The following is a 141,078-nucleotide window of genomic DNA, read 5'->3' as shown; positions in this document are numbered from 1 at the left end:
TACACACATATATATATATATATATACACACACACATATATATATATATATATGTGTGTATATGTATATATACATATACACACATATATATATGTGTGTATATGTATATATGTATATATACATATACACACATATATATGTGTGTGTATATGTATATATGTATATACACACACACACACACACACATATATACATACACACACACACACACATACATATATATATATATATATATATATATATATATATATATATATATGTATATATGGTATTTGGGATTTTTCTCATAATTTATTCTTCATTTCATTTTAAAATCTCTGGTATTTTGGGGGATTTTTCTGATCTTTAATTGATTTATCTCATATATTTACTATTTCATTTCAAATTGTTATTTTTTCTTATTTTATTCTGATTTTTTCAGATATTCACATTTTTATTTACGATGTTTTATTCAAGGGTTTTTGTTTTTTATCATTTCTTTGTTTTTATCATTTGATTAATATTTTTAACATTTCATTGGTTCCAGATATTTTTCTTATAATTTGCTGGTATTTTATTCAGATCTTCAGCTAACTTTCTTACATTATGTTTCATCGTCATCTGCTGCTTGGAGATGGACTCCTGATCAGATCTGACAACCGATCAATACATTTACTGTCTGCCAGAAAGAGGCTTCAGGTTCCACTCTGAGGACCAGAACAGAACCAGAACAGTGATGAAGGAACCACCTCCAGACAGTGTTCAGTGTGTAAACAGACAGAGCAGGAGGCTCTGAGGCTTCAGAGGAAATGAAAGGAAGGATCCAGACGGGAGTTAATATCCGTTAGTGAGGCTCAGGTAAACTACGTCTGCTCTGCACTCTCATCATGTCTGCAGGAGAACACACTCAATGTCCAGAACCACAAACACTGAGTCTGACCCACAGAACCAGTTCATGGTCAGAATATCGTCCAGACTGCCTCACCTTTAACTAAACGTTCAGGGTTTTACTGGCTTCACTCTGAAAATGGAAAATCACTGCAGTTAAACTGGAGAATGAGTGGAGAAAGTACCTGATCCTATCCACAGTTAAAGGAACCAATCAGCAGCCAGGAAACACTCAGCCAATCATGTTGCTGCAGAACCAGGATCAGAAAAACGTTTTAAAATTATTGAAGAGTTTATTTCTCTTAAAGTAGAGGTCGACTTCTTCTTTAGCGTGTTGTCTCTATGAGATTTCATTATTTTACTCTGCGCACGCGCAGCTCGGTGCTCTTATCTGTCTCTGTCTATTTTCACAGATCTAGGAGCTGATCAGTCTAATCATCAGGCTGTAAATCATCTGTAAAGAACTTTAAATCCATTAAACCTCTACCAGAGCTGCTGCAGAACTAAAAGTGGAACTATTTTGTTTCTAGTTTATGAATAAAAACTGAACGTCTTTTCTTTCTCAGCCTTTACAGAACGTTTACACGGAGCCGTCTGAAGCTGCTGTCAACTGTAAGAGGAAATAAAAAGCAAGCTGCTGATAGAGGAACATGGTGAGGAGGACCAGGAGGATCCATCAGCGTGGAACAGCCAGGCGGGCATGCAGCCACCTGCAGCAGATATGCAGCCTCAGGATAAACACCACGCTGCATTCTTTAAACGCCTGGAGAACGTTGGAGAGTCTCTGAGGAGGTGAAGGGGAACAGAACCTGAAGCTGCCTTCAGTCTGCTCATCAACACAGCACAATCTCAAACAGACTCGTGTTTTTCAAGCTTCACCTCATTAGAACTAACATTTTTAGTTCAGTTACAGTTCAGACCTTTACAGAACCCAACATCAGAACCCCTAGAGCTGAAAAACTCCCTCTAACAGGAAGAACCCCTGAGCAGAACCCAGCTCATATGGGGAACCTATCCTCAGCTCATGACATCACAGGTTTAGGCTCCAGCCATTGGTCGGCTGCTTCAGGTTTAGGAAACACCTGCAGAGTCCGACTGTCGACCATCAGTGTCTGAAAACCAAAAACTTCTCAAATCTGCTCAGATGATCCCAGAAGAAAAAGGTTTGTACAAAACAGGAAACATGTTGCAGGAGAGACAGGAAGTGATGTCACTTCATCAGCAGGAAGACCATCTAACAACCATCAGGAAGCTCAAAATGCTCAAACATAGAACCAGAGGAAACCATCAGAACCACAGCTGGTCCAAACCAAAGATCATGTGATCACTGTGATGGTTTGATGATCAGAAGCTGCAGAGACGCTTCAAACATCCACATTCTGCTGATCAGAGACATGTTTGCTTCCACAGTTCTGGTCTGATGGACCATTTAGAACCTAAACACTCATAAAAACATTTAAACAAATGTTTGCACTAGGCTTGGGCAGTATCCAAATTTTGATACCGTCAAACTTCCTTCACATTTTACCGGGGTACACGGTATGACCGTGGCTATTACTGTTACTGGCTTGTGCCTTCACGTTCGGAGCACACGTACTTTCGGGCCAGTTGCGACATCTGGGGAAAACGACTGTCAGCATATTTCCACCAGAGAAGTGGGTCCTCGTCTCCCTGAATGACAGGTTCCAAACAGGCTGTTAATTCAGCGCCGGCTCGCTGGTCTGCAGTGCCGACTGGACCGGCCGCTGCAGGTCGTTTTTGTAGGAGGGTTCCCAGAGACGTCTTTTTCGTGGGGGTCCGGGTTGTGCCTCTTCCTCTTCCATTCTGATGGCCACTGCTGCTGGTGCTGCTTGCCCCTCTAAGCTCATGATCTCAGCCTGTAATTCAGCCTTGATTTCACTCAGTTATCATCAGTCTCATATCCTCCACGGTAACGAGGGTCGAGGAAAGTGCACTTTCACATTAATTTGCGCACTGAATCAGAGTCATACTTGGTCTCTAGCTTTTTAAGAATTGCAGTTTTTATTGACTTTGTTAGCTCGAGGTCGTTTTCTGATGTAGCCAACACATTGTCCCTGCAGAGCTGGAGTATGGGGATGATAGAGGAACTGGTCACATAATTTGCGTTGGTGTCAGTGGGAGGCTTTGAAACTGTTGCACTGAGTGAACTCAGAGCCAGATTCATCCTGGCAGCAGTGAGTGGGTGGTTGATTCAGAGATGTGTCCGTAGGTCAGAGGTGTTTCCGTCTCTCGCAAACACCTTTTGATTGAAGAATTTACAAATTGCTTCATCAGTATTTACCGGCTCTCCTTTATCGTTTGCCTGGAACCCGAAATACTCCCAAACTGCAGAAGTTGTTCTTTTTTGACACCAAGTCACTCTGTGCAGGATATGCCACCCCCCCCCTCTCCTCCGCGCTGTCACGTGACGACGTCACGTTCATAAACTTTATGGAAAGTCTCCAAACGTAGGCTAAAACATAACTGTTAAAGTAAAACTGAAAATTCAACCACACATAAGTGCTACTGGACAGAGAATCAATTTTAGGCATTAAATGACTTTTATTTAATATACAGGGTTCTCGCCAGGATTTTTTTTCAGCGTAACGGCAGGTCCTCCTGCATGCGCAATAGACGGGAACGGGTCAATCGACAGGAAAGTACGGCTGAGGTGGGGAGACATAAATTAAGTTAGATAGGCACCCAGTAGATGAAAACAAACGCACATGGCGTTATCTGTCAAAATAACAGCAGCAGCCCTAATCACAGTGTTAACCCTTCCTGTTCGGCCCCCGACCGTGGTCAGGAAGCCCGGGGTTAACCCCCTTCACTTCCTTCTCCTCCTCCGACTGCCCGTCTCTCACACTCGCTCTCCCCCTCCCTCCCCCTCCCTCCCACACACACACGCTGCTCTCTCTCCCTCTCTCATGACGGAGCCACACACTCTCATAACAGCGTAATCTTTGAAATGTGCTGGGGTAGCGGCCCTAATCACAGTGTAATCTTTTAAACTGAGTGTAACGGGCCGTTAGACAGCGTAACGGGCCGTTAGACAGCGTAACGGGCCGTTACGCTGAAATGCGCTGGCGTAGCGGCCCTAATCACAGTGTAATCTTTTAAACTGAGCGTAACGGGCCGTTAAGACTGCGTAACGGCCCGTTAGACAGTGTAACGGGCCGTTATGACAGCGTAAGGGGCCGTTACGCTGAAATGCGCTGGCGAGAACCCTGATATATGAAGCTATGGAAAGAGTAGTTGAAGCTAGACTAAGGGCAGAGGTGAACATCTGTGAGCAGCAGTATGGTTTCATGCCAAGAAAGAGTACAACAGATGCAATATTTGCTTTGAGGATGTTGATAGAGAAGTACAGAGAAGGTCAGAAGGAGCTGCATTGTGTCTTTGTAGATCTGGAGAAAGCTTCTGACAGGGTGCCCAGAGAGGAACTGTGGTTTTGTATGAGGAAGTCTGGAGTGGCAGAGAAGTATGTTAGAGTGGTGCAGGACATGTATGAGGACTGTAAGACAGTGGTGAGGTGTACTGTAGGAGTAACAGAGGAGTTCAAGGTGGAGGTGGGAGTACATCAGGGATCAGCTCTGAGCCCCTTCTTGTTTGCTATGGTGATGGACAGGATGACAGACGAGGTTAGACAGGAGTCTCCATGGACTATGATGTTTGCAGATGACATTGTGATCTGTAGTGAGAGCAGGGAACAGGTGGAGGAGAAGCTCGAGGCGTGGAGGTTTGCCCTGGAAAGGAGAGGAATGAAGGTTAGCCGCAGTAAGACGGAGTATCTGTGTGTGAATGAGAGGGACCCAAGTGGAAGAGTGAGGTTACAGGGAGAAGAGATCAAGAAGGTGGAGGATTTTAAGTACTTAGGGTCAACAGTCCAGAGCAATGGAGAGTGTGGAAAAGAGGTGAAGAAGGTGAAGAAAAGTGTCAGGTGTGATGTGTGATAGAAGAGTTTCAGCTAAAATGAAAGGAAAGGTTTACAAAACTGTGGTGAGACCAGCCATGTTGTTTGGTCTGGAGACAGTGTCCCTGAGGAAAAGACAGGAGGCAGAGCTGGAGGTAGCAGAACTGAAGATGCTGAGGTTCTCTTTGGGAGTGACCAGGATGGATAGGATCAGGAATGAGGACATCAGAGGGACAGCACATGTTAGAGGCTTTGGAGATAAAGTCAGAGAGGCCAGACTGAGATGGTTCAGACATGTCCAGAGGAGAGAGAGTGAATATATTGGTAGAAGGATGCTGAGTTTCCCACTGCCAGGCAGGAGGCCTAGAGGAAGACCAAAGAGGAGGTTTATGGATGTGGTTAAAGAGGACATGAAGGTAGTTGGTGTGAGAGAAGAGGATGCAGCAGACAGGGTTAGATGGAGGCAATTGATTCACTGTGGAGACCCCTGAAGGGAAAAGAAGAAGATTTAATCCTTATCTCCTGTAAAAGAGCATTGCATTTTTTTCATGACGGTATTGGAACTGATACCGCTGCTATTTTTAAACACTGGCAGTATACGGTATTACCGTAATACCACCCAAGCCTAGTTTGCACTGCAGGTTGTTAGAGCCCATAGTTCCTCTCCTGTAGATGTACAGCAGCAGGGCCGGACCCCAACATCTGAATATTCAGTCGTTATGGTGGATCCCAGGTCTGAATATTTGGATCCCCCCTCTGTTTGGTGAGGACAGGGACACAGGTGAGGATGAGGTGGAGCATCCTGCCTCCATTTTGGCTCCTGAAGCAGAGCCAGTTTCCCTGCAGGCCTCAGACCAGCTGTCTCTAGAACACATTCATGCTGCTGCAGACTGAACTAAGCTGCTCTCAGATCAGTGATCTCTGCTCCACAAAACCACCAGAAATCTGCTGCATTCCTGCTCCTGAAAGCTGCTCTCTGGCTGATGAACACTAACTACCACATTTACCTGTCTGGGAAACACCTCCACCACAATTCCCTGACATTCCAGGAATTCCAGGACCGCTCCACTGTGTTCAAAGGAACCTTCAGCTCCCAGAGAGGAGGAGGAACGGGTTTCCTTTATTCAGACTCAGACAGAGCGGCTGCTTCATGGAGGAAGAAAACACAGCCACAGAAAGAAGTGAATCCATCCCACTAAACCGGCCTGATGTCCTCTGGGTTTATTCTTTTTAACATTTATCATCATCAGACATCCTGAGAGAACACAAAGCTTCAGCTGTTACTGAGCACTGAAGCCACATGAACCCTCTGAACCACAAACCCCGGCAGGTTTGAAGACATGTCCTCTAGAAGAGAAGAATCACCACGATCAGCCAGAGACTAGTAGACACAGCACTATCTGGGTTAAAACTGAGATATTTCATCAGGAGCCAAAAATGAACCGTTTACAAAACAAATTCAACCAGAATCCAAACCTTCTGATCTCCTCGTTGGACCATGAAGTCCCTGAGCTGAGAACAACAGGCAGGAACAAGAAGATAAACCCCAGGAGGTTTCAGATGAACTGCAGGCAGTGTGTCCTCAGAGCAGAGAGGAAAGCTAAACTATAAACAGCTGTAAAGCATCTAAAGCCTCCACTTCCTCCAGGACTGCTACAACCTGCACACAGCTGCACACGTGATGGACATGACCGGGTTTATATTTTGGTCAAATTCATTGTTCTGAGTTCTCTCCTTCATGAGGTTCTGGTTCCACAGAGCTGCAGAACTAAAAAAATGAACCACAGAGAAGAAAACCACGACGGGAGCAAATAAAGAACACTCAGAAACTGCTCAGAGGTAAAGCAAAGTAAAAGTAGAAAACACCGTAAAAGAACATGGAAGTGAACCTGACAGCTTTATCAGGAGTTAAACAGGATTCACTGAACCAGATCAAGGTCAGCAGCAAACTAAACACGGGTCCAGCTGTTATTTAACAAAACAAAGCGGCAGATGAATCCACTCACCCTCAGACACGCTGCTTTGAATCCTGCTCTCCTCTCAGTAAATCCAACCTGAACCACCACCAGCCCAGACTGAGAGGAAGCAGCAGCATGTGTTCAGAGGACAGATGGCCCCGCCCACCACAACCTGAGGCTCCGCCCACCAGAACCCTGCAGCTGACACACTCTGGATCACAGACAGTCTGTCTCAGGCTGGAGGCTGGCAGCAGCTCAGACATTCTCTGGACAGTAAATCAGTCTTTAAATAGCAGCACAGCGATCCTGAACACCTCCAGGAGCTGCTCACACAATGGAAACAACAGGGTCACAAAAACACAACAAAATGAGACACAAAACAAGAAAAAAGACGACAAATAACAGAAAAGAGACAACAGAGTATCTAAAATGTGTCCATTATGATTTTAAAACTGGACAAAATTACCAAAAAACTTGTCAGAAAGGGCCCAAACTTTGTTCAAAATGATTTCATCTTCATCCAAAATGATAAAAACTTCACTAAAATAAACACAGCAGAAACAGAGAACAGAGGAGCAGGTTGGTGGAGATCCATCCAGCATGGAGGAACATCTACAGATGAGCAGAGTAGAGAGGAGACATGGAGATAGAGAACATCTACAGGAGGAGGAGAGAAGGATGACCAGAAGGACACAGGAAACAACAAAACATGACCAAAAATGTCAAAAACAAGACCTAAAACAACAAAAATGAGGCACAAAACGACAATAATGAGACACAAAACAACCAGAAAAATAAATAAAAGGACAAAACTGGACCTAAATGATTTCAGGAGCTTTGCATTGACAGATTATTGATTATTGATAGCTGGTCAAAGTGATCAGAGGAAACTTTAGTGATGAGCAGCTGCAGTGCTGATATCTGCCTTTAACCTCATTTATTTTCCTTTGTTGATGTAAAACGTAAATCTTCCATCATAGACCTACTTTACTGGTTAGTATTAATAATGATTATTGATAATAAGAAGGCCTGAATCCTGCCTACATGCTCAGAGGTGTTTCTACTGAATAAACGGACCTAAATGAGGTCTGACTGAACAAAAGCTGCAGGTACACATCTGAGGGACGTTCAGAACATAAACCCTGACACCTGCAGAAAAAGAGCTGAGCTAACGTTCTGTGGAACAAGCAGTGATTGTTTTCAGATCAGCTATTTCAGGACCTTCTCTGAGGTTTGAGGAGCTTTTAAAGGTCCAGAACAAAGACAAACACCTGAAGCTGTTTTCATTTCATCAGCAGCAGAATCCGGAACAAACCAACACGTCCAGCATTCCTCAGACGGATCAGAACCGTCCTCCTGTCCACCGGGTCAGCCCACACATTCATCTCACAGCCCTGCTCTAAATCTACACTTTACTGTGTTTTATTTGGTCCAGTTCCAGTCCACACAAACCTTTAACTTCTCCTGTAAAATGAGAAAACAGCACTACTTTTATTTCTACAGGTCTAGTTGAAGATCTTTAAAAACACAATCAGAACTACTGAGAGGAAACATGGTGGTGTTTTAAAACTGAACCACGTTCTCTTTATGTGGTCTGAATGATTAATATTGATAAAATGTGTGGAATCTGTTCTAAACTCAGGATAGAAAACAGCTACAGGGCGGGTTTTAACCTTTTTTACTAAACACAGGACTGACTCCAGTCATCTTTGTCTCCTTTAAAAAGCTCACACCCAACAAGACACACAACAACTAAAGGCACAGCAGAGGACTGTAAATGTGTGCAACCATAAAACATCCATCATCACCAACGCTGTCTGTAAACATCAACGTGATGCTTTTCTGTCACTTTGTTTCCTTCAACAGCTTGAGACTCAGAAGGTTGAGAAAAATAGAGACGAAGAAAAGAAACAGATCTGAAGACAACGTTAAAGAATGAACAAATAGAGCGCCTGCCCGCCTCCCTCTTATCCATCAGAGATGGAACAAGGAACAGCTGATTAAACTGTGGGGGTGTTTCCTTGTGTCTGTGGGTTCATCTGTATTAAATGGAACAATGATTTCTGATCATCAATAACTAATAATCTAATGCTGCATTTCTGCCATATGAGGGAATGGACAGCCTTGGAGGAGGACTGATCTCTGAGGACTTTCTGTTATAGAATATTGCTTTAGCTCCTCCTGCTGTATGGAGTCAGAGGACACGCTACACGTGTTCCTGTGGTGGAACATGAGACTCCAGAGGTCCATCTCCAGTGTGGAGCTGAACAAGAGATGTTCCTCTGAGAGAACAACCTGCAGCTGGACTAAAACAGAACCTGGAACAGAAGAGCAGGAGCTGCTGAGGAACTAAGTGGTCCAGAACCAGAGCTGACGGACCAAACAGACAGAGATGATGTCTCTGCTGATGCTGAGTGGCAGCTGGTCCTCCAGACATCCTGACCTCTGACCTCTTGGCTCTTTAAAGGTTCTCACTGTGGACTGGAGGTCTCCAGGGACCAGAAGAACCCAGAGAGACCGCATGAATAGTAAGCAGGAGCAGCTAATGAGCTGCTGGAGCAGAGGGCAGCAGCTGGTAAAAACACAACTTACACAATAACACACAACAACACAATAATACACAGCTACACAACAATACACGACAATACACAACTACACAACAAACACAGCCACACAATATGGTAAATGGTCTGTATTTTCATAGAGCTTTACTATAACCTGCAGGGTACCCCAAGCACTTTACATGATACGTCACATTCACACACTGATGGAGGAAGCTGCCATGCAAGGCGCTAACCACGACCCACCAGGAGCAGTTAGGGGTTAGGGTCTTACTCAGGGACACCTCCACATGAACACAACGGGCCGAGGATCGCAGACGGCCACTCTACCCACTGAGCCATGCCGCCCAATAACACACAGATACACAACAAAACATCAACACATGACAGCTTTCAGCCGAGTCCAGTGGATCTGTTGGACCAACATTGGCGCCTCAACGTCCTCTTTTATTTTGAAAACCGTGCAGTGAGAAGTTTGTGAGCACAGTGTAGCAGTCCAGCCTACAGCTCTGGGTAAACACAGCAGGAGATGGTCCGGTTACAGACACCAGATCACAAGCTCTGCTCATTCTGTGACTTCCAGACAACATGAGGAGTGTGTTTGGCTTCTGGTTCTCCACCGTTATCTGCAGCTGGTCCTCCAGGATGGAAGGTTTTATGGACTCTTCTGATTCAACTGGCAAAGAAAAGACCTGCAGACTACACAGAGGTTTGTTTAATTCTCTTATCTCCGATGTTCCTAATAAATATCTGACCAGTCAAAATACTTCATCACAGACAAAACACCTGTAAGAATCCTGTGTTTCCCACAAGACTTTGCAGAGAGCAGCAGAACTCAGCGGTAAACCCTGATGGATGTGGGGAGCATGTTTACTGATGGTGGGAAAGGAAAATCAAACATCTACACGACAAATATTACATTATTAATGAAGAACGGCTGACAGTTAGTGACCAAACATCACGTGAACGTGACATCACAACTCCATTCAAACTAATCACTGCTGCAGTAACTGATGGAGACTGGTGAGGCGTTTAGGGACCATCTGCAAACTGCAGCGTCTACTGACGACTGTGTGGTGTTCAGGGAACATCCAGCATGTGACCCGTGGGCCAAAAGTGGTCCTCCAGAGGGTCCAATCCGGCCCTCAAAGTGGAAAAATTACAGAGAAGACATTAACTGCAGATTGTAAATTAGTAAACTATAAATTTAAAATCATTTCTAGACCATGAAAAGTTGTTTGGATCAGAAAGTAAAATACTAGATTGTTCTTTTGTGGTTTTGTGTCTCACTTTTGTAACATTTAGTTTTGTTTTTGCTGTTTTTATCTGACTTTTGTCGCTTTGTTTCTGGTTTTCTCGATATGTTTTCTCTCTTGCTTGTGTTGTCCACTTTTTTGTTGTTTTGTTCCTCGCTTTTGTCATTTTTTGCCCTGTTTGTCACTTTTTGTCTCTTTTTTCTGGTTTGTCAATTTTTTTGTTTTGTCATTTTGTGTCTTGTTTCCTGTAGTATTTTGTGTTGTTTTTGGTGGTGGGTTTTTTGTCTGTCAGACTGTCGTTTTGACCATAAGGTAAAATACTATATTGTTGTGATTCTAATTAGGATTTGTGGTTATTTATAGGATATTATGCTGTGGTTTTACTGGAGATCAGACTGGACTGGATGTGGAACCTGGACTAAGATGAGCTGGACTCTCTGATCTAGATCTGTCATATCAGGCTACAAACTACACAGGGTTTTTTAATAAACATCTTTATTTTGTGCTGGATAAATTTGAGGTAAATCAGAGATGATCTGAGAAGGAGGAACTATAGGATGAGCTGACTCGTCTGAATATAAATTAGCTTTAATCAGCTCCTCTCTGAGGTCCTTCTACAGTTTCTCTGATTCTCTGTTAGAGGATTTATTTACTGCTGCTGTGGACCTGATGGGATTTAACAGAAGGAAACCTCCATCCTGATGCTGGAACACCAACAGCGGCTCTCAGCAGGAGGGAAACAGTAAACACTAATGACTGGTTTCCTCTGGGGCCTGTTTAAAGTCAGTATGAGTGTGAATGTTAAGGTCAGTGGTTATGGAGGAGGCTGACCTGATCACCTCCTGCCTCCTCCTCCCTCTATATTCAGCAGATCTTTGAAGGAGGCCGTTTGAGGCCATTGAAGCTGCCGTCAGGTCTGAAGCTGCCTCCAGGGAGGCTGGCCGACACATGAAAGCTCTGGATTGAAGTATGACTCCACAGAGGCCTCTTTAAGGTCACAGTTCAGACCTGGAGCTGCTTCTAAATCATCTGTTTCCACAACAGAACAGCAGGAGAAAATATGCAGTCAGAGCAGCAGGGAGAGATTCAACTGGATAGAATAGAATAGAATAGAATAGAATAGAATAGAATAGAATAGAATAGACTTCCAGGTCTTTGAAGTCCATAGAGAACGTCCCCTGTAGCAAATTCTAGAGCAGACCTCCTGACAACTGGACAGCTGTTGGTAGGTCTGCTCTAGAACTTTCTCCAGGTGTTGGTAGGTCTGCTCGAGAAATTTCTCCAGTTGTCAGTAGGTCTGCTCCAGAACTTTCTCCAGTTGTCAGTAGGTCTGCTCTAGAACTTTCTCCAGGTGTCGGTAGGTCTGCTCGAGAAATTTCTCCAGTCAGTAGGTCTGCTCCAGAACTTTCTCCAGTTGTCAGTAGGTCTACTCTAGAACTTTCTCCAGGTGTCAGTAGGTCTACTCTAGAAATTTCTCCAGTTGTCGGTAGTACTGCTCTAGAACTTTCTCCAGGTGTTGGTAGGTCTGCTCTAGAACTTTCTCCAGGTGTCTGTAGGTCTACTCTAGAACTTTCTCCAGTTGTCGGTAGGGTCTGCTCTAGAACTTTTTCCAGGTGTCGGTAGGTCTGCTCTAGAACTTTCTCCAGGTGTCGGTAGGTCTACTCTAGAACTTTCTCCAGGTGTCGGTAGGTCTGCTCGAGAAATTTCTCCAGTTGTCAGTAGGTCTGCTCCAGAACTTTCTCCAGTTGTCAGTAGGTCTGCTCTAGAACTTTCTCCAGGTGTCGGTAGGTCTACTCTAGAATGTCTCCAGTTGTCGGTAGGTCTAGTCTAGAACTTTCTCCAGTTGTCGGTAGGTCTGCTCTAGAACTTTCTCCAGGTGTCAGTAGGTCTACTCTAGAACTTTCTCCAGTTGTCAGTAGGTCTGCTCCAGAACTTTCTCCAGTTGTCAGTAGGTCTGCTCTAGAACTTTCTCCAGGTGTCGGTAGGTCTGCTCGAGAAATTTCTCCAGGGGACGTTCTCCTTTCCTCTTTCCAGTCTTTAAGTTTTCTCTCACTTAGAACATTCCAGGTTCTTTGTAGTCCATAGAGGTGGGTCCAGATTTATCACTTTTTAATGGACTTTTCAGAGCCTCATCAGTCCAGCAGATAGAACCATAACATGGAGGAGGAGAAACATCTGAGTTCTGGTAGAAACTGACACAGATCAGTTTAAATCCATCCTGGAGTCTCGGTCTGAACAGTGAATCTGGTTTCTGTCTGTTTTTTCTATAATGGTATCACTGGTGAGGGAGATAAAATGACTTGTACCTGAAACATGACTTCATTCATTAGATCATTGAACATGAACATGAATCAGGTTGTAGTTATTTAGCTGTTGCTGCCTCTCAGATGATCCCTGTGGATCATAAACGTTCTTGTTAAAAGAGAGCTGGTGTGTTTCCACAGTCATTAATCATGAGCTGCTGCTCTCTAAGCAGAGATCCACTCAGGAGTTAATGTTTATGAGCTCTTCATTCAGACTGCTGGCTGAATCCTCACTGACAGACCTCAGATCTGCTGCCAACATGGTGCTTTAGGTCCAGGCCTGTGAATGAATGTAACTTGCAGCCATTCATTCACGTGTTAACAGGATACTGTAGCTGGTAGTTAACAATCTAAAACTAATCAGAGCTGGAGTCTGTTCCACGCTGCAGGGCTGATGAGTAACTGTTCATTTAGATCCAGATTACAGTTTACTCTCAGATCCAACACATCAGTACCTTCTGACAACAAGATGTAAAAGACTGTAAGAGGAAAAGCTGCAGATAAAGTTTGGCTCTGGGACTTAAAGTCAGTAAATAAACCCATCCAGGTCCTGGTGATCGTAGGAGCTTCAGTAGAAACCACTCCGGCTGCTTTCTATTGAAGCTCCTACGATTAAAGGTGGAACATTTCAGGTCATGAACCTCCTCATTAGTCCTTGTCATGGTGCCCGTTGCTGCTAAACTCCCACAATGCTCTCTGCTTTAACTGTAGTCTGAGTGACGCCTCCTCTGGTCTCTACAGGATTAAACAGGAAGAGGGGAACCAGGTTAAACTCTAACCCTTGCCCAAAAAAATCTTCAAATTTCTCATGAAAGATTCAAAATTGGTCTAATCCTCAAAATGTTTTCATAATTTGTCTGACTTGTAAAAAATGGAGAAAGACTAAAACACTCATCCAAAATGACTCAAATAAATGTCGGCAAAAGTGACTCAAAACATGTCTAAAATGTCTTGAAATTTGTCCAAAATGACTCAAAATTTGTCCAGAACAACTCAAAACTTGTCTAGAACGACTCGGAACTTGTCCAAAATTACTCAAAACTTGTCCAAAATTACTTAAAACTTGTCCAAAATCAGTGTGGGACCTTCGCGCTTATCCGCTCGTCTGTAGCGACCTGAAACTCGGCCGGACGACTCGTCATTACGATATCTACATTCTTGCTCGTCCGCCCGGACGACCGCCGCTCAGAAAGACATTAAACTAGAAAAGCACTCGGAGAGTGCAGACCTCCGCCAGGCCATCGCTCAATTGTACAGATGACCAATCGGAGTTTGTTTGTCTGTCTGTTTGTCTGTTAACAGCATAACCCAAAACGTCATGGACGGATTTAATTTAGTTTTAACAGTTTGTGCACAAAGCATAACATGCATGTACAGTGTAACAGCACAGTGTTTTGACGCATGCACATAACGGTAGCGTTGCGCGCGCGTGTGACGGTACCGTACGCGTCTCCACCGCTTCGTTTCGTCGGTCCCGACTCGCTAGGGCAGCCCGAACCGGCCGCGTGGAATTCGGCCATCGCACGGGATCTTTGTGCACAAAGCATAACATTCATGTACAGTGTAACAGCACAGTGTTTTGACGGCGCCGCCGCCGCACGCACGTAACGGTAGCGTTGCGCACCACGTGACGGTACCGTACGCGTCGCCGCCGCTTCGTTCCGTCGGTCCCGACTCGCTCGGCAGGCCGAACCGGCCGCGCGGAATTCGGCCGTCGCCTGGGATCTTTGTGCACAAAGCATAATATTCATGTACAGTGTAACAGCACAGTGTTTTGACGGCGCTGCCGCCGCACGCACGTAACGGTAGCATTGCGCACCACGTGACGGTACCGTACGCGTCGCCGCCGCTTCGTTCCGTCGGTCCCGACTCGCTCGGGCAGGCCGAACCGGCCGCGCGGAATTCGGCCATCGCCTGGGATCGATCCGGCGACCTCTGTCTGTACAATTGAGAGATGGCCTGGCGGCCATCCCTCGCAATTGTCCTTCGACCTTCAAAAAAATCCTGGATCCACACGGTGATCCGGATCACCTCCAAAATCTAATCGATTGTACTTTTGCTCTTCCGGACATCCTGTAAAAATTTGGTGAAATCCGTCCATGACTTTTTGAGTTATGCTGTTCACAGGCAAACAGACACACACACACACACACACACACAAACACATACAGATGGACAGACAAACAAACTCCGGTGATTACATAACCTCCTGGTGGAGGTAATGATTTCTTACCAATTTAAAACAACGAATAACTTCTCGGTTCTCAACCTGCAGGAGGCCGCCATCTTGTGTCATTGCGCATCGCTTTCGCGCAGGTTTCAGTTTCCGGTTGGGGTTCGTGTGGATGTTGAGCGATGTCGATTCCGACTCTAACCATTTATTTATATTTATTGCTTCGGTTCCCAACTTTCCTTAGGGGTCTCGCTTCGATCATTGAATGACAGTACAGAGGGGGCTATAATGGATAATGAAGAGTTTCATTTCCGATTTCTCTTATTATTCGATGTTTGGAGGTTCGATTCCCACATCTCCACACAGGTCTCAGTTTGGATCACACAGGTTATTAGGGCAGACGCTTGGGTTTTGTTATCAAGGAATATTCTCAGGGATGATGTGGTCTTAGGACTTTTTGGTATGACATTTTTGTGATATTTTTGTGCTAACTAAGAGACTTTCTGCTAACTTGTCTAAGTCATATTTGTTCTGTTGGTCAAAGAGACTATTTAATGATAATATGAAGATATTAGTATTGGATATGAAGATATATAGACTTGGTATGATGATGATGATATTATAATATCTCATATTTGCTTATCAGAGATAAGTTTATTTCAGTGTTAGATAGATGATACTAGTAATAATGTACATAGTTATGTTAAAAATTATCTCAGGATGATGATCTCAGTGCTACTGGAGGACTTGATGCTACATTTAAATTTTCAATGTTATTTCTGGAGAGTTGCCATATTAAAAGTGATCATAATGATCTCAGGATGATGATCTAAGTCTTACTGGAGTGTAGTATTAAAGTTACACAAGATATAATTAAAGATAAAAAAAAGTGACTTTTTAATCAATTTTATTTTTGGCTTCAACTAAAAAAAACGCCGCGAATTACGGACGACCAGAAATTTGTACGGACTACCAAAATTTGGATTTGGCAGGAGTTGGTCGTCCGTAATTTGCTGTACGGTCGACCAAGGATTTTGACGAAGGTCCCACACTGCAAAATTACTCAAAATTTGTCCAGAATGAATTGAAACTTGTCCAAAATTACTTAAAACTTGTACGAAATGACTCGAAACTTGTCCAAAATTACTCAAAACTTGTCCAGAATGATTTGAAACTTGTCCAAAATGACTCAAAACTTGTCTAAAATGTGTCCCACGATGCTCTCTGCTTTAAAATGAACTGTAGTCTGATGAATTAAACAGGAAGAGGCTCCACCTGCTGGAACGACCAGGTACTACAGCTGGTTTACGTTTACTGACATCAGGACCTTTGTTTTTTGTCTTCCTGGTAAATACATTTTAAATCAGTTAAATAATTGAATAACTGATAATTACCACCATCTTATTCCATGTGAAAGCTCTTTGTGTCTTTAATCCTTTAATTTGAGCGCTCTGTGTGTGAATAATGAAGCGGCTGATGATCACTACCTGTCTGTTTCTTATGTAAGCGCCGTACTGCATACGTGTGAACCGGCAGCTTGTTAAATCTTTTGTATGTGGTGAGGACAGGACGTCCACATGCAGTCACATGCACTGATTATCCAGCTCAGCAGCCCTGGTGGGCCTGTTTGGGTCTGTTGGGTGTAATTAGTGCTGGATCTGAGGGACGGAGGCAGCAGGATGACAACATCTATAAAACACGTCTCTGATGGAAAATCACTGCTGCCCTGGGACCGTCAGGCAGCTCCGTCTAAATGACAGCACAGCTCATCGCTGAAGAATGTGAGCAGGTTTCCACCTCGCAGAACAATTTCCCAGCAGCCAATGAGGAGGCGGGCCGGGCCCCGAGCTAAGCCCCACAGAATAGCTTCATTCTTGGCCGGCTGGTCCGGGGCCACCGCTCCGATTCCAAAGAAACACCAGGACCTCCCAACCGGGCAGCGACATTCCCCCAGGGCTGCAGCACGGATTACCCAGAAATCATCTCTACTAACTGCCGCTTATGGAAAGAAAAGTCCTCACAGAGCAAATAACAGGGCGGGGATTAACCCTCTACACGGATCCTCATTCCCCTACAGTCCTGCAGAGACACAGCTACATGACGGAGACGGAAATGTCTTGTCAGGAGGACTCAGGACATGATAAACTTCGCTGAATATGAGTTAATATTCCAAGCAGTTTATCGTGTCACCAACACTGGCTCCACATCCTACAGAACTACACCGCCTGCAGTTCACCTGAAAACTCCATGTCAGTCAGAGCATCTTAGTTACAACCAGCAAAAGAGGATTTATCACAGAATCTGGACTCTGCCAAGAGTTTATTTTAAATGAGATGAAGAAAGTGACAGTTTATAAACAATAAAGAAATTCAAATTTGTTCAAATTTACTCAAAACTTGTTCAAACTGACTTTAAATTTAAACTTGTCAAAAATGACTCAAAATTTGTACAAAATGACTTGAAACTTGTAAATTGTAAATACATTGAAAACCTTCCTGTAATCCTACCGGGGGTGAATGTTGTTGACGCTGTTTGTCAAAATAAAAACAGTCTGGAGTGAATCCCATAGAAGTAGTGAATGCATTGATGAAAGCACTGCTCTGCAAGACTGTCTGTCTGTGTCCAGCTCCGTCTAATTTAAAATCAGGCTGTAAATCAGATGTTTATGGGTGGAGCAGCAGCAGTGAAGAGAAAAGCTCCAGTTAATCTGATAAAACAGAGCCTGGTATCAAACGTGTACATGACTGAAGAAATAAAGTCTGTGCTGTTTGTATTTTCTATCTTTGCTGCGTCACCAGTCTGCTGGACTTTAGAGGTGATTCTGGTTATTTTATGTTCCTGCAGCTGATCCAGGTTGGAACGTTATCAGTTTAACTTAGGTCAAACTGAGGCTTCAGCTGATGAAAGGATTCCTTTAAAACCTTCTGCTCTACGACAGACGCACTAAAGCAGATTTAGTGATTTTTATGGGAAACACCCTGAACTATGAAGCTCAGCATTTTTTGTGGATAACAATGAGACACAAAACCACAAATGAACAATCTAGTATTTTATGTAATGATTAAACAACTTGTCACGGTCTAGAAATGATTTTAAACTTATAGTTTTACTAATTTACAATCTAATGTCTTCTCTGGAATTTTTCCACTTTGAGGGCCGGATTGGACCCTCTGGAGGACCGCTTTTGGCCCACGGGCCTCATGTTGGACCCTCTGGAGGACCGCTTTTGGCCCACGGGCCTCATGTTGGACCCTCTGGAGGACCGCTTTTGGTCCACGGGCCTCATGTTGGACCCTCTGGAGGACCACTTTTGGTCCACGGGCCTCATGTTGGACCCTCTGGAGGACCACTTTTGGTCCACGGGCCTCATGTTGGACCCTCTGGAGGACCACTTTTGGACCACGGGCCTCATGTTGGACCCTCTGGAGGACCACTTTTGGTCCACGGGCCTCATGTTGGACCCTCTGGAGGACCGCTTTTGGCCCACGGGCCTCATGTTGGACCTTTTGGCCCACGGGCCTCATGTTGGACCTTTTGGTCCACGGGCCTCATGTTGGACCTTTTGGCCCACGGGCCTCATGTTGGACACCCTGGTCTACAGCAATCAAACTGCCCATCCTTGGATTTGGTATTTTCATGTGTGGTTTGTCCTCAGGGGCCACCGTAGCTGCTTGGTGCAGTAACCCAATCACAGCAGATAATACTTTACATTTTCTGTCTTTACTGCTTGGACTAACTTCTATTTATACTGTGCTGTCTGTGTTTATCTTTTGTTCTTAATCTGTCTCCAATTCTGCTCTGTTAGCAGTGAATCAGGTTATAAATCTACATTTAACATCTATGTTTGTCAGTTGCTTTGTTTTTGTTCTTTTCATTTGATTTGTTTGAAATGTCTGAGATGAATAAAGTTTGACTGGAGTTTCACTGATGACAGAACGTTTAGATCTTATGTGAGCAGATGTAATGCTCAGCTGATTTACATTATTAATGGACACATATCGGAAAATATCACATCTATATGACATTATTTTGCATTATACTACATTACATCATATATTATATTACATTATATTATGTTAAATTATATTATAGGACATTATATTATATCATATTATTATATTGTACTATATTGTATTATAATATACTATATTATTATATTATATTATAACTACTGTGTAGGGATTAAAAGGAGACGGAGCTTCTCCTCACCAGGAATCATTCCAGGTGTGGTTGATGAGTAAAAGCACAGAAACAGTCTAAACCCAGTGAGATGTAGAAGCAGTGACTAATAAATGATGAACAGGCTCCTGTCAGTGGAACCACAGCGTTCATGATGAAATACTCTCACATGATTAAACCACACTGCTTTTACTGAAGATCTAGTTTTAAGGTGGAATTAGCTGCAGAAAAACACTTTAATCTTTTAGGATAGTTCAGGTTCATTTATGCTGATTTCACCTCCAGCTGTTCTTGTTTGGATTCATTTGTTTTCAAAGCTTAAATGCAGTTATTATTGCTGCGTTTCATTATTTTATTCTATTATCCAGGTTACATCTTTTAACATCTGCTGCAGTAAACGAGGCTTTCATCCCTGAAGGGACTCCAAGTTTACAGAATCCAAACCAGCACCATCAACAGCCTCTGAGGTTCAGTCTGCTTCCAGTAACTAAAATGATGACCTTTCATCCTGAACTGCAATCTGTGTGATTTTCTAGCTGCACTGTTTGAATCTGGGGTTTCTATTTGGGACCATACTTCCTGCTGGACCCTTTGAAGGCTCTGAAAGGTAGAAGCAGCCGTCTGAGGGCGTATCCTGCTCATTACACGCCTGGTTCCAGTCTGCTGTTTACGGCTGGACGCTGCCTGACACAACCAACAATCAGTCTGATTTACACCCACAGGCCAGGTGAGGCCGTCGGCTACACAAACACTCCCATCCATCCAACCGAGCGCTGAGCACAAACACAGAGACGAGGTAAACATCCATCTTACCCTGCTGAGGACAGGCCGAGTTCCTCTGCTCGCTGCTTCAGGTCCAGACCTGCAGAACCAACAGGAGAATCATCTGGAGGTGAGAGAAGCACCGAGACTTCAGGCTGAGATAACGACAGCCTTTTAGCTTTTATTCATCTTTAAAGTGAGACTGAGATAACACTGATAGAAGACAGAAAACTAGAATTTACTGTTAAAAAACTAAAGTCAGATCATTATTTACAGCGTTCTGACCAGCGGCCCGTTACGCTGTCATAACGGGCCCGTTACGCTGTCATAACGGCCCGTTACGCTGTCATAACGGCCCGTTACGCTGTCATAACGGCCCGTTACGCTGTCATAACGGCCCGTTACGCTGTCATAACGGCCCGTTACGCTGTCATAACTAGGGCTGGGTATCAATCTAAAAGTTTCAATACCGGTACCGATACCTTCACTGCGATACCGGTTCCTAAACGATACTTTTTTCAATACCAGTTTTACAATATATACTCTAACAGAATGAAAATTGCATTACACATTACTTTTCACATCTTGAGTTTAATTTCCAGTGCAAAAGAACATTTGCAAGCAATGTCCAGTTCAGTACATGCTGAGGACTTTCTCACTTAACAGTTTTTCTTCAAAAAATCAACGTCTGCTTTTCCAATAATTCCTTAAAAGGTTTATTTTAAAAAATCCCCCAAATTTGGCAAGAAAATTTGTGTAAATATTTTTAAAAATGAGTAAAAATCTTCCAAAAAATCTTAAATATCTAAGTGATTGCATATACATATATATATATAATTTCTAATATTTTCTTTTAGAACATTCACATAAAAATCAACCAAAATCCAGTGAAATTCTCTGGATTTTGGTTGTTTTTTTGTGAATGTTCTTGAGAAACATTTTTAACATTTTTTCCACCAAAAAATGTTTAAAGATTTCTATTCCCAAAAAAGTTGAAAAAGTGGACATCAGAAGTTTCACTGTGAAAACAGATTTTTCTTTTCATATTTTCAGACTTTAAAACGGGTCAGTTTTGACTCGCAGGACGACACGAGGGTTAAAAGGAGATACTAACATGAATTCTTTTTGGTTTCATCTGATTCTAAACTACCTTTAGACAAAATATTATTTCATCTGAAAAGAGTTAAAATGGCCAAAAAATGACTAAAAATGTGCACAAAATTATTAGAAATGCATCCAAACTGACTTACATGAATCCAATCTGAATTAAATTTGTGGATATTTGTCAAAAATTACTTTAAATTGTCTAAACGTGAACTGGAATAAGTTAAAATAATGTGTAAAATGTCCAGAATCTTTTGAAATTTGCCCAAAAAGACAAAACATGTTCACAATTTTTCAAAATCTGTCCAAAGTGACTCCAGACTTGTTTGAAATGACCCAAAACTTGTGCAAAATGAAAAAAAATTCTCAAATGTTCAAATTTACTTAAAATTCACCCAAAAAAGTTAAAATGGTCAAAAATGACGACAAATCTGAATAAAATTACTTGTAATTGATCAAAAATGTCTCAAAATTTGCCCAAATGAGTCCAAACTGAGTTAAATTTGTCCATGTTTGTGGATATTTGTCAAAAATGAGTGTTCAGAGCCCTTGTGGGTTCTGAGGCAGCAGATAAAGCCCTGCAGACTGCTGAGGTGTCGCTATGTGCTTTCACTGATTCACTGGATAAACAGCTGAGAGCTTAGAGCAGATCTGAGAACAGCTGCTGAGGAACAGATGTGTCACGCTCCCAGACCCAGGACAGGTGGAGCTTCCATTCCACAGAGAGATGAACCATGACGGCTGCTGAGGTCTTCATCGTGGTCTGACAGAGCTGCAGGACTGTGATGCTGCATTTTACTGCTGCATTCCTGAACACAGACACAGGACAAACACCATCGCTGTCCAGCTGTGGGACACAGCACAAGGTTTCAGAGGAGACCATAAACCATCTGCTGTGTTTACAAGTCTCCTCCATGACACACTGAGAAGAAACAGGCTTCAGTGGTGAAGAGCCTGAATCTGGAATCACATCATCTACTACTGACAAAAATGACACACAAAAACGTAAAAGAGATGCAGAATGACAAAAACAGGACACAAAATCACAAAAAAGAGACACAAAGTGACAAAAACAGGACACAAACTGGACATAAAACATCAAAAGCAAGACCTCAAATGACCAAACTAAACCACAAATGACGCAAACGAGACAAAAAAACAAAAGCGAGACACAAAACATCTACAAGGTGAGGAGATGGGAGGAGAAACCAGCCGGACATTCCGGAGGACATTTCTAGAAACATCTTCTAGAACCTCCAGCAGAGAAGAATGAGGAGACAACATTAGTTCAGAGTTTAACATCTGAGGAGACGTGATGGTTCCTGGTTTTATATTTTATGACATAAATAACCAAAGAGATTCTACTCTGTTCTGGTTTCCATCATTCTAACTACCAGAAGACATCTCAGTTCTCTCTCCTCCTGCTTGATGTTCTGGTTCCTCAGAGGACTTCAGACGGTTGATTGAACTTTATAAATGTGTCTCTGACAGACGTGAACATCAGGACCTGTTCTCTGCTTACATTCTGCTCATCCTCGTGATAAACAGTTTGTTTGCAGACCGACTCTGAAATGGTTCCTAAAAACCTCCAACTCTGCAGGGAACCGGTCGGCCTGCTGAGTAATATTCATAGGGTGTAAATGTTCTCATTAGTCTGGGCTTCAGTGAGTCAGAAACATTCCCACAGCAGCGTCCATCCCACATTTAGCCGCTCTGACCCTCACTGTTGTCGACTAAATCCCACAGGACGACACAACCAGCAGGAGGCAGCTGGACTCTAAAAACATACGGCCTAAAACATCTCAGATGCTTCCTCTAGGGGGGTATTCCACGAAGCTGGCTAAAACAGGCTGGGCTTACGCCGGTAAGCGTGGCTTGAATAAGCGGCAACTTTAATCTCAGCTGCAAGTAGTTCCACAAACGAGGCTCAGCCAGGCTTAGACCTAAGCCAGCTTCGTGGAATACCCCCCTGGACTCCTACAGGCTCAACAACAACAACAACAACAACAAAAACAACAACAGCAGCAGCAGAAGCTACAACAACAACAGCAACAAAAACAGCAACAACAACAGCAACAACAACAAAAAACAACAGCAGCAGCAGAAGCAACAACAACAACAGCAGCAACAACAGCAACAACAACAACAGCAACAAAAACAGCAACAACAACAACAACAACAGCAACAACAACAAAAAACAACAGCAGCAGCAGAAGCTACAACAACAACAGCAACAAAAACAGCAACAACAGCAACAACAAAAAACAACAGCAGCAGCAGAAGCAACAACAACAACAGCAGCAACAACAGCAACAACAACAACAGCAACAACAACAACAACAGCAACAACAACAAAAAACAACAGCAGCAGCAGAAGCTACAACAACAACAGCAACAAAAACAGCAACAACAACAACAACAGCAACAACAACAAAAACAACAGCAGCAGCAGAAGCTACAACAACAACAGCAGCAACAACAGCAACAACAACAACAACAACAGCAACAACAACAAAAAACAACAGCAGCAGCAGAAGCAACAACAACAACAACAACAACAACAAAAAACAACAAACAGCAGCAGCAGAAGCTACAACAACAACAGCAACAAAAACAGCAACAACAAACAGCAACAACAACAAAAAACAACAGCAGCAGCAGAAGCAACAACAACAAAAAGTTGGTTCAAAAGGACATGGAATTTGTCTATTTTTATAGAAATTTGTCCAAAATTACTCAAAATCTGGCCAGTATTGTTCAAATTTGTCGCTAATGACTCAAAATTGTCCACAATTAAGATAAGATAATCAATTAAGTATTCTTTATTGATCCCCAGAGGGGAAATTCAGGAAAAAACGGAAAATATTTTTACTCCCCGTCGGGGAATCGAACCCCGGTCTTCCGCGTGACAGGCGGAGATACTGTCCACTATACTAACGAGGAACTGCTCAAAAATTGTACAAAATGACCTAAAACTTGTGCAAAATCCATGACAAAATGGTCAAAAATGACTCGAAACCATCTGAAATTACATGAAGTCACTTGAAATGACTCAAAAATAGCATCAACCAGTCCACAACTGTTTAAATAAATCTAAATGCTTCTAAATTACATACACTTATGCACAGGGAGCTTTGGGTTTCTGGTGAAGAAACTAAATAAAAGTGAACATGAACATGAAAGCGTCAGCAGTCAGGAGGCAGCATGAAGATAAAGTTCTCCTCATCCACCCAGTAAATGCTGGGATGTCCTCTATGGAGCTCTAAGGAGACAGACGTCCAGTACAGAGGACATTAGATCTGAGGAGGACATCCTGACAGTCACACTGCCCCTGCTGGACCTTTAGAAATCTGGTCTAGTTCTGGCTCTAGACTCCTACAGTTCAACGTCTCACGACTGCAGCCGTCTGTCTACTAATATATTATTAAGTTTATATAAACAATAATACCAGTTATTTGCTCCACATGTCTTCTATTGTCCAATCAACACAACAAAGAGTTTCACTTTACAGTCAAAGGAAAGCAGCAGATCCACCAGGACTCAAAACAGGTTTGGTTTTAGTTCAACACTGTTAAATGATTATTATTCATTTATTCATGTAATATAGTGTAGGCTGTAATATTATATTTATCAGATTATTCTCACTGTACAATAACACTGTAGCCTCAGTATGTAAAGTAGCATATTATAGGGTGTTAATCCCTAATATGCTAATTATTTAGTTAAAATCACACCTTAAATAACACCGTAGGGTCACAAATATTGACTTCATGTTCTCATAATGACAATCAAAATCTTTTACTAGAGGATATTCAGACACAACAGCTGGTGTTTAAATACAAATATATATTAAAATGTCTAAAGGTTTTTCTGGTTATATGGCATGGGATCTTATCTGTTTGCATTAGTTTTTATTATCCGTCTAATCTGACATCTGCTTCATCATAAAGCACTTTGTCCTGAAAAAGTTACTAAACAGCTGATGAACTAACTGATTAATCTCTGATCAGAGTATTTACATCCTGTAGGTTCTTTAAACCAGTGTCTGATCTTACAAAGTGAACTTTCAGCTGAATAGACCAGGCTGCTCCCAGTAATTCCAGTCTGTCCATCCCTTCCTATAGCTGCATACGATCCAGAACAAGCTGCTACAGAGCTCCGTTACACAACATGTAACCGCAGGCTAACTGTACGACAACACAAACACAACCACAGTTTACTGCAGCAGATTGAAGTACAGCTCCAGGACACAAACACTCACTGAGGACAGGTGAGGAGATAACAGGTAGGATGATTAGAACAGAATGATTCCTGAGGGGATCAGTGACTGCATGACGGAGGAATCCTCCTCCACTGACTCACTCTGACCGTAAATGGGAAATATTACGCCATTCTGTCTTTATTATCTTAACTTTAAGGTCACAAAGTGAAAGGAATGTTTCTACAACATAAAATCCTGTACAGAGACGCTTCTAAAAACATTCACTTTCACAACGAACACAGTCTGAACTTCCAGCTGTCTGTCCGGTCAGCAGGTCTGAGAAGAAAACACGTCTCTGGAGGCAGTAACTAATCATTTACTAATCAGTATGTTCACTGTTGATTATTTAACAGATTAATCCATCAGCTGTTTGGGCTGTAGAACATCAATGAAAGGTGAAAAATGTGGATCAGAGCTTCTAAGAGTTTAAAGATCTTCAGTTTACTGTCATAGAGGAAGAAAGAAACCAGAAAATATTCACACTGAAGAAGCTGCAGTCACAGAATTCAGACTGTTTTTCTTCGAATATAAGTGAAACTCATTAATCATTAATAATTAAAGATAACAAACACAAGATGGCGCCGAGGATGGCTGCTTTGTCTCGAGGTCCCACTAACTCTACTCTTTTTTCAATTTTTTAGCTGTCTTATTATTTATTTTCTGCACTATGCCCACCTGTTCAGCCCAAGCGTGCCCTATCATACAATATGATAGAGATCAACTTTTACGTATCAGGTCCTTGGCAGGAAACAACTTTTCACCGCCAGCGTACAACGGCGAACTCCCATGGCTGCACTTACCTGTTGCAGCTCCACCTGGGCGACAAGGGACACAAAGGAGATGAGGGTTGCGGGCCGGAGTCCTGTCCGGCTGAGGAAACGTGGTAACCGGCTTCCTCTACCGAGTATTCTTCTGGCAAACGGTCAGTCTCTGGACAATAAGCTGGATGAACTTCGGTGCAGGACAGCTTTTCAACGTGAAATTAAGAATTGTAATGTGATGGTTTTCACGGAGACTTGGCTTGTCCCCTCGATTGTGGACTCCGCCATTGTTCCCGAAGGACTCTCCATCTACCGCCAGGACCGGACAATAACATCGGGGAAAAGTAGGGGAGGAGGTGTCTGCTTCATGGTAAACAACCAGTGGTGCTCAGATGTGGATATTATTTCTATGGGCTGTTCTCCGGACCTGGAGCACCTCATGATCAGATGCCGGCCTTATTATCTACCCAGAGAGTTTACATCGGTCGTCATGACGGCGGCGTACGTCCCGCCACAGGCCGACACAAACCGGGCCATGGACGAGCTGTACGGAGTTATCGACAGGACAGAGACCTCACACCCTGAGGCTGCGTTCATCGTGGCCGGGGATTTTAACAACGCCAACCTGAGGAAAGTCCTGCCGAGATACTACCAGCACATCGGCTGTCCTAACCACAGAGCGAACACACTTGATCATGTTTACTCTCCTTTCCGGATGGTTACAAGGCCCTCCCCCGCCCTCCATTCGGCAAATCAGATCACGTCTCAGTCCTGCTGCTGCCTTCCTATAGGCAGAAACTGAAACGTGACCCACCGATAACGTGGACCATTCAGCAGTGGTCCGACCAATCAGACGCGGCTCTTCGCGACTGCTTCAGCACTACGGAGTGGTCTGTGTTTAAAGATGACAACATGGACACATACACAGACACAGTCATCAGCTACATAGAGAAATGTATTGATGATGTCGTACCGAGGATCACTGTATAGACATTCCTGAATCAGAAGCCGTGGGTTAACGGTGAAGTCCGTGCAAAACTTAAAGCACGGACCGACGCCTACAGTTCTGGTGATTTGGAGGAGTACAGGAAGTCCAGGTATGCACTCCGAAGGGCTATTAACAGTGCTAAGAGACAGTACAGGGACAAAGTGGAGTCTCACGTCAGAGGTTCCAACATTAGGAATATGTGGGCTGGTCTAAAAACACTGACAGATTACAAAAGAGGAGCAGCAGTAATACTGAGATGGTGTCTGCATCTCTCCCAGATGAACTGAACACCTCTTATGCCCGCTTTGAGAGCAACTCCCCGGCTGTGGAGGTGCAGAGGACCCAGGAGGACGGGTGCCCACTCGTGATATCCCAGGCAGACGAGTGTAAATCATTCAAAGGGATCAACATACGTAAGGCTCCCGGACCGGACGGCATCCCTGGCCGTGCCCTCAAGGTGTGTGCCGATCAGCTGGCAGATGTCTTTGTAGACATTTTCAACGTGTCACTGCTCCAGTCTGTCGTCCCACGTGTCAAGAAGACCATCATTGTCCCTGTACCAAAAAAATCCAAAACCTCTGCCTGAATGACTACTGCCCAGTAGCACTCACCTCCACCATCATGAAGTGTTTGAGCAGTTAGTCAAAACATTTATCACCTCCTCCCTCCCCGTCTCACTTGACCCGCTTCAGTTCGCCTACAGGCCAAACCGGTCGACTGAAGATGCCATCTCCCTCACCCTCCACACTGCCCTCTCCCACCTGAAGCAGAGGGACACATATGTGAGGATGCTGTTCATCGATTACAGTTCAGCATTCAACACCCATTGTTCCCTCGAAGCTGTCACCAAACTCAGTGATCTTGTCTCAAACAACAGCCTCTGTGGACTGGATCCGAAATTCCTGACGGGTAGGCCCCAGGTTGTGCGGATCGGCAGAACCACATCCTCCACCTGACTCTCAACACGGGCGCTCCCAGGGCTGTGTGCTCAGTCCTCTCCGGTACTTCCTGTTCACGCATGACTGCGTGGCCACCCACAGCTCCAACACCATCACTAAATTTGCTGATGATATACGGTCATCAGCCTGATCACAGCGGCATGAGACGGCATACAGAGAGGAGGTCAGAGCCCTGACATCTTGGTGTCAGGCAACAACCCCGTCTGAATGTCAGCAAAACTAAGGAGCTGATAGTGACTACAGGAGAAAGAGGGATGAACACGCCCCCCTCCCATCAACGGGACGACGGTGGAGAGAGTCAGTAGCTTCAGGTTCCTCAGGGTTCACATCAGTGAGGACCTGACCTGGTCACACCACACTGACTTCATCACGAAGTCAGCAAGACAGCGGCTCTTCTTCCTCCGCAGGCTGCGGAGGCTCAACATGGACTCCAGAATCCTCTGCAGCTTCTACAGGTGCACCATAGAAAGTATCCTGTCCAGCTGCATTATCTCCTGGTACGGCGGTTGCACCGCCCTCAACCGTAAGGCTCTACAGAGGGAGGTGAAGACTGCACAGCACCAGGACAATGCTGCCATCCATGGAGGAGCTCTACACCCAGCAGTGTAGGAAGAAGGCCAACAGGATCATTAGGGACTCTCACCACCCCAGCCACAAACTGTTCTGCCTGCTGCCTTCTGGCTGTCGGTACCGCAGCATCGGTGCCCACACCAGCAGGCTCAGAGACAGTTTCATCCCCCAGGCCATAAGACTTTTAAATTTCAAATAACCTGAACATTTTGCACAACCCGTCATTTTGCACATTTATACTATTCTGTCATCTTGATTGTTGTGTGTTCTTTTTGCACTGTTATTGGGAATGAGAGATGCAAGCAATTCACTGCCAGTAATTGTTTATGTATTTTTAGTATGTGACAATAAAAATCTTAACCTTGAATGTAATCAATCAAAACAGCTGGAGAGGACTTTAACTGTTGGTAACTAATCAGGTAATGCTGTAGCTCTACTGTACAAACACTTCCAGCTACTGAATCATGCAACAAACTGAATATCTGTTCAATCAGACGGTAAAAACAGTCTTTACTGTCCTGGAAAGCAGAAAAAAAGTGATGATTTCAAACCTCACATGATTCCTGGCTGATTAGTTCTTATGTTTATCTCTGTGGCTGGATGTAAGTCCAGCAAACTGAGATGACAAAACTGTTCTGATGAACTGATCTCAGGTTTAAATCTAAAAAAATCAGCCAAACTCTGTGTGAAGATGTTGCTCTGAGCACTAGCGGTGTTCTGCATGTATATGTTATGTACAGATACCGGATCATGTGACCTAAAATGTAGCAGGCGGCAGGAATAGTTGTGGCTCAGAAACATCCCCACAGTTTAATCAGTTGTTCCTTGGATCATTCTGATAGATAAGTCCTGATAAGTCCTCAGAGGTGATTTGTAGTAGGATCACAATCAGCTGATCGTGTTCACTGGTTGTCATGGTTACAGTGATGCCATGCTGCTATCTGGCAATGATACAGAAATCTTTAACAAATCCATGGATCCAGACTATAAGCTGCATCACTGATAAAATCTATCACTTGGTCCTTGTGTCATTTCTGACCTTCACTGGAAATTTATCCAAATCTGTTGTCTGTTTATGAGAATGTTGCTGACTGACAGACAAACAGGCAGACAGGCAGAGATCGTCACATAACTCCATACTTACCCCTGGCAGAGAAAATATAAATGTAGTGGACCAGCAGCAGACAGTCTGACCAACCTGAATCAAACTTCCTCCAACAGATTCAACTAAAGCTGTGATCAGAATTAGTCTTTCCAATGGTGTCTACATATAAAACCTGTCACCTGTCAGAAAACTGCTATTCAGACTAAAGTTTACATTCCTATCAGTAGTAGAGCACCCTTAATAATAAAATCTGTATGATTCCTCTGATAATCAGATCCTAAACTGAATAAAGATCCTCCATTCCTTTCAGGACAGAAGAAATAGAAACTACAAGTAGAAACCAGTCAGTTATCCAAAGTTAAACAGCTGCTGTACTCAGACTATCCCAGAGAAACATACAGTCTGTTAAAACAATATTTAAATTGTTAAAACCTTTTCCCTGTTTGAGAAAAAACAACATGGGGAAATATTTCAGATTTTTTTCCATCCAGAGCTCATTAGATCAGGTCTGGATAAAAACCCTTATGCACTCCAGTTAAAACCAGATTATTCCAGATTACCTACAGGGACCGCTGGAAAAACTGAATTTTAGATCCTGAAAGCTTTTTCTGTCAGAGACGACACACAGGGCACACCCAGACCACATCAGACCAGGGATTTCAAACCCACTGACTATGAACTAGGACTAACCCACAGAAGCTACTGATACTGAACTTCAACTGAATTTTATATTCATTTAGCCTTTTCTATTTCAGAAGACACAATAACGAGCAGCTCAGTATTTTTAGCCATCCAGGACCAGATCAGATCTGCCGCTCCCAGATAGACCTTTTCGCAGTGACGTCAGAGTCGGGGACACGTGATCTACCTTCCTTAGCAACGCACGCCGCCATTAAAAGAGGGGGCAACAAAGTCCTGCAACCGTGATTTGACCGCCGAAACCACGCGGTTTTGACCCGGAGAAAAACGTTGCTGATTATTTCGGAAATCTTGAGCCAAAAGCCAAGCACGGTATCAAGAAAAAATAGAACTGGTTGGTTTGCAGTCATGTCCGTACCAAATTCCTCTGGTTTCATGGGAAAAACGACCCTACTACGTGTCCAGATCTTCATTGCACGCCATTTACGAGTACCTTATCAACAGCCCAGCATCCACACAATGGAGAAGATGAAGACTTATAAAAGCCTGGACTCATACGTTTTCTTTGAGGTATGCTTATATTTATAGTTTTGTGGCATACAGGTCAATGTCAGAATGATAAATGCCTTGTAAATACGGCTACACCAGCTCCGCTATGCTAAGGCTAATGTTAAGCTAACGGGGTGAGCCATTACACCTTTTAATTCAAGTGGAAGTAGTGTATGTATATTAGTTAGATGTGCATTATCAAAACTAAGAGTCAGATACCTGTAAATGGAGCTCTACCACCCAGGCCAAGGTATGAGGTGCTAAACAATAATGAGGACAATGCTGCTGATTACAACATAGTAGTTAGCAGAACGAAAGGGAGGAGAGAAGGGAGACTTGTTTTCAGTATTGAAACGACCTATCGTGGATTTGTATACCGACTTCAGGACATGTTTTGGACAAAATAGTTTACTGGCTTGTTTCGTCTGGATGTCCAAGGTTGGATTATGGCCGTTTTTTGTGGAATATTTTCATCTGTGTGATACATAAACCCGGAAATGGAGTCGCGCTGTGTATGTTGAAGCCATGAATGGAGAACAGATGGATGAATATTCGTTGTTTGTCGGACAAATGTGTTTATATAACCCGCTGTGGTAATCACATCTGAAAGTGGTTTATATCGGCGGATTCATGAGAATCTAAGCTTTCCATTGGCGTATAGTGTTTGTATAATCGTGTTTACAGTTTCAGACATTTAGCAAATTGCTTATGCAGATCTCAAAGTGTACCGCGGGCGGGACACTGAAGCGCAACTGAAGCGCAACGGGTTAAGCTTATTAATTAATAATTTCAGAAAATCAGTTAAGGGGTAATAATTTCATGAAACACAACATACCATTGACCAAATGCTGACTGCAAACATAGGACCATTTTGACTGTGGGCTCCATGTGGTTCCATCATTGTTAATCCGCCTCAATGCTTTGAGCCATAAAGTCCTTTTCTGGCCCTTTAAAGTCGGAATCCTGTAAAAGGAAATGTTCTTGTTGCTCCATGACTGAGAACTACAGCCAAAAACAGAGCAGGTTTTGGGCATATCTGCTTTTGGTCGTTCAAATCGGGTGGGAAAGGTGGGAAAGTAATGGTCGTCAAGGCAAAGCATACCCCTCTTAAAATGGCGGTATCGCGTTGCGAGGGTGGTGACCGGCGGTGACGTTCGATGATGACGTTTCGGAAAAAGGTCTACTGATCTAATCTGAACCAGATTGTCTACAGTCTAAACAGTTTCAGGTTAAATCTTCATTTTATTTGTGGAAACAAAAAAAACACAGTTTTTATTAAAATAACTTCAGTTTTGACCCTGCTGGTTAAATCCTCAGCAAACTGTTAATCTGCTAACTACGGACTAACCAGGTTTAAAACTGAAAATAATGGCACGAACAAAAGCGCCATTCAACAAGCTTCCGTTAGCTAACAGGAGATGCTAGCAAGCGAATTAACTACAACCACCAGCACACAGGTTAACTAAGCAGTAAACTAGGAGGTTAGTAGTAGCTGAACTTTCAAACACAGCCATGAACTAACCGAAGTGTTCCCGCCATCAGCTCCTCCGTTTCTGCTGACTCACCGTGCTAACAGCTAAGCTAACTGCTAATGCCAGGCGGACGGTGACGGACTTCCAGCCGTGCAGAAGGAGCCGCAGCCGGGAGGAGTATGTCTGAACTCACCGCTGTCTGGAAAAATCCTTCACCGGCGGAATCCCGGTTATTCGGTTAGTTTCCCTCGAAGTTTGTGTCCCGGTGCTTATTGTTCACTGGTGAACCTGTTCACCTGTTGGCGTTTTTTACCCGAATAACGGTACAGCGACGAATCCGCACAGCAGCACTCCCTGCGGCCACACTGCGGTATTACACTAGCCTAGCTTAGCCAGACTGTATTCCCGATGTGTATTTGTAATACACAATATAAAGGCTGTCTGGTCCCCAGGCAAGTATTACACCACGGTGGACCAAAACCATTTAACTGAATGGCGTCATAAAATAAAAAAATAATAATACGACTCTGAATGATAATAAATTATTACTACGTCTACTAATACCAATAATAATGATATAATACCAATAATAATATTACCAAAATAATACCAATAATTCTTATTATTATTACAATATAACAACAATAATAGTAATAATAATAATATGTCGTTAAGTACAGTAGATTCAGTACCTCTTTGAGTTGATCAGTAAAGGAGCACTAAAGGCAGCGGTTCATTGAGAAAAACATGTCACATTTATTGACTCTTAAAAGCAAACAGACTTTTGGCACAGAGACAGAAAGGTTACATTCGATTTTCCACAGACGACCTGAATCACAGGTAGACAGACAGGAAGTGGACGCTATCCAGGTTGTTTTACAGACGATGAAACTTCAAGCTTCTCCACAGATGATCATTTCTACAAGCAGCAGCAGCAGTTTTCTGAGGACAGACAGCAGCAATAACGAACTTCTATACTGCAACGACTCACATGTTCTCCTGTTTAAGGGATTTACTGGCTGGTTTTAAACCAGAAACACATCCAGGGAACCAATGATGGTTTGTAGGACTCTAAGCTGTTCACACGAGGATACATCCCATAATACTGATGATCACAGCTGGTTATAGAGAAAGAAAAAGAAGCACATTCAGTGTTCAGACTGTGACACCTGGATGGATAAAACTGTGTTGTTTTACATTATTTTGTGGTCATTCTGAATCATTTTTGGTCATTTTGTGTAACATTTTGGTTGTTTGGCATCTTCATGAGTTGTTTTAAATCATTTTTGGTCATTTTGTATCAAATTTTGGTTGTTTTTTGTCACATTTTAGTTGATTTTTATTTTCGTTCATTTTGCATCATTTAACTGCTGTTCAAACTACGATACATCCCATAGTATTGATTCTCAAAGCTGGTTATAGGGAAAATGAGCAAAACATAGATTCAGTGTTCAGACTGAGACACCAGGATGGATTTAAACTGATATGGGGTCAGTTTTTACCAGAACTCAGATGTTTCTCCTCCTAAATGTCATGGTTCTATCTGCTGCACTGATGAGGTTCTGAAAAAGTCCATTAAAAAGTGATAAATCTGGACCCTCCTCTATGGACTTCAAGGACCTGGAATGTTCTGAGACTAAACTTAAAGACTGGAAGCAGGAAAGGAGAACGTCCCCTGGAGAAAGTTCTAGAGTAGACCTACCAACAGCTGGAGAAAGTTCTAGAGTAGACCTACCGACAACTGGAGAAAGTTCTAGAGTAGACCTACCGACAACTGGAGAAAGTTCTAGAGTAGACCTACCGACAACTGGAGAAAGTTCTAGAGTAGACCTACGACAACTGGAGAAAGTTCTAGAACTTTTTTTTTTGGAGAGAGTTCTTGAACTTTCTCCAGGTTCTAGAACTTTCTCCAGGGGACGTTCTCCTTTATGGACTTCAAGGATTTGGACCTCTGGAAATATTCCCAATATGAAGGTAAAACTCTGATCGTTGATAAAGTTACTGAAAATGAAGAATCAGATGTTCTGAGGAGCTTCTGGAGGAACTTTGATTTTATGTGAAATGATCGTGATCCAGTTGAACGTGAAGCTGAGTTTGGCTCCCACCAAGGTGAAGCTTCATGTCTAGGTGAACATGTGAAGAGCTGCAGCAGGAGCTCGGAGCAGCTTCTGTTTTCTGTTTTGTGTTTGGAGGCTGAAAGAATCCGACCAGCTGCAGGATGAAGCAACTGAAAACAGCAGAGACTTTAAGGCAAAAACATTCTTTGGCAAAACGACAGAAACCTAAAGACACACAAACATGTTGTTGTGCTGGTGGAATAAAGCTGCTGTCCAGCTACACACACACACACACACACACACACACACACACACACACACACACACACACACACACACACACACACACACACACACACACACACACACACACACACACACACACACACACACACACACACACAGCGACAGGAAGGCAGTTCGACGGTAGAAATGTTCTCAGGCTCGTTTTTACACTTTGGTCATTTAAAATAAACTACTCCGGAGATTTACACGCCTGCAGCTTTGCAAAACACACTGAGGATCGGACACAGAATAAATACTCAGAGAAGCTTCTACATCCTGGTATGATCAGTGCTGCAGCGCCACCTGCTGGCTCACATGTACTACAGTCTGCAGCTTCCAGGCTACACACAATCAGACGGATAGAAGCTGCTGTTGGCACAAATTAATCAGAATATCTTCGTAAGAGCATCATTAAAGGACATTTAAATGTTTTAAAACTAATGATTCAATAACATCATCTTTAAATTTAGAGGTTATTAAGTTTAAATACTGTGATTTAGAATGAGCTAAAATACATTTTCTTATAGTCTGGACTGACTCATGGTTCTATGGATCGCTGTGGTTTCTGCTGTTTGGAGAAGTTATAATAACTGATAAAATGAAGATAATCTTCCTCTCAGACCACCCATGAGCCTCCTGCAGCAGATTAACGCCATCCATTCTTAACTGATTACAGTATTGATTGTAGATTTGATCGATATAAGATGACAGCAGGAAATGATTCAGTTTATATTTTAGTTTAGCTCAGTATCCGCCCGCTCTGTAAATGCTGCTATCTATGGATATTTATTTATCATTTATGTTCTGTCCTCAACTTTACCCTCTCTGATTTTTTCTGATCAGCGATCAGACTCACTGGAGTCACTTCTCTGTTTGCACACAGACTGGCTGAATAAAGCTGATCTGATTAGTTTAGTTTCTAAACTCTTCCTACGAGGGTCAGGTGTGTTTTTAACGTCTCCAGTTCACCAAAGGGACAGGAGGGAACAGAAAACAGTGATTCAGATGAAATGTGACGACATTCAGACGTGGATGATCTTCCTGAAGTGACTCCATGTTTAGTTTGATTTTAAACTTCCTGGATGTTTTTAAAGCTGCTACAGGTTCTGGGTTCAGATTGTTCTAGAGGAACTCTGCTGTCTGGACCTGCAATCTGAACTGTGATTGGACGAAGGAGGTGACCCTTAGCAGTCATTTTTCAGAGAGGCGGGGCCATCGATCAGGTGATCACCTGTCATCATGTGGGCGGAGACACTCAGAAGGACAGATGCTGAGCTGGTTTCCTATTGGACGGCCTCAGGCAGCTGCTGATTGGTGGAGCTGCTGGACAAGAAGCTGCTTTACTAGACCCTTATTTCACAACAGCGCCCCCTACTGAGCTGGAACCATAGCTGCATACTGAATATGAATCCAGTTCAATGCATAAACATTAAAAACACTTGACTGCTGATATCAGAGCTAATGAATCTTTGTTCTTCTTGTTGTTTCTGCTCTCAGATGTTCGTCGTTTGGATCTCAGCATTAAACTGTAGAACTGATTTTATTTATCATTAACCTGCAGCTCTGAGCATTTAGTTAAACTGCAGCACAGGAAGTTGCGTTTTGGTGGAACTTTGTCAATCGTCCAGCTCATCAGGGGCTTTATTGTGAAAATCAGGGTACTGAAGCTGCAGCTTCCTGTTGTCAGACCTCTGATTGGCTGATGTTTACAGCTGTGGGGCCTCGGCTGTGCGGCTCGCTGCTGCCAGGTGGGGCGCCGTCACCAGCTTCTCAGGTACCAGGGATTCCTCCTTCTGGGCGAGGCAGGGTAGGGCCTGGTGGGCCGGCGGCAGCGACCCAGGGGGCCTCAGAGATGACATCAGAGGCTGTAGCTCTCGCCCCCATCCTCCTCCTCTCCTCTCTTCCTTCTTCCCGTCGGGGAAGCAGAAGAGCCCGAGACAGCTGACCCGATGGAAGCAGAGCTTGGTGCCACGCTGCCTGGCGGTGTAGGAGCGGGCCGGCGGACCCAGCCACGGGCGCTGACCCGGGTGGACGGGCTCAGCGGGGGGGGGGGAGAAATGCTCTCCAGGGAGGAGATCTCTGGTTCCAGGCCTGCTGGAGGTCCACTGGATGATCTTAGTGGCCTCCACAGACACACAGGGGCGGAGAACCACCCCCTTTCCACGAGTGAGTCTCTCCACCTGGGGGAGGGCCAGGGGGAGGGCTCTGGGTGCCGTCCAGAGCTGCAGGAACTGAAGGAGGAGACGAGTACTGAGCATGTGTTCAATAATCAATAATATCAATAATTAACAATATATGAACCAATAGGGCAGCAGATGGAGAACATTTATGCGTAGCTGCAGTACTGGTTGTTCCACCAGGAACTTTAAAGGTTTATGATACAAAACTCACAACTGTCTGTAACATTTTATTAATATGTTGTTACTGTTTGTTGTGTTACTGTTTTGTTTATTGTTTGTTATTGTTTGTTGTGTTACGTTGTATTGTGTGTTATTGTATTATCGTGTTGTTTATGTTGTACTGTTGTTGTTTTTTATTATTGTGTGTTCTTTCTTTCTTTCATTTATTTGATCCATGGACATGCACAAATAAACATTAACCCTGAAGGAGAGATGCATTATGCCAGGTTATAGCACAATGCTATTTCCACCTGCAGTCCCAGAGCAGGCAAGACATACATCAACATACATGAGTATACAAATAAACATTTCCAACATTAAACACACAGAAACTAAAATTAAAGTTCATAGTCTCTACAAAAGATACGACACCAAAGCACTTTCAAAATCATCATTAATGGGTACACGATTGACCCAAGACAACCATCGGTTCAGCAAGCGTGAAAACTCACTGAAATGTGTACATTCAAAGCTCCGTGGTAATTTGTTCCAGATCATTGCAAAATATGAAATGTTGATCTTCCAAAAGCGGAGTCGATTTCTTATAAATCACTCGCCCGAAGAGATGACCGAGTGTCTCGAGAAGAAACTTCAAACACAGAGGATGAAAGTCTTAGCGTGGCAACAGTGCCATGAATTATCCTAAACAATAGACATAAATTAGAAAATCTAATACAATTTTCAAAGCTTAAAAATACCATGTTTACTTAGAATTTTGCAGTGATGATATATTCGTGTTTTTTATCATGAATTTTAAAGAAGTTTTGTATACTGATTCAAGAAGCTTAATGTTTTGTGTTTTTATATTATCGTTTGTGTGTTACTGTGTGTCTTTGTTTTTTGTATTATTGTGTTATTGTGTTATTATTGTGTTGTGTTGTTGTGTTACTACACTGTCACCTGATTTTTGGTCGCTCTTTGGCGTCTCAGCTTTTTGAGCGATGAAGTGATCCGACGTCTCGTCCTTCTCTGGGTCTGAATTCGGCTCTGTCTGGATCCGACTCCACAGGAACCACCACGGATCTGAACAGAGGTGGAGGTTAACTAGCTGGTAGTGGAGGTTAACTACTGGTAGATGGAGGATAACTACTGGTAGATGGAGGATAACTAGCTGTAGATGGAGGTTAACTAGCTGGTAGATATAATACTAGCTGGTAGATGGAGGATAACTAGCTGGTAGATGGAAGTTAACTAGCTGGTAGATGGAGATAACTAGCTGGTAGATGGAGTTAACTAGCTGGTAGATGGAAGTTAACTAGCTGGTATGGAGGTTAACTAGCTGGTAGATGGAGGTTAACTAGCTGGTAGATGAGGTTAACTAGCTGGTAGGTGGAGGTTAACTAGCTGGTAGATGGAGGTTAACTAGCTGGTAGATGGAGGATAACTAGCTGGTAGATGGAGGATAACTAGCTGGTAGATGGAAGTTAACTAGCTGGTAGGTGGAGGTTAACTAGCTGGTAGATGGAAGTTAACTAGCTGGTAGGTGGAGGTTAACTAGCTGTAGATGGAAGTTAACTAGCTGGTAGATGGAGGATAACTAGCTGGTAGATAGAAGTTAACTAGCTAGTACATGGAGGTTAACTAGCTGGTAGATGGAGGTTAACTAGCTGGTAGATGGAGGATAACTAGCTGGTGGAGGATAACTAGCTGGTAGGTGGAGGATAACTAGCTGGTAGGTGGAGGTTAACTAGCTGGTAGATGGAGGTTAACTAGCTGGTAGGTGGAGGATAACTAGCTGGTAGGTGGAGGTTAACTAGCTGGTAGGTGGAGGTTAACTAGCTGGTAGATGGAGGATAACTAGCTGGTAGGTGGAGGATAACTAGCTGGTAGGTGGAGGTTAACTAGCTGGTAGGTGGAGGATAACTAGCTGGTAGTGGGAGGATAAACTAGCTGGTAGGTTGAGATGTTAACTAGCTGGTAGGTGGAGGTTAACTAGCTGGTAGATGGAGGAATAACTAGCTGGTAGATGGAGGATACTTGCTTGGTAGTGGAAGTTAACTAGCTAGTACATGGAGGTTAACTAGCTGGTAGATGGAGGATAACTAGCTAGTTGGTGGAGGTTAACAGGTTAGGCAAGAGGAGTCCAGAACCGAACATCTGGTGCCTGATGACTGATGATTGCTAAGCTAAGCTAACTGCTACCAGAGTGGGATCTAGCCTGTGCTCTCTGATCATTATTGATCAGTTGATCAGGTGATTGATCAGTTATTGACAGTAGCTCAGCTCCATTCTCTCCAGCAGATCCTCACCTTTGTCCTGCCAGCTGACGTTACGTCTCGGTTTGTCACCTCCGTCCTCTTTAGCATCGGATCCTCGACGCTGTGGAGAGAAAGATGGAAGAAAATCTTCAGTTCTAGCATGAAGTCATTCAGAGGTCCAACCATCAAACACTCAGAGCAGCTACTGCAGTAGAAGTACTACAGTACCATTTAGTAAATGTACATGAAGTACCATGATGTAACCAGAAACAACATGAAGGAGAGAGAAACTCAGAGATGTCTTCTGTCAGGAGGACGCCATTAGAATGATGGAAACCAGAACGAAGTAGAATCTCTATTTATTTTACTAAAATATAAACTAGGAACCACCACGTCTCCTCAGATGTTAAACTCTGAACTAATGTTGTCTCCTCGTTCTTCTGTGGAGGTTCTCAGTCATCCAGGTCCTGGTGATGGTAGGAGCTTCAGGAGGATGCTTTCTATCTCCATGTTCCTCTCCTCTGCTCATCATCTGTAGATGTTCCTCCATGCTGAATGGACCTCCAACAACCTGCTCCTCTGTGGTCTGTTTCTGCTGCATTTATTTTATTGATTTTCCTCTCATTCTCTAAGTTGAGCATTGTCATGTTTTCCAGATTCCTGTTGTGTTTCAGGATGAAGCAGCTTCAGATGTTGATGGAGAACAGTCACCACTCTGACTCACATTTTATTCTGACGTTTTACATTAGATAAGTTCATGAAATCAGCACAATTCAAATTAAATTTCTGAAGTTCAGAAGAAAGTTTTCTGCTGTTTGAGGAGGTTATGAGTTTCTGCAGCAAATAAAGAAGGATTCATCAGCTCAGTTCTCCATGATGTTGTCCTGTTGTTTCACTTTGTTCAGCTGTGAAGGTTTAAACGTGCTGCACAAATAAACTGGGTTTTTTCTGTCAGGATTCAACTTAATGTTGAGGTCAGATGTTTGCTTCAGTTTATAAAACATCTGTATTTGTGTTGGTCAGCTGTGGTTCAGTCGGAATCATTTTAGAATGACAGAGTTCAGTGTTTATGGAGTGTGTTTCTCTACTTCCTGTTTGTGCTGCATAAATAAAACCAAATGAATGACTGGGACTCAGCAGTAGAATCTGACTGCAGCTCCAGAACCTCAGACGTCCTGAACTCAGAGATGACTCCACCACAGAGAATAAATCCTCACGTTAAAGGTTGGATTTAAACAGGAAGTCTGATTCTAAACAGAGCAGCCTGTAGCTGGACAAACAGCTTCTGAAATAAACCACCAGGGCTCCTCCTCAGCCTCCTGTCTCTGGTGAATCCAGCTAATTATCCCAATAGGGCCGTTAACTTCCTGTCTTTCTCAGTGATTACTAGCCTGATGGGTCCCGAAGCAGCACATCATCTCCTGACCATGTTTTCTATCTTCACAACATTCATCAGCTAAACAGCTTCAATAAAATCTGATTAATTCTGTTTCTACGGCAACAAGCGTGTTCCTGGAGTTTCTCTTCAGCTTTAATTCGCTTTGATTCAGCCTGACTTTATACTCCATCAGCATCAGGAGGAAAAACATCCAGTCAGAGCTGGACCACAGTCTCCAAGGAGCTACAAAACCCACAAAAGCCAGCTTAGAACCAGTCTGATTTCAAGTCCAAAATTAAATCAGAACCATGAAGCCAGTGTAGAGAAGAAGAAGGAACATCCAACACTGAATCCTGCAACCACCTTCCTGCAGGTTCTTCTACAGACAAACTGATCTGCTGAACGTTTCTTCTGTCTGCTGCTGAATTCTTTCTGGAACATCTTCAGGTTACTGCCAGCAGCTGGAACATGTTCTCTGGGGGTAATGAGAACCTTCTTACCTTCTTCAGGCTCCGTTCCTTCTTGTGCCTCTTGTGTCGGGTGGATTTGAAGGTCTCCATGCGACTCTTCATGTTTCTCTGAACACCTCCCGGTCCTACGCTCATTCTCCCCCAGAGGAATGAAGTGTCGGCTGTAGTGGGACTGATACTGGACAGCAGAGAACATCATCAGAACCAACGCACAACAGAATATTTCATCAGGAACCACTCAGGTCCACCAAAAGCACCTGCTGGAACTTCTAAAATGACCTAACTTTCATTCAAGCATCTCAGGAATCTCTGAAAGGACTTTAGAACATCTTCAGGGGCAAATAAATGGCTATTAAGGACTCTAGAACATCTTGACGACCCTGAAACAGAAGGACCATTGAGCATCTTTCAGAACCTCAAAACAGTCCTGATGAACCCCGGAAGAAATTCAAGAACACATTAACCATCCTTTAAGGGTTCTAGAAGATCTTTGAGGACCCTTAAATAGCCTTTAAAGACTAGAGAACATTTTCAAGGACCCCTACACAGCCTTTAGGGAACCTTCAGAGTTCCCACAACATCTTCAAAGAACCCAACATGGCCTTTCAGGACCCTAAAGTATCTTTGACATCTAAACGTCCTTTAAGAACCCCAGAACATCTTTGCAGAACCCTACACATTTTAAGCAGAATGTGTTCAAGAACTGCTTACCATCCTTTAAGGACTCTAAAACATCTTCAGCTACCACCTTTAAGGTGGTTTGGGGGAACTTAGAACAAATAAGAACAACTTTTCAAAGATCCCTAAACAATTTTCCAGGACCATAGAATATCTTTGAAGACCTCGAAATGTCCCTTAAGAACCCTAAAATATCTTTGAAGACAGGTAACCATAGTCTAAGGACACGAGAAACTCTAAGGTGACCTTCTAGCTCCCCCTACAGAACCTCCAGAGAACACCTTGACGTGGTGGATGGAACATACCCGTCTCCTGGGCTTGTACAGGTTCCCGGCGAGGACGTGATGTGTCTCAGTGTCCTCCTCCACTTTACCTCCAGGAACATTATCGATGACTTGGAGGTCCAAACACACTCCGCTGCCGTTCTCACGCCTGAAACACACAGTTAGCATGATGCTAATAGCAGCATCTGTCTGTTTTACGGCAAACGGCGTGCTGCTAAATTAGCTATGGTTAGTTCCTCCCATGTTATCTAGAACACAATAAACCACAGATGTTGTTTAAAGTAATTCCAGGTGTGTGACTCACAGGTAGTTGGTGACGTTGGTCACTTCAGGAAACGAAGCTCTGCTGGCCATCGAAGGGAGAGAAAGTCTGGCTGAAGTCAGGACATTACCACCCTGAACACACAATCACAACACACACACACACACACACACACACACACACACACACACACACACACACACACACACACACACACTCTCTGTTTCTCTGCTTAGAGACCACATTTCCCACAATCCCAAGCGTCTCTCACTGTGAGGACCTGTCTCTAAATAAACATTTTCAATATTATTAACAGACTGAAGTTTAAAAACCTGCATGAATATTAATAAATGTCCAAATATATTATAATGCCAGAAAAATATTATTACAGCTTTTCAAAAATGAACATATTATGTTCATTTTATTATGTTTTATAAATATAAATAATACAGACACTAAAATAAACAAAATGAGCCTAATTCTTCATAGAATGCCTGAAAATATCAATAAAATATCCAAATAATATTTACGCATTCAAAAACCTTCTTAAATTGTTCAAAACTATTAAAATAAAAATGTTAAAAAAAATAATATAATGTCAAAAGATGTTATTGTTCAGAAACCATCATGTCAGTGATGCTCCTCAGACAGCTGGAGAAGTTCTCATCTGGAGCTGATCTACCAACTGACTGACTCCTCCACCTGCCTGTCTCACCTGGTGGACGTCTCACCTGGTCGATGACACTGATGGCGTCCCTGATGTTGATCTTCTGATAGGCCTCCCACAGTTCACTCTTCCTGTAGACAGACTTCCTGAGCAGCAGCTTACTCAGGTAGTTCTTATCAAACTGCTCCCACCTGGAACACACAGACAGGTCCTCAGGTACGGGAACGTTGCTGTAACGTTGGTGTAATGCTGCTGTAATGTTGCTGTAATGTTGCTGTAATGCTGCTGTAACGTTGCTGTAACGTTGCTGTAATGTTGTAACGTTGCTGCAACGCTGCTGTAACGTTGCTGTAATGTTGCTGTAATGTTGCTGTAATGCTGCTGTAACGTTGCTGTAACGTTGCTGTAATGTTGTAACGTTGCTGCAACGCTGCTGTAACGTTGCTGTAATGTTGCTGTAATGTTGTAACGTTGCTGCAACGTTGCTGTAATGTTGCTGTAATGTTGTAACGCTGCTGTAACGTTGCTGTAACGCTGTTGTAACGTTGCTGTAACGTTGCTGTAACGCTGTTGTAACGTTGCTGTAACGTTGCTGTAATGTTGCTGTAACGTTGCTGTAATGTTGTAACGCTGCTGTAACGTTGCTGTAATGTTGCTGTAACGTTGCTGTAATGTTGCAACGTTGCTGCAACGCTGCTGCAACGCTGCTGTAACGTTGCTGTAACGTTGCTGTAACGCTGTTGTAACACTGCTGTAACGCTGCTGTAATGTTGCTGTAACGCTGCTGTAATGTAACGTTGCTGCAACGCTGCTGTAATGTTGCTGTAACGCTGTTGTAACGTTGCTATAACGCTGCTGCAACGCTGCTGTAACGCTGCTGTAATGTTGCTGTAATGTTGCTGTAACGTTGCTGTAATGTTGTAACGTTGCTGCAACGCTGCTGCAACGCTGCTGTAACGTTGCTGCAATGTTGTAACATTGCTATAACGTTGCTGCAACGCTGCTGTAACGCTGCTGTAACGTTGCTGCAATGTTGTAACATTGCTATAACGTTGCTGCAATGTTGTAATGTTGCTGTGATGTTGTAATGTAGCTGTAATGCTGATGTAACGTTGCTGTAATGTTGCTGTAAAGTTGCTGCAATGTTGCTGTAATGTTGTGTTGCTGTCAGTGGACTCACTTGTCCCTCCAGTGGTGGTATCCCTGCAGTCCTGCGATGTCCTCCACAGCTGTCAGGATGTGGTCGAAGGCCTGAAAACACACAGACTCTGATCAGTATTTATATGTGTTCTAGTATTTATTCTACATATTATAGTGTGTTCTAGTATTTATTCTACATATTATAGTGTGTTCTAGTATTTATTCTACATATTATAGTGTGTTCTAGTATTTATACTACATATTACACAGTGTTCTAGTATTTATACTACATATTATACAGTCTGTCAGGTAAATAATAGTATTTTTTCTTCTACATTCAGTCAGAAAAACAAGGAGGAGCAGAATGAGACGATAGAGGAGAAGAAGAAAGAAAATGTAGAAGAAGGAAGTGAAGGCAGAGCAGCAGAAGAAGCAGTGTCACCCTCTCATGGATCTCCTCATTGATGGTGGGCTTCCTGCTGGTGGATCGAGGAACTTTGAGCCACTTCACCAGAGGTTTGATGGTCAAACCCTGAAGGAGGAGGAACAAGAGCATCACATCCTGATGCTTCTGACCACAGACACTTCCTCAAACAGTTTCATCTCAGTGAGACCTTCACCTGACGGGTTGAAGGATCAGAATGCTAACATCAGACCGTCCAGAGCTGCAGCTCAGAAAAAAAACCTTCATTTAACCTGACGGCAGCATTAACAGAATACTGAGCTGCTGCTGGATGGAAGATTCTGTTATTATGTTCTTTGTTCTGACTTCTGTCTCTAAAATTAACTTCACATCACTGACGAGTAGACGAAGAAGAAAAAGAAGAAGGAGAAGATGAGTATTATCAGCCTGAGGTATTTGTGTTTCCATGATGTTCTCAGTGAACCTCAGCAGAGGAACCTGCAGAAACTTTGATTGAAGCAGCAGAAAAGGACTCGGCTGTTCTTCAGGACGATAAATCAGACAGTTTGTGGGAATCATCTCCATCTGCTGAGATTCATGATGGGATAGGAGAAGATGAGAACCAATCAGAGGCTTCAGCCCCGACATGAACCCAGATCCAGACAGATTTAGAGTCTGTTTACAGATCTGGATGTAAATACTTTGATTCATGAGGAGTCTCAGGGAACACTGGTCTGTGGAGGTTCTAGATCATCTATTCTGTCTATAAACAGGCCCTAAAAGTTTTAGATATGAAACCTTTTTGGTATCATCATTGCAGCATTTTAGATAAATATAGTCTGCTGAATTGGGAAAATTTTGTTAAATTTCAAGATGCTCTTCTGGTTTTTAAAATCCTTCATGGTTTTGCCCCGACACCACTTAGCAATTTTTTAAACTTGAGTAGAGGACGAACCAGAGCTGCCGCATCTCATAAACTAATTGTTCCCTACAGAGGCAGTGCTTTTGGCAGGTCTGCCTTCTCAGTGAGAGTAGTCGGGTTTTGGAACTCCATGCTTTGCCATATCCGCAATGTCAATATACTGAAAATTTTTTAAAAATCGCTAAAATCATGGTTGCTTGAGAATCAAGTTTGTACTCATAGCTAGACATGATTTGTTTTAAATTGTCTTATTTTGTGCTGCCTGCCTGCTGCCAATGTTGCTATGTCTGCATCTATCAATGTTATTGTGATGTTTGTTGTATGATGCTGTGCTGTGTGGATGTTGTGACTGGTATTGGTGTTATCAGTGTATTTTAATGAATTATTTACTCTTTTTTTATGCTGTTGCTGGCATTTTTATCTGCCCAGGGACTACAGTTGGAAACTAGCTTTATAGCTAAAACTGGTACATTTACAGAAATGTTGATTAATGTGCATTGTCCCTGTTCAAATAAACTAATAAAATAAAATAAATAAAATTAATCACAGCAGCAGAGCAGCCAGCAGGGGGCGCCGCTCAGACTCAACCTGAACATACGACCAGACCACAGGAAACGTTCACACTTTAATTAGAGTTTCACTTTTGCTGCTTCCTGGTAACATTATCTGATTCTACCGGAGTTACAGCTGAGAACGTCCACCAGGTCTGTAGAGTCCACAAACATCTCCACATCTAAGGTCTAACAGACTCAGATCAGCTCCATCCTCCACCATCCAACTGTTCATTCTGCAGAAACCAGAACTGAAGTAGAAACCATCCAGATAGAGCAGCAGAATGTCTGATGATGTCACTTCCTGGATTATTTGTTTATTTAGTCTTTCAGTCAGTCCATCCATCCATCCATTCATCCATCCATCCATCCATCACCCATCCATCATCCATCATCCATCCATCATTCATCCATTCATCCATCCATCATCCAAACATGATCCATCCATTCATCCATCCATCATCCATCCATTCATCCATCCATCCATCATCCATCCATCCATCACCCATCCATCATCCATCCATCCATCCATCATCCATCCATCATCCAAACATGACCCATCCATCCATCCATCCATCCATCATCCATCCATCCATCACCCATCCATTCATCCATCCATCATCCATCATCCATCCATCAATCCATCATCCAAACATGATCCATCATTCATCCATCATTCATCCATCCATCCATCATCCATCCATCAATCCATCACCCATCCATCATCCATCCATCCATCCATCATCCATCCATCATCCAAACATGATCCATCCATTCATCCATCCATTCAACATCCATCCTTCAATCATCCATCCATTCATCTATCATTCATCCATTCGTCCATCCATCATCCAAACATGATCCATCCATTCATCCATCCATCATCCATCCATCCATCACCCATCCATCCTCCATCCATCCATCCATCATCCATCCATCATCCAAACATGATCCATCCATTCATCCATCCATCATCCATCCATTCATCCATCATCCATCCATCCATTCAACATCCATCCATCAATCATCCATCCATTCATCCATCCATCATCCAACCATCATCCATCCATCCATCCATTCATCCATCATCTATCCATCCATCATCATCATCCATCATCCATCCATTCATCCATCATCCATTCATTCATCCATCCATTCATCCATCATCCATTCATTCATCCATCCATCCATCATCTATCCATTCATCAATCATCATCCATCCATCCATCATCCATCAACCATCCATCATCCATCATCAAGTCCTGTTCCAACATGTTAATATTCTAAAAGTCTTTCGGTTTGAAGGAGAAACTCTGAACCTTAACATGAAACTGTTCCACTGTGATCTAAGAACTTATTCAAACTGCTTCCAGGTGTTGATGCTGAAACATCTACAGTACTTTATGCTCCTCTCACTACAGTACTTTAGGCTCCTCCCACTACAGTATTTCAGTGTTCAGGTGACTCCTTCCTACCTGGAACATGACGGTGAAGAACACGACCACGATCGTTGTGGCGACAAAGTAGTCTTTGGCTTTGACCTGTTCTCCGTCCAGCAGCACCACCAGAGCGAACGCCACCGCCCCCCGCAGGCCGCCATACGACATCACCACCTGGTCGATCTTATCCAATGGGACGAGACGGAAACGGTTGAGGACCCAGGTCTGACCAATCACACCTGGATGTCAGAGGATGAAGGGCAGGTTAAACAGAATGTCCTTCATAGAGCTGCTCACTGACAGGAGGATGGTTTCTGTTAACAATGAACTAATGGTTGGAAAAGTTCAGCAGATAAAGACCAGCTTTAGAACAGATTGAGTCCAGGTGAAGTTCCTCTGGTTGGTTTATCAGGTCATCTGAGGTGTTTGAGACCTTCAGGGTTGAGGTCTTCCTGGAGCTCTGGGCCAGCTCTGACTCTGATGGAGGTTAAAGTTAAACCAGGCAGATCTGGTTTAACCTGATGTGGTTTAATAAAGAGTTTTTCCAGCTAGAGGAGAAAACAGGCTGAAAGGTTGAAACGAGGTTTCCTTGTGTCTGATCTGACATTTAAATCTGTTCAGTAAAGATTAGCTCTCAGAATGAAAGAACAAAGCTGCTTTATTCACACTGATCATCACTCTGACGTGTTTAGTAGAGTCAGGAAGGAAGAAACAGATTCCACTGAAACTCCATCCTGATCCGAGAATCAGACAGTAGAGACGTTCACCAACAAGTCCATCGTCTTAACATCTCCAGAAGATCCAGCTCCCTTTAAAGATCCATGAATTCACCTCTATCAACAGCTTGAACCTCTGCTGATATCTGCTACCAGCTGTTGTAAGTTTGAATAATTCTATCAGTGACTACAGTATTGTCAATCAATGACAAACTAAACACATCCAACCTGACCAGGACTGACGATGTTAAATATGCAGCCTTCTACGAGTCACTGGGATTTAGAGACACTTTCAGAGTTTACCCCAGATTAATTTAACTCTTTAATGCTGGTTGGAGGTCATTAACCTCCTTGTTAATCTTTGTCATGGAGCCCCTTCACTAGCTAAACTCTTCCAGATGATCATAGGAGCTTCAGGAGAAACCAGCCAGACTCCTCTGGAACATTTCAGGTCATTAGTCTTTGTCATGGCGCCCGTTGCAGCTAAACTCCCACAATGCTCTCTGCTGTAACTGTAGTCTGAGTGACGCCTCCTCTGGTCTCAATGGGATTAATCAGGAAGAGGCTCCACCTGCTGGAACAACCAGGAACTACAGCTGGTCTACAGGAAAATGGCCCAAAACCAGCAGAGACCAAAGATTAAATGACTGGGATCAGACTGAGGTTAAATGAACATGTTCAGGACATCCCTCCCTGTTAAACAGTAGTCAGTAACCTATTCTAAGTATCACAGGATTAAAGTCATGCAGCTTGATTGCTTGATTCTTTTATTCCCTGAATAGCAGCTCTGGAGCGTTTTCTGTGGGGCAGAATTCCCACAAACCCACAAAAATGCACAGAAGCTGCTTATGGTTGAGAGTCAAAAATGTATTTTGAAACAGTAATCCTGCTAATAATCCCCGTTTGAAGTAAACATGTCAGTAAGAGGATTATATTTCTTTACCAATAATAATTCATTCACCTTGACTGTGTTCCAGTTTGCAGGAGTTCTGTTCCTGAAGGTCAGAATCGACCAGGAATTATTCAGAAACTGTTCTGGATTTTATTTATTTACTGGGACGATTTTCTGTAAAGTTATTATCATTATTATTATGACTATTATTGATGTTATTACTATTATTATTGTTGTTGTTGTTCAGTGTTTCCCCTCCCATATAACCGACTAGGCGGGCCGCCTCGCTGGTATAGACCAGCGCCTCATTAAAATTCTGCAGACATTGCCGCCTCACTGGTCCGTGGCAAAAAAAAAAAAAAAAAAAAAGTGCAGCGCAAAACCCAGCAGACCGACGAGACTGTCCGCCGGGGGGTGCGCTGCAGCGGAGACGGCCCGATAGTATGTATAATTCTCCTCCCCCCCGTCAACAACTTTGAGCTGAAAGTGACCCCACCACCTCACAGCCATTTCAACCCAGGGGAAACACTGGCTGTTGTTTTTATTATTATCCTTATTATTATTCTTGTTGTCAGTCATAAGAGCCCAGACTGAGTCCAGAAGCAGCGACTGACCGACGGCTCTGAAGACGAAGATGAAGACGAGGGTGCAGGACACCAGGCCGGTGTCCCAGGCCCACTTGGATTTGTCCACAGCTGAGATCCCCAGGAAGATGAAGATGATGGTCTCTGCGATGCTGGCCAGAGTCTTCATGGTGTACTTCACCGTGGTCCGAGACTTCTGGGAGATATTGGCCTCAACATACTTGTTGGCTCCGATTCCACAGAAGGTCATCCTGAGGAGGAAGAGGAGGAGGTGAAGGTAAAACTGATCAGAATGGAGGAGGTCAGTGTGGAGCAGCAGAACGTCAGGATTCATAAACCTGTTTGTTAGAATCAAAAAGTCTAAAACATACATGAGTACAGCAAAGCTACACACATGGACACAATTGTTGGTACCCCTCAGTTAAAGAAGGAAAAACCCACAATTCTCACTGAAATCACTTGAAACTCACAAAAGTAACAATAAATAAAAATTTATTGAAAATTAAATAATCAAAATCAGCCATCACTTTTGAATTGTTGATTAACATAATCATTTAAAAAAACAAACTAATGAAACAGGCCTGGACAAAAATGATGGTACCCATAACTTAATATTTTGTTGCACAACCTTTTGAGGCAATCACTGCAAATAAACGATTTCTGTATTTGTCAATGAGCGTTCTGCAGCTGTCAACAGGTATTTTGGCCCACTCCTCATGAGCAAACAGCTCCAGTTGTCTCAGGTTTGATGGGTGTCTTCTCCAAATGGCATGTTTCAGCTCCTTCCACATATGTTCAATGGGATTCAGATCTGGGCTCATAGAAGGCCACTTTAGAATAGTCCAAGGCTTTTCTCTCAGCCATTCTTGGGTGTTTTTGGCTGTGTGTTTTGGATCGTTGTCCTGTTGGAAGACCCATGACCTGCGACTGAGACCAAGCTTTCTGACACTAGGCAGCACATTTCTCTCCAGAATGCCTTGATAGTCTTCAGATTTCATCGTACCTTGCACACTTTCAAGACACCCTGTGCCAGATGCAGCAAAGCAGCCCCAAAACATTACTGAGCCTCCTCCATGTTTCACCGTAGGGACAGTGTTCTTTTCTTCGTATGCTTGCTTTTTGAGTCTATGAACATAGAGTTGATGTGCCTTACCAAAAAGCTCCAGTTTGGTCTCATCTGTCCAAAGGACATTCTCCCAGAAGCTTTGTGGCTTGTCAACATGCATTTTTGCAAATTCCAGTCTGGCTTTTTTATGAGTTTTTTTCAGCAGTGGTGTCCTCCTTGGTCGTCTCTCATGAAGTCCACTTTGGCTCAAACAACGACGAATGGTGCGATCTGACACTGATGTACCTTGGCCTTGGAGTTCACCTTTAATTTCTTTGGAGGTTGCTCTGGGCTCTTTGGATACAATTCCAACGATCCGTCTCTTCAATTTGTCATCAATTTTCCTCTTGCGGCCACGTCCAGGGAGGTTGGCTACTGTCCCGTGGGTCTTGAACTTCTGAATAATATGAGCCACTGTTGTCACAGGAACTTCAAGCTGTTTAGAGATGGTCTTATAGCCTTTACCTTTAAGATGTTTGTCTATCATTTTTTTTCGGATGTCCTGGGACAATTCTCTCCTTCGCTTTCTGTTGTCCATGTTCAGTGTGGTACACACCTTTTCACCAAACAGCAGGGTGACTACTTGTCTCCCTTTAAATAGGCAGACTGACTGATTATGAGTTTGGAAACACCTGTGATGTCAATTAAATGACACACCTGAGTTAATCATGTCACTCTGGTCAAATAGTTTTCAATCTTTTATAGAGGTACCATCATTTTTGTCCAGGCCTGTTTCATTAGTTTGTTTTTTTAAATAATTATGTTAATCAACAATTCAAAAGTAATGGCTGTTTTTGATTATTTAATTTTCAGTAAATTTTTATTTATTGTTACTTTTGTGAGTTTCAAGTGATTTCAGTGAGAATTGTGGGTTTTTCCTTCTTTAACTGAGGGGTACCAACAATTTTGTCCACGTGTGTATGTCCTCTCTTCTGTTTTCCATCTTTTCATCCATTGTCAGCCTTGATTGAATGTCTCTCTCTACCTCATATTATCAGGATCAGACTCATTCTTTGGACTGTTTTCCATCAGTGGTCAGCAGTAACAGCTAGCTAAATATCTAGCTTCTACTGCTGAGAAAAAGATCACATTAGCATGGAGTAGAGTGGGGTTAGGGAACAGGAGGAGGCAGACTCAGATGGTTTATGCTGAGGTTTACTGGTATCAGGAGAACAGATTCAACCAGCAGTGAAGTGAGCACCGTTAGCATCTACTCTGAGGATCTTCTCCTACCATTGGTATGTATGGAGTTGGAAGGAATGACAGATTACAACTCATTATGTAAACAATCTATCTGCTCAGGAACGTCAGCAAGACAATATCTACTCTCAACCCAGTCATATGTTTGTTCCAGCAGCTGCTTCTGTGGGATGTGTCTGCCTTCCTCTTGCTCATGAACATGTTTACAGCTTCAGTCTACAGGACTGAACAGAGTCTGGTCACAGGTGATACTCTGTAGGACCTACAGCTGGTTTAACACCCTGTAGGACCCACAGCTGGTTTAACACCCTGTAGGACCCACAGCTGGTTTAACACCCTGTAGGACCCACAGCTGGTTTAACACCCTGTAGGACCCACAGCTGGTTTAACACCCTGTAGGACCCACAGCTGGTTTAACACCCTGTAGGACCCACAGCTGGTTTAACACCCTGTAGAACCTACAGCTGGTTTAACACCCTGTAGGACCCACAGCTGGTTTAACACCCTGTAGGACCCACAGCTGGTTTAACACCCTGTAGGACCTACAGCTGGTTTATCAACCTGTAGAACCTACAGCTGGTTTAACACCCTGTAGGACCTACAGCTGGTTTAACAACCTGTAGAACCTACAGCTGGTTTAACACCCTGTAGGACCTACAGCTGGTTTAACACCCTGTAGAACCTACAGCTGGTTTAACAACCTGTAGAACCTACAGCTGGTTTAACACCCTGTAGGACCTACAGCTGGTTTAACAACCTGTAGGACCTACAGCTGGTTTAACACCCTGTAGGACCTACAGCTGGTTTAACACCCTGTAGGACCTACAGCTGGTTTAACACCCTGTAGGACCCACAGCTGGTTTAACACCCTGTAGGACCCACAGCTGGTTTAACACCCTGTAGGACCCACAGCTGGTTTAACACCCTGTAGAACCCACAGCTGGTTTAACACCCTGTAGAACCCACAGCTGGTTTAACACCCTGTAGAACCTACAGCTGGTTTAACACCCTGTAGGACCTACAGCTGGTTTAACACCCTGTAGGACCTACAGCTGGTTTATCAACCTGTAGAACCTACAGCTGGTTTAACACCCTGTAGGACCTACAGCTGGTTTAACAACCTGTAGAACCTACAGCTGGTTTAACAACCTGTAGAACCTACAGCTGGTTTAACACCCTGTAGGACCTACAGCTGGTTTAACACCCTGTAGAACCTACAGCTGGTTTAACACCCTGTAGAACCTACAGCTGGTTTAACACCCTGTAGGACCTACAGCTGGTTTAACACCCTGTAGAACCTACAGCTGGTTTAACACCCTGTAGAACCTACAGCTGGTTTAACACCCTGTAGAACCTACAGCTGGTTTAACACCCTGTAGAACCTACAGCTGGTTTAACACCCTGTAGAACCTACAGCTGGTTTAACACCCTGTAGGACCTACAGCTGGTTTAACAACCTGTAGGACCTACAGCTGGTTTAACACCCTGTAGGACCTACAGCTGGTTTAACACCCTGTAGAACCTACAGCTGGTTTAACACCCTGTAGAACCTACAGCTGGTTTAACACCCTATAGGACCTACAGCTGGTTTAACACCCTGTAGAACCTACAGCTGGTTTAACACCCTGTAGAACCTACAGCTGGTTTAACACCCTGTAGAACCTACAGCTGGTTTAACACCCTATAGGACCTACAGCTGGTTTAACACCCTGTAGAACCTACAGCTGGTTTAACACCCTGTAGAACCTACAGCTGGTTTAACACCCTATAGGACCTACAGTTGTACTACTGTTGTTTCTGAAATTTAAACAATTCTCAGGTCTGAAAACATGAAATTCTAAAACTTCAGCCAAAATATTTCATAGAACTGAGATGATGAGTGAAGAGAAACCGGGTCAGGATGGGGTTAAACTGGTTCTGGACTTACGACGGGATGGTGTTAAACTGATTGTGGTTGTGGTTGTGGACTTACGACAGGATGGCGGACAGTGAGAAGAGCTCAGCGGTCAGGTAGGCCAGGTAGACCAGCAGGAAGACGAAGAGCGGCTCGATGATCCGGACCTTCTTAGTGAAGCGTGTGATGAAGCCGAGGATGACAGCGAAGACCAGACCCACCAGAGTCCCTCCAACGCTGACGATGAGGAAGGAGGCTGAGGAGGAGGAAGAGAGATCCTTTCAGAACTTCTAACGGACCCAGAGAACAAGGAACCAATGAGGTTTAGACTCTGCAGAGGAGATTATGGTGGGAATGTTCCTGGGATCTGCTCATGGTGAAGATTAAAACCTACAAATGATACGAGTTAAAAAAGACTAAAACTTTATTATTAAACACCAGTTTACAGACTAATATATAATAAAGATTAAACCCTATAAAAGATATTAAATAGTTTACAGACTAACACATGATGACAGCAGACTGTTAATTCTACAGCTGTGACTTTATAAAACTATCCAACAGACTCCTTCATTCTGCTGAGTGTTATTTGCATTCTGTTTTATTTATGTGTTTGTTTGTTTACTGGAGGAGGAGTGACTCCCCAACGTCTCCTTACATCAGATTTAGTTTTTTCTCCCTGAAACTCACCGACTCCTTTGAAATAATCTGCCGTCTGCACGTTCTCAGCTCCGACCTCCACAAAGGAAATATAGACTTTATATAGAACCTGCAGGACAGAAAGGATCACAGTTCATCATAACGTTCGCTTCATTTATAGAGAAGATGAAACACTCAGCAGCTACAGGAAACGCCGTCCTGATCCTTTTCCAGAAGAATCACAGCAGAGTTTAATAAACCACAGCTGGGACTTTAAGGTGTTTATTTACAGTAATTAACTACAGTCTCCCACCGGTAACACTGATAAACACTTCAGCCCAGCAGGTGGTGCTAGTGAAGCTAAAGTCTGTTTTCCAGCAGTAGAAGATCCATGGGGTGACGTCAGGAAGTTTAAGGAAGACGAGACGCTTTGAGCTCGTTGGAGGAAAGTTTGATTGTTTTCAAAGCCTGGTTGTGCTGCTGTTAGCATCAGAGCTAACGTTAGCTCCCACAGTCCTGCTACCAGCTAACAGCTAACGGTGGAGCCATCCCATAATAGAACACTTTAGAAGACACTGAAAGTGCTTGAGTTTACAGAAAGTCTTCAAATGTTGAATCTAATCGCTATAATGTCACTTTTAGTTTGCAGTAATCAGATGAAAAATGTAGATAAATAGAAATGAAACAAACATTTTAGTCGTTATAGTTCATGTTTACGTCTGTTCATGAAGAGAGAGAGACGTCTGGAGGAACGACATCAAGAGCTGGGTGGAGGAGAAGGAGGAGGCATCAGAAGGTGGGTCGGTGTGAGGGACTGAAGGTTGTGGTGGAAGGAGACCATCGCAGCAGAACAGGAAAGTCTTCTGGTGAGGAGACTGAACAGAATAAAGGTCTGACAGATGAAGAGGAACGACTCTCAGGAGGAACTTCAGCAGAACATCAGCTCAGGTGTTTCCTGCTTTGTGTGAGGGAGGAGTGGAGACCTCCTGGAAGTCAAAGGATGCCATGAAGGACAGAAAGCCAGATCCCATGTCTCCCATGACAACCAGTGGTGTGTCGTAGTCCTGGATGTCTGAGAGGAGCATGTCCAGCTACAGAGTGTCCTGTTGACACCATGGAGGCCAACAGAGAGCTGAACCATGACACCAACCTCACGGTGTTCAGATGAGTCGTTGTCTGGCAGAGAGAGTTTAGTGAACTTGGATTACCTCCTCCTCATCCAGCAGCAGAGGGAGTAGAGGAGATGGAGTCAGCAGGTTCCAGTCAGGACTAGCACCTGGACATGTGGAGAATGAACCAGTGTTTGGATCCGACCTCCAAACGTTCATCATGTCTTCTGGTTAACCCTCATGTCGTCCTGCAGGTCAAACTGACCCGATTTAAAGTTTGAAAATGTGGAAAGAAATATACTTTAATGTCCACATTTTTGTGAATTTTTAAAATATTTTTGGTGGAAAAAAGAAACATAAAAAAAATGTTTCTTTAAGAACATTCACATAAAAATCAACCAAAATCCAGCAAAACTCGCTGGATTTTTGTTGATTTTTATGTGAATGTTCTTGAGAAAATATTAGAAGTTTTACTGATATATATGCAATCATTTTAGATATTTTTAGGATTCTTTTTGAAGATTTTTAATTATTTTTGAAAATATTTACACGAATTTTCTTTAAAAGTAAAACTTTTAAGGGAAACTTTTAAAGAATTATTGGAATTTCCTCCCTGAAGGTTTTGGAAATTTTCAGAAATTTGGGGAACATTTTGCTGAATTTTTGGATTTTTTTTCAAACAAGGAAACGATATTTTATTGGTGTCTGTAAATGAGGAGAACAGGAGGGTTAATGCTGTAATTTTGAGTTCTTATTTTTTAGACATAAGGTGCATAGATGTTTGAAAAAAAAGACTCAAAATGAGTGTTTGGATCAGTTCTGTTTGTCTACAGACGACTGGACATTCTGTAGGCCAAGGCTGAAGAGACACCAGCAGTGGAGGCTTCTGTGAGGGGGTGGAGGGTTGAAGGGTTTATTGTAGCAGACGTGTGTTTTTAAGAACTTTGGATAACAGGACCCAGTCCTGGTTCTGTAGACTCACACAGCTTCTAGCAGGTCTTTACCCAACGATGAGGCTGATGCTTCCACTGATGCTACAGCAGAACATGTGTTTAATACCAGGAAGTAAGATGTCTGACCCCGCCTCTTTCACATTTCCAGCCAGGTAACAGCAGAGGGAACCACCCACCTACAGATGCTCAGAGAGAAACAGGAAGTGCTCAGTCTGACTACCTGACAACATCCTGATCAGACCAGAAACACTGACCAGCTACCTCCTCTGTTCTGGACCTCAGCTCTCTCTTTCTGTCTGCAGAACTTCACTGTGATGATGGAACCTCGGTGGAACTCAGACTGTTTGTGTTTGTTCCAGTTGGAGCTGAGATTAGTTCATGTTCTGAGTTCTGCTGAGGATTAAACAGCTGCAGTTAATCTGATTAATCTCAGCTCTCTGGACTTCCACGTCTGCTGAGGAAATGAGAAGGTTCTGCTGCTGGCTGTCTCCATCAAACAGAACCTGGACAGGAACCGGACGAGGAACCTTCTAAAGGAGGTGTGTGTGTCTGTGTGTGTCTGTGTGTGTCTGTGTGTGTGTCTCACCACGGTGACGGCATCGTTCAGCAGTGACTCTCCGAACACGATGATGAACAGCATGTCGTTAACATGAACTTCCTCAAACACAGCGAGGACAGCGACTGGATCTACAGCTGATATCAGAGCTCCAAACAACAGGAAGTCCATGAGATCTGCCTGGACACGCTCATCTACACACACACACACACACACAGAGGAACATGTTAACACAAACAACACACTGTAAATCTACTATGACCTCTATCACTGACCTATGACCTCTATCACTGACCTATGACCTCTATCACTGACCTATGACCTCCATCACTGACCTATGACCTCTATCACTGACCTATGACCTCCATCACTGACCTATGACCTCTATCACTGACCTATGACCTCTATCACTGACCTATGACCTCTATCACTGACCTATGACCTCCATCACTGACCTATGACCTCTATCACTGACCTATGACCTCTATCACTGACCTATGACCTCCATCACTGACCTATGACCTCCATCACTGACCTGTGACCTCCATCACTGACCTGTGACCTCCATCACTGACCTATGACCTCCATCACTGACCTATGACCTCCATCACTGACCTGTGACCTCTATCACTGACCTATGACCTCCATCACTGACCTATGACCTCTATCACTGACCTATGACCTCCATCACTGACCTATGACCTCCATCACTGACCTGTGACCTCCATCACTGACCTATGACCTCCATCACTGACCTATGACCTCCATCACTGACCTATGACCTCCATCACTGACCTATGACCTCTATCACTGACCTGTGACCTTCATCACTGACCTATGACCTCTATCACTGACCTGTGACCTCCATCACTGACCTATGACCTCTATCACTGACCTATGACCTCTATCACTGACCTATGACCTTCATCACTGACCTATGACCTTCATCACTGACCTATGACCTCTATCACTGACCTATGACCTTCATCACTGACCTATGACCTTCATCACTGACCTATGACCTCTATCACTGACCTATGACCTCTATCACTGACCTATGACCTCTATCACTGACCTATGACCTTCATCACTGACCTATGACCTTCATCACTGACCTATGACCTCTATCACTGACCTATGACCTCTATCACTGACCTATGACCTTCATCACTGACCTATGACCTCTATCACTGACCTATGACCTTCATCACTGACCTATGACCTCTATCACTGACCTATGACCTCTATCACTGACCTATGACCTCTATCACTGACCTATGACCTTCATCACTGACCTATGACCTCTATCACTGACCTATGACCTCTATCACTGACCTATGACCTCCATCACTGACCTGTGACCTCCATCACTGACCTATGACCTCTATCACTGACCTATGACCTTCATCACTGACCTGTGACCTCCATCACTGACCTATGACCTCCATCACTGACCTATGACCTCTATCACTGACCTATGACCTTCATCACTGACCTATGACCTCCATCACTGGCCTATGACCTCCATCACTGACCTGTGACCTCCATCACTGACCTGTGACCTCCATCACTGACCTGTGACCTCCATCACTGGCCTATGACCTCCATCACTGACCTATGACCTTCATCACTGACCTATGACCTTCATCACTGACCTATGACCTCTATCACTGACCTATGACCTCCATCACTGACCTATGACCTCCATCACTGACCTATGACCTCTATCACTGACCTATGACCTCCATCACTGACCTATGACCTTCATCACTGACCTATGACCTTCATCACTGACCTATGACCTCCATCACTGACCTATGACCTCCATCACTGACCTATGACCTCCATCACTGACCTATGACCTTCATCACTGACCTATGACCTTCATCACTGACCTATGACCTCCATCACTGACCTATGACCTTCATCACTGACCTATGACCTCCATCACTGACCTATGACCCCCAGCAGCTTGGCGGCGTACAGGCAGAACCCAGTGCAGAAGGCGTTCCACAGCGTTCCCACCACAGCGTAGGTCAGGATGGCACCCAGGTTGTCGAAGAAGAGACGAGCTGGCATGAAGTATCCGGCGTCACCTACGATGGTGGGCAGCAGGAAGAGGAAGAAGAGGGCGGGCTCCAGCTGGTACAGCTGCTTCTTATTGGCTATGAGCACGACTCCGCCCAGAACCAGACCCAATAGGATCAGCATGCAGCTCTCTGGGACTACGGTGGTGAAACGCTGGGAGAAATGGAACACTGCAAGAGGACAAGGACACGTCAGAGAGGACAAGGACACGTCAGAGAGGACAAGGACACGTCAGAGAGGACAAGGACACATCAGAGAAGACAAGGACACGTCAGGTACTGGCCTTTTCTCCTTTCCTACCTCCTCCTGACTGCAACTTTCCTTTCCTACTTTCTCATTTCCTTTCCTACCTCCTCTTGTCCTTTCCTACCTCCTCCTGTATTTCCTACCTCCTCATTTCCTTTCCTACCTCCTCATATCCTTTCCTACCTCCTCCTTTCCTTTCCTACCTCCTCCTTTCCTTTTCTTTCCTTTCCTACCTCCTCCTGTCCTTTCCTATCTCCTCAGGGTCAGTAGTTTGAAGAGGTGATGAGTCATACTATCTTCTCTCTGATTGGTCAGAATGTTTTCGATGATGTCACATAAGGAACACAAAACCAGCTGTTTTATTGTTGTCATGACGAATGGAAGTCTGTAGCCTTGAACATAAATGTGAGGTCTGCACTGAGTCACCGCACACGCACACGCACACGTGCACGCGCACGTGTACGCGCACGCACACGCGCACGCACACGCACACACAAAGTAACACATCCACTCTCTGGTGAATTAAAGCATCAAAGGCTCGTCTCTGTTCAACATCACGATTCATCAAAACATCATAAGTTCAGCTGTTGAACATGAAACAGACACGAATACAAACACACAACAGTCACACGACAACAACAAACACACAACAACAACAAACACACAACAACAGACACACAACAACAACAAACACACAACAACAGACACAACGACACAAACACACAACAACAACAAACACACAACGACAACAGATTCACAACGACAACAGACAAACAACAACAGTCACACGACAACAACAGTCACACGACAACAGACACACAATGGCAGACACACGACAACAAACACACAACGACAACAGGCACACAACGACAACAAACACAACATCACACGGATGTTGTGTGATTTTCAGATGCCGTGCGGAAAAATAGGATGTAGTGGGCACGCACCTAAACACACAATGACAACAACAATAACAAAGATACACAATAACAACAATAACACACAGCAGCAACACAGAACAACAAACAACAAAGACACACAACCACGACAACAACACAAACGTAACGCTTATTTTCTCCTGCTGAAGAAACTTTTTGGAATAAAAACGACACACAGCTGAACCTCCTACACACCAGACGACACACACTGACAACATTCAGCTGCTCAGCATGAAGCTCAGACACACACACACACAGACACACACACACAAACACACACACAGAGGTAGATTCATCCCCAACAAAATTATTTCTGCTGAACGCTTCAGGAAACTGATGTGACTTTAAAAAATTAAACTAGACATTTCTGAGATGTTTTACAATATTGGAGCAGCACCCAACAACACAACAGACACACAACAACTAACAAGACACACAACAGACACACAGCAAACAACAAGACACACAACAGACACACAACAACTAACAAGACACACAACAGCCAATGAGAGTCTGATGAGTAAAAGTCTAATCTCCACTTTCAAAGCTTCCAGCAGCGTTTAGAGTTTACCTTAAATATGGAACAAATCAGTAAAACGTTGTTAAAACGTTGTTAAAACGTTGAGCTGCTGCTTCAGCTGAATCTTTATCTGGTGTTTCTACAGACGTTGCTTTTCCGTTTCATCCTGTTAGTTGACATCTTCCTGCTCTTCAATCAGTTTAAATGAATCAGTCAGACGGGGTTCAGCTGCTGGGGTTTATCTCTCACAATTCTTCTACCTGTAAATCTCACTGAATAAACTTTGTGTGACGCCAGAGAAATAAAAAGAACTGATTTCCTTTAAGACCTGAAGCTCTAAAAACACTGGAAGGTGTGTGTGTTATCTGGGCGTATCTTTGTGTGTCTAGCTGTGACTCACTACCAGAACCCAGAAACTCCGTCTATAAACTGGTCTCAGGTCTGATCTGGTCTATAAACTGGTCTCAGGTCTGATCTGGTCTATAAACTGGTCTCAGGTCTGATCTGGTCTATAAACTGGTCTCAGGTCTGATCTGGTCTATAAACTGGTCTCAGGTCTGATCTGGTCTCTGGAGGTTTTCAGGATAAAAACAGTGATTTTATTTTTTCTTCTTCACCAGCAGATGAAAGTTTCCCAGATGATGAAGCTGCTCAGGAACATCCTGGATCTGTACAGAACCAGCGTTCTGCTCTGTGGTTCTTTTGGACCGGTCCAACGCTGTGGAACACGGGGGTGTTCACAGGAAGTCTGTTAGTATAATGGATTCATCCTGGAGCTGCTGATGCAGAACTTTCCTCTTTAAAAGACACCTGGAGGATCCAAGCAGCAGAATCAGGACTTTCTGCTTCTTTTTAGGTTTTATAATGTAAATATTATTGTCATGTATCAGCAGCGCGTTCTCCCATTACAACTAAACATGATGTTTGGTCTCACTGAAGAACCTTAATGTTTAAACTCATTCGTCATTTGGAGACTTCAACAGTCAGACAGAAGAAAAAACACAGAGAATGATTCCAAACGACACAATCAGACGTTAAACCAGCAAACTAAAGTCCAACAGTTCCAGTAATTAGACCAGTAAAGCTCCAGTAATTAGACCAGTAAAGTTCCAATAATTAGACCGGTAAAGATCCAGTAATTAGACCAGTAAAGATCCAGTAATTAGACCAGTAAAAATCCAGTAATTAGACCAGTAAAGATCCAGTAATTAGACCAGTAAAGATCCAGTAATTAGACCAGTAATTAGACCAGTAAAGATCCAGTAATTAGACCAGTAAAGATCCAGTAATTAGACCAGTAAAGATCCAGTAAAGATCCAGTAATTAGACCAGTAATTAGACCAGTAAAGATCCAGTAATTAGACCAGTAAAGATCCAGTAAAGATCCAGTAATTAGACCAGTAATTAGACCAGTAAAGATCCAGTAATTAGACCAGTAAAGATCCAATAATTAGACCAGCAAAGATCCAGTAAAGATCCAGTAATTAGACCAGTAAAGATCCAGTAATTAGACCAGTAAAGATCCAGTAACTAGACCAGTAAAGATCCAGTAAAGATCCAGTAATTAGACCAGTAAAGATCCAGTAATTAGACCAGTAATTAGACCAGTAAAGATCCAGTAATTAGACCAGTAAAGAGCCAGTAATTAGACCAGTAAAGATCCAGTAAAGATCCAGTAATTAGACCAGTAATTAGACCAGTAAAGATCCAGTAATTAGACCAGCAAAGATCCAGTAAAGATCCAGTAATTAGACCAGTAAAGATCCAGTAATTAGACCAGTAAAGATCCAGTAACTAGACCAATAAATATCCAGTAATTAGACCAGTAAAGTTCCAGTAATTAGACCAGTAAAGATCCAGTAATTAGACCAGTAGAGTTCCAGTAATTAGACCAGTAAAGAGCCAGTAATTAGACCAGTAAAGTTCCAGTAATTAGACCAGTAAAGTTCCAGTAATTAGACCAGTAGAGTTCCAGTAATTAGACCATTAAAATTCCAGTAATAAGATAAGTAAAGTTCCAGTAATTAGACCAGTAAAGATCCAGTAATTAGACCAGTAAAGTTCCAGTAATTAGACCAGTAAAGATCCAGTAAAGATCCAGTAATTAGACCAGTAATTAGACCAGTAAAGATCCAGTAATTAGACCAGTAAAGATCCAGTAAAGATCCAGTAATTAGACCAGTAATTAGACCAGTAAAGATCCAGTAATTAGACCAGTAAAGATCCAATAATTAGACCAGCAAAGATCCAGTAAAGATCCAGTAATTAGACCAGTAAAGATCCAGTAATTAGACCAGTAAAGATCCAGTAACTAGACCAGTAAAGATCCAGTAAAGATCCAGTAATTAGACCAGTAAAGATCCAGTAATTAGACCAGTAATTAGACCAGTAAAGATCCAGTAATTAGACCAGTAAAGAGCCAGTAATTAGACCAGTAAAGATCCAGTAAAGATCCAGTAATTAGACCAGTAATTAGACCAGTAAAGATCCAGTAATTAGACCAGCAAAGATCCAGTAAAGATCCAGTAATTAGACCAGTAAAGATCCAGTAATTAGACCAGTAAAGATCCAGTAACTAGACCAATAAATATCCAGTAATTAGACCAGTAAAGTTCCAGTAATTAGACCAGTAAAGATCCAGTAATTAGACCAGTAGAGTTCCAGTAATTAGACCAGTAAAGAGCCAGTAATTAGACCAGTAAAGTTCCAGTAATTAGACCAGTAAAGTTCCAGTAATTAGACCAGTAGAGTTCCAGTAATTAGACCATTAAAATTCCAGTAATAAGATAAGTAAAGTTCCAGTAATTAGACCAGTCCAATCACAGTCTAGTTACTGACTCCGGTCCGGTTTCAGGTTCCGGTCTAAGTCCTGGTTCTACTCACGGATCTTGGCCACACTGGCCACCAGCAGCCAGATGGCGATGATAAACGGGGTCTGGACGTAGCTCCACTCCCACTGGACCACCCGGTACCCGCCGCCGTGCTCCCCGTGGTGCCCGCCGTCCTCCTCCTCCGCCGGGCCGGCCGGCTCCTCCGCCGCGGACCGGGCCAAGGCGACACCGGGCGCCCCGTATTCCGCCCCGGGCTGAGGGAGGAGGAGGAGCGGCGGGGCGGAGGGAGAGGCGGGAACCGGCGAGGAGAAGCGGAGCCCCGGCCCCCGGAGCGGCGGAGCCTCCGTCCCGGACCGGTCCGCGGCGGCGGCGGCCGTCAGCAGCAGCAGCAGCGGCGTCAGACCGAGCATCGTGTCCCGGAGCTCAGCGGGAAGACATCCCCGCTGTCATCCCCTTTATAGGCGCCGACACTCGGACAGACGCAGCGGAGGAGGCCGGTCAACCTCCGGTAACAGGAGGAGGGACACCGGAGACATGTGACCGCTCGGAGCCGTTAAAGAGACGGAAGCAGCGCAGGTGACCGATCACACCTGATCAGCTCTGACGTCACTCATCGATACGGGAGGACAGTAAACAAACGGAGTAATAGATTACTCTGATACTTTGCTGTCGTAAATAAACAACATAATGTTTACTGCTGTTTGCGTAGTTTCCTGTTAGTTTATTTACAGATAAATAAATAAAATAAATCACATGTTCACTCTAAAAGAAAACTAAACTGAAATAAAGTAAACAAAAAGACTAAAACTGTAAATAAAGTTCAAATAAAACTTTTGTCGATAATAGTTTTTCTTTTTCTTTTACATGTTTGACCATAAAATTACAGTTTAACTGAATTTAAATCAGAAAAAAAATATGATTTTACTTCATAATATTTGTTATTTGAAAGATCATCCATAATAAAGTCATTTTTAGCTTTAATTTTGCAGATTGTATTAAAATGTAGATAAATTCTTTTTGGAGTCAAAACAGAACATTTAAGGAACGTTTCTGTTAATTCTGTTTATCAGCTTCACAGTGATTTATTCTACAGGAACATTTCATTTAAACGTGTTTTAAAATATAAATCAGCTCAGTTTATTTAAATGTTTGATTGAATCTGTTTACATAAAGTTTTTGTTCAGCAGCTTCTTTCTGATTCACTGATTTAAAGTCTGTATGCTGCAAACATTTTGATGAGTATCACATTAAATATGATCAAAGTTTTCAGTTAAACTGACAAACATGAATATTATTGCTGGGAAACAGTAGCAGAAAAGAACATTCAATTTAAAATGAATCCGTTTTAAACAGAAAGGTTCTAATAATCATATTTAAATGATTTCAGCAGGTTCAGTTTGAAAGTTTCACTTCATAAAGATCAGAAATGAATTCTAGTTTCAGCGTCACATCATGAAACCAACAGGAACATTAATAACTGTTATTATTGAGCCTAATGAAAGCAGAAATAAACACCTAGATCAGCAGCTGATCAGTTGATTTATCTTCCTTCTGATAATTAAAATGTTTTCTGGTTTGTAGCTTCAAAATCTGCAAGAAAATTAATAAGTGAAACTGAAGATTTTTTACTTCCTGCAGAACTTTTAAGATGAATGTCAACAGACATCATAAAGAGAGAAAACTGGATGGAGTGCCGTTCTTTATTCACAATCTTTATTCATTTTACCAGAAACACAATCAGCCTGAAATATTTAATATTCCTATAAAATGTTTAAGTTAAACCAGAATCTGAAGTTTTTCACCTGAAGTCAGGAGAAGAAACACAACAGACACACATTAACACACAGTAACACACACACACACACACACAAACTTTTATGTCTGAACGTTTCCTGGGTTTAAAATGTGGATCAAATGTGCAGATTTCTGATTGATTCTCTTCTTAAAGTCTTTTAACATCAGAATTAAACACGTTTCATCCTGCTAATCCAGAAAAGTTCAGCTGGACGTTAAATATCTTCAGATCTCACTGATCAATAACCAATAAACCAAATCCTTTAATGCACTTGTTTCTAACTGATGAAAGTTTCTCCTCCATTTTAAAGCTGAAACAGTTTGGTGTTAGCCTAGCCTAGCCTAGCTTAGCATAAAGACTAGAAACAGGTGGAATCTGTTAGCATGGAACCAAAGTGCAGCTTCCAGCAGCTCTGAAGCTTCAGCATCAGTCCTCCTGTGTCTGCTGGCTTCATGTGGAACCGACTTTGTTCTCCAAAACCTGAAGCTTAAAAGAAACATTCTGTTTTTAGATGTTCTTCAGCACTCAAGAACTCAGACCGATGGAGGTAAACGGCTTTAGTCTGCAGCAGATGGATGGATCAGATGTGGTAGACGATCAGTGGGAGGTTCTGGTGGAAACGTGTGAATCTGCTTCAGCCTCTGATCAACAGTCCAGCGATCAATCGGTCTGATCAGACTTTGTCTCCGGTCTTGTTGAGTCCCAGAGCCTGAACCACGTCCACGCTGAGGCCACTTTTCAGAGTCCGTCGCACTGAAACAGCAGAAACACGTCAGGTTATCTTTAAAAAGCTGCAGAACAATAAAACCTGAAGTTTGTTCTTTAACAAGAATCAAAGTTCAGAAAAAAAAACATGAAAACCTTCAAATGACTCTGATCAACCTGCAGGAACACAAACAGTCACACGGTTCAGTCAGAAACAGGAAGTACAGCTGAACTTCAAACCAGGAGAGGAGAGAGGAAAAGTCTGGAGATAAAAATCATCTGCAGGATGAGGAGATGGTAGGAGTTTCTAGAAACATCTTCCAGAACCTCCAGCTGGTTTCTCCTGAAGCTCCTACCATCACCAGGACCTGGATGACTGAGAACCTCTACAAAAGTCTGAGGAGACAACATTAGTTCAGAGTTTAACATCTGAGGAGACATGGAGATAGAAAAACATCTACTGGATGTGGAGAGAAGACGACCGAAAAAGAGACATGAAACAACAGAAAGAGACAGAAAACAACAAAAACTAGAACTAAAATGACCAAAAAGAGGCAGAAAACAACAAACACTAGACCTAAAATGACCAAAAAGAGACAGAAAACAACAAACACTAGACCTAAAATGACCAAAAAGAGACAGAAAACAACAAACACTAGACCTAAAATGACCAAAAAGAGACAGAAAACAACAAACACTAGACCTAAAATGACCAAAAAGAGACAGAAAACAACAAACACTAGACCTAAAATGACCAAAAAGAGACAGAAAACAACAAACACTAGACCTAAAATGACCAAAAAGAGACAGAAAACAACAAACACTAGACCTAAAATGACCAAAAAGAGACAGAAAACAACAAACACTAGACCTAAAATGACCAAAAAGAGACAGAAACAACAAACACTAGACCTAAAATGACCAAAAAGAGACAGAAAACAACAAACACTAGACCTGAAATGACCAAAAAGAGACAGAAACAACAAACACTAGACCTAAAATGACCAAAAAGAGACAGAAAACAACAAACACTAGACCTAAAATGACCAAAAAGAGACAGAAAACAACAAAAACTAGAACTAAAATGACCAAAAAGAGACAGAAACAACAAACACTAGACCTAAAATGACCAAAAAGAGACAGAAAACAACAAACACTAGACCTAAAATGACCAAAAAGAGACAGAAAACAACAAACACTAGACCTAAAATGACCAAAAAGAGACAGAAAACAACAAAAACTAGACCTAAAATGACCAAAAAGAGACAGAAAACAACAAAAACTAGACCTAAAATGACCAAAAAGAGACAGAAACAACAAACACTAGACCTAAAATGACCAAAAAGAGACAGAAAACAACAAACACTAGACCTAAAATGACCAAAAAGAGACAGAAAACAACAAACACTAGACCTAAAATGACCAAAAAGAGACAGAAAACAACAAAAACTAGAACTAAAATGACCAAAAAGAGACAGAAACAACAAACACTAGACCTAAAATGACCAAAAAGAGACAGAAAACAACAAACACTAGACCTAAAATGACCAAAAAGAGACAGAAAACAACAAAAACTAGACCTAAAATGACCAAAAAGAGACAGAAACAACAAACACTAGACCTAAAATGACCAAAAAGAGACAGAAAACAACAAACACTAGACCTAAAATGACCAAAAAGAGACAGAAAACAACAAACACTAGACCTAAAATGACCAAAAAGAGACAGAAAACAACAAACACTAGACCTAAAATGACCAAAAAGAGACAGAAACAACAAACACTAGACCTAAAATGACCAAAAAGAGACAGAAAACAACAAAAACTAGACCTAAAATGACCAAAAAGAGACAGAAAACAACAAACACTAGACCTAAAATGACCAAAAAGAGACAGAAAACAACAAAAACTAGACCTAAAATGACCAAAAAGAGACAGAAAACAACAAACACTAGACCTAAAATGACCAAAAAGAGACAGAAACAACAAACACTAGACCTAAAATGACCAAAAAGAGACAGAAACAACAAACACTAGACCTAAAATGACCAAAAAGAGGCAGAAACAACAAACACTAGACCTAAAATGACCAAAAAGAGACAGAAAACAACAAACACTAGACCTAAAATGACCAAAAAGAGGCAGAAACAACAAAAACTAGACCTAAAATGACCAAAAAGAGACAGAAAACAACAAACACTAGACCTAAAATGACCAAAAAGAGGCAGAAACAACAAACACTAGACCTAAAATGACCAAAAAGAGACAGAAAACAACAAACACTAGACCTAAAATGACCAAAAAGAGACAGAAAACAACAAAAACTAGACCTAAAATGACCAAAAAGAGACAGAAACAACAAACACTAGACCTAAAATGACCAAAAAGAGACAGAAAACAACAAACACTAGACCTAAAATGACCAAAAAGAGACAGAAACAACAAACACTAGACCTAAAATGACCAAAAAGAGACAGAAACAACAAACACTAGACCTAAAATGACCAAAAAGAGGCAGAAACAACAAACACTAGACCTAAAATGACCAAAAAGAGACAGAAAACAACAAACACTAGACCTAAAATGACCAAAAAGAGGCAGAAACAACAAAAACTAGACCTAAAATGACCAAAAAGAGACAGAAAACAACAAACACTAGACCTAAAATGACCAAAAAGAGACAGAAAACAACAAAAACTAGACCTAAAATGACCAAAAAGAGACAGAAAACAACAAACACTAGACCTAAAATGACCAAAAAGAGGCAGAAAACAACAAAAACTAGAACTAAAATGACCAAAAAGAGACAGAAACAACAAACACTAGACCTGAAATGACCAAAAAGAGACAGAAAACAACAAAAACTAGAACTAAAATGACCAAAAAGAGGCAGAAAACAACAAACACTAGACCTAAAATGACCAAAAAGAGACAGAAAACAACAAACACTAGACCTGAAATGACCAAAAAGAGGCAGAAAACAACAAAAACTAGAACTAAAATGACCAAAAAGAGGCAGAAAACAACAAACACTAGACCTAAAATGACCAAAAAGAGGCAGAAACAACAAACACTAGACCTAAAATGACCAAAAAGAGACAGAAAACAACAAAAACTAGACCTGAAATGACCAAAAAGAGACAGAAAACAACAAAAACTAGACCTAAAATGACCAAAAAGAGGCAGAAACAACAAACACTAGACCTAAAATGACCAAAAAGAGACAGAAAACAACAAACACTAGACCTAAAATGACCAAAAAGAGACAGAAAACAACAAAAACTAGACCTAAAATGACCAAAAAGAGACAGAAAACAACAAACACTAGACCTAAAATGACCAAAAAGAGACAGAAAACAACAAAAACTAGACCTAAAATGACCAAAAAGAGACAGAAAACAACAAAAACTAGACCTAAAATGACCAAAAAGAGACAGAAAACAACAAACACTAGACCTAAAATGACCAAAAAGAGACAGAAAACAACAAAAACTAGACCTAAAATGACCAAAAAGAGACAGAAAACAACAAACACTAGACCTAAAATGACCAAAAAGAGACAGAAAACAACAAACACTAGACCTAAAATGACCAAAAAGAGACAGAAAACAACAAAAACTAGACCTAAAATGACCAAAAAGAGACAGAAAACAACAAAAACTAGACCTAAAATGACCAAAAAGAGACAGAAAACAACAAAAACTAGACCTAAAATGACCAAAAAGAGGCAGAAACAACAAACACTAGACCTAAAATGACCAAAAAGAGGCAGAAAACAACAAACACTAGACCTAAAATGACCAAAAAGAGACAGAAAACAACAAACACTAGACCTAAAATGACCAAAAAGAGACAGAAAACAACAAAAACTAGACCTAAAATGACCAAAAAGAGACAGAAAACAACAAACACTAGACCTAAAATGACCAAAAAGAGACAGAAAACAACAAACACTAGACCTAAAATGACCAAAAAGAGGCAGAAAACAACAAAAACTAGACCTAAAATGACCAAAAAGAGACAGAAAACAACAAAAACTAGACCTAAAATGACCAAAAAGAGACAGAAAACAACAAAAACTAGACCTAAAATGACCAAAAAGAGACAGAAAACAACAAACACTAGACCTAAAATGACCAAAAAGAGACAGAAAACAACAAACACTAGACCTAAAATGACCAAAAAGAGACAGAAAACAACAAAAACTAGACCTAAAATGACCAAAAAGAGACAGAAAACAACAAAAACTAGACCTAAAATGACCAAAAAGAGACAGAAAACAACAAACACTAGACCTAAAATGACCAAAAAGAGACAGAAAACAACAAAAACTAGACCTAAAATGACCAAAAAGAGACAGAAAACAACAAACACTAGACCTAAAATGACCAAAAAGAGACAGAAAACAACAAAAACTAGACCTAAAATGACCAAAAAGAGACAGAAAACAACAAACACTAGACCTAAAATGACCAAAAAGAGGCAGAAACAACAAACACTAGACCTAAAATGACCAAAAAGAGACAGAAAACAACAAACACTAGACCTAAAATGACCAAAAAGAGGCAGAAACAACAAACACTAGACCTAAAATGACCAAAAAGAGACAGAAAACAACAAACACTAGACCTAAAATGACCAAAAAGAGGCAGAAACAACAAACACTAGACCTAAAATGACCAAAAAGAGACAGAAAACAACAAACACTAGACCTAAAATGACCAAAAAGAGGCAGAAACAACAAACACTAGACCTAAAATGACCAAAAAGAGACAGAAAACAACAAACACTAGACCTAAAATGACCAAAAAGAGGCAGAAACAACAAACACTAGACCTAAAATGACCAAAAAGAGACAGAAAACAACAAACACTAGACCTAAAATGACCAAAAAGAGGCAGAAACAACAAACACGAGACCTAAAATGACCAAAAAGAGGCAGAAACAACAAACACTAGACCTAAAATGACCAAAAAGAGACAGAAAACAACAAACACTAGACCTAAAATGACCAAAAAGAGACAGAAAACAACAAAAACTAGACCTAAAATGACCAAAAAGAGGCAGAAACAACAAACACTAGACCTAAAATGACCAAAAAGAGGCAGAAACAACAAACACTAGACCTAAAATGACCAAAAAGAGACAGAAAACAACAAACACTAGACCTAAAATGACCAAAAAGAGGCAGAAAACAACAAAAACTAGACCTAAAATGACCAAAAAGAGACAGAAACAACAAACACTAGACCTAAAATGACCAAAAAGAGGCAGAAAACAACAAACACTAGACCTAAAATGACCAAAAAGAGGCAGAAACAACAAACACTAGACCTAAAATGACCAAAAAGAGACAGAAACAACAAACACTAGACCTAAAATGACCAAAAAGAGACAGAAACAACAAACACTAGACCTAAAATGACCAAAAAGAGACAGAAAACAACAAACACTAGACCTAAAATGACCAAAAAGAGGCAGAAAACAACAAAAACTAGACCTAAAATGACCAAAAAGAGGCAGAAAACAACAAAAACTAGACCTAAAATGACCAAAAAGAGGCAGAAACAACAAACACTAGACCTAAAATGACCAAAAAGAGACAGAAAACAACAAACACTAGACCTAAAATGACCAAAAAGAGACAGAAACAACAAACACTAGACCTAAAATGACCAAAAAGAGGCAGAAACAACAAACACTAGACCTAAAATGACCAAAAAGAGACAGAAAACAACAAACACTAGACCTAAAATGACCAAAAAGAGGCAGAAACAACAAACACTAGACCTAAAATGACCAAAAAGAGACAGAAAACAACAAACACTAGACCTAAAATGACCAAAAAGAGGCAGAAACAACAAACACTAGACCTAAAATGACCAAAAAGAGACAGAAAACAACAAACACTAGACCTAAAACGACCAAAAAGAGGCAGAAACAACAAACACTAGACCTAAAACGACCAAAAAGAGACAGAAAACAACAAACACTAGACCTAAAACGACCAAAAAGAGACAGAAAACAACAAACACTAGACCTAAAATGACCAAAAAGAGACAGAAAACAACAAAAACTAGACCTAAAATGACCAAAAAGAGACAGAAACAACAAACACTAGACCTAAAATGACCAAAAAGAGACAGAAAACAACAAAAACTAGACCTAAAACGACCAAAAAGAGACAGAAAACAACAAACACTAGACCTAAAATGACCAAAAAGAGGCAGAAAACAAGAAACAGGACAAAAAATAAGAGCAAAGAGGCGATAATGTTTGGAAAATTTGTCCATTATGATTTTAAAAATGTCCAAAATTACCAAAATAATTGATCGTAAAGGTTGATGCTCATTAATATTCATGTACGTCTCATTAATATTTATGATAAGGTAAAGTGCCGTATCCGTAGGCCACAGGCTACGGGTACGTATCTGTAGACACTACCGATCGTAAAGGGCTCAAACTTTGCTCAAAATGATAAAATTGTCAATAAAATGCAGCCAGCATGGCTCAGAAACAGTGAACAGAGGATCTAGTTGTTGGAGATCCATCCAGCATGGTGGAACATCTACAGATGATGGTACTGCAGCGAAAAACGAGGAAAAATGAGACAGAAGCAAAAAGAAGAAACTGCAGCTTGGAGTTCAGAGGATCAAACACAAAGTTCAGAATCAGAATCTAAAGTCTCAGCTGGAGAAATTCTCCTGAAGTCAAAGTTGAACTGTTTCCTGTCGGTTCTTTTCTGGTTCCTCTCCAGGAATCAGCAGGTTGATGAGAAGTAAAGAGCTGCTGGATCCAGGCTGAAGCTTCAGGTTCAACATTAAACTGATTCAGATCTAATCAGCTGCAGACTGGAAACAGATTAGCATGTTTAGGACACAGAGTGAGGACCTGCTGAAGACAAGATGACCTTCTGATCACCACGGCTTCAGATTACTGTTCCACTGAGAGATCACAGCACAGACAGGAAACAGGAAGTGGACAGACAAGCAGCTGGAGGTAATAAATACTAATAAAGTAAGAAAATCAGAAAAAAGGAGACAGAAAATGAACAAACAAAACACAGAAGAGGAAAAACAAAACACTAAACGACTGGACACACAGAGAGAAAACAACAGAGAAAAGAAACTGATTTACAGAAATCTAAGTCAAAGTTTTCTTTCTGGGTCTAAAACTACGACTCCCATGATGCTCTGCTGCTGTTGCCGTGGAGACAGAGTCAGCAGTGACCTCATCACTGAGCTGCTGGATTCAAACTGACTCCAGAGCTGTGTCTGAAATGGCATACTAACGTACTACATACTACATTCTCAATGAGTACATACTGTATACTACGTACTATAAGTATGATTAGAATGCCGACCGTTCACACTGTAGTATACTACTACGTTTCCCATAATGCATTTCAAACCTCCGACGACAAAAACCTGAAGTACGGCTATCAAATATCTCGGCTGAATGCCGGCTTCAGGTCGATTTTACGCTAACAAACAGTCGCATAATTAATGTGGTAATTTCAAGCCGGCACTCCTCATGCAGTTATTAGCCAGATTATGCGAATCGTTTCAATTGTAGCTGCAGGCTACTGGAGGTAGCTGCTACTTGTTCTGTATGCAAAGCGAGCTGCTGCAACTAGCTGCTAGCATTCAGTAGCACGTTGTGAGGCGTCTGACAAATTTAAAACGTTGGTCAGAAAACGCCTATTTCTCAAATCTGTGGGGTGATTAGGATGACTACTTAACCACATAAAATAAAAATCACCCCGGTCCGGACACATATCCCGCAGAGGCTTCCATTTCGGTGGGTAGCTCGCAAAGCATTGTGGGGCGGTTGAGTATGACTAGTGTGGTCATCTCGCATACTTAAAAAATTTCCGGAAATAGTATACATCCGGGTATTTCTCGCGTACTCAGTCTTTTCATACTATCTAATGTGAACGCACTACATACTTATTTTGACGTCACACTTAGTATGAGTAGTACGTTAGTATGCCATTTCAGACACAGCCCAGGTCTATTTGGAGCTCTGTGATTGGCTTCTTTGGCTGAAATGCATCCTGGGAGTCGTAGTTCACATCAAGCAGCTGTTCAGCTCCAGAGGACAGAACCAGAACCAGCCCGAGCCCAGCATCTGCACTCACATGACTTCCTGTTGAGTCGGGAGCGTTTGCGAGTCTTGGGGCTGGAGGTCCGGTCAGACGGGTTCTGGGTGACGGACTTCACCAGCTGGTCCATGATCTCATCGGTGGCGTCGTCCTGAGGACTCGACCCATCTTCTCTGGCTGCTGCCATCTGAGATGGACTGACCCGGCCCAGACCTGAGGACCAGAACCAGGACATTAACCAGGGCCAGGACTCTAATCAGAACCAGGACCAGAGGTTTAGATGAACCTGATGGTCAGCTTTAGTTGTGTTTCTATAAAATGATCAGACTGTCAGTGATTGGTTCCTCAGCAGTCACATGATCAGTGACAGCAGATCAGAGCCAATCAGAGGTGACCAGTTGAGGTTCTGGTTCTTACTGCGGATGGCTCTGGATCTCCTCAGGCCTCTCTGGTCCATGTTCTCGCTGATCAGCAGGTTCTTCATGTTCTCGTGTTCCTCCTGACCAGGCTCCGCTTCCGTCGCCATGGAGACCGGCGAGGGTTCATCCTGAAGAGGCACCGCCCCTGAGAACTTCTCTGTCTGAGGACACAACAATCAGTTGATTAAAACAGAGCGTGTGCTGCAGCGCCCCCCGCTGGCCGGAGGATTTCACTACTAAGATCAGAACAGTGGAGAACTGATCAATCAGCATCATCTGGTGTCTTTTTATCGATGTTTGCATCCCTTTATGGCTGCTATTGATTTATTTGGGTTGAGGTGGACTAAAGTATTGATTATCAGTAATTCAGCAGATCAGTAATTGATCTCTAAAACTGATGAACATTTGCAGCAACAATTAATATCTTGGTGTCAAAACTTAGAATAATAATGAAACTCCCACACTAAACTTTGCTGTAACATCCTGTTTTCTTCATGGTTTCTAAAAGTTTAAATGAACCCAAACACGTTCTCATGTTTCACTATGAAGTCCTGCAGCTCTGTGGAGGTCCAGGAACCACCAGATCAACCATGTTCCCTACAGATATTCAAACACTAGAGCAAACGTTGTCTCCATGTTCTCATGAAGCCTGTTGGTGCAGAGGACTTTAACATCTCCTCTTTGAACCATCCATTACCTCAGTGATCATCTTCCCTCTGGTCTTGGTTCTCTCTCTGTGAGCGGCTCGTTTCCGTTTCAGGGTCAGAACTCGTTCTCTGGTGGTTCGATACTCCAAAGAAAACTCACTGATGATCCGACAGAAACTGGTCACCTTGATGTCTCTGACAGAGGAGGACGGCTGGCCAAGAAACAGCAGGAACGAGTGGAACCTGCAGCAGAACGTCAGAGAACCACCAGGAGTTAGACCTTCATCCTGATCTACCAGAGTCTGACTGTGTCTGGGTGTGTTCAACGCCAGGAGAACCACCAGGAGAACCACCAGGAGAACCACCAGGAAATAGTTAGCTAGCAGAACCACCAGGAGATAGTTAGCAGGAGAACCACCAGGAGATAGTTAGCAGGAGAACCACCAGGAGATAGTTAGCAGGAGAACCACCAGGAGATAGTTAGCAGGAGAACCACCAGGAGATAGTTAGCTAGCAGGAGAACAAGAAGTACACAGTGTCTATCTGTGTCTGTTGTGCATCGTTCTGTATATTCTTTACTTTGTACTTTCCTCTCCATAGACTATATTATGAGGAAACGCTACATAAATGTCCGTCGTCATGCAGATGATACCCTGTTCTATTTATCTATGGAACCAGATGGAACCCATCAGTTGGTGGAACTCCAACATGTCTGAAGGACATAAAGACCTGAATGAACTGGAATCTTCTTCATTTAGATCCAGACTAACACCTCAGTGTGTCTGTGTGTACCTGTTGTGTTTGTTGTGTACCTGTTGTGTACATGTTGTGTCTGTGTGTACCTGTTGTGTTTGTTGTGTACCTGTTGTGTACATGTTGTGTCTGTGTGTACCTGTTGTGTACCTGTTGTGTACCTGTTGTGTGTTGTGTACCTGTTGAGTACCTGTTGTGTTGTGTGTTGTGTACCTGTTGTGTTGTGTTGTGTTGTGTGTGTGTTGTGTACCTGTTGAGTACCTGTTGTGTTGTGTTGTGTGTGTGTTGTGTACCTGTTGAGTACCTGTTGTGTTGTGTTGTGTGTTGTGTACCTGTTGATGACCCTGCGGTGCACCACCTTCAGGATGATGATCCTCTGGGTGCAGTCCTTCAGGAACTCGGTCATCTTGTTCTTCAGGACTGCTTTGGTCTCGTGCTTCGCCACCACCTTCAGGTTGTCCCATGATGCTTTGCAGCGGCGCTCCAGCTGGACCAGGTTCTCCGACAGCAGCTCAAAGTCCACCTAGAGGATGAAGAACAGAGCTCAGGTTCTGAGGAGGCCACAGAACCCAACAGAACTCACCAGAACCAAAGCGGTACCTTGGCAGATCGGGTGATGGCCGGGATCTCTGAGTAGATGTCCGAGGATTGTGGGTAATTTTCCACCACCAGGCTGCAGGTGTGATGCAGCAGAGACTGACGGTGGACCGTGTCCTTCACCTCCACCACCTTCTCCAGGTAGCCCAGCTCAAAGCCTTTAGCCTGGACACACACACACAGACACACACACACACAAAGTGAAGGTCAGGTGATGATAATGATCAGAGGAGTGTTTCTGGACACAGAGTTTATCTGAAACGGTTTCAGTGGATTAAGATCAGCTGGTTGTCCCAACAAACACTCCAACAGATAAAGACCCCCGTGTGTGTGTGTGTGTGTGTGTGTGTGTGTGTGTGTGTGTGTGTGTGTGTGTGTGTGTGTGTGTGTGTGTGTGTGTTCTTACATTGGAGCTGTTCAGGAAGTTCCCGATGGCGAGCAGCGTAGCGAGGATCCTCTTGAAGGTCTGATTGGACGCCAGCTGTTCCATCCCCAGCTTCAGGTCGAACAGCGGCTCAGCGATTTCCTAGAGGACGACAAACTCACAACGTCAACACAACATCAGCACAACAACGCAAACTGAAGTGGAGAACAGAGATTCTAGGGGAAAACCAACAGGTCTAGATGTTCTCTATGTTCCTGAGATAAATCAATCCTCCAATAAAAACCCTCAGAGCTCAGAAATAAACCTGGAAGCTCTGGAGTCTGGAGATCAGAGGAGGAACTGAGAGGGAAGGTCTAAAAACAGTAACTTGACCACAGAAAACACAAGAAAATATAGAAAATACCAGGAAAAAAAACTGTTTGAACCAGTTTTCAGGGTCTCTGCAGACATTAATCCTTGAGTATACATGTAGTCATATGTGAGGTTCTGCTCCAGGGTTCTGCAGCCTCTGAGGACCTCTGGACCAGCAGCTGGACTGTGTGGTTCTTTTTACCTTCTCCAGAACCTCGTAGTTCAGCTTGAAGGCCCAGAGCTGCAGTCGTGGGGTCAGGGCACTGATGGAGGCCAGGCTCAGCAGGAACTGCTCGGCGGTGCCCAGAGGAACATCTGGATTGGCCAGCTGGGCCTCCTGGATCTTCTGCTTCTCCTCCTCAGTGGGCGTCATGGTCAGGATCTTCTGCTCCGGACAGAGGAGATATCAGACGGTTCTACTGCAGTTTAATGACTTCTAATTACACACCAGACCAATAAATAAACACAGCAGAAACAGAAGAGAGGAGCAGGTTGTTGGAGATCCATCCAGCATGGAGGAACATCTATAGATGAGGAGCAGAGCAGAGAGGAAATGTCTGGAGACACGGAGACAGAAAAACATCTACAGGATGGTCAGATGGTAGGAGCATGGAGGTTCTGGAAGACGTTTCTAGAAACCATCATCAGGACCTGGATGACTGAGAACCTCCACAGTCGTGTGAAGACAAAACATTAGCTCAGACAACAAGTCTTTCAAATTGGCTGGTAGGTTTTATTTGTAAAAATTTTTCAAAATGACAAAAGTGTTTCCAAAATATCTCAGAATTTGTCTCAAAATGACAAAAACGTGGTAAAAAAATGACTTGAAAGTTTACCAGTAAAATGATTTATGTGCAAAACAGAGTAAAAGGTTTGTAGAGGCTGTAAAAACAAAAATGACTCAGACTTCATGAAACTGTCCAGAACGTTCCCAGAGCTGCAGAGAAAAAGAACCAGAACCTTGTTTTATCTTCTACATGGTGGTTTCTCCTTACTAGATCCTTGATGTGGTGGATCTACTCTCAGATGGACGTCTCTGATAGATGAACCTGTAGAACCTGCTGACATTTAGAAGGAAACAGCGACAGGAAGTGATCTTTACCTCGATTCCCTCCTTGGTGATGGCGAACTCATCAAAGTTGAGGATGGCGGTCTTGATGACGTGGACCGCTGGCAGGACGGTCATACCGATGTTGATGGCGTTGCTCCTCTTCGGGTCCAGAACCAGAATCTCAGACTTCTTGGTCTCAGGACCTTTCTGCTTAGAGACAGAAGATAAGACATCAGAGACAGAAGATAAAACATCAGAAAGAGAAGATAAAACATCAGAGACAGAAGATAAGACATCAGAGACAGAAGATAAGACATCAGAGACAGAAGATAAAACATCAGAAAGAGAAGATAAGACATCAGAGACACCAGGGAGAGGAAATAACTAGGATAGCTTCTTCTAAAACGTTCTAACAGCAGCTTGGACTGATTCATCTATCCTCTGATCAACCTATCAGCTCATTGGTCCATCTGCTGTTACCTTGGTGACAGGCAGCTCTTTGGCCTTGGACTCAAACAGGTGTTCTAGGCGGGCCGTATCCACGGTAACCTTGTCCAGTGACGCCCACACCGTTCCCCGACCGAAGCGACACTTGGTGGGTCCGTCTGCCTGCTTCAGCTCCTTCCAGAACAGCTTCACCGTCTTCTTCTTCTTCTGACCCCCCGCTGAGGGGGGAGGAGGGGGAGGAGCACCGGGAGGAGGGGGAGGAGGGGGCGGAGCGACACCACCTGGAGGAGGAGGGGGTGGAGCTACACCACCTGGAGGAGGAGGGGGAGGAGGGGGCGGAGCTATACCACCTGGAGGAGGGGGAGGTGGGGGAGGAGGAGCCATGCCTGGGGGAGCAGGTGGAGGCTGGGGGAGGCCGGTCAGGCAGGAAGCCGAGGAGTCGAAGGTGTCCATGTCCAGAACGTCGATGTCCTCCTCGTCCAGCAGGTCGGAGAAGTCCAGGTCTTTGATCCGCAGGGCGGCGGCGCTCGGCTGCAGCTGGTCCCAGGCGTCACTCGGACCTCCAGGACCCAACGGAACCATCTGGGTGGTCTCCAGACGCCGGGCGTGGGCCTCTGCATCGATGCTGCTCTGCTGCCGGAGGTTCCAGTTCTGATGGAGACCAGAGACAGATTCAGTTCAGGGTCAGAACTTCACACTGAGGGAGGAGATAAATGAACCTTCTGGATGTTCTGACCTGACGTTCTTCAGCTAGTCGGGCCAGCGCCGCCTGAGCAGAACCTTCTAGACCTTCCAGCTCTGCCTTGCGGGAGGCGGTGCTCTCACTGGGAACACTGGGTTCTACTGAGCGCGCTCTGAAGCTGGACAGACGCTCTGACACTCGACCGGTTGGATCTTCACCTGGGAGGACAGGAACACAGTGAAGGACTTTAACAGAACCAGCTTCAGAACATTTAGACCTGAAATCTGTTGGTCTGGATCCTGAAACACTGGAGGTTCTGCTGAGAACCTGGAGGAAGATCAGAGAGCAGAGAACATGGACGAAACCAGGAGAACACGAAGTTCATAAAGTGGAGAGTTCATATGATCACAGTCTGGAAAACTAAACTGTTTACAGAACCTCCAGCCTCCATCTACTGGCCACCAGGTGTTCCTGGTGCTGTGGTCTACATCAGGTCTCTGACAGCGTTTGGTTCTTCTCATTTTCTCTGCTGGTTTAAAGGAGAGGTCTCACTCTGCCTCCACTCCTCAGAACCAAACAGACCAGAAACGTTTTCTCCTTGAATCTCAGTCTTTCTAGTTAAACATCTTCAAGAGGAACTTTCTAGAAGTCAATCATCAGATTCAGCAGCTGGACTTTATCAACAGTTCAGAGTTTCTCCATAACACACTGCCTGCAGATCAACCCAGCAGCACGAATGGAACATCTTCCACCTGTAACTGGAGTATTAATACTCCATTACTTCCTGTCAGACTCCATCCGCCTCCTCTGTTGGAGGAATCTGGTTTCCTGAAATTATTTCCACTTTTAAAGAATTAAAATAACATTTTCCTTCAGTCTGAACTCAGAAACTCAGAACAGAGAAGTTAGAACCAGATTAAACCAGCAGTTCATCTTCCTACCAGGTAGGAAGCTTCCTCCTCCTCCTGCTTCTTCTTCGGTGGTGTCTGGGGTCGTGGGGCTCAGAGGAGCTGCAGGTGTTTTGGAGTAAAGCATGTCCAGCAGGAACTTCTTGTCGTTGGACAGCGTGCTGCACTGACGCTGCACCGGAAACACTGCAAACACGTTAATTATATGTTAACATGTTTACTACACGCTAACATGTTAATTGCATGTTACCATGTTTACTACATGCTAACATGTTAATTACACGTTAACATGTTTACTACACGCTAACATGTTAATTACACGTTAACATGTTTACTACACGCTAACATGTTAATTACATGTTACCATGTTTACTACACGCTAACATGTTAATTACACGTTAACATGTTTACTACACGCTAACATGTTAATTGCATGTTAACATGTTTACTACACGCTAACATGTTAATTACACGTTAACATGTTTACTACACGCTAACATGTTAATTACACGTTAACATGTTTACTACACGCTAACATGTTAATTACACGTTACCATGTTTACTACACGCTAACATGTTAACTACACGTTAACATGTTTACTACACGCTAACATGTTAATTACATGTTAACATGTTTACTACACGCTAACATGTTAACTACACGTTAACATGTTTACTACACGCTAACATGTTAATTGCATGTTACCATGTTTACTACATGCTAACATGTTAATTACACGTTAACATGTTTACTACACGCTAACATGTTAATTACACGTTAACATGTTTACTACACGCTAACATGTTAATTACATGTTACCATGTTTACTACACGCTAACATGTTAATTACATGTTAACATGTTTACTACACGCTAACATGTTAATTACACGTTAACATGTTTACTACACGCTAACATGTTAATTACACGTTAACATGTTTACTACACGCTAACAGTTCAGTCTACAGCTGTAAACCAGCATCTCAGACTCTGGTTCAGGTTAACAGTCAGGTGTGTTTCCTGTTTCTGCCTCCAGGGGGGCGTCAGACAGCTTCTTCTCCCTCATGTTGAATGAAGACGGTCCATGTGTGAAGATTAGAAGGATGAGAACTGGGATCAGTTCTGGTTCTTCACAGTAAAACTACAGCAGACAGAAGATCAGGAGATGCTCAACCCAAACCCTAAGATCACTGCTCAGTGCCTTCTCATCTGTTAGAATTAAACTCTGAAGCTCTAGAAACTCTAAAATATGATGTTTGGCTCAACAAAGAAATGAAGAGTTGGCATCAAACTTTCAGAGTTCTAAAAACTTAAATTGTGTCCAACCATTAAAGTGAAGGAACCAGATGTTTTTAGTTGAACCCAGTGTTCAGAGAGGAGACTGAAGGAGGAGGAGCATGAAGATCCACATCAAAGCTGCAGATGATTCTGGACCAGCTGGTTCCAGATCAGACTGTAGAACCATGATCATGATTATTTCTCCTGAAGCTGGATGTTCTCCTGGTGGATCTCAGGAATGTTCAGACAGAAAGTCTAAACTGACTTTAAAACTGGCAGAAAGAAGGATTTCTGATGCAGCTTCAGCTCCTCACTGGAGGAATGAAGACGTGAGGATGAAGGAAGACACCATGGTAACCATGGTAACATGATGGAAACCATAGCAACATGATTGTAACCATGGTACCATGATGGTATCATGATGGTAACCACGGTACCATGATGGTAACCATGGTTACCATGGTAACATGACGGAAACCCAGCACAGAGATTAGAGAGCAAACAGCAGGGCATTATGGGTAACTGAAGTCTCTGACCTGATTCATTCTGGGAGTCTGAGAGTCCGTTAGAATCTGAACTGCCGGATGTTGAACCTGAGGAGAAGAAGAAGAAGAAGAAGAAGAAGAACTGCAGTTTAACGTTCAGTCAGAAACATCTAGTGAATTTCTGTTGAAGATGAAAATTAAAAACATCTGAACTGTTCCTTTAAATCACAAATATGACCTCAGTGTTGTGTTCAAACCATGTGTGTTAATGTTGTTATTGTTGTAGTTGTAGTAGTTGTGTTATTGTTGTGCTATTGTTGTAGTAGTTGTAGTCTTGTTGTTGTTGTTGTTGTTGTGTTGTTGTGTTGTTGGAGATGTTACCATGACCCGCTGCTTCAGCCCCTCCTCCCTCCTCCTCTGTGGGCTGGGGGCTCGGGGATATGACATCATCAGCCGTGGACAGCTGTGATTGGCTCAAGTGTTTACTCTTCCTCTTCTTCTCCCACTGAGTGGCGGCCAGGCTGCGCAGGAAGGTGCCTCTGTAGGGGGCGGAGCCAAAGCAGATCAGGTGAGACGGACCTGAGGGGGTTCTGTCGCTCCATCGATCGATTATCAGAAAATTAATCAATAACTCGGAATTACATTTCAGATCCATCTTTCTCCTTATTCACTGCAAAACCAAACCAAGCACCTCAATTAGACTGCACCCAATGTTATAATACCAAAACCAAACGCCCTTTATTACAATACCCAAACACCAGCAATTTGCCTGCACCCTGCATCATAATGCATGAAACTGAACAGCAGGAATTAGACTGCACCCACCGATACAACACAAACCAAAGCAGCTGCAGGCCGATCAAACTCCAGCGATTAGACTCCACCCAGAGATCCAAACACAAACCAAGCTGTTGGTTCAGAACCTTCTGACACCACCAGCAAAACACACACACTTTAAAACAACACACACACACTTTAAAATAACACACACACACTTTAAAATAACACACACACAGAGCCTACTCCCTGCAGCTCCCATCATGCTTTGCAGCTGATACTTACTGAAACTTCCTGAGGACGGGTTTGTCCAGATTCACACTGCAGTCCTCAGGGCTGCAGAGACACAACACACTCTGAACAGGAGCTACACACACACACACACACACCTACACACACACACACACACACACACACACACACACACACACACACACACACACACACACACACACACACACACACACACACACACACACACACACACACACACACACACACACACACACACACACACACACACTTTAAAGCTTTTATTCCTCTGCTTTGTTCTGAAACTTTAGGAGTTCTTTCTTTTCTCAAAGTTTCTGCATCAAATGCTTTAAAAACAGAACGAGGTCACTTCCTGCCTCAGATGATGTCACAGGAAACAGAAGATATTTTTCAGCCTTTCAATAAACTATTTTAATAAGAAAATGATGTAAATACTTCCATTTATATTACGTTCAAAACAGCTGATTTAATGTTTCCAGCTTATTTAACAGCTTCAGACACGTTGGACCTGCTGTATCACATCATAATAATAATAATAACAATAATAATGATAATGATAATATCAGGGCTGCACAGTGCCGTAGTGGTTAGCACTTTGGCCTTACAGCAAGAAGATCCCGGTTCAAATCCCGGCCTGGGATCTTTCTGCATGGAGTTTGCATGTTCTCCCTGTGCATGCGTGGGTTTTCTCCGGGTACTCCGGCTTCCTCCCACAGTCCAAAAACATGCTGAGGTTAATTGGTTACTCTAAATTGTCCGTAGGTGTGAATGTGAGTGTGATTGTGTGTCTGTATATGTAGCCCTGTGACAGACTGGTGACCTGTCCAGGGTGTCCCCTGCCTTCACCTGAGTCAGCTGGGATAGACTCCAGCACCCCCCATGACCCTAGTGAGGATAAAGTGGTGGATAGAGGATGGATGGATGGATGATAATATCTGCAGATTCTTATATTTTCTTCACATGAAGGAAAATTATTTTGCCTTATTTTTACATGAATCTCTGCTGGGAACAGATGTATTTTAATAACTGTTGAATCTGGAAATGTCAGAACTGAATAAATTATAAACTGGGAAAATAAATGGAAATAAAGTTTATTATTTTATAAACTGAAGAGATAAATGTCTGCTGTGTTCTGACATTAAATATGAAAACAGAAATAATGATGATGGACGTCTGAGAGTAAATCTGATGGAGGAGGAGGGATTTATTTGATTTAAAGTCAGAAACATCATTCAATGAGCAGCAGAACTACAGGAGGAGGAGGATTAGAGGAGGAGGTGTCGGTTACTCACCAGAACACCTGGTCTTCCTCCCCTGAGCTGAGGGAGGAACAAAGGAGGATGAATTTGGGAGGAAGAAAGAAAGAAAAAGATTAAAGCAGCAGCAGAAAAATATGAAGCCGTTCTCAGAGAGAATCTGAAAATCTAGAACACAACAGACAGAAATGATCCAGAGACGATCAAATGACGGAGAAAGATCCAAAAATACTGAAGAAACAGATTCAGAGGTGTTTAAAGATCACACAGAAACAAACAATCCAGAAATGATCCAGAACTGATAAAGAGACAATCAATCAGACAAAGGAGAAGACAGGAAAAAATGATCCAGAAGGAAAATAAAACAAAAAATAATAAAGATACGAACCAGAGACACGACTCTAGAATGATGAAGAGTTTAACAAGGAAAACACCTGGACACTACAACAAAAGGATCGAGGAAGAATCCAGAAAAACCATAGAAATAATCATGAGAAGATGCAGAAATAATAAAGAAATGAGCCTGAAATGATACACGAGAAATATGGAAATAATCCAAAACCACAAAGAAAAGATCCAGAAATAATAAAGATACAAACCAGAGACATGATTTTAGAATGACAGAGAATTTACCAAGAAAACCTCCAGACACTAAAACAAAACAATGGAGGAAGAACCCAGAAAAACCACAGAAATAATCTGGAGAAGATATACGAACAAGAAAGAAATGAGCCTGAAATGACACACAATCAACACAGAAATAATCCAAAACCTCAAAGAAAAGATCCAGAAAAAATAAAGAAACGAAAAACATTTAACAAAGGAAGGATTTCTAAAAAATAATATCCAGAAATAATCAAGACGTCATCCAGAAAGATCTGAGCATTCAGAACCATCATGAAAGAACGAAGACGGAAATAAAGAAGAAGAAAAGTTCAAATGAAATGATGATTTACTGACAAGAAGATCCAGAACTGACGGAGAAATAATCTAGAAATAAGCCAGAGATCTAAAAATAATCTAAAAATGAAGCAGAAGTCTAAAATTAATCTAGAAATAACCCAGATAACAGATATTACATTCAAATATTAAAAGATCGAGAAATTTTAAAAGAAAAGTATTTACAAAAGTCTGAACACCATAAATACATGACTCAAAAATTAACTGCAGCAGATCCAGAAAATATTACCAAGACATGACTGAAAAAGAATAAATGATCCAGAAATGGTTAAAATGTGATCAAAGAGGATCCAGAGATGATCCAGAGATGATCTAAAGAGGATCCAGAGATGATCCAGAGATGATCTAAAGAAGATCCAGAGATGATCCAGAGATGATCTAAAGAAGATCCAGAGATGATCCAGAGATGATCTAAAGAAGATCCAGAGATGATCTAAAGAAGATCCAGAGATGATCCAGAGATGATCTAAAGAAGATCCAGAGATGATCTAAAGAAGATCTAAAGAGGATCCAGAGATGATCTAAAGAGGATCCAGAGATGATCCAGAGATGATCTAAAGAGGATCCAGAGATGATCTAAAGAAGATCTAAAGAGGATCCAGAGATGATCTAAAGAAGATCCAGAGATGATCCAGAGATGATCTAAAGAAGATCCAGAGATGATCCAGAGATGATCTAAAGAGGATCCAGAGATGATCTAAAGAAGATCTAAAGAGGATCCAGAGATGATCTAAAGAGGATCCAGAGATGATCCAGAGATGATCTAAAGAAGATCCAGAGATGATGCAGAGATGATCTAAAGAAGATCCAGAGATGATGCAGAGATGATCTAAAGAGGATCCAGAGATGATGCAGAGATGATCTAAAGAAGATCCAGAGATGATGCAGAGATGATCTAAAGAGGATCCAGAGATGATCCAGAGATGATCTAGACAAGAGTGAGGAATAATTCTGAAATCATAAGAAAGTAGTCCAGAAACAACAGAAAAATCCAGAAAAGATCCAGAAACAATCTGATAAAGACCCCAACCTGACATCATATAACTACTAGTGAGAAAACGTGAATATTATCCAGAAAAGAAGCAGAAATAATCTGAACAATTATTAGGACAGATCCAGAACCCATCCAAACAGAACCTGAACTCGGTGATAAACCTGCTACACAACATCCTCGTTACCATGGCAACCAGACATCCCAGTACTACAGTCACTTACTTGAAGCTGGTTTTAGGTTCTTTAGTTTCCGTCTTGTTGCTGAGATGATCCGAGTTCATCTGAGACGAATCAGAGGAGGAACTGCTGCAAGAAACACACACACACACACGCACACGCACGCACGCACGCACGCACGCACACGCACCAGATTAAACACTGACCCAGCAGAACAGATGCTACAGCTGATCTCAGGTCAGATTATTGGTTCCACAGCTGATCTCAGGTCAGTGTTCCTACAGACCTGCTGGCTGCTTGAGGCTCCTCATGGATGGAGCTGGTTTTAGAGAACAGTCTGGACTTCCTGCTGAGACCCAAAGCTGACATGTGGTGACTGAGGAAAGAGCGACCCCTGGTGGCCAAGAGTCAGCACAGCACACAGACAGACAGACAGACAGAGGGAAACACCAGTGGTTAAACCGTGACAGTCACCCAGCACCAGGAGAACCAGAACCAGAAACATTGAATGTGGTGAACCCAGCATTAGGAGACACGTTACAGCAGATGTTTGTTCAGAGTTCTGACCACAACTGTCTAGAAACGTTCACATAAAAGGTGTCAATAAGAAGAAACAGGAAATGATAAAAGGTGAAGCTGAAGAAACGTCACAGCTGGAACACATATAACTGAACCCTAACCTTATAACTCTGATTCATCTACATGGGAAACACTCAGAATCTCTGCAGGTCTGGTTTCTGAGGACCACGTGATGAACATGCCAATAACAGCATGTGCTGGCTGTATGAGGCGTGTTGTGTGAGGCATGTTGTATTAAGCGTGTTCTGCCAGCCTCATCCTGAACATTGAGCAGAGACCAAACATTCCTGCAGGTTGAACTCAGAGAAAATCAAGTCTCCAAATAAAACACTGAATCGGACTAAACTTGGTAAAGTTAGAGAGACGCTGAGATCTGCCTGGTCCGGTTCCACAGGGTTCCACAGGGTCCTGCAGGGGTCTACAGGGGTCTACAGGGTCCTACAGGGTCCTACAGGGGTCTACAGGGTCCTACAGGGGTCTACAGGGTCCTACAGGGTCCTACAGGGTCCTACAGGGTCCTACAGGGGTCTACAGGGTCCTACAGGGTCCTACAGGGTCCTACAGGGGCCTACAGGGGCCTACAGGGGTCTACAGGGTCCTACAGGGGTCTACAGGGTCCTACAGGGTCCTACAGGGTCCTACAGGGGTCTACAGGGGTCTACAGGGTCCTACAGGGTCCTACAGGGGTCTACAGGGGCCTACAGGGGCCTACAGGGGCCTACAGGGTCCTACAGGGTCCTACAGGGTCCTACAGGGGTCTACAGGGTCCTACAGGGTCCTACAGGGGTCTACAGGGTCCTACAGGGTCCTACAGGGGTCTACAGGGGTCTACAGGGTCCTACAGGGGTCTACAGGGTCCTACAGGGTCCTACAGGGTCTACAGGGTCCTACAGGGTCCTACAGGGGTCTACAGGGGTCTACAGGGGTCTACAGGGTCCTACAGGGTCCTACAGGGTCCTACAGGGGTCTACAGGGGTCTACAGGGTCCTACAGGGTCCTAAAGGGTCCTACAGGGGTCTACAGGGGTCTACAGGGGTCTACAGGGTCCTACAGGGTCCTACAGGGTCCTACAGGGGTCTACAGGGGTCTACAGGGTCCTACAGGGTCCTACAGGGTCCTACAGGGGTCTACAGGGGTCTACAGGGTTCTACAGGGTCCTACAGGGGTCTACAGGGTCCTACAGGGTCCTACAAGGTTCTACAGTGGTCTACAGGGTCCTACAAGGTTCTACAGTGGTCTACAGGGTCCTACAGGGTTCTGTAGCAACCCATAACCAAAGGTCCAGATGATCTGGACAGAGTGAAAAGTACACTTACATGTTGAACAGTGTTTCTGTAAAATGTTTATTCATTCATTTTATTTTTTGTGCTGAGCTGTATGACAGCAGCAGAGTTCTGCTGTTACTGTGTTCAGATCAATAACCAATATTGATCATTGATGAAGGGATCGACCTCGGATCAGTTATGAGATAAGACAGTAGAATATCTGTGTTGGGTTTGTGTCTCCTGGTGGTTGTTTAACATTTCTTTTAGTCATGTTTATACATCTGTGTCTGTTGTGTGCATGTTGTGTGTTTGTTGTGAGTCTGTTGTGCGGCTGTTGTGAGTCTTACTGGCTCTGTGAGATCACTTCCTGCTGCTCTGAGCTCATGCTGCCATTGGCTGTTGGGGGCAGCGGGGATCCTCTCCTGGAGCCAGAGGGGCTGGAGGCGGAGCTATCGGAGGTCAGTGGAGATGACGCCCTGCTGCCGGGGGTGGTGGTGGGGGAGGACAGGGACGGGGAGACGGGGGAGAGGACAGGGGAGGACAGGGAGGAGGAGGGGGACAGGACGTCCGGCAGGCTCTGATTGGACGATCGGCGGCTCTTCCGTCCATCTTGCTCACCGGCGGCCATCTTTCTTCTTTCCTTACGGAGGTGAGGGGCGGAGTCATCGATGTCACCGTCCTCATTCCTGAGAGCTGTCTGCACACACACACTGCTGTCACCAGATGTTGTTGCTGATGATGTTGTTGGTGTTGTTGGTGTTGCCATGGTTACCTCATAGATGGTGAACTGTGCCTTCAGGTCAGGCTCCGCCCCCTTGTTGTTCAGGTGTTTGCTGATGACAGCCTCCATCCCCAGCTGCTCCAGGCTGTCCGTCACGTCGTAGAAGGAGTCCTGGTCCGGCAGCACCGCCAGAGTCTGACACAAACAAACAAACAAAGTGACTGTAGCTTCAGCATGACAACAGACTATTTACCTTTTCTGATTTTTGTTTACCTTTTGTTGTCTAACTTTACCTCATTCAGCTTGTTGATGTCACTATTTACCTTGTTTACCTTGCTGACTGGTTGTTTACCTCACCGACTGGTTGTTTACCTCACAGACTGGTTGTTTACCTCACAGACTGGTTGTTTATTAACTGGTTGCTTACCTCTCCGACTGGTTGTTTACTGAATGGTTGTTTACTTAACTGACTGGTTGTTTACCTTGTTGATCAGCGTCATGGCAAACATCAGCAGCTCGGTGTCAGCTCCATTTTTCTCCTCCAGAACCTCCATGATGGAAGTCCACGGCTTCACACCTACAACACACACACATCAGTGTGTATCAGTGTGTAGTTGTGCATTCAGTGTGTAGTTGTGCATTCAGTGTGTAGTTGTGCATTCAGTGTGTAGTTGTGCATTCAGTGTGTAGTTGTGCATTCAGTGTGTAGTTGTGCATTCAGTGTGTAGTTGTGCATTCAGTGTGTGTCTGTGATTGTGTACCTCTGTTCGTGTCCACTGTGTTGACGGCGTTGATCAACAGAGGACTGTTGGACTCTGCATACTCCACGAACACGATGAGAAGCTTCAGAGACGTTTTCACCACCAGACGGGACTAAAGACGAGCAGAGCGTCAGTTAGACCAGCAGGGGGCGCTACAGGACAAACTGTCTCAGAGGAACCTTCAGCTTCAAACTGCTGAGTTTATAAAGTTGGAGCTTTAATTCACTGAATGTTTTTATATTATAAATCTATTAATTGATATTTCTGAGGTTCTTCAACAGCACAGAGGAGTTTAAATAAATCACACGTTAACTGAACATTATTAACTTATTATTAATTACTAATGAACAGTTTATTAACTGATTAATTAATTAATAATTTGCAGATTAGTAACTACTAATTAACTGATTATTAACTAATACTTAACTGATTGTTAACTGATTATTAAGTGAGTAAACTGCTGAGCTGCATTCATTCATCCTTTCTAAATAAAAGCACTTTTACTTTGAAGGTTTAAGATGAGACTCTGCAGAAAAAACAGTTTTTAAATTTTTATTTTACTCTTAAATTTGTCCACTCTAGCTCCAGTCTAACCAGTTGAGACTCACCAGACTTCCTGTCAGGGTGTAGAGCCACTGGACCGTCTCACTGTGGTTGATCACTCCGTTCATTCCATCAACAAACAGCATGATCTGACTGAGAGCTGGAACACACACAGTAACACACAAAAATACATGAAGATACACACACAGTAACACACAATAATACATGAAGATACACACACAGTAACACACAATAATACATGAAGATACACACACAGTAACACACAATAATACATGAAGATACACACACAGTAACACACAATAATACATGAAGATACACACACAGTAACACACAATAATACATGAAGATACACACACAGTAACACACAATAATACATGAAGATACACACACACAGTAACACACAATAATACATGAAGATACACACACAGTAACACACAATAATACATGAAGATACACACACAGTAACACACAATAATACATGAAGATACACACACAGTAACACACAATAATACATGAAGATACACACACAGTAACACACAATAATACATGAAGATACACACACAGTAACACACAATAATACATGAAGATACACACACAGTAACACACAATAATACATGAAGATACACACACAGTAACACACAATAATACATGAAGATACACACACAGTAACACACAAAAATACATGAAGATACACACACAGTAACACACAATAATACATGAAGATACACACACAGTAACACACAAAAATACATGAAGATACACACACAGTAACACACAAAAATACATGAAGATACACACACAGTAACACACAATAATACATGAAGATACACACACAGTAACACACAATAATACATGAAGATACACACACAGTAACACACAATAATACATGAAGATACACACACACAGTAACACACAATAATACATGAAGATACACACACACAGTAATATACAATAACACACACACACACACACTAACACGTCCACAGTGTTTCCACAGACTCTTCCAGCCTCCATCCCATAATAACAGGGATCTCGAGCTGACTCAGCTCTGTGGTTGAAGAACTGCAGTCATGGTTCTGACCTGGTGTAGATCCAGTCTGTTAACCCTCAGTGATCCAATGAACTGATCCTTTAGATGTGATCTGGATCCACCAGAACCTCCACAGAACATCTGGTTCTTCATCTCCAGTAACTTTACCAATGATCAGAGTTCTACCTTCAGACTAGGAATATTTCCAGAGTTCCAGGCCCTTGAAGTCCATGGAGACGACTGTCCCCTGGAGAAAGTTCTAGAGTAGACCTACCGACACCTGGACAGCTGCCCTTAGTTCTACTCTAGAACTTTCTCCAGCTGTCAGTAGGTCTACTCTAGAACTTTCTCCAGCTGTCGGTAGGTCTACTCTAGAACTTTCTCCAGGCGTTGGTAGGTCTACTCTAGAACTTTCTCCAGGCGTTGGTAGGTCTACTCTAGAACTTTCTCCAGCTGTCAGTACGTCTACTCTAGAACTTTCTCCAGGCGTTGGTAGGTCTACTCTAGAACTTTCTCCAGCTGTCAGTACGTCTACTCTAGAACTTTCTCCAGGCGTTGGTAGGTCTACTCTAGAACTTTCTCCAGGCGTTGGTAGGTCTACTCTAGAACTTTCTCCAGCTGTCAGTACGTCTACTCTAGAACTTTCTCCAGCTGTCAGTACGTCTACTCTAGAACTTTCTCCAGCTGTCAGTACGTCTACTCTAGAACTTTCTCCAGCTGTCAGTACGTCTACTCTAGAACTTTCTCCAGGGGACGTTCTCCTTTCCTGCTTCCAGTCTTTAAGTTTAGTCTCACTTAAAACATTCCAGGTCCTTGAAGTCCACAGAGGTGGGTCCACATTCTTCAATAAATTCTCCAAGAGGAGTCCAGATATGTGTCAGATCTTTGGGTCAGAAACAGGAAACAGGAAGTGTCTGAGGAGCGTCTCACCTCTGAGGATGTAGTTCTGGTAGTTGTGATCGGCTTCTGCTCCAACTTTAATGAAACACGTCAAACCTTCAGACGCCACGAACTCAGGAACCAGATCTTTATCGTCCTGCAGAGAAGAAACTAAACGGTCAGGTCATGTCTGGAGGCGGAAAGCTGCAGTTTGTATTTTAAAGAGAATTTAAACAGTTTGTACCTGAAACAGCTGCTTGAGGGAGAACAGAGAGCGACGGAGCTCTGGACCATGAGAGTTATAGAGCTTCTCTGAAACACAACAGACACACAACCTGCAGCTTCAATAAAACAACAACAGACACACAACCTGTAGCTTCAATAAAACAACAACAGACACACAACCTGTAGCTTCAATAAAACAACAACAGACACACAACCTGTAGCTTCAATAAAACAACAACAGACACACAGATCCTGTTGTTGTGAACATTTAGAACACTCTGAACGTTAAATTGAACAAGGTAAACCGTTTCCTCCCTGAAGATGTGACAGAAACGAGTTTATTTTTACATGAAAACATTCACCAAGTCCACATTTTCCTTCATGGAATTAAAGAAGTTTCCACCATAAAAACAGAGTTTTATTCTGAAAAGGAACAAACACAGTAACCCTGGGTAGAAGTACTGCCTTCCTGTAGTACCACAGTAGAAATACTGCCTTCCTGTAGTACCACAGTAGAAATACTGCCTTCCTGTAGTACCACAGTAGAAATACTGCCTTCCTGCAGTACCACAGTAGAAATACTGCCTTCCTGTAGTACCACAGTAGAAATACTGCCTTCCTGCAGTACCACAGTAGAAATACTGCCTTCCTGTAGTACCACAGTAGAAGTACTGCCTTCCTGCAGTACCACAGTAGAAATACTGCCTTCCTGTAGTATCACAGTAGAAGTACTGCCTTCCTGCAGTACCACAGTAGAAATACTGCCTTCCTGTAGTATCACAGTAGAAATACTGCCTTCCTGTAGTACCACAGTAGAAATACTGCCTTCCTGCAGTACCACAGTAGAAATACTGCCTTCCTGTAGTATCACAGTAGAAATACTGCCTTCCTGTAGTACCACAGTAGAAATACTGCCTTCCTGCAGTACCACAGTAGAAATACTGCCTTCCTGTAGTATCACAGTAGAAATACTGCCTTCCTGCAGTACCACAGTAGAAATACTGCCTTCCTGCAGTACCACAGTAGAAATACTGCCTTCCTGTAGTATCACAGTAGAAATACTGCCTTCCTGTAGTACCACAGTAGAAATACTGCCTTCCTGCAGTACCACAGTAGAAATACTGCCTTCCTGCAGTACCACAGTAGAAATACTGCCTTCCTGCAGTACCACAGTAGAAATACTGCCTTCCTGCAGTACCACAGTAGAAATACTGCCTTCCTGTAGTACCACAGTAGAAATACTGCCTTCCTGCAGTACCACAGTAGAAATACTGCCTTCCTGCAGTACCACAGTAGAAATACTGCCTTCCTGCAGTACCACAGTAGAAATACTGCCTTCCTGCAGTACCACAGTAGAAATACTGCCTTCCTGTAGTACCACAGTAGAAATACTGCCTTCCTGCAGTACCACAGTAGAAATACTGCCTTCCTGTAGTACCACAGTAGAAATACTGCCTTCCTGCAGTACCACAGTAGAAATACTGCCTTCCTGTAGTACCACAGTAGAAGTACTGCCTTCCTGCAGTACCACAGTAGAAGTACTGCCTTCCTGCAGTACCACAGTAGAAATACTGCCTTCCTGTAGTACCACAGTAGAAATACTGCCTTCCTGTAGTACCACAGTAGAAATACTGCCTTCCTGTAGTACCACAGTAGAAGTACTGCCTTCCTGTAGTACCACAGTAGAAATACTGCCTTCCTGTAGTACCACAGTAGAAGTACTGCCTTCCTGTAGTACCACAGTAGAAATACTGCCTTCCTGCAGTACCACAGTAGAAATACTGCCTTCCTGCAGTACCACAGTAGAAATACTGCCTTCCTGTAGTACCACAGTAGAAGTACTGCCTTCCTGTAGTACCACAGTAGAAGTACTGCCTTCCTGCAGTACCACAGTAGAAATACTGCCTTCCTGCAGTTCTAGAATCATTAAAGCTTGTGTTGATGCTGGAACATGAAACTATTTCCTGTTTATATGATCAGAGGTCAGAACTTCTGAGTCATCATGTTTGAAACTTCACAAAGAAGACGATCTGGAGGTTCTTCAGCTACAGACTCCAGACCATCTGATCAGTGAAACCATGAGGACCAGAACCAGCCAGAGACCTGGTCTATCATCTCCACCCTGCATCAAGTTCAGCATCAACGTTAATGTTCTTTGTCTGTCTGATCAGATTAAACCTGATGGATCCAAACCAGACATTCAGAGACCTGAGAGTTTAACAGCAGCTGCTGATAGGCAGCGCTGACAACTAATAGAAGATCTACACTGGTCCATTCTGGTCTACACTGGTCCATTCTGGTCCATTCTGGTCCATACTGGTCCATGATCTCTGTCTCCTCGGATGGGAACCTCCTGGTCTCCATAAATAAACGGAGCTGTCTGATTGGATCAGCTCCAGTTAAACTGAACATAGACAGAGTTACATGGTGACCGGTCGCCACGGCAACAGGAGTCAGGTTCACTGTGACTTTATAGGAGGCAGAAAGTTTTACTGACATCCCATAATCCCCCGGGATATTCCCGCCAGTTTATACAGGGAGTCATACTGGAGTCATACTGGAGTTTATACTGGGAGGACTGCAGCTGCTCACACTCATCATCCTCATCTTCAGCTGCAGGTTATTTTATTATTTTACTATTTTATTATTTCACTATCTTTATTATTTAATCAATTATTATTCTATTATCTTATTATGTGATGATGTAATTAGTTAATTATCTTATTTTATTATTATCTTATTATGTGATGATGTAATTAGTTAATTATCTTATTTTATTATTATCTTATTATGTGATGATGTAATTGGTTAATTATCTTATTTTATTATTATCTTATTATTTGATGATGTAATTAGTTAATTATCTTATTTTATTATTATCTTATTATGTGATGATGTAATTAGTTAATTATCTTATTTTATTATTATCTTATTATTTAATGATGTAATTAGTTAATTATCTTATTTTATTATTATCTTATTATGTGATGATGTAATTAGTTAATTATCTTATTTTATTATTATCTTATTATTTGATGATGTAATTAGTTAATTATCTTATTTTATTATTATCTTATTATGTGATGATGTAATTAGTTAATTATCTTATTTTATTATTATCTTATTATTTGATGATGTAATTAGTTAATTATCTTATTTTATTATTATCTTATTATGTGATGATGTAATTAGTTAATTATCTTATTTTATTATTATCTTATTATTTGATGATGTAATTAGTTAATTATCTTATTTTATTATTATCTTATTATGTGATGATGTAATTAGTTAATTATCTTATTTTTTGGCCACTAAGGTTCTTTAAGCTCCAGTTCTTCTTTAACCTCTCAGATGGCTGCTAGATGACTGAATATTTCACAGGAAGACGTCAGATTCTCTCGGAAACAAACGATCTGCTCGTCAGCACAGTGAACCCAGCATGAGGGTGGAGGCCTCCAAAGGGTCTCCTGGTGACCCTGAAGGGTCAGAGAGGTTTAAAGACTCAGTAGTTTTACAGCTCCTAAAATAAGTCCAGCTGAGCAGGAACAGATGAGAAACAAAAAGCTTCTCTGCTGTATGAAGCAACAGTTATTATGGTCTGTTTTGGCAGTGAACTATTTCTATGAGGGACCTGTCCTTCTGTATTCTGTGGCTGCTGCACCACTTAGAAAAATGAGAATAAAAACACAGAAACGACCCACAGGTTGGAAATACGGCACAGCAGCGAATCAAAAACTGTCTAAAATGACTCAAACAGGCATAAAATGACAAAAAAGTTGGTTCAACATGAGCAAAAATAATCTAAAATGATATAAAACTGTCCAAAATCTTCTCTAATATACTCTAATCCGTCCAGAAATAACATTAACGTGTATAAAATGTCTGTGAAATGTGTCTAAAATACCAAAGAAAAGCCAAGAAGGATGTAAAAGTCCAAAACAACACAGATTGGTCTAAAATGAATCAAAAATGGTGAAAAAAAAAAAAAATCAGCTGGAAATCATCTAAATGTGACTCAAACTCTCCAGTTTGTCCAGTGTTACTGTAGGAAGTCTAAGGAGGTCAGTGCTGCAGTCTGATCCTCACTTCTTACATCTTTAATATTCACGCTGTGTTCTAAAGCTGCAGGGAGCTTTAAACATTAAACTGGTCTGTTCAAAGAGACAAACAGAAAGAAGCTGAAACAGAAGAAGGATTTAAAGAGTCTCTGGAGCTTCAACTCCTCCTTCCAGACTAAATTACAGACGACTGATGAGCAGTTAGAGAAGATCCAGACCCACAGCTGGACCAGGAGATAAACACCAACACGCTGTTCACCTCAGAGACTGCAGACATCCAGCAGCAGCTCTACTACATACGTTTAGATTGATTTACTATATACACACGTATGCAGCTCTGTGGTAAAAGTCTGAACTCTGATCAGTAGAACCAGAGGGTTTGTTCCTGTGGTCAGATAACAATAATAATGATTATTTTTATTAATAATAACAACGGTGGACTCTGGATGTCCGTCAGCTGATCCACAGTCAGTTCATCTAAAGATCAGGAATGTTCTAGCTCCTCTTTTCTGATTGGTTGTTTTATTCTGACTTCATGTTTTATTATCATCTTCTGTGTTTTAATGTGTATTATTAGCTTGTATAGTACTTCATAACTCATATTTTAGTGCTTTAACTTCTGATTAAATAATCATTTATTTATTTATTCACCATTACTGTACTCATTATTGTAACTCTGTTGTCTTTAATTCCACTTCTTCCTTTTCATTAATTCAATGTGGCATTTTTGGTTAGCACACATTAGCACAAGTTAGCATGGGTTAGCAAAGGCTAGCATAGGACGGCATGGGCTAGCACAAGTCAGCAATGATGAGCACAGGGTAGCACAGGCTAGCATGGCTTAGCATTAGTAAGCGCAGGTTAGCATGAGTTAGCATTAGTGAGCACAGTGTAGCAGTAGTGTGCACAATGTAGCATAGGTTAGCATTAGTGAGCACAGGTTGGCATGGGTTAGAACAGGTTAGCATGGGTTGGTACAAGTTAGCACCAGTTACCACAGGTCACAAAGAATAGCATGGGTTACAACAAGTTAGCACCAGTTAACATGGGTCAGAAGAAGTTAGCACTAGTTAGCAGCAGTTAGCATGGGTTAGCAGCAGTCAGCATAGGTTAGCAGCAGTTAGCATGGGTTAGCCTGACGCTACTGCAGACTGTTCCTAGAGTATAACTGATTTCTCCGCCAACAGAAGGAACTCCAACTGGACGGTGAGTCAGCGTCGTCCAAAACAGCTGATCAGATCATGGAGCTAAAAGCGTCCAGTGATGCAGAAACAAACAACAGCTGAGATTCTTCTGTTCTGACTGCAGCTCTGATCTTAGATGTAAAGTGGCTCCAGCAGGTTTAATTCTCCGTTACACTGCCGACAGTTAACCAGAAGCATCAGATATCAGCTAGCTGCGGCTACACTGCAGGAAACAGATCAGTCGATGAACCTCAGAGCTGAACAGAGATGTTTAGCAGCTTCATGGTGGATCATCAGAGTAAAGAGGACAACGATTGTCCCGCAGACCCGATGTGCTCCAGATAAACTTGCTGTGGAACATCCTGGTAGCGCTTCTATCTGTTAGCGCTGCTAACTGGGGCTGCAGGAAGTTTAAAACTTTAGAGGAAAAAGTTGCTGATCAGCAGTGAAGCTGAGCTGATGTTCAGGGACTCCATGATTGTAGTTTTTTTTAGAGTTACATGTAAAATGATTGAACCCCTCTGGTATTTTTGACATTCTCTCTAAATGAGCAACATTCGAACTGCAGGCGACTAAATCATATCAGAGGTGAACAGTTAAATGAAATGGGTCCACTTTATTCTCCCCATACGCCTCTAGCAGCACCATGGTTCAGACCAAAGAGATGTCCTGAAGTGGAGAGAGGATAGTTGCTTTGCAGCAGAAAGGAGGTTCAAATCCACCGGTACTGTGGCTACACTACATGGTCGTGGTGGAAAAAAGAAGCTGTTGGAGACATCAAGATTCATGGAGACAGACGGACCAGAACCCTCGGCTTACTGCCAAAGACTTGCAGGAAGATCTGGCTGGAAGAGGAACTGATGTTTCTGTGGACACACTCCATGCTGAAGGACTTAATGCCAGATCTCCTAGATGGACACTGCTTCTGAAGACACACCACAAGAACAATGGTCTCCAGTCTGCTAGAATCAACCTATCAAAGCCACAGAAGTTCTGGGAGATGGTTCTATGGAAGATGAGACCAAACTAGAGCTCTTTGATCCCATGGATCAGAGGAATGTGTGGGAGGAAGAATGATGCCCACGATGAGAAGAACACCCTGCCTACTGTGAAGCATGGTGGTGGATCTGGATGCTGTGGGGGTGTTCTGCTTCTAATGGAACCAGGAATCTCCAACATGTTAAGGCACCATGGATTCAGGAAGTACCATGTTTCAACAACCACAGGACAGAAACTGTTTATGTTGGTGTTGTCGTCGTCGTCAGTGAGCAGCCCAACCAGTCTATAAAACATGAGGATCAGTGTCTCCTGAGGAAACATCACCAGCTGTTGTTGTGTTTGATGCTAACTGTAGGGTTATATTTTGAGTCTCATCCTGTTGAACCTCTCTAACCTCCAACTTCCTGTTTCAGCTCCTTCAATGTGGAACTTTCTGTCTTTCCTGGAGTTTTAACTTCCACCAGCTGTGACTGTTGGAGCTGTACTTGGTCACGTCCGATGATAAAATCTCTGCAGGTTTGACATTTAGACACTCAGTTCTCGCAGTCTTTCCAGCAGGACGCTAGTTTGTGGGAAGTGAACGCATCATTAGCATCACATGTTGTTGCACATTCCACTGACAGGAAACCGCTTCCTGAGCCGAAGTTTAAACGTTTTCTGAGGAGAAGCGGCTGAAAAACAGATTCAGAAGCTGATCAGACATTAATCCAGATAACGCTGAGGAACTGAAACTGCAGAGATCAGAATATTCTAAATACATCTAATGCTAACCTGCTGTACTGCACATCCTTTCCATCGCTGAGCTGATTTACTGTTTAAACTGAACAACAGAAACCATCCTAACAGTTTCACCTGCATTAGACCCCTAAGTATAGAAACATGACTTATCTATTCACATGAAAACAAAGAGCATTAACTAGACTATTTATTGGTCAGAACTAAACTAAACATTTTATTATTTAATCTGCAATAATAATGTCATATGTTCAGAGTGAAAACTGATGTCAGTGTTTTTCTGCTCTCAGCTGATTATTAGCTGCTGTCTTTTATCCACGACTGGACTTAAACAAGACGTGGATTCATCCGGTGGGACTCATTGGATCAAAACAACAACAACAATAATAATAACAAAAACAATAATAATAGGATGCTAGTTTATCAGCAGCTGAGAGTCTGTGGTCACACGATCCAGAGACATGAAGACAATTCAACTGTTCTCCAGAACCTTAATTTAATCAGATTTTAACTTTCAAACGGTTGGACTGGATCAACAGACCAGCAAGAGACGACAACAACAACACCAAAAGCAACAAAAACACCAACAACAAAAATGACAACTACAAAAGCCCTCAGAGATCAGTCCTCCTCCAAGGCTGCTCATCCCCTCATATGTCAGAAATGCAGCATTAGATTATTAGTTACTGATGACTAGAAACCACTGCAGCAGAGAATGTGTCCATTTAATACAGACAGACAGGCAATCTTGGCACAGTAATGACAACAAAAACAACGTCAATCAGCATCAAAGCCACAAAACTGGGAAGGAAGCTCAGTCACTGGATATTAATGATGTCATCACCAGTCAACAGGAAACACACACACACACACACACACACACTACTCTATTGTTGGACCACTTATATTTATAACACCATTCTGATCAGTCAGACCACAGTCAGCAGGACAATCACACATCACAACCCAGAGACACAAAATCAACACAAAGAGACACACAATGACAGAAAATCAACAGAAAATGACACAAAATGACCAGAAAGAGACACAAAATCAATGCAGAGAAACAAAGAATGAACACAAAGAGACTCAAAATCCCTCCATGCCGAGTCTTGTCAGGATGTGATGAGTTCAGGTTTGGACACAGATCAGTTTCTTTGTTAAACACACTGCTGGGAACTGACACACACTCAGGTCTGTACCTGTTTACAGGTAAAAGTTGCTTCACTCTGATCTCAGGTGAGTTCAGGTTTTTTTTTTTTAATAAAAAAAATCTCAGGTGAGTTCAGGTGAGACTTTCACCTCCTCCAGGTACGTCTCAGTGGTTTCCATGGTAACTGATGCTGAAGGCTGTTGTGTTTCTGAAGATAACCTGGAGCTCCTCACAGAGATAAAACTGATCTGAGACCAGAATAAGTGATCAGATTAAACAGCGTCCCAGAATCAGCTGATCCGATTGGTCGTCTGATCCGATTGGTCGTCTGATCCGATTGGTCGGCTGATCCGATTGGTCGGCTGATCCGATTGGTCGGCTTCATGCAGTGACTCGTTGATCTCACTAGAGAGGAAGGTTCATCCCGACTCAGAAACACGAGGAGTTCAACTCACAGAGAATAACTGGAAATGTGCAGCTCTAGTTCACATCCTGCTGCAGTTTGAGTTTACGGAGGAAGTAGGAGCTCCTGAACGCACCACGGACTGAGACTGACCACGAGTTTAATAAAAAACAGAATAAATATTAACTAAAAGATGGAAATATAGACGTGTCACATCTTATTTTAATGATCCGTGGCTGTTTGTTGTCTCTGCTGTATTTATTTACCTTTAGATGTTTATTTCTGTATTTATTTATTCATATTCAGCTCATTTTCGTCGTCTGGTTCTGAACGCTTCCTGTTCTGACCTTAAACTGCGTCTGTCAGTTTAAATTTAATAAAAGCTGTTCTTCTTTCTGTTCCTGACGTGAACCTCAGCTCTCCTCAGCCTGACGTCGTTTCCTCCACAGAAGAAGAAGAAAAGCGCTGAGTCATGGAGCAGGAAGCATTCTGGGAAATCCCCTCGCAGCAGGAAGGGCGGGGCCGTGCCAGGAGGAACTCTGGAACGTTTCCACGGAGACCAGCTGAGTCTGAGCAGCTCCAGACTGATCTGAGAGCAGCTCCTCAGAGGATCTACCAACACTGTATGAAGGGCTCTGTAGCGCCACCAGCAGGACAACATCTGATCCACAACTTTTAACGCCTTCCTCACACTCTCTCCTGACTAAAGGTGATTTATAAGCCATGAAAACACCCGACGGAGACACAAAATCACCACAAAGACACATAAAACAACAGAAACAGATAGAAAATCACCACAAAAAATGCTAAATGACTGCAAAATTACACCAAAATAATGCAAAACAACTATTAAGACACACAAAAATAACACAGAGACCTAAAGCAACCTTAAAGTAACACAATTTAGACAAAATAATTAAAAACCGAAGCAAAACAAGCACAGAAAGACACAAAACGACTGAAAGAGATGGAAAATCATCACAAAAAATGGTAAATGAATTGAAAAAGACCCAAAACAACCTCAAAGTGACGCAAAATAACTAAAAACAGACGCAAGACAAACACAAAGAGATGCAAAACAACTAAAGGTGATGAAAATCTGTCATAAAAATAAGCAAAATCCAACAAATGGCATGGAAATGACAGCAAAGAAACACAAATCCATCACACAGACACACAAAATGACTAAAAAAAGATAGAAAACAAACACAAAAAGACACAAAACAAATAAAAGAGAAGAAAAATAAACATAAAAACATTCAAAATACCACAAAGTGACACAAAACAACAATAAATACATTAAATGGCTTCAAAGAGATGTAAAACAAACACAAAAACATGCAAAATGAGAAAAAAAGACACACAAAATGACCACACATTGATGCAAAATTACCACAAAGAGACACAAAGCAACCAAAAGAGATGAAAACGAAGACAAAAAAAGCTGAAAATTGATCAAGAATTCAAAAAAAGAGATGCAAAAAGACGCAAAACCACCAGAGATACACAGAGTGACACATAAACACACAAAACGTTTGACACAGACACAAACAGCTGCAGAACCAAAACTAAGATAAAGAGACGGAAAACCTCAGAACAGCCTGAGAATAACCGGAGGTTTGGTAACCACGGTAACGGCAGACATCCCATAGCAGCAGCTCTGCAGGAAAAGTTGAACTAAAGGAGAACAGAGAGTCTGAATGCTGCTTTGTTTACGGCGAGAACCCTCAGAGATCTGCTCTGCTCTGTTTGAACCCAGAGAGGAAAGAAACGCTGAGAGACGAGCTGCTGCCCACAGGAACACGCCAAGAACACGGCGAGAACACGCCAAGAACACGGCGAGAACACGACGAGAACACGGCGAGAACACGCCAAGAACACGGCGAGAACACGGCGAGAACACGGCGAGAACGCGACAGGAACACGCCAAGAACACGGCGAGAACACGCCAAGAACACGGCGAGAACACGGCGAGAACACGGCGAGAACACGGCGAGAACACGGCGAGAACGCGACAGGAACGCGACAGGAACGCGACAGGAACACGGCGAGAACACGACGAGAACACGGTGCGAACATGCCAAGAACACGCCGGGAACACGGCGAGAACACGCCAGGAACACGGCGAGAACGTGACAGGAACACGCCAAGAACATGGTGCGAACATGGTGCGAACACGACAGGAACACGCCAAGAACACGGCGAGAACACGACGAACACGACAGGAACGCGACAGGAACATGACGAGAACACGACAGGAACACGACAGGAACACGCCAAGAACACGACGAGAACACGACGAGAACACGACGAGAACACGACAGGAACACGACAGGAACACGACAGGAACACGACGAGAACACGACGAGAACACGACGAGAACACGACGAGAACACGACGAGAACACGACGAGAACACGACAGGAACGCGACAGGAACATGACGAGAACACGACAGGAACACGACAGGAACACGCCAAGAACACGGCGAGAACACGACGAGAACACGACGAGAACACGACAGGAACGCGACAGGAACATGACGAGAACACGACAGGAACACGACAGGAACACGCCAAGAACACGACGAGAACACGACGAGAACACGACGAGAACACGACGAGAACGCGACGAGAACACGACGAGAACACGACGAGAACACGACGAGAACACGACAGGAACGCGACAGGAACATGACGAGAACACGACAGGAACACGACAGGAACACGCCAAGAACACGACGAGAACACGACGAGAACACGACAGGAACACGACAGGAACACGACAGGAACGCGACGAGAACGCGACGAGAACGCGACGAGAACGCGACGAGAACGCGACGAGAACACGACGAGAACACGACGAGAACACGACGAGAACACGACAGGAACGCGACAGGAACATGACGAGAACACGACAGGAACACGACAGGAACACGCCAAGAACACGACGAGAACACGACGAGAACACGACGAGAACACGACAGGAACACGACAGGAACACGACAGGAACACGACAGGAACACGACGAGAACGCGACGAGAACGCGACGAGAACGCGACGAGAACGCGACGAGAACACGACGAGAACACGACAGGAACACGACAGGAACACGACGAGAACGCGACGAGAACACGACGAGAACACGACGAGAACACGACGAGAACACGACAGGAACACGACAGGAACACGACAGGAACACGACAGGAACACGACGAGAACGCGACGAGAACACGACGAGAACACGACGAGAACACGACGGGAACTCGACGGGAACACGACGGGAACACGACAGGAACACGACAGGAACACGACAGGAACACGACGAGAACGCGACGAGAACGCGACGAGAACGCGACGAGAACGCGACGAGAACGCGACAGGAACACGACAGGAACACGGCGAGAACACGACAGGAACACGACAGGAACACGGCGAGAACATGACAGGAACACGACAGGAACACGACAGGAACACGGCGAGAACACGACGAGAACACGACGCGAACGCGACAGGAACGCAACAGGAACGCGACAGGAACACGGCGAGAACACGACGAGAACACGGCGACAGATCTGCTCTACTCTGTTTGAACCCAGAGAGGAAAGAAACGCTGAGAGACGAGCTGCTGCCCACAGGATCATGCCAAGAACACGGCGAGAACACGCCAAGAACACGGCGAGAACACGGCGAGAACACGGCGAGAGCACGGCGAGAACACGGCGAGAACACGGCGAGAACACGGTGAGAACGCGACAGGAACACGACAGGAACACGGCGAGAACACGACGAGAACACGGTGCGAACATGCCAAGAACACGCCGGGAACACGGCGAGAACACGCCAGGAACATGGCGAGAACGTGACAGGAACACGCCAAGAACATGGTGCGAACATGGTGCGAACATGGTGCGAACACGACTGGAACACGCCAAGAACACGGCGAGAACACGACGAACACGACAGGAACACGGCGAGAACACGACGAGAACACGACAGGAACATGACGAGAACACGACAGGAACACGACAGGAACACGCCGAGAACACGCCGAGAACACGACGAGAACACGACGAGAACACGACGAGAACACGACGAGAACACGACGAGAACACGACAGGAACACGACAGGAACACGGCGAGAATGCGACAGGAACACGACGAGAACACGACGAGAACACGACGAGAACACGACGAGAACACGACGAGAACACGACGAGAACGCGACAGGAACACGACAGGAACACGACAGGAACACGACGAGAACACGACAGGAACACGACAGGAACACGACAGGAACACGCCAAGAACACGGCGAGAACACGGCGAGAACACGACGAGAACACGACAGGAACACGACAGGAACACGACAGGAACACGGCGAGAACGCGACAGGAACACGACGAGAACACGACGAGAACACGGCGACAACACGACAGGAACACGACAGGAACACGACGGGAACACGGCGGGAACACGGCGGGAACACGGCGAGAACACGACGAGAACGCGACAGGAACGCGACAGGAACGCGACAGGAACACGGCGAGAACACGGCGAGAACGCGACAGGAACACGACAGGAACACGGCGAGAACACGGCGAGAACGCGACAGGAACACGACAGGAACACGGCGAGAACACGACGAGAACACGACGAGAACGCGACAGGAACACGGCGAGAACACGGCGAGAACACGGCGAGAACGCGACAGGAACACGACAGGAACACGACGAGAACACGACGAGAACGCGACAGGAACACGACAGGAACACGACAGGAACACGGCGAGAACACGACAGGAACACGACAGGAACACGGCGAGAACACGACGAGAACGCGACAGGAACACGACAGGAACACGGCGAGAACACGACAGGAACACGGCGAGAACACGACGAGAACACGACAGGAACACGACAGGAACACGGCGAGAACACGACGAGAACGCGACAGGAACACGACAGGAACACGGCGAGAACACGACAGGAACACGACAGGAACACGACAGGAACACGACAGGAACACGACAGGAACACGACGAGAACACGACGAGAACGCGACAGGAACACGACAGGAACACGACAGGAACACGGCGAGAACGCGACAGGAACACGACAGGAACACGGCGAGAACACGACAGGAACACGGCGAGAACACGACGAGAACACGACAGGAACACGACAGGAACACGGCGAGAACACGACGAGAACGCGACAGGAACACGACAGGAACACGGCGAGAACACGACAGGAACACGACAGGAACACGACAGGAACACGACAGGAACACGACAGGAACACGGCGAGAACACGGCGAGAACGCGACAGGAACACGACAGGAACACGGCGAGAACACGGCGAGAACACGACAGGAACACGACAGGAACACGACAGGAACACGACAGGAACACGGCGAGAACATGGTGTGAACATGCCAAGAACACGCCGGGAACACGGCGAGAACACGCCAGGAACATGGCGAGAACGCAACAGGAACACGGCAAGAACACGCCAAGAACATGACAGGAACACGCCGAGAACACGACAAGAACACGCCGAGAACACGGCGAGGACACGTCGAGAACATGCCAGGAACACGCCAGGAACACGCCGCGAAAACACGCCGAGAACATGACTAAAAATACTGACAGAGAACAGATCCACAAACACACACACTGAACACTAAACAGAGAGATCAATAACTCTGATCAGACAGAGAACAGTAAGCGCACTGATCAAAAAATGCTAAGATGGCGGCGCTCACAGCAGCTGCGGCTAACTGCTCTCCCAGCCAGTGCCTTGAAAACAGACTGATAGACAGCCTTAGAACCTGCGGATAGGACAGGAGTTTATACAGCGCGTTACTGCTGAGTTTATCGACTCACACAACATCCCGACGGGCATACCAAGAACTCCCAGGTCTTCGTGGATCACCATACCCGCGGAGAGGCGGCGTAGGCGGCGTCGAGAGAGAAGGCAGAAGCGGGGCTGCAGGGCCGGAGTGCTAACGCGGCTACGGAAACAACCACACAAACCACCACTTCCAAGCTTTTTTCTCTCGAATGCACGTTCCCTCGCCAACAAAATGAATGAACTGAGACTCCAGGTTGCAGTCAACAACATTGTTAAGGACAGCTGCATCATTTTGATTACGGAATCCTGGCTTAACGCATCCGTACCGGACTCGGCTATAGAGCTAGCCGGCTACATAGCCCATTGGCAGGACAGGACGGAGGAACCCGGTAAGAGCAGAAGAAGGGGAGTGTGCATGTACATTAACAACAGCTGGTGTACTGACACTGTGGACAGTCACTGCTCCACGGAGCTGGAATATGCGACTGCAGGCTCATGTACCTTCCCCGGGAGCTAACGGCAGTGTTCGTGTTGTTTACATCCCACCCGATGCTAATGCTAGCACGACTAACGGACTACTCCACAGCAGCATTAGCAAGCAGCAGAGCAGATACCCCGAAGCAGCACACATCATAGCAGGGGACTTCAATCGTGTGGATCTTAAAACAGTGCTCCCCAAGCTTCATCAGCACGTTAAGTGTGCCACCAGAGGAGCTAATACACTGGACAAGGTGTACTCCAACATCAAGCTGGGCTACAAGGCTAAACAGCTAGCACACCTGGGCCAGTCTGACCACATGTCCCTGCTTATGATCCCCGCATACACCCCCCTCCGGAAAACTGCCCGCAGCACCAGAAGGACAATCACAACTTGGCCTGATGGTGCCTCTGAGCAGCTGCAGGACTGCTTTGAAAGGACTAACTGGGACATTTTCGATCACCCTGACCTGGAGGTGTTCACAGACAGCGTTCTGTGCTACATCAAAAACTGCATAGACAATGTCATAGTGGACAAGACCATCCAGGTGTACCCCAACAGGAAGCCGTGGATGACCCAGAAGGTCCAGCAGCTGCTTAAAAACCGAAACACCGCCTTCAGGTCTGGTGACAGCACTCTGTACAGTGCAGCCAGAGCCAACCTGAAGAGAGGCATCAGAGAGGCCAAGAGGGACTATAGGAGGAGGATCGAGGACCACCTGGAGAGCAACAACAGCAGACAGGTGCGGTGAGGGGTCCAGCACCTCACGAACTACAGGGCCAACACCGGAGCTGCTGAGGGAGGAGCCTCACTGGCAGAGGAGCTGAACAGCTTCCTTGCCCGCTTTGAGACAGGATCACCGGAGGCAGCCACACCACACCCTGCGGTCCAGAGCAGCACCAGCCTCACACTGGAGGAGCACGACGTGAGGCGCACGCTGCGGGCGGTCGAACCATGGAAGGCGGCTGGACCCGATGGTGTCCCTGGATGGGTGCTGAAGGACTACGCTGACCAGCTGGCTGGACTGTTCACCAGAATCTTCAACCATTCCCTTTCCCAGTCTGTCATCCCACCCTGCCACAAGTCCTCCACCAACATCCCCCTGCCCAAGAAGCAACACATCTCCAGCCTCAATGACTACCGGCCAGAAGCTCTCACTCCAGTGGTGATGAAGTGCTTTCAGAAACTGGTACGGGGTCACATTACCTCACTCCTCCCCAGAAGTCTCGATCCCCACCAGTTTGCATACAGGGCCAATAGATCGACGGAGGATGCTGTAGCTACAGCGCTCCACGTGTCACTCTCTCACCTGGAGCAGCAGGAGACATACATGAGGATGCTCTTCGTGAGCTACAGCTCCGTGTTCAACACCATCCTTCCTCACAAACTGGTGGGTAAACTGGAAGACCTTGGACTTCAACATTCCATCTGCATGTGGATCTACAGCTTCCTGTCGGACCGCAGGCAGAGGGTGAGGGTGGGAGAACACACATCTGGGACCATCAGCCTCAGCATCGGCTCCCCCCAGGGCTGCCTGCTGAGCCCTCTGCTCTACACCCTCTACACATTGGACTGGACCTCTACACACCCCAGTAACACCATCATCAAGTTCGCCGACGACACCACAGTTGTGGGGCTCATCTCTGGGGGGGGGGGGGGTGAGTCCGCATACAGGGCTGAGGTGGAGCAGCTGACTGGGTGGTGCAGAGACAACAACCTGCTCCTCAACACAACCAAGACCAAGGAGCTGATCATCGACTTTTGGAGGACTAATACAGACATTCCACCTCTGATCATCAACAGGGACTGTGTGGAGAGGGTAGAGGACTTCCGCTTTCTGGGAGTCCACTTGGAGAAGGACCTGACCTGGACTGTGAACACCTCCGAGCTACTGAAGAAGGCCCAGCAGAGACTGCACTTCCTGAGGGTGCTCAGGAAGAACAACATCTCCCAGAGACTGCTGGTGTCTTTCTACAGGTGCACCATGGAGAGCATCCTGGTGTTCTGTCTGTGCGTGTGGTACACCAGCTGCACGGTGGATCAGAGGGCCTCACTGCACAGGATCATCCACACGGCCCAAAAAATCACAGACTGCCCTCTCCTCACACTTGAAGAGCTGCACCGCTCCCGTTGCCTCCGAAAGGCAGGAAAAATAACCCAGGACCCCTCTCACCCAGGACACCACATGTTTAGTCTGTTACCGTCAGGCAGGCGGTACAGGTCAGTCACTGCAAGGACAAACCGGTTCAGAGACAGTTTCTACCCAACAGCAGTAAGGGTCCTGAACAAAGGCTAGTTGCACTACCTCTTGCTATAACATAACTACCTCATGTCATTGCTGTATCATTCCACTCCATTCCCTCCTGCACCTTATTGTTATTACTTACTTAATTTGTTATTTTATTTTGCAACTTACCTTATTTTATTATATCTTTGTGTTTTTTATCGTATTTCTTCACGCTGTTTTGCACTGACTGAAGAGCTTTTGCAATTTCATTGTACTTGTTGCAATGACAAATTAAGTTCACTTCTATTCTATTCTAACTGTGATCATTAGCCTCTCTGATCAATAGCCTCACTGATCAATAACTGATCAATAGCCTCAGTGATCAATAGCCTCACCGATCATTAGCCTCTCTGATCAATAGCCTCATTTATCAATAACTGATCAATAGCCTCTCTGATCAATAGCCTCTCTGATCAATAAGTGATCAATAGCCTCAGTGATCAATAGCCTCAGTGATCAATAGCCTCACTGATCAATAAGTGATCGATAGCCTCGCTGATCGATAGCCTCGCTGATCAATAAGTGATCGATAGCCTCTCCGATCAATAGCCTCTCCGATCAATAAGTGATCAATAGCCTCTCTGATCAATAGCCTCTTTGATCAATAGCCTCAGTGATCAATAAGTGATCGATAGCCTCGCTGATCGATAGCCTCTCCGATCGATAGCCTCTCCGATCAATAAGTGATCAATAGCCTCTCTGATCAATAGCCTCAGTGATCAATAGCCTCAGTGATCAATAGCCTCTCTGATCAGACCACTAAAAGACGTAAACATCCAAAGACAGACACTAAACTGTTGGTTCTTGAAGACGTTCCACTTCCATCCAAGGTTCTTCTCCAGGTTCCACTGATCAAACAACTGGAACCCAGTGATCAGGTCTCTGCCCAGAAAGGTTGTCCATCATGAACATCTGGACTCTGCAGGTCCCCATCCTTTGTTGTGTCCACTAGAAGCTCCACCTCCATCACTGCTGTGGTTTCTGGTGGAGCTCCTGGATTCATTCACACCTGGAGACAGGTGAGCCCTGGAGGTTCATGGACCAAAAGACATGTGACCTGGAGGGACTGGATGTTCTGGAACCCCACATCAGTCAGAACCGAAGAAGAACCTTGGATGACGGTGGAATGTCTTCAAGAACCTACAAGAGAAGTCCATTTGGTTCCTCCTGAAGCTCCTACAAGAGCCTTTATGAAGACCATGAACTAGTGAATAAACTCCAGAATAACTCCACGATACTGAAGACTGGAGTCTGAGGACACGTCTGAGTAGATACAGCAGAAGGTAGAAGCAGAACCAAAGAGCAGAACTCTGGTCTGCTGCTCTGTATCAGACGGACAGGTAAACAGTAAACAGGTAAACAGGTGGACCTACCCAGGATGTGGTGGACTCTGACAGACAGCTGAGTTCTGAGGATCAGCAGAGGTTTCTTTCCTTTCCTGTGGAAACAACACAACCAGTTCAGACTCCAGTAAAACCAGTTCAGACTCCAGTAAAACCAGTTCAGACTCCAGTAAAACCAGTTCAGACATGTTAACTGGGCTGTCCAGCGTCTCCATGGAAACAGATCAGCTGAGACTCCTGGTGTCCCCATGTTTACAGCCTCATGTGTTGTTGGGTCTCCTTCTCATTCTTCTCTGGTTTTACATCATTTAGTGTCTGCTTTTGCTGTTTTGTGTCTTTTTGTGATGGTTGTGTTGTTTTGTTGTTGTTTGGAGTCTTGTTTTTGTTGTTTTGTTTCATTTTGTGCCTCATTTTTGTTGTTTTCTGTCATTTATTTCTTTTGTTCTCATTTCGTTCATTCTGTCTCTTTTTCTTCTTTTATGTCATCCGTTGTCATGTTTTTGTCATCTTTTTCATGTTTTTGATGTGTTTTGGTCGTTGTCTTGGTTGTTTCTGTTGTGTCTCTTTGGAACTCTTTTGTGTCGTCTCTGTCGTTTTGAGTTCAACCAAAAACCAGTAAAAACCAGCAGAACCAGTTTCTGTTAGCGGCTAGCTAACTGGTTTTCTGTCTATTGTGTTTGTTAGAGCTAACATCACCCACAGCGCCACCTACAGACCACTTTATTCACTGTAAAACACCACAACAGCAGCTCATTAAAGTCAGTACACCCCTCACGTTCCTGCAGGGGTGTACTGACTTCAGTGAGCTCCTGCATGGTCCTAAAGCTCCTGCATGGTCCTAAAGCTCCTGCATGGTCCTAAAGCTCCTGCATGGTCCTAAAGCTCCTGCATGGTCCTAAAGCTCCTGCATGGTCCTAAAGCTCCTGCATGGTCCTAAAGCTCCTCTCTTCAGGTTCTGCTGATGGTTTGATGGAAACTCTGATCCTGGATCAGTTCAGACGGAAACAATGACAGAAGCAGACTGAGACTAAAAAAGGTTCAGATTTTCTTACAGCAGCATCACACACACTTTCCACACATGACGTAAACACACACACACACAGCAGCTGGAAACACAAACACACACTGTAGCTAACACACACACACACACACACACACACACACACACACACTGCAGAATCAGTTTCAGAGCTTTAACCCTCCTGTTGTCCTCATTTACAGGCACCAAAAAATATTGTTTCCATGTTTGAAAAAATATTATTGTTTTGGTGTTATTTAATGGTCATTATTTTGCAGCAGCTGCAGGTCCAGTTCATAATAATAATAATAATAACAAAAACGACAATAATAATAATAATAATAATAATAATATTAATGTTCTTACGCCACGTCTTCGTAGAAACTTTCCAGCTCGTCTCGTTGCTCCAACAGAGAAGAATCCAGATCCAGATAGTTTCCACTGGGAGACACCTGGAGGGTACAGTCCTCCAGCTGATACAACACACAGAGAAGATGTGGGTTATAGTGGATCTCAGGCGTGTTTTCAGGTCAGTCCAGCTCTAAACCTGCAGCTCTAAACCCACTGAACCAGTTCTGCTGCTAACAGTGAATCCTCTGAGCTCTGACTGTTTCTTAGAGGATCTCTGCTTCATTTCTACCTGCTGGGTTTCCACTGCCGTCTCCAACCTCTGACTGTTCATTAAAGGATCTTTAGAGGTTTCTACTAACATCTCTGAGGCTCGGACTGATTTAAACACAGATTAACTATCAGGGACAAAAGTCTGAACTCCTGCAGCACAGAGACAACCAGAGCACAAAGATCCTCCAGCAGAGTGGAACAGATCTGGAGCTACCTCATGACAGGACCAGAGTTAGAGGTTAACAGCAGTAAGGTCAATAACAGTAAGGTAGTAACATAGTAACACCAGGTCAGTCTAACAGGGTAACATGTGACTTCATGAAACATTCTTTGATTGGTCCAAAAATACCAGTTTAAATCAATCTAATATAAAAACAGCAAAACTCCAAATCCATCCTCCAGTCCTGGACTCCAATCAGAAGATCTGAGATACAACCGAGCCAGTGGACTGCCCGGTAGGTCCTCTGGATTATCCGGTTGGTCCTCTGGACCGCCCAGTAGACCCTACCAGTAGCTGAGTGTCTCAGAGATGAACCTGCTGGTCAATCTACAGACGCTCAGTACAGTCAAACCAAGAACGGCTCATTAAATCAGTTATGGCTCAAAATTGGTTAAATATTTTACAATTATCAGAAATCATTCCAGAAATTAACCAAAATGACTTCAAAATGACTCAGAAATTGTCTAAACCCTCCAAATATTTCTGTAAAATGAGTCCAAACTTTCCAAAATGACTCAAAGTGGATGAAAGGAGACTGAAAAAGTCCATAAAGACTGAAAAATGGAAGAAAGTTCTCTTAAAAATCACCCACAACTGATTAAGGATCCTGTAGTTTAGAGGAAATCCTGATTATTCTCATGAAGCACTTTTAGTTTTAAAGCAGAACGGTGCAGCGACACGCAGCAACATGCAGCTAAATGCGGCAACACGCAGCTAAATGCGGCAACATGCAGCAACATGCAGCTAAATGCAGCAACACGCAGCTAAATGCAGCAACACGCAGCTAAATGCAGCAACATGCAGCTAAATGCAGCAACATGCAGCTAAATGCAGCAACACGCAGCTAAATGCAGCAACACGCAGCTAAATGCGGCAACACGCAGCTAAATGCGGCAACACGCAGCTAAATGCGGCAACACGCAGCTAAATGCGGCAACACGCAGCTAAATGCAGCAACACGCAGCTAAATGCGGCAACACGCAGCTAAATGCGGCAACATGCAGCAACACGCAGCTAAATGCAGCAACATGCAGCTAAATGCAGCAACATGCAGCTAAATGCAGCAACACGCAGCTAAATGCAGCAACATGCAGCTAAATGCAGCAACATGCAGCTAAATGCGGCAACACGCAGCTAAATGCAGCAACACGCAGCTAAATGCAGCAACACGCAGCTAAATGCAGCAACATGCAGCTAAATGCAGCAACACGCAGCTAAATGCGGCAACACGCAGCTAAATGCGGCAACATGCAGCAACACGCAGCTAAATGCAGCAATACGCAGCTAAATGCAGCAACAAGCTGAAAGATGCAGCTAAATGCAGCTGTAATTGAGTGGATCCTCTAGCAGGACGTCTTAAATGTCTTCTATCAGCGTTAATCTGATTTAAGGGTAATTAATGAGAACATTTATTCATCACGGTTCTGTTAACTTGTTTAAGCTGAAACAGGAGAACAAAGAGCAGCTGCTCTATCAGAGGATCTCTGAGGTATTCAGGTCAGTGGGCGTGGCTCTTATCAGGTGATGTCACTCAGGTAACACACCTGTACTATAACCTGGTTTCAGTCACAGACAGTTTAACTCAAAACTTATGACATCATTCTGTCTGTTCTACTGGAGCTTTGATCTAATCTGGAATCAGGAAACAGGATTCTGGATTTTTCCAGATGTTTTCTGCTTCATACGCTCATTCAGGAAACTCCTCAGAACCACAGACTGGAAGTTAAACAGCTGATTTACATGAGTTTTACATGAGAGCTGCAGCATGTAGGTCTGCTGCAGCTGATTAATGCGACGACACAGCTGCAGCTGATTAATGCGACGATACAGCTGCAGCTGATTAATGCGACGATACAGCTGCAGCTGATTAATGCGACGACACAGCTGCAGCTGATTAATGCGACGACACAGCTGCAGCTGATTAATGCGACGACACAGCTGCAGCTGATTAATGCGACGATACAGCTGCAGCTGATTAATGCCGCGATACAGCTGCAGCTGATTAATGCGACGATACAGCTGCAGCTGATTAATGCGACGATACAGCTGCAGCTGATTAATGCCGCGATACAGCTGCAGCTGATTAATGCCGCGACACAGCTGCAGCTGATTAATGCGACGATACAGCTGCAGCTGATTAATGCGACGATACAGCTGCAGCTGATTAATGCGACGATACAGCTGCAGCTGATTAATGCGACGATACAGCTGCAGCTGATTAATGCCGCGATACAGCTGCAGCTGATTAATGCCGCGACACAGCTGCAGCTGATTAATGCGACGACACAGCTGCAGCTGATTAATGCGACGACACAGCTGCAGCTGATTAATGCCACGATACAGCTGCAGCTGATTAATGCCACGATACAGCTGCAGCTGATTAATGCCACAATACAGCTGCAGCTGATTAATGCCACGATACAGCTGCAGCTGATTAATGCCACGATACAGCTGCAGCTGATTAATGCCACGACACAGCTGCAGCTGATTAATGCGGCGATACAGCTGCAGCTGATTAATGCCACAATACAGCTGCAGCTGATTAATGCCACAATACAGCTGCAGCTGATTAATGCCACGACACAGCTGCAGCTGATTAATGCCACGATACAGCTGCAGCTGATTAATGCCACGACACAGCTGCAGCTGATTAATGCCACGATACAGCTGCAGCTGATTAATGCCACGACACAGCTGCAGCTGATTAATGCCACGACACAGCTGCAGCTGATTAATGCCACGACACAGCTGCAGCTGATTAATGCAACGACACAGCTGCAGCTGATTAATGCCACGACACAGCTGCAGCTGATTAATGCCACGATACAGCTGCAGCTGATTAATGCCACGACACAGCTGCAGCTGATTAATGCAACGACACAGCTGCAGCTGATTAATGCAACGACACAGCTGCAGCTGATTAATGCAACGACACAGCTGCAGCTGATTAATGCCACGACACAGCTGCAGCTGATTAATGCCACGACACAGCTGCAGCTGATTAATGCCACGATACAGCTGCAGCTGATTAATGCCACGATACAGCTGCAGCTGATTAATGCGACGACACAGCTGCAGCTGATTAATGCCACGATACAGCTGCAGCTGATTAATGCAACGACACAGCTGCAGCTGATTAATGCGACGATACAGCTGCAGCTGATTAATGCAACGATACAGCTGCAGCTGATTAATGCCACGATACAGCTGCAGCTGATTAATGCGGCGTTATAGCTGCAGCTGATTAATGCGGCGTTACAGCTGCCAGTGCAGGAAGGTTGGGTCTATTTATAGTCATCAGAGCTGAGTCACTGCAGGAGTCAAATCCAGACCAACGGAACCACATTCTTCTGCTCCGTCTGTAAACCTGCAGCGGGTTCAGGTTCTCACTGTTCTTGCAGCTTCATCAGAACCTCATCAGAACCTGAAACCTCTGTTTACTGAAGCTGGATGAAGTTTCCAGTTGGACTTGAAGTTCTGAAGGATCTGCAGGAACCAGTCTGAGTGTCTAAGTTTAGAGTTCTAATGTTTTTGTTCTCCATCCTCCGTTCCTATTGGCTCGGTTCTGCCTGTGAAACTCTTTGGAACCTGGACTTGGAAATAAATAAAGATTATTAATATGAATTCTTCTGTCCAGCAGTTAAACTGTTCACTGATGAGTTGATGGAGTTAAGAGTCCCATTAATCTGATTTTCTGTTCTTTGAACAAAACAAGAAACGATCCTTCAGAACATGGAGAACTTCACTCTGTTCTGACATTTTACAGAAAATACTTCATCCACTGAATACATAAATAACTGATAGATTAATGACAAGAAAATCACTTCCAGCTGAAAACAGTCTTCAGAGACCAAAGTTCTGCAGTTAAACTATTCCTGCAGGTTAATGAGTAACGAGGATTCTGTAAGTTCATCAGATATTTTCAAAGTTTCTGAGGAACTTCAGAGTTCTAATAGATCAGATGTTTAACAGATGAAAGGCCAGAACTGAACATTTAAACTCTGCTTCATGTGGAGACGGTTTTAAAACTCTGGACTTAAACTTCCTGTCGTTTTCCTGCTTTAAGCTCCACCAGGAACGTTCTGCTGATCAGAGTTTCCACTGAGCTGCAGCTTCTCCTGCATCTACAGACATTTAGAAAGTTTAGAAACATCCAGAACCACAGATGATCAGAGCTGCAGCAGAACCTTTAGAACCAGAACCAGTCCCCTTCATCTACAGGTTCTGAACACGACACAAACAAAACTATGCAGACAACTGTTAGCCAACGCTGCTTTATAGGATCTGTTAACGCCAGGAACTTTATCTTCACCTCGCTCCTTCTCTACAGCTCAGGTTCTGTTCAGTTCTGTTTCTATGGCGACCCGTTTACCAAACTGACTGAACGATGAATCAAACTTCAGTTTTTCAAATGTGGAGATCAGCGACTGGAAGAAGCGACGGTTTCAGAGGGATTCACACGTAGCAGCTCATCTCCCCACTAATCTTCATGCAGCACTTTGTGGATATCTGCTGTATTTATGTATTTATATTTTAAACTGAAAACTAAATTCTCTGTTTGTTCACTGAACAGATCTTCTCAGACATTCTGAAGGTGGAGTTCTGCTGTTAACCCAGAGTCTGGATGAAGCTCCAGGAGACAGTCTGACCTCCAGATGGTTTCTCTGAAGGAGCAGTAGGATTCTGAGCTGCTCAATAAGCTGCATGTTTAAAGACATTTATCTGAACTTTAGAAATCCTGACAGACTGAAGAACCTGAGGCTGAGTTCTGCAGAGAAGATCCATCTTCTACTTCAGTCATCGGCTGTTTGCAGCGCAGCGTCTGGAACAGGAAGCAGTTTCTCTTTAATTCTGCAGAATTAATCTGAGGGAAACAGATGATTTATCAGAACGTGTTGAAGTCTCTCCAAATAAAATGGTTTTCATGCAGCTGCTGCTCCTCATGTGGAAGGAAAAGCCTGCTGAGATGTCCTAACCATGCTGCTGTTAGCGCTACATCCGTCCATCCGTCCAGCTTATCTCCTGTTTACAGTCCCACCCTCTTCCTCCTCAATCAGCCACAGAAAGCCGCTTCATGCAGCAGAATGGATGGAAAGTCTGAAGCTCCTATCATCTCAGAAGATCTGCAGGGAGCCATTAGAGGGTCAGAGGAGGAATGTGATCTCCAGGGAGCAGAGCTTTATCTGATGCAGCACTCACTCAGAGAGGTCTACCAACAGGAATAAATGACAAACTGGAGGAAATGTTGAAACAAGAACATGAAGCAGAACGTGTTCAAACTCAGGCTGCTGACGAATCATCTGATCATCCTTCAAGTATCCAGCAGCACAAAAACAAATTCTGAGGAACTCTGAGCAGTTTCTGGTTCATCTTTAATGTAAAGTCCTGCAGCTCTGAGGAACCAGAACATCATGAAGAAGGAGAGAGAACTCAGATGTTTTCTGTCAGAAGTCACAGTGATGAAAACCTGGAAAAAGCAGAAAAAAAATCTATAAAATCTAAACCTGCAGTCTGAAGCAGCTCGGAGATGCAGCTCTGATCTTCCCTCAGCTCTTTAGAGACCTAACGCACCAGGAGGATGATGGAGGTTCTTCTGCGTATGTCTCAGATGTATGAGATGATTCTCATAAGTATGCTACAAAAATGATAGCGAGAAGCTAACTACTCAGCTAAAGTTACAAAAGGAAGCTAACTACTCAGCTAAAGTCATACAAAGAGGCTACGCCAACACGTTGCCCAACATCCTGGACCTGAAAATGCAGTTCGTAAGGCATGGACTTCTTTTTGAGTGTTCAAGGAAATCACATGAAGACCTGAACATTCCTGGACAGGATCTTTCCAAGATGACAGCAATGGACAGCTGATCCCAGGTCTTTGCTTCTCAACTGTCCAAAGGAATTCCTGCTGAGAGATGATCTGTGGATAGAAAGGACAACAAGCTTCTGAAGACTGTTCCTTTCCTCGAGGAACTGAAGGAAGGTCTATGAAAGAACCACCATGTCCAACATTAGTTCCAGAGCTTTAACATCTGAGGAAATATGTCCAACATGTTTCCTGACGTTGTCTCCTCATCCTAGAGATGCTGATCTATCTCCATGTTTACAGACACCAACACAATTTTGTTTGTTTTGTCTCATTTTTCTCGTCTTTCAGCGGAAGTGGTTCTGATTCCAGTAAACGCTGCTGGAGCCTCGTTCAGGAAGTCCTCCATGTTTCTGAAGGACTTCCAGGAGAGCTTGTCAGACCTTCTGGAAACTTCTCTTGTCTAAAGCAGCTCAGAGGCTGAAGGCTCATCAGTCTGAACGTCTTCTGGACAGATTCCAACATTCAGATGCTCCTCTGGTTCTGCTGCAGGAATCTGAATCCAAACGAAGCTCCAAGAAGGACCTCAATGAAAGAAGGTTTGAGCTTCTTCTTCAGTTTGTAAAGAACAAAAGTGTTGGTGGAAAAGCAGCTTAATGACCAGAAACTAAATCCATCTTCATCTGCAGAGAACAGAACCCTCCAACATCAGAGAAGCTGCTGATCTGGACTGAAGCTGAAGAACAGATCAACTCCTGGATCAGTGAGTCTCAGTTTAAGGACTGGAACAGAGAAAACAGCCACCTGCTTCATTTCATCACTTTTCATCCATTTCATCCAAAGACCTGCTGGTTTCAACTTCTAGAGAGGTCTGAAAATGAACAATTAACTGGATATGAGCAAAGCTGATATTTTATTTACATTTCCACCACATTGGTTTCTGTAAACCACTAAAAACAAGCTTCTCTGTGGGAGTTTGAACTGGCCAAACTGGGAATTACAGCCCCTCCTCCTTCACACAGCTTTTTATAGGACACTGACTGTAGAGGAAAACATGATATTTTTATCATGTTTCCTCAAGAACACGTTAAAGAGCTTCACTCAGAACAATAAGAATCACTCAGACTGTTCTGTTCCCATCAGGAAACCGTTAGCATGCTAACGAGCTAATATAAGACGGTAAACATGGAGGAAGGAGCCCCAAACACCCAGATCTGCTACTTCAGATGGTCCTATGCGTAACCCTACAGAGAACAGCTACAACTGCATCTTCATGTCTGATTGGTGGTAGATGCCCCTTTTTAATTGCCCCTTGGGGACAAATAAAGTTTTTGAATTGAAGATGTGAAACAAGATCAGATCCATCCTTCTTTCTGCAGATAAGTGTGGAATACAGACTCATAATTCTTCATTCTCCAGGTCTCAGAACTTTCTGGTTGCAGTGACGGGTTTAAAATACTCAATAAAGACGCAGAACAGAACCCTTCGTAAACCAGACCACGGGATGTCGAACAGCTTTCTGAAATACACGTGAAAAAAGGAAAACTGTCTGAATTATTTTAGGTTTGTGGCACTTTTAAGCCTCGTGTCGTCCTGCAGGTCCATTTAAAGTTTGAAAATGTGGAAAAGATATATTTTCACAGTGAAACTTCTGATGTCCACATTTTCAACATTTTGGGGAAATTTTTGAACATTTTTGATGGAAAACAGAAATATTAAAAAATTTTCTTTAAGAACATTCAGGAAAAAAAAAATCAACCAAAATCCAGAGAAATTCTCTGGATTTTGATTGATTTTATGTGAATGTTCTTAAAGAAATGATCAGAAGTTCTACTGATAAATATGGAGTCACTTTAGATATTTTTAGGATTTTTTGAGGAGAGTTTAAATGATTTTTAAAAAAATATTTACAAGAATTTTAAATGAAACTTTTAAGGGAAACTTTAAGGAATTTTATTTTTTATTTTCAGAAATTTGAGGATTTTTTTGCTGAATTTTTTTTGATTTTTTTCAGACAAGGAATCAATATTTTTTGGTGCCGTACATGAAGACAACAGAAGGGTTAATCAGTTTATGGTAGTAGTTCAGACATAATTCAGTATAAATGATTAAAACCTGGGATCTAAAGGTTAAATGCATGTAAAGCAAATAGAAATACTCCAGAAAACTCCACTACAGGATGTAAAAATGTAAGAATACGTCCTGCAGGTCAGCGGTGGATCTGAAAGGGTTCAGGTGTTCTTGACATCTTGTATTCTGGTTGTTTATTTGTTTACTTAGATGATAAATGTGGAGCTCCATCTGCTTGGTTTTATCTCCTAAAACCTTGAAGCTTTGTTCTTTAAACCTGTAAAATCTGACCCATCAGAAAATGATCATTTTTTGCCGCTGGTGTTTATTAACCCTTTAAACAAAATCCACAAAAACAAACTACAAAACTGCCGTATCATCTGGTTTATGACAGATTTTGTATTGTATCTGCTCTATCGGGCAGTTCTGGTCCCTTTCAGCTCATAATAAAGTTGATTTTGTTCTGTTTATTTCCCTGTTTATCCTGTTGATGAGATGGAGCAGAAATGATGTGAGCCACTGTCGGGTTAAAATGTGCCTCATGTTCTAAGTGAAGCTTTGGGTTCATGGAGATGAACGAGGAGAACACCAGCACGGTTCCTCCACGTTCTCCTTTATCTGTCTGAGGGTTTAAAGATCCACACGTCTTCAGTAAAGTTCACCAGGTTTCTTCATACTTTCTGCTGCTGATATTTAGAGATTAGATGAACTGTTTGTTCTTTTTCTCATTGATTCCTGCAGTTTGATGTATTTCTATCATCTACTGACAGACTCTGGATGTTTCCAGGTTCAGATCTTCTGCAGTAGAAGCTTTAACGTCTTTGAGGAGAAGTTTGAGGTGTTTTTAGGGGGAAGCAGAGACGTTCTGTTCGATGTTTAAGTCCTTATCAGCTTCAGTTCAGACTCAGATATGGAAGGAATGAGCAGAAAACAGGCTGGATGCTGCGTTCACTGCCGGTAGGAAACTCTGACTCCGTCATTAGTCAGCAGCAGCTTCTGGTTTAGATTCAGCAGAAATGTGAGGAAGAAAACAGATTCTGAGCCATCACCGTCCTCACATCCTCTACCGCCTACAGTTCCTGCTCAGATCCAGCTTATTTAGAAAGAAAACACGTTTGGACGACAACAGAAATAGATTTTAAAATGTTAAGAAATTACACAAATTTTATAAAATTCTTCATAAAATGTGGTTTAAAAAAACTTGAATTTAGACAAAATTGTACATAAGTTTAAATATATATATTTGAAATTATCGCAATTTTTTAAATAACAACCCAAAAAACTAAGAAATTATTGGGAAATATAAAAATGGCGGCAAGAAATGTTAAAGAAATATATTTTTAAATTATTAAAAAATATTTACAACAAATAGACATATAATAAAAACAGTCCAAAGCCAAAGATATTTTATCACGAAATAGGAAAAATTAATTAAAAATAAATAAATAAAAGAAGTATTAAAAATTTAAAGTTCAAAAATTAAACAAGTTGTTTAAAAAGTTGTATTTTTAAACCTTTATTATTGACTGTAGGTTAAATTAAAACTGTCTAACGAATGAACAGAAACTAGAATAATTAAAATATAAAAATCAGATCAATAAAGTGTATAAAGTAATAAATAATAAAGTAATTCCACCTTAAACTACCGGGTCTTCAGGCGGAGTTCTGCTTGTGATCTGGACCCAGAAAGAGCGGATGGTTCTGGAACTTTAAACTGGGTTTGACTGGATTTCAGCTGATTTACTGGTTAGTTTCTGTCACTACAGGCTGGTTAGAGTTAGTTTAAGTTAGTTCCATTTAACCAGAATCACCGGTCCAGGTTCAGAAAGTTACCCGGCCGGTGGAGCAGAGAACCCGGCCGGTGGAGCAGAGAACCCGGCCGGTGGAGCAGAGAACCCGGCTGGCGGTGACCCACCTTCAGAGGCGCCTCCAGCAGCTTGTGGATCCCGGCGACCTGCTCGCTGAGCGGCTGGTTCTCCTCCAGACTGACCGGAGGAGGTCTGCGGGGTTCGGGGAAGTTGGTGCAGATGAACGGATCCGAGTCCTCCAGGTACTGGACCCGGCACACGATGGACGCCATGGCCGAGACTCCGCGACCGACGGCGGCTGCAGGAGACAGAGAGGTCGGTGCGCTGCGTCCGGAGGAGCCGTGAAATGCAGCTGCTGCAGCTGCTGAATGCAGACCTGCACTACCGGCCCCGCCCTTCAAAATAACAGCCTGAGCTACAGCATTTCACAATAAAGCAGCAGTTCCAGGTCCAGGTCCTGGTCCTGGTCCTGGTCCTGGTCCTGGACACCAACATGGACCTCCAGAAGAAACCAGAACCAACAAATGACCAACAAGTTCTAATGTTCTGACTGTTTGAGCTCATTTATTCAGTTCTCAGGTCACTTTGCTTCTTTATTTTTGTTATTATTATTATTATTATTATTATTATTATTATTATTATTTAGTGATTTATAAAGCGGGTAGAAATATTCTGTCATGAAATCGCATATTTAAATGTTTCCTCATGGAAGTAAAAGTACACAAGTGAAAAATATAACTAAAAGTACCAGAGTAAAAGTACTCAGAGTATTTCCCCAGACATCAATAAAGGTTTATCCTCATTTATCCGTGATCATTATATAAATAACTTTTATTATATCTGAAAATTACTACCAGCAGATGTATATAATATAATATAATATAATATAATATAATATAATATAATATAATATAATATAATATAATATAATATAATATGATAACACGTCTTTATTTTGAAGGAGAGAGTGCAGTGTGATGACCAATGCTCTGATTGGTGGGTGGGCTGATGACATCACGTGAGTCCAGTGCGGACGTGTGACATCATGACCTGATGTTGGGAAACAAAGTGCTGCTGTCAGCTCCTATTACAGAAAAAACAACAACAAGCCTCCTGTTGTCATGGTAACAGTCAGCTGAGCAGTGGAGCAGCGCCACCTGGTGGCAGAAACACGGAAGTACAGACATCCAATCACAGCCAGTCAGTCAGATCTTTTAGTTCCGATTGGCTCCTCACATCTCTGGAGAACAACATGATGATAAATATGATAGAAATCAATCAGTCTGATGATGTCACTGATCGATTAGTGTGATGATGTCATTGATCGATCGGTCGGATGATGTCACTGATCGATCGGTCTGATGATGTCACTGATTAAAAACATCCATAATGAACACAGCTGTGTAAAATCCAGATGTCTGTGTTCATTGTGTGTTGTCATCTCGTTCCACCTGGTTGTTTGTGTTCATGTCTGCAGCTTCCTGTTGATCAATAAATGATCAATAAGATATCAGTCAATTCAATTCAATTTAATTATATATAATTTCAGTTTTATTTATGTAGCACCAATTACAGTCAAATTGTCTCCAGACGCTTTCCAGAACCCAGATGAACCCCAGAGCAGAAATAAGGAGACAGAGGCAAGAAAACACCTTTAACAGGAAGAACCCTGGAACAGAACCTGGATCTATATGTGGAGAACATCTGCTGCTGGAAGGAGGTAGAGAGGAAGAGAAGGTAGAGGAGGGCAAGGAACATAGAACACACATTTGATCCATGTATGATCAGACAGATGATTCATACAAAGTAGAGGCTAACATGTAAACTGATCCATAGTTTCCTGTTCTGGTGTACAGCTCTGGCATTAAATCTACTACATATATAGCTGGTAGTAAAACTCAACCAGTATGTAGAAGAACAGATCAAGTATAGTGAGGATGATGCAGAGACTGGTGGAAATGAGCAGCTGGAAGCAGAGGACTGGAGGAAGGTCAGCAGCAGCATCCCACAGTGGACATGATGGAGACTGGACCAGCTGGTGGAACATCAACCACAGATCTGAAGCATCCAGCTCTGGGACCAGGGACACTCGGAGAAATAGCACAGGGGGAAACAGAGTTAGTGTAATGCAATAACGGTATACATATTAAATGTAAAGGTAGATAGAGAAGGGCTCAGTGCATCCAGAGAAGTCCCCCAGCAGCCTATAGGCCTATAGCAGCATGACTAGAGGCAGAACGAAGGGACGTCCAAGAGGAAGACTCCAGCTGACCCCCTCAGGGTCCCCCAGTCAGCCCTAATATAAGATCTGTCAGAAAGGAAGGTTTTAAGCCTTAAAACAGAGAGGGTGTCTGCCTCCAGAACCCAAACTAGGAGCAGGTTCCACAGGAGAGGAGCTGATAACTGAAGGCTCTGAGTCAGAGATCAGTGGTTTCATGATCAGATATAAAATATATAAAATATGTTGGAAACTGGACTGCAGCAGATCACAGATCTCTGCAACATGTGGTGAAGAGTGGAGAAGATGTTCTCCAGGAGGACCACCTCCACCATGAAGGATCCTGAACTAAAACACCAGATTATTCATTGTGAGTAAAGATGCAGGAGGAGAAGTCCTGGTGAGCAGACAGCATATCACTGCATCATCCATCAGGAAACACTGTGTGCTAAAGTGTTAATGGAACATTTAATGAGCACCGTAATGCAAACCGTAAACTTTATCCGAGCTAAAAGTCTGAACCACCGATTTCAGTCTTTTTTGTGAGAAATAGATTCAGAGTTTGCAGACATTCCTGATCATACAGAGATGTGTTGGCTGAGTCCAGGAAAGATTCTCAGTAGAGTTCTTGAGCTACACAAGGAATTTAGTAAAAAGATAACTACAGTCTGTTCAGCAGAGCTGGTATTCTGATTTGTTTGAACATGAACATTAAAATAACTGTTCTACTTGACATGAAAATACACATCAGACCAATTGTGTTTACCTCAATATGTCTACATTTGTCATTGTGAATAAGCTGAAAATGTAATTTGTTGTTGGTACAACAAAGTTGGAAAAAAACACAAGGTTTCCCAGAATGCACAGCAGCAGGAAGTCCTCATGCTTTCTTTCCCTTGAACAACAGTTACCATCCCCTGAAGCTGAGCAGGTTAAACAGACAACTTATAAACAGGAGCAGTATGTCGTGTTCAGGGCTTCACATCCAGCTCACATTTAAAGTTTATGTTTATAAAATGGGCCAAGAGCAAAGAAAACTGAATGTTTTGATTTTTGATTTTTACTTTTGTGGAAAAGCATCATTTTTATTTCTTTTTTTCATGGTCTTTTTTGCAGCATGTTCAGAGTTGTAACTTTTATAATTTTGACAAGAGACGTTTTGAGAGAGAACAAAGTATTTCAAGTTATATAAAGTTTAAGTTTATTTATTGTGGAATAATATTCCTGTCTGTTTTTATTCTTATTTATGCTCCAAAAACATTTACTTTTAGTGTATTCAATAAATGTTTATCCTGTTCGGCCCTAAAGTGAGCTTTGACACCCCTGATCTAATCAGTAAAATCAATGTTTCTGAGTCTGATCCAGCAGGGGGCAGTGTTCCTCTACATTTACACGTCTGACTGAGGTTGCATAAGAATGATGAAAGAGACTGAAACACGCACACACACACACACACACACACACACACACACACACAGGAGAGGGAGGATAGAAGGTGGAGCTCCGACACCAGAACCTCCTCCAGAGGAACCAGAACCAAGCAGCAGATCTGAGCTCTGTTCTGTGGTTCCAGTAGAACTGGAGATAAAACCATCAGTGAGGCGCTGGATGTGGCTCAGAAAACTGGAGGTTCTGGTCCTGACTGATCAGACTTCAAGCAGATCGATCAATGAAAATAAATCATTAGAAGGTTTACGAAAATAACGTCCAACGTTCTCCTGAAGAAGTCTGGAGCGTTGGAGTGACAGCTTTGAAGTTCTTCCATGGAGTCTTTCAGTGACTGAACAGGTTTCAGTGTGGAGGAGCTTCAGGAGGAGCTGATGTTTATGGATCAGGATGATGATATACGATGACCATAAAGTTCTGCTCTGTGACCTTTGCTCCAGTTCTGACCTGATCATCTACACACTCACCTGGGCAGCCGTCCAGGTGAGTCAGAGTTCAAACCCATTAAAGACACAAAACATTAACAGACTAAAGCTGCAGAGTCCTGACATTAGCGACCCACTGTCAAAAAACCAGCACATCAAAAACATCAAATATCTGACAAATAACGCCTCACAAACCTGGATATCAACACAACAAAATGTCCAAAGTCTGGATTTCAATTAGCCAGAAGGATAAATATTTAGTTAATTACCCCCCAAAGTTTCAAAACCCTCCATAGTAGCAGAATAAATTGTGAAAAATCTGGATATTATTGCACAAAAGAGTAAAAAATCTGGATGTTAATGCACAAAAAATCAAATATGTGACAAATAACGCATCACAGATCTGGATATTAACAACAAAACGTCCACAACCTGGATTTTAATGAACCAAAACAGTAAAAACATTTATTTTAATGAACCAGAACATAAACAAATACTGATTTTATTGAACCAAAATGTTTTTAAAAAATGTTGATTTTAATGAAAAAAATCTGGTCAATAATGCAACAAAGAGCAATGTATTTTAGTAATTCTTCTTTCTTCTCATAAAACAGGTCTAGGAGTTTAAACACAACTTCCTTCCTTCCTTCCTTCCTTCCTTCCTTCCTTCCTTCCTTCCTTCCTTCCTTCCTTCCCTCAAACCTTCCTCCATGGTTCCTCTCTGACTCCATCTGCAAACACTTTCTGCTGCTTTCTGTTTGATTCTCTGCATTTAGAGCTTCAGGTTTTCTGAACTCACCGTCTGCAGAAGCATTCATTTAGTCTGCCAGCGCTGAGGAGGTTCTGGAGGTCTTTCAGGAGGTAGTAGTGGTCAGTGATTGGTTATTTATTCATGTATAAGTGCTTCTAGCTGTCATTTCGGAGTTCCTGTTGTATCTGAGGAGGTTCTGGAGGTCTTTCAGGAGGTTATGCTGGTAACTGAGTTGTTCTTTTGACAGTCTGTCGGTGTTCTAGTGTTCGTTTTCAAGGTTCCCGTAGTACTGAGGAGGTCCTGGAGGACTTTTAGGACGTTACCATGAGCACTACTTGGGTTGTTGATGGTTCTAGGTGGTTCCAGTGTTTCTTTAGGTTGTTGCTTGGTCTTTGAGGGATTTGTGGAGGCCTTTAGGATGTTCTAGAGGTTCTAGTGAAAACTGAGACAGCTTTAGAGATCATTGAAGGCATCGTAGGGAACTGAGGAGCTTGTGGGGGTTCTGTAGGTCACTGGGGATGTTCTGAATGTCCTTCTGGAGGTTCTACTGAGCGGTCATAAGAAGACACTGGTGTTATTTAGAATGTTCTGGTGTAACTGGGGAAGTTGTGGAACGTCTGTTGGTCCTTTGGGGGTTCTTTAGATCATTGAGGAAGTTGTGGAGAACTTTATGTTGGCCGGTTCAGGAGGTTCTGTACGATGTTTAACGGCGGTTCTGGAGGTGTTTTATGTGGTAATAAATGAGGAACGAGGTCTATCAGGAGGTTCTTGGCCAATAAGAAGTTGTTTCCTGTGGTTGTAGTGTTCCTTTAGGAGGCTCCTTTGGTCAGTGAAGAGGTTCTGGAGGTCTTCTACAGGTTTAATCCTCTGAGGACACTGCAGAGGTCTGATGGGTGGTTCTAGTGCTGCTGTCATTCAGGAGGTTCTGTGGGTTCTGTGGTGGTTCCACTGGGCTGGAAGGATCTCTAGATGACAGAGTGAAGGTCAGAGGTCACAGCATCTCCTGCTGGATGGATGGATGTTAGCAGAAGCTTCTTTAACCTCCTCTGTGGAGCTGAGGCAGCAGTTTCAGCTGAACCTCCCAGTGACTCTTCATCTCTGTTTCACAACCGGCAGCTGGTTTCTAGAGAGAAGACGAAAATACACAGCGAGCGATCAGATAACCGAAGCAGCGAGCCGAGAGGCCGCTTATGCAAGACAGAGCTGAGGGAGGAGAGTGATGGACGGCCTGAAGCTGTGGACCAACCCCCCACAGGAGGCCCAGAGGGGGCAGCATGGAGGTGGAGATGATCACTTACAGCCTCCAACATTTCACTGCTTCATTCTGGTTGGAGATGAGCTCACCGTCACCGTCAGAAGCTTCATTAGATCTGATCTGTTATTAACACGACTAAAACTAGTTCACTGATCAGTGAACCGACGCTTTAACCCTCTGTTAGTTTATATTTAGCTGTTCTCGGTACAGACGTGCTAGAATTTAACTTTAGCTGTTTTATTTATTATCTGTAGTTGTTATAATCTACGTCCTCCAGGTGATGTCGGTTCGTATGAACATTAAAGTTCACCCAGAATGAGTTTTTAAAGTTTTCTCTGGTGAATTATCAGAAACCAGAAACACATCCAGGAAACCGATGATTGTTTCTAGGACTGTAAACTGCTCACACTAGGATACATCCCATAATACTGATGATAGAGTCAGATTAACAGACTGTGACACCTGGATGGATTCAAACTGATCTGGTTTCAGTTTTATCAGAACTCAGATGTGTTTTTCCTCCTAAATGTCATGGTTCTATCTACTGGACTGATGAAATGACTCAAAAATTGTCCAAAATGATTTTAAAATAATCCAAATGTCTTTAAACATGTCCCAGATGACTTCAAAGTTGTCAAAAATGACAACAACCTCTTCAAAAATGTACCAAAATGTCTCAATATTTGTCCTGAACATTTTAAAATTTGTCCAAAATGTCTTGAACTTTCTACAAAATTACACAAAATTATTCAAAATGTCTCTTAGACTTTTTGTCCATAACGATAAAAACTTTCCAAACTCCTTCAACATCTGCTCATAATAACTCAAAATTTGTCCTGAACTCTTTAAAACGAGACCAAAATGTCTTGAAACTCAAACAAAACGTCTCAAAAAATGTTCAAAACCACGTGAAGATGAGGATCTCATCAATCTGAAGGAAAAAATGAGACTTTTCATCTGCTGGAACTTGTTCTGACAAAAACTGATCTGGTGTCAGTTTCTACCAGAACTCAGATGTTTCTCCTCCTAAATGTCATGGTTCTATCTGATGTACTGATGAGGTTCTGAAAAAGTCCATTAAAAAGTGATAAATCTGGACACACCTCTATGGACTTCAAGGACCTGGAATGTTCTAAGACTAAACTTAAAGACTGGAAGCAGGAAAGGAGAACGTCCCCTGGAGAAAGTTCTAGAGTAGACCTACCGACAGCTGGAGAAAGTTCTAGAGTAGACCTACCGACAGCTGGAGAAAGTTCTAGAGTAGACCTCCTGACAACTGGAGAAAGTTCTAGAGTAGACCTACCGACAGCTGGAGAAAGTTCTAGAGTAGACCTACCGACAGCTGGACAAAGTTCTACAGTAGACCTACCGACAGCTGGAGAAAGTTCTAGAGTAGACCTACCGACAGCTGGAGAAAGTTCTAGAGTAGACCTACCGACGACTGGAGAAAGTTCTAGAGTAGACCTCCTGACAACTGGAGAAAGTTCTAGAGTAGACCTACCGATGACTGGAGAAAGTTCTAGAGTAGACCTACCGACGACTGGAGAAAGTTCTAGAGTAGACCTACCGACAGCTGGAGAAAGTTCTAGAGTAGACCTACCGACAGCTGGACAAAGTTCTAGAGTAGACCTACCGACAGCTGGAGAAAGTTCTAGAGTAGACCTACCGACAGCTGGAGAAAGTTCTAGAGTAGACTTACCGACGACTGGAGAAAGTTCTAGAGTAGACCTCCTGACAACTGGAGAAAGTTCTAGAGTAGACCTACCGACAGCTGGAGAAAGTTCTAGAGTAGACCTACCGACGGCTGGAGAAAGTTCTAGAGTAGACCTACCGACAACTGGAGAAAGTTCTAGAGTAGACCTACCGACAGCTGGAGAAAGTTCTAGAGTAGACCTACCGACGACTGGAGAAAGTTCTCGAGTAGACCTACCGACAGCTGGAGAAAGTTCTAGAGTAGACCTACCGACGACTGGAGAAAGTTCTAGAGTAGACCTACCGACAGCTGGAGAAAGTTCTCGAGTAGACCTACCGACAGCTGGAGAAAGTTCTAGAGTAGACCTACTGACAGCTGGAGAAAGTTCTCAAGTAGACCTACCGACAGCTGGAGAAAGTTCTAGAGTAGACCTACCGACAGCTGGAGAAAGTTCTAGAGTAGACCTACCGACAGCTGGAGAAAGTTCTAGAGTAGACCTACCGACAGCTGGAGAAAGTTCTAGAGTAGACCTACCGACGACTGGAGAAAGTTCTAGAGTAGACCTACCGACAGCTGGAGAAAGTTCTAGAGTAGACCTACCGACAGCTGGAGAAAGTTCTAGAGTAGACCTATTCTAGAAGGTCTACTCTAGAACTTTCTCCAGGGGACGTTTTTCTCTATGGACTTCAAGGACCTGGAACTCTGTAAATATTCCCAGTCTGAAGGTAGAACTCTGATCATTGATGAGTTACTGCAGATGAAGAATCAGATGTTCTGATGAAGTCAGTGGGAGGAATTGATTGTTTTTTACTGATCGATCCAGTCGGTATTGACCCTGAATCGGTCCTAGTGTGGATGAGTCTCTACGTGACGGTGCAGTTCTGACCTGTGTGTTGTACTTTCCACTTCCTCTGACAGCTCTGTCTGAAGGAATGCTGCTCCTCTCCTCTGGAGGTATTTTTCCTCTGTGATGCTGCAGAACGTTCACACCTCCAGCAGTAATCGGATCTTTTCCACCTCGAGCCAAACAAAGAGGAAAACAGGACGTCTGAGCGTGAAGCTGCAGGAATCCGTTGGCTGCAGGTCTGAAACAACACGGAGCTGTAAATCTGTCCATCAACGCCAGCACTGTTGACAAAGCACCAGTACAGACTGGAAACCCTCCCACAGGTGAGGTGATCATCCTGCAGGTGTGCTCTGTTGTTTCAGAGAGCGGCAGTAAATATCTGACAACAATAAATCATTACTGGTTCATTAGGAGCAGCCTGGCACCGACTCTTCCTGAAGAACGTCTGCACGACTTCTGCTGCTCAGTCAGGATCCAACCACAAGGATAGATGATAAAAACTTCATTAAAATAAACACAGCAGAAACAGAGCACAGAGGAGCAGGTTGGTGGAGATCCATCCATGATGGAGGAACATCTACAGATGAGGAGCAGAGCAGAGAGGAGACACGGAGATAGAAAACATCTACAGGAGGAGGAGAGAACAAGACGAGAAAGAGACACAAAACAACAAAAACGAGACACAAAACAACAAAAACAAGATATAACGGGACAAAATGAGGCACAAAACATCTCCAGAATGAGGAGATGGTCGGAGCTTCAGAAAACCAACTTTTTGGGAACAGTTTGTCTCCTGAAGCTCTATTGTTGCTATTTTGTGTTTTGCTTTATTTGTTGTTTGGTGGAGTGTTTTTGTCATTTTGTTTCTTTTTTTTCTTCCTTTTTTGTCTCATTTGTGTATTTTTTGTTGCTTTGTCACTTTTTTGTCTCATTTTTTGTTTTGTGTCTTGTTTTTGTAATATTTTGTCTTGTTTTTGGTGTTTTTTTGTCTTCTTTTGTGGTTGTGATCCTCCAGTAAATCCTCCATGCTTCAGGTCCAGGTGACTAAATGTTGTGTTCCTTTGTGGACTCTCTGTGATCTGGAAGTTGTAATGAGGAAATGATAAACTGAGGCTGAATGTTGATGAAACTGAACTTATTTTCTTCTTAAATGTCAGCTTGTTCATGATGTTTTGTAGAAAGATAATTTCTTAAATGTGAACATTTTTGCACTTGCTGTTATTTTTAAAGGTTTTCCGTGTTTAGTTTAATTACATTTTTAGGTAATTAAGTTCAAATATGAAGCTGGTTTTAAGTGTTTTTGTCATTTTATACATTCTGAGTTGTTTCTAGACATTTTAGGCAGTAAAGTAGAAATATGAAGACATTTTGGACTGTTTTTGAGTCTTTTGCCAATTTTTCAATGGTTTTGTAGAAAATTGAAGTTGTTTTGAACTGTTATCATTTTAAACATCTTTTAATACCTTTCATAGGTAATTCAGTACAAATCTTAAGTCATTTTTGAGTAAATGCACAGAAAAAGTGCTAATTTACATGTTAACCCCAAAAACAGGTCAAAACTGTAAAATATTTAATGAAACATCAGTATTTATTAAACATTTGACTGTAAAATTATATTTTTACTGAGAGTAGATCAGCTAAAAATCTAATCATTTACAGACATTTGTTGTCATTTTCACCATTTTTAAATGTTCCAGTGTTGCATCATGTTTCTGTTAACCAGGATAATTCATTTATTCACATGTTTTCATTTACTTATGGAATTATTTTGGTCTTTCAGGGACGTTTTTACGCACTTAAATGACCTCCTCCTGTAATAACCTGCTGTACAGGTCGTGAAGCATCAGAGCGGTTGCCACGGTTACCTGAACTATGTCTGGCGTGTCCACATGTATGAAGTTCAACTGACATGCAGATGACAGATTGTTGTAGCTGGATGAATACCTGCTGTCCCGACCAATCAGAGGAGGCGTTTCACAACCAGAGCTTCTGCTGCCAGTTCACCTGAGGAGGACCACAGGCTGCAGCACGCTCAGCTCTGTTAGCATGGAGCTGCTGCCAGGTGTTTGCTTCTACCTGTCTGCAGCTCAGGAGGGGCGGAGCTTAGAGAGCAAACAACACGACACCTGAGTTCCTTATCGAGTCCCTCAGATCGATTTACTGACTGGAACCTGGAGTTTACTGGAAGAAATGACAAAAAGGAGACACAAAAAGACAAAAACAGGACCTAAAACATCAAAAGCAAGAGCAAAAATGACCAAAATATGACACAAAATGACACAAACAAGACAAAACAACAAAAGCTAGACACAAAATGACACAAACGAGTCACAAAACAAGAAGAAAAAGGCACAAAACGACAAAACTGAGACACCAAATGACCAAAATAAGACAAACTGTCCCTCAGAGGCCGTAGACCTGTTAACAGTTAAACATTAGAGTTTAAATCTGGACTGATGGACCTGCTGGACCACACCAGGGGGTTAAACGTCCTCCACAACCACAACCGCCTCCATCCTCCACGTGCTGATCCCCCTGAGGACCTGAACCCGGCAGCACGTGTTAATGAGAGTCTGGAGCTCTGAGGAGGTCTGAAGCTCCGAGACCTTCAGCCCACATCCTGGGCCAGGAGGAGACACCAACTGGGTGAAGGAGCAGCAGCTGGGCTTACCCAACCAGCTGCTGCTTCCTCCTCCTCCTTCATCCTCCTCCTCTTTCTTCTTCATCCTCCTTCATCCTCCTTCCTCCTCCTCCTCCTCCTCCTCCTCCTCTCCAGGCTCTCTGATGTGTTTCTGGTCTTCTGCCTCCTCGATCCCGGAGGAGGAGTTTCATAACGTGCTGATGCAACGATCTTCAGCGGTTCTCCAGCTGGAGAACCGAGCTGATAAAGTGCCACTGATGAGTGTGTGAGGGGGCAGCCGAGGCGACTCCTCGTTCCTCCAGACATTCCTGAGGCCAGAAGAACCACACTTTCCCAACAACCACCACCATCATGGAACATTAGAACCACAGCAGGAATGTGGAGGAAAACATGTCTGTCTGCAGGTCTGAGGAGCTTCTGCAGGTTCTCAGGTTCTAACATCAGGTTCTGAGGTTCTCACATCAGGTTCTGAGGTTCTAACATCAGGTTCTGAGGTTCTAACATCAGGTTCTGAGGTTCTCACATCAGGTTCTGAGGTTCTAACATCAGGTTCTGAGGTTCTCACATCAGGTTCTGAGGTTCTAACATCAGGTTCTCAGGTTCTAACATCAGGTTCTGAGGTTCTAACATCAGGTTCTCAGGTTGTAACTTCAGGTTCTGAGGTTCTCACATCAGGTTCTGAGGTTCTAACATCAGGTTCTCAGGTTCTAACATCAGGTTCTGAGGTTCTCACATCAGGTTCTGAGGTTCTAACATCAGGTTCTGAGGTTCTAACATCAGGTTCTCAGGTTCTAACATCAGGTTCTGAGGTTCTCACATCAGGTTCTGAGGTTCTAACATCAGGTTCTGAGGTTCTCACATCAGGTTCTGAGGTTCTCACATCAGGTTCTCAGGTTCTAACATCAGGTTCTGAGGTTCTCACATCAGGTTCTGAGGTTCTAACATCAGGTTCTCAGGTTGTAACTTCAGGTTCTCAGGTTGTAACTTCAGGTTCTGAGATCAGCTGACCAATGGAGGCTCCATCCTGGAAGCTGAACGTTTTACCTCCTCTCACCTCATTGGACAACGTCTACAGCTGACCAATAGGAGCAGAGAGACGTAACCGATGATAAAGATGTTGTCAGTCAAGAGAAACTCCAGGAGAACCAAAGAGACTGATGGGAGTTAAAGACAGATCGTATTTCCCCTATACTTGCTTCTCTTCACTGGCTTCCTGTTAAATCCAGAATAGAATTTAAAATCCTTCTTCTGACATATAAAGCTCTTAATAACCAATCTCCATCATATCTTAAAGATCTGATAGTACCTTATTATCCTAGTAGAACTCTTTGCTCTCAAGCTGCAGGCTTACTTGTTGTTCCTAGAATTTCTAAAAGTAGAATGGGAGGCAGAGCCTTCAGTTATCAGCTCCTCTCCTGTGGAACCTGCTCCCAGTTTGACATCCTCTCTATTTTTAAGACCAGGCTTAAAACCTTCCTTTCTGACAGATCTTGTAGTTAGGGCTGACTGGGTGACCCTGTGGGGGTCAGCTGGAGTCTTCATGCACCTCCTCTTCCTCTCTACCTCCTTCCAGCAGCAGATGTTCTCCACATATAGATCCAGGTTCTGTTCCAGGGTTCTTCCTTCTTATTTCTGCTCTGGGGTTCATCTGGGTTCTGTAAAGCGTCTTGAGACAATTTGACTGTAATTGGCGCTATATAAATAAAACTGAATTGAATTGAAAATGTTCTGTAGAACAGTTGAGGGTGAAGCTGAGTCCTTCAGGTTCTAAGTTCAGGTTCTGGTACAGGAGCTGGCATTAATGACATTATTGTGGGTCAGACTCTGGGTGTGATCATTGGTTGACGGTTTTCTCCAGTAGAACTCGGGGAGAGCAGTGGGGATGGGATAATTCATGAGTTTCCTCGCTGACCACAGAGCTCCCATGATGCTCTAAATTCTTCCTGACAGTCTTTCCACCTCGTACACCAACAAACTCCTGCTCCCTGCCAGCATTCTGGCAAGAAAACAGTCGGAGCTGAGATCCAGCACAAAACATGAACTTCATGATCACTGATGGTTTTAAAGTTTCTGTTTCCTAAAGGAAGGACAAACATTCAGCCACAAGGACGGATAAAGACCTGCTAAAATCTGGAATATTCTGGATGGAGTCTGGTGCTGTAGATGTATGGGCAGAAACAAAGGAATTTAAAAAAATCAAGCCTAAAATCTGGAGTATTTTGAAAGAGGTTTGGCGTTATAGATGTCTGTACTTCCATCCAATCACTAAATGAAGTCAAGACTAAAACTGGAAACCCTCCGAATGAAGTCTGGACCTATATATGCCTCTGAAGCCGTGCAGAAAAAAGTCTAAAATCTAAAATATTCTGAACAGAGTCTGGTTGTGTACCACCTGTTCAGAGTTCATGGATTTCTTTCAAATAGGGAGCAGCAGAAACTCTGATAATTTAATTATCAGATTGGACCCTCTGGAGGACCGCTTTTGGCCCACGGGCCTCATGTTGGACACCCTGCTGTAGATGATTGATGGAGCTCCTGAGTCTCCTCATGCTGTGATTTAATGAAGAGCTTCTAATTTACTGTGGCTCCAGAACCGGTTTAATTGGCTGCACGTAATAATTCATGTTTAATTGAAGTGAATGAAGCTCAGAATAAATCACAGCTTTTTACGGTTCAGCTGCTGAACTCTGAGGCTCCGTTCTGGATCTGAATGAAGACTGGAACTGATCAGAGATCTGCTGGAGCTCCTCAGGCTGGTAGATGGTTCCAGCTGCTGTCTGATGCTGGAGACTTTATCTGGATGTAAAAGATCCAGAGACCTGCAGTGGAGAACATCAGAGTCATCAGATTTATTAAATTAAGACTTCAGAGGATTTAATCTCAGAATAAACCACAAATGAAGCTGTGAACTGTGCAGTCACTGCAGCAGAGGAGGCTTTTTCACTTATGTTATGTAGGGTCAGTTTAAGTCACATTTTATGTGAGTCTCTTTCCATTGCAGATTAATTTAGAGTCACTACTGACAAATGCAAAGTACTTTATGATCAAAATGATAAAAGTCAGACAAAAAAATGGACAAAAAACAACAAAAACAACACAAAATATTATAAAAATGAGACAACACAAAAACAAAAAAGAGAAAAAATTGACAAAAAAAAACAACAAAAACAATACAATACATCACAAAAGGAGACACAAAACGACAAAATCGAGTCACTCCAGACAAATACAGAGTACTTGAATCATATTTTTTTATAATTTAGGTCAATTTTCGTTCATTCTGGACAAAAAATGAGTTATTTAGGAAAACCAGCCACATGATGACTGAAGCGTCCCAGCTGGATATGAAGAGACTTTAATGGATAAACTGATCTGATTAGGGATCAGTTTATCACCCAGAACCTCCTGTCCTCCTCCTGTCCTCCTCCTGTCCTCCTCCTGTCCTCCTTGTGTCTTCATCCTGTCCTCCTCCTGTCCTCCTCCTGTCCTCCCCCTGTCCTCATCCTGTCCTCCTCCTGTCCTCCCCCTGTCCTCCTCCTGTCCTCATCCTGTCCTCCTCCTGTCCTCCTCCTGTCCTCCTTGTGTCTTCATCCTGTCCTCCTCCTGTCCTCCTCCTGTCCTCATCCTGTCCTCCTCCTGTCCTCCTCCTGTCCTCCCCCTGTCCTCATCCTGTCCTCATCCTGTCCTCCTCGTGTCTTCATCCTGTCCTCCTCCTGTCCTCCCCCTGTCCTCCTCCTGTCCTCCTCCTGTCCTCCTTGTGTCTTCATCCTGTCCTCCTCCTGTCCTCCTCCTGTCCTCCCCCTGTCCTCATCCTGTCCTCCTCCTGTCCTCCTTGTGTCTTCATCCTGTCCTCCTCCTGTCCTCCCCCTGTCCTCCTCCTGTCCTCCTCCTGTCCTCCTCCTGTCCTCCTTGTGTCTTCATCCTGTCCTCCTCCTGTCCTCCTCCTGTCCTCCCCCTGTCCTCCTCCTGTCCTCCTCCTGTCCTCCTCGTGTCTTCATCCTGTCCTCCTCCTGTCCTCCTCCTGTCCTCCCCCTGTCCTCATCCTGTCCTCCTCCTGTCCTCCTTGTGTCTTCATCCTGTCCTCCTCCTGTCCTCCCACTGTCCTCCTCCTGTCCTCCTCCTGTCCTCCTCCTGTCCTCCTCGTGTCTTCATCCTGTCCTCCTCCTGTCCTCCTCCTGTCCTCCCCCTGTCCTCCTACTGTCCTCCTCGTGTCTTCATCCTGTCCTCCTCCTGTCCTCCTCCTGTCCTCCCCCTGTCCTCCTCCTGTCCTCCTCCTGTCTTCCTCCTGTCTTCATCCTGTCCTCCTCCTGTCCTCCCCCTGTCCTCCTCCTGTCCTCCCCCTGTCCTCCTCCTGTCCTCCTCCTGTCCTCCTTCTGTCCTCCCCCTGTCCTCCCCCTGTCCTCCTCCTGTCCTCCTCCTGTCCTCCTCCTGTCCTCCTCCTGTCCTCCCCCTGTCCTCCTCCTGTCCTCCTCCTGTCTTCCTCCTGTCTTCATCCTGTCCTCCTCCTGTCCTCCCCCTGTCCTCCTCCTGTCCTCCCCCTGTCCTCCTCCTGTCCTCCTCCTGTCCTCCTTCTGTCCTCCCCCTGTCCTCCCCCTGTCCTCCTCCTGTCCTCTCCTGTCCTCCTCGTGTCTCATCCTGTCCTCCTCCTGTCCTCCTCCTGTCCTCCTCCTGTCCTCCTCCTGTCCTCCTCCTGTCCTCCTCGTGTCTTCATCCTGTCCTCCTCCTGTCCTCCTCCTGTCCTCCTACTGTCCTCCTTGTGTCTTCATCCTGTCCTCCTCCTGTCCTCCTCGTGTCTTCATCCTGTCCTCCTCCTGTCCTCCTCCTGTCCTCCTCCTGTCCTCCTCCTGTCCTCCCCCTGTCCTCCTCCTGTCCTCCTCGTGTCTTCATCCTGTCCTCCTCCTGTCCTCCTCCTGTCCTCCTACTGTCCTCCTTGTGTCTTCATCCTGTCCTCCTCCTGTCCTCCTCGTGTCTTCATCCTGTCCTCCCCCTGTCCTCCTTCTGTCCTCCTCCTGTCCTCCTCCTGTCCTCCTCCTGTCCTCCTCGTGTCTTCATCCTGTCCTCCTCCTGTCCTCCCCCTGTCCTCCCCCTGTCCTCCTCCTGTCCTCCTCCTGTCCTCCCCCTGTCCTCCTCCTGTCCTCCTCCTGTCCTCCTTCTGTCCTCCCCCTGTCCTCCCCCTGTCCTCCTCCTGTCCTCCTCCTGTCCTCCTCCTGTCCTCCTCGTGTCTTCATCCTGTCCTCCTCCTGTCCTCCTCTTGTCCTCCCCCTGTCCTCCTCCTGTCCTCCTCGTGTCCTCCTCCTGTCCTCCCCCTGTCCTCCTCCTGTCCTCCTCCTGTCCTCCTCGTGTCTTCATCCTGTCCTCCTCCTGTCCTCCTCCTGTCCTCCTACTGTCCTCCTTGTGTCTTCATCCTGTCCTCCTCCTGTCCTCCTCGTGTCTTCATCCTGTCCTCCTCCTGTCCTCCTCCTGTCTTCCTCCTGTCCTCCTCCTGTCCTCCTCCTGTCTTCATCCTGTCCTCCCCCGTCCTCCTCCTGTCCTCCTCCTGTCCTCCTCCTGTCTTCATCCTGTCCTCCCCCATCCTCCTCCTGTCCTCCTCCTGTCCTCTCCCTGTCCTCCTCCTGTCCTCCTCCTGTCTTCATCCTGTCCTCCTCCTGTCCTCCTCCTGTCTTCATCCTGTCCTCCTCCTGTCTTCATCCTGTCCTCCTCCTGTCTTCATCCTGTCCTCCTCCTGTCCTCCTCCTGTCCTCCCCCTGTCCTCCTCCTGTCCTCCTCCTGTCCTCCTCGTGTCTTCATCCTGTCTTCCTCCTGTCCTCCTCCTGTCCTCCTACTGTCCTCCTCCTGTCCTCCTCCTGTCCTCCCCCTGTCCTCCTCCTGTCCTCCTCCTGTCCTCCGCCTGTCCTCCTCCTGTCCTCCTCCTGTCTTCAGCCTGTCCTCCTCCTGTCCTCCTCCTGTCTTCATCCTGTCCTCCTCCTGTCTTCATCCTGTCTTCATCCTGTCCTCCCCCTGTCCTCCTCCAGTCCTCCTCCTGTCTTCATCCTGTCCTCCTCCTGTCTTCATCCTGTCTTCATCCTGTCCTCCCCCTGTCCTCCTCCAGTCCTCCTCCTGTCTTCATCCTGTCCTCCTCCTGTCTTCATCCTGTCCTCCTCCTGTCCTCCTCCTGTCCTCCCCGTCCTCCTCCTGTCCTCCTCCTGTCCTCCTCCTGTCCTCCCCCTGTCCTCCTCCTGTCCTCCTCCTGTCCTCCCCCTGTCCTCCTCCTGTCCTCCTCCTGTCTTCAGCCTGTCCTCCTCCTGTCCTCCTCCTGTCCTCCTCCTGTCCTCCTCCTGTCTTCCTCCTGTCCTCCTCCTGTCCTCCTCCTGTCCTCCTCCTGTCCTCCTCCTGTCTTCATCCTGTCCTCCTCCTGTCTTCATCCTGTCCTCCTCCTGTCCTCCTCCTGTCTTCATCCTGTCCTCCCCCTGTCCTCCTCCTGTCCTCCTCCTGTCCTCCTCCTGTCTTCATCCTGTCCTCCTCCTGTCTTCATCCTGTCCTCCCCGTCCTCCTCCTGTCCTCCTCCTGTCCTCCCCCTGTCCTCCTCCTGTCCTCCTCCTGTCCTCCCCCTGTCCTCCTCCTGTGCTCCTCCTGTCTTCATCCTGTCCTCCTCCTGTCCTCCTCCTGTCTTCATCCTGTCCTCCTCCTGTCCTCCCCTGTCCTCCTCCTGTCCTCCCCCTGTCTTCATCCTGTCCTCCTCCTGTCTTCATCCTGTCCTCCTCCTGTCCTCCTCCTGTCTTCATCCTGTCCTCCCCTGTCCTCCTCCTGTCCTCCTCCTGTCCTCCTCCTGTCTTCATCCTGTCCTCCTCCTGTCTTCATCCTGTCCTCCCCGTCCTCCTCCTGTCCTCCTCCTGTCCTCCCCCTGTCCTCCTCCTGTCCTCCCCCTGTCCTCCTGTCCTCCTC

At 43.7% G+C, this 141,078-nt stretch overlaps 2 protein-coding genes, 2 long non-coding RNA genes and 1 other non-coding gene across 21 annotated transcripts; all 5 read right to left on the bottom strand.

Moving 5' to 3' along the window:
• Positions 1–23,947: 23,947 nt before the first annotated feature.
• trnad-guc (transfer RNA aspartic acid (anticodon GUC)) lies at positions 23,948–24,019 on the bottom strand. Its single transcript has one exon. It is a non-coding gene; the product is annotated as a tRNA-Asp (tRNA).
• Positions 24,020–33,112: 9,093 nt separating this feature from the next.
• On the bottom strand, positions 33,113–35,604 carry LOC127537493 (uncharacterized). Its single transcript, XR_007947165.1, has 2 exons — positions 34,211–35,604; positions 33,113–34,177 (listed from the first exon to the last, which is right to left on the bottom strand). It is a non-coding gene; the product is annotated as an uncharacterized LOC127537493 (long non-coding RNA).
• A 3,759-nt stretch (positions 35,605–39,363) lies between these two features.
• Positions 39,364–64,489, bottom strand: slc9a5 (solute carrier family 9 member A5). Its single transcript, XM_051939775.1, has 14 exons — positions 63,837–64,489; positions 59,117–59,419; positions 57,192–57,355; positions 54,595–54,673; positions 53,983–54,160; positions 49,736–49,956; positions 47,550–47,752; positions 44,641–44,730; positions 44,239–44,309; positions 43,123–43,249; positions 42,434–42,525; positions 42,151–42,277; positions 41,198–41,345; positions 39,364–39,440 (listed from the first exon to the last, which is right to left on the bottom strand). Exons 1-14 carry the CDS (start codon positions 64,192–64,194, stop codon positions 39,421–39,423), a joined length of 2,181 nt encoding a protein of 726 aa, XP_051795735.1. The 5' UTR covers positions 64,195–64,489; the 3' UTR covers positions 39,364–39,420.
• Positions 64,490–65,475: 986 nt separating this feature from the next.
• On the bottom strand, positions 65,476–123,248 carry fhod1 (formin homology 2 domain containing 1). 7 transcript variants are annotated; one of them, XM_051939751.1, is made up of 28 exons: positions 122,989–123,248; positions 112,727–112,833; positions 111,373–111,437; positions 92,870–92,937; positions 92,677–92,782; positions 90,761–90,855; positions 90,153–90,264; positions 89,874–89,968; positions 89,443–89,586; positions 89,018–89,367; positions 87,113–87,220; positions 86,872–86,955; positions 84,733–84,759; positions 83,453–83,503; positions 82,772–82,929; positions 82,442–82,498; positions 80,661–80,813; positions 79,774–79,937; positions 79,071–79,688; positions 78,642–78,800; positions 77,742–77,924; positions 77,210–77,329; positions 76,807–76,968; positions 76,539–76,729; positions 75,504–75,696; positions 74,805–74,967; positions 74,424–74,600; positions 65,476–66,332 (listed from the first exon to the last, which is right to left on the bottom strand). In XM_051939751.1, exons 1-28 carry the CDS (start codon positions 123,151–123,153, stop codon positions 66,253–66,255), a joined length of 4,155 nt encoding a protein of 1,384 aa, XP_051795711.1. In that variant the 5' UTR covers positions 123,154–123,248; the 3' UTR covers positions 65,476–66,252. The 7 variants fall into 7 exon arrangements, with proteins under 7 accessions (XP_051795711.1, XP_051795720.1, XP_051795723.1 ...); XM_051939760.1 differs by having other exon boundaries at positions 78,642–78,797; XM_051939763.1 differs by having other exon boundaries at positions 86,872–86,952.
• A 6,836-nt stretch (positions 123,249–130,084) lies between these two features.
• LOC127532173 (uncharacterized) lies at positions 130,085–131,302 on the bottom strand. 11 transcript variants are annotated; one of them, XR_007939584.1, is made up of 6 exons: positions 131,233–131,302; positions 131,068–131,199; positions 130,606–130,638; positions 130,342–130,407; positions 130,243–130,308; positions 130,112–130,176 (listed from the first exon to the last, which is right to left on the bottom strand). It is a non-coding gene; the product is annotated as an uncharacterized LOC127532173 (long non-coding RNA). The 11 variants fall into 11 exon arrangements; XR_007939524.1 differs by lacking the exon at positions 130,243–130,308 and having other exon boundaries at positions 130,085–130,242; XR_007939582.1 differs by lacking the exon at positions 130,243–130,308 and having other exon boundaries at positions 130,085–130,242; positions 130,375–130,407.
• Positions 131,303–141,078: the final 9,776 nt, after the last annotated feature.

Source organism: Acanthochromis polyacanthus, chromosome 2, assembly GCF_021347895.1.
Source record: "Acanthochromis polyacanthus isolate Apoly-LR-REF ecotype Palm Island chromosome 2, KAUST_Apoly_ChrSc, whole genome shotgun sequence".
NCBI lineage: Eukaryota > Metazoa > Chordata > Actinopteri > Pomacentridae > Acanthochromis > Acanthochromis polyacanthus.
The sequence above is the reverse complement of the archived record's forward strand: the minus strand, read 5'-3'. Positions and strand labels throughout refer to the sequence as shown.

Bases quoted from the DNA above. Each gene is read 5' to 3' on its own strand.
- slc9a5 (XM_051939775.1), bottom strand. From the start codon at position 64,194: ATGCTCGGTCTGACGCCGCTGCTGCTGCTGCTGACGGCCGCCGCCGCC. The intron at 54,674-57,191 runs GTGAGACACACA...TCTGTCCTGCAG, and splicing joins TGAACGATGCCGTCACCGTG to GTTCTATATAAAGTCTATAT. The intron at 44,731-47,549 runs GTAGGAAGGAGT...CTCCTCCTTCAG, and splicing joins TCTTCACCGTCATGTTCCAG to GGTTTGACCATCAAACCTCT.
- fhod1 (XM_051939751.1), bottom strand. From the start codon at position 123,153: ATGGCGTCCATCGTGTGCCGGGTCCAGTACCTGGAGGACTCGGATCCG. The intron at 90,265-90,760 runs GTGAGTCTCAAC...GCTCGTCTTTAG, and splicing joins ACACCCTGACAGGAAGTCTG to TCCCGTCTGGTGGTGAAAAC. The intron at 77,330-77,741 runs GTAAAAAGAACC...GTCGTCCTCTAG, and splicing joins ACTACGAGGTTCTGGAGAAG to GAAATCGCTGAGCCGCTGTT.